At 44.1% G+C, this 121896-nt stretch overlaps 1 protein-coding gene across 1 annotated transcript; it reads right to left on the bottom strand.

Annotated features, from left to right (window-relative positions):
• Nucleotides 1–950: 950 nt before the first annotated feature.
• Nucleotides 951–105372, bottom strand: ABHD2 (abhydrolase domain containing 2, acylglycerol lipase). The gene is made up of 11 exons (XM_065871259.1): nucleotides 105133–105372; nucleotides 80507–80605; nucleotides 77784–77983; nucleotides 42930–43105; nucleotides 39816–39983; nucleotides 20984–21167; nucleotides 10476–10568; nucleotides 7822–7932; nucleotides 5210–5279; nucleotides 3637–3721; nucleotides 951–1460 (listed from the first exon to the last, which is right to left on the bottom strand). Exons 3-11 carry the CDS (start codon nucleotides 77975–77977, stop codon nucleotides 1264–1266), a joined length of 1278 nt encoding a protein of 425 aa, XP_065727331.1. The 5' UTR covers nucleotides 77978–77983; nucleotides 80507–80605; nucleotides 105133–105372; the 3' UTR covers nucleotides 951–1263.
• Between the last annotated feature and the right edge of the window lie 16524 nt (nucleotides 105373–121896).

The raw sequence follows: 121896 nt of genomic DNA, 5'->3' as shown, positions 1-121896 counted from the left end.
TTGAATTGTTTGGTATCAAAAGTCAGAGTTAGAGAGACCTGGGTTAAAAAAATAAAATTATAACTGAGGGTTTAAAAAAAAAAACCACCAAAAAACCCCCTCTTTATATGAAATGAGGGACATAAAAAAAAAGAAGGAAAGGCAAATGACGTCTACATGCTTAGAATAGCTCTCAGGCTCCCCTGGAGAGGTGTTCTCTCAAACCTCAGTAAACTGAGTTTGTCATTGAACTTTAGAACTGGTAGTGGTATCGGCAATCTACCTGGCCCAAGTCCCCCATTTTACAGGTGAAGAAACAAAAGTTCAAAGGGACTTTTCCAGGGTCATATAGCCAGTGAGAGGCAGAGTCAGGCATGGCGAGAAGTCTTTACCCCCAGCCCAAGCCCTTTCTGAGACATCACATAGCAATCGCACCAGGGCAACCGTACAAGATAGGCCTTGCAGCTTTGGAGGCTCCTGGGATCTAAGAGATACCTCTGACTACGAATTTCAACAACACAAACTACCGAGATGTTTCTAATTTAAAGGCTCTGCACAATCGTGCTTCTCAAATTTGCCTGGTGAGGAGAATCACCTGGGGCACCTGTCAAAAATTAGAATCCCCAGGCCCCTTCCCAGACCCACCGAAACAGCTTCTCCAAGGGGAGGGACCCGGGAGGCTGAATTGGTAACAAGCGTCCCAGGTAACTCTCATCAACAGCAACCTGTGGGAAAACTGTCTTAGAGGACAGTGAGGGAGAAACTTGGTTTGTGAGTCAAGGGAATTTTCTTTGCCACGTAGGAGGCTACAGTCTTGGCCTGGGAGGCCCAGGGTCCCCGGCTCCCAAGCTGAGCTGCATCTACAGCATTGGCTCTTTTTAGGGTCTACGTCAGGACACATACACCACCACAAAATAACATACATCCTTCACTGCTCTTGGGGAAAAGCCTTCTGATTGGCAAAGCAAAACTGCTGTTCAGACACATTTTTAATAGGGAAACTAGATGTAATTGGCTTGAAAGCAATCAGATGCTGACACCGGACAGGAGGGTGAAAACCCCGTCGCTTGTCACCATGGCTAACAATGCAGTGGAGAAAACCAGTAACTAAGCACAAAAATAGCCTGGAGCTCCCAGGGACGGCCACCTACTTCAAGTCAGGTGTGTCTAGTGGGTGGTCTCCGTTGATGGTGTGAGGTCAGATCCAGGTCACTGAGGGAGATGGGAGACCTGAAACAGCCGGTGACCAGGGCAGCTGGCGCGCACCAGAGTCCGGGGGCTGCCTCACTCCAGGTCGGCCTCCACCTGTTCCGTGTCAGAGCATTGCGACTTGTTACGTTCCCATTGGCAAATGGCATTGGCGTACTCCACCACCAGCTTATCCATCCATGTCAGGGGCTCGGGGAACAGCACGGACCCCTCAAAGAAGCCCAGGTGGCCCCCGTGCAGAGGCAGCACAAACATCACGTTCTCCCGTTTCTCTGTAGGAGAAAGGCAGCTGAGTGAGTCACTGTTCTCTGACCAGCTCCAGGGCAGGAGGTGCAAAAGTGAGCTGACCAGGGCGGCCCAGGCTTTCCCCACAGGCGAAGGTGTCACCTAAGTGGGCATCTGATTTCTACTCCCTCTGCCTCATTCACCAAAGCGGGAGGGAGATTTGGTGGGGCAGGCAACATGGTGGGATCTAGTAAGTTTTGGAATAGCAGCTTGGCTTTGGAGCAGAATGGGTACCGCCTTAGGAGATCCTTAAAACTCTAAGTGGTTCTCAAACTTGGCTGCATATTAGAATCACCTGGGGTTTTTTTACGATCCCTATGTTGCATCCAGACCAATGAGATTCTGATTTGAGGGTAGGGGTGGGGTGGAGTTGTGGGGTGGTAGGTGAGAGAGGGAGGACCCAGGCGCTGGTGTTGCTAAAACTCCCCAGCTGACTTGATTGTACAGCCAAGTACCTCCCAACTTCGTGTATCCAAATCACCCGGGAGACTGCCTTAAAATGGATTCAGCTTTAACAGGCCTGGGGAAGGAGCTGAGATTCTGCGTTTCTTTTTTTAAAAAGATATTTATTTATTTATTTGGCTGCACTGGGTCTTAGTTGCGGCATGTGGGATCTTTAGTTGTGGCATGCAAGCTCTCAGTTGCAGTGTGCAGGATCTAGTTCCCCGACCAGGGATGGAACCTGGGCCCCCTGCATTGGGAGCGTGGAGTCTTAACCACTTCGCCACTGGGGAAGTCCCCAGATTCTGTGTTTCTGACAAGCTCCTGGGCGATGCCGATGTTACTGGTGGGGACCAGCCTTTGAGGAGGGACTCATAACACTTAACACTCTTATTTACTAGAGAACCAGATGAATTCAATGATTTTTCATTACAGAACTTTATTTTTCAAGGCTAAAACATAAAGCTGCAAGTTGCGTTAAAAGACGGCCAAGCTCTCAATGGCACGTGCTAAACGGCCATTTGAGAATTATTAACCTGGAGCTTGACTTTATGAGTCCATGTTTAAGTTTGTCCCGCATGGGCTGGTAAAGCCATTACCGAAGATATGTGCAAAATGGGCAGCCAGGTACAGTCAGGTACCACAGGGAGCATCTCTCTTCCCAGGGGGATAAGTGACAACGGGTCCCTTGCTGGCTGCTCCAGGCCTCTGAGGCGCTTCCTGGCACTCACATTTCTGGCTCTGCAAGGGCTCTTTTCTTGTCTGACCCCCTTTATTCTTCCCTTTCGCCTGCTATTTTGTAAGTTTCTGTGTGACAGCATTACTGCTATGGATGTTACTTTAGATATGCAGAAGGAAACCAGCATGGCTGCTTCCTCTCACTGCAGCCCACGTGGCTGCTTTTGTGTAGGGAGCCTGTGGTTTGATAGACGGTTGACACATAGCTTTTTATCACATAATGCACCTGCGACACACGCATTCACTCTGAGCGGAGAACGGAGCTCTGTCTGGGCGTGGGTCCTTTATCTGCTTGCTATGTTATCTACTCTTTAACTTGGGGTCATGAGAGAATCAGAAGTACCCTTTTCCCCCTGGTTAACATATGGTATTTACAAGAGGAAATGTAATCACAGAGGACTGGGAAGGGAGGAGATTAGGTACAATGCAAAGTAACTTTAGATTGTGACCCAAGTGTTTCCTTCCATTACCCTCTTTCTAGTTTATCCCATAGCTCCTACCTAGCATGCTGTGAGGCCGTGCAAGCCTGGGGCAAGATAACATTCTCATGAACAACCTTCTTTGCTTTTTCAGTTGCTTATATTTTTATCCTCAAAGCAGATGGGGAGGCTGTCTGTCACAAGAGGTAGCAAAACTGGCTTTTTTGTTTTGCTTTTCAGGTCAAATTTTAAGTCTAAATATCTCTTTAAGTCAAACTCTCAGACTTAATGGACCCACATCCCTGAGGCCATAATTTCACAGAACACCAGGGGACTCCCTGAACCTCTTGGCTATGGATATAAATGATGATCCTGTCTCTTGCACCAGGAGAGAACATGAAAAGGCTCTACCCAGGCTCCATCACAGCCCCAGAACTATCAGGCTAGAATAAATAAGAACACTGCCAAGAGATACCCTGATTGCCAGGATATGACAGCATGATGAAGGTGACATACTGTGGCAATTTGCTGAGCGGTTGAGGGAGCAGCAGCAAGAAACACTGACCTGAAAGAGATTTTGGAATGGTTAGAAGACTTTCATGCACCAAGGGGTCATCAGCTGCATTCACCAACATGAGAGGTACATAAATCTGAAACAAGAAAATAAAGCAGAATTAAATGATCAGTTCTCTTTTTTTAGACCCCGTTGATCCAAGGCTCAAATACACTACTGGATATGTCTTTGAAGCAAAGGGAAGAGGGTCAGTGCTCAGTTTCCTGAACATGTGGACTCAGGACACCTCGTATTTCCTGGTGGTGGCAGGAATGATAACTGCTGCTGTGATCACAGCCCTGGCAGGCATGTGCAGGAGCCAAGCTCGGTGTCCTAGGTGACCCACGTGCTCTGATGGAGCACGGGTAAAGACTCTACAATACCCACTGGCAAAATATTTCTGATCGTCCGCATAGTGTCTCATATTAGCCATACCTTTCCGAAAAATGACTTTACAGAGTTATGTACATATTCATCCAATTTATATGGTGGGGAGGAAAAAAGGAGTGTGCTCCACTCCAGACAAAGGAGGCTTTCTAGAAGAATCTGAAGGTTGAAAACAGGTGCAGGCTGGTGGATATCGGGAAGCTCTTGGCAGCTTTGCATTCAACATCCATTTATCAAAACAGTCAGTAAGCGTCCTTTTTCATTTTAGCAGAGGTGGTGCTGATGGGGGTGCTCAGACATTACTGAACAGCCATGCCCAGGAACGTAATGACTGGTTGCCTCACCTGGAGGCCCCTGACACTGGCTCTGGACAGCTTCACGTTTCTGTAATGGCTTAAATGAAGACATGAAAAGCATGGATGATGATGCTAAAGTAGGAGGGGTGGCCGATATGACACGAAGGCAGAACTGCCATTCACAATGGTATGCTTAAGCTGGGGGAGCAGTGGACCAAACAACAGGTGGACATTGATAGGGATAAATGGGAAGTCCTGTGTTTGAGTAGAAAGAGCAACTGTTCAAAGACAGAAGGGGAGAGACTGATTTGGTGGTGGTTCAGGTAAAAAACATGGGGGTTATGACTGGCCACAAGCTTAATTTAATACAAAGTTTATTGTAGCTGCTCACACCTGCATTAATACAAACCAGTCTACTTCGACAAAACACATGCTCCTCTATCATTCTGATACAGAAATGCATCTATTTCACTCTGTGCTTGCCAGATCATGGCAGGAATTTTGAGTTCAGTCCTAGGCACCACACCAACAAAATACACGATGACCAAAACAGGGTCTAGGATTATAAGAAATCTACATGGACTTCCTGGGAGGAACCATGGTATAGGAACCAGGCAGGATTATACAGTCAAAGGAAGACTAAGAAAAAAATGGGTGCGGTAGCGATTTTAAGGGCTTTCACTGCACTAAGGGGCAGCTCTGGGATATTATATGGAGGTCACAGAGGGGCAGAGTTTGGTTCAATAATAAATCCAAGTCAACAACTAGAGCAGTTGGAGCCAGATGCTGGGAGAGCTTCCACCAGGGAAGCTTAGGAGGGATGCTTGTTATATCACGGGTGGAGCTGGGTGGGGTGATACTAATTCTGAGATGCTGTTTCCTGAGTTGACGTGGTCACTCACCCTGTGCAGGTACCTCATGCAGCTTTCTTCCTCGTAATATTCCTTCAGGGAGTTATAGCCATGAAACTTCCTGGGACACACACACACACACACAAAGGAAAAAGACAAAACAACACTTGAAATAAGATTAGAATGCTGAATTGATTTTATTACTGTGCCAGTTCCCACACTAGCTCATCATATCAGTAGAATATACACAGGCACCAGAGTTAGGGGTTAAGAGCACCCAGCTTTGGCATCTGGCTTCAAATCCTGGCTCTGTCACTTACTGACTATGGACCTTAGGCAAAGGGTTTAACCTCTCTGAGCTTCTCCTCTGTAAAATGGAGCTAGCGACAGGAGCTTCTTTAACGGCACTGTGAGATTTACGACATTAAAGTGACATTTTATTAGCACAGTGACTGGCCCAGAGTAATTACTCGGTAAGTGTTATCTGTAGTAATTATTAGCGGATGTTACATCTTTTTGAGGCAGCATAAAACCAGATGTCACTGTAGACACTAAGAAACTGCAATTCGAAGACATTTACTAGAACTTTGTTTTCAACAGAATTCTTCCTGGCAGAGTGATCTGGACCACTGTGAACTGGAATGAAATATGTACTGGATACTAGAAATGAGACAGGGATTCAAAGTTACCGACTCTGTCCTCCATGGAGCAGTAGTCAGAGACACACTGACATTGACAAACCCTTCGGTGCTTCAGCAGGCAGGTCCTGCAGCTTTGCCCTGCCCTGTGCTCTGAGAGGCCGGCACGATTCAGCCTGGAGCTCTGACACCAGGAGACAGAGTCAACCCCAGGTCAGAGGATCTCTGGAAACCTCATTTCATTCTGACACAAATTAAGGCCTCTGGTTTGTGAATAGTAGGAGTTTTTTGTCCTGACTGGGGTCTTCAGGGTATCTCGGCTCCCCTGTAGCTGTAGATCTCTTCCACTCCCAGGCTCCTTAGACATCTCTGCCGGCAAAGGACCCTCAGGTTGGACTATTTGGGCCAAACTTGACAGGGAGGAGGCCGAGTGCAGAAATCATCTCTAGGACATTTGTCTCCGTGAAATCAGCCCCTCTGAGGTCTCAGTGGGCCAGGAAGGCACTCTCGTCCTCCAGTATTACTGGTGGCGGGTTGATGAGGAGGCTGCCCAAACTGGTTATAATCATGAAAACTGCTACTATCTAGCACTATTAAAAAAGGAAGAGGGCTTCCCTGGTGGCGCAGTGGTTGAGGGTCCGTCTGCCGATGCAGGGAATGCGGGTTCGTGCCCCGGTCTGGGAAGATCCCACATGCCGCGGAGTGGCTGGGCCCGTGAGCCATGGCCGCTGAGCCTGCGTGTCCGGAGCCTATGCTCCGCAACGGGAAAGGCCACGGCAGTGAGAGGCCCGCATAACGCAAAAAAAAAAAAAAAAAAAAAAAAAAAAAAAAAGGAAGATTTTTGGAAGAGTTGAAGAACACTCTCTTTTGGGCTTAAAAAAATTTAGAAGATGAATGAAATTTAAGTAATTTTGTTTTCTTTTTCTCATTAGTGTAGTGTCTGCACCACAGTAAAGTTGCACACCCCATCGTAAGTGAGGCTGGGTATAATTCATTCTCACCTTCTGAATGTGCCAGCAATTTCCCAATTTCCATTTCCTTTGAGTTCACGGGCATATTTCAAAGTCACTTGGTGTAAGAAGGCTACTAAAATCCCATAAGGAAGGTAAATACAGATCTCATACTCTTAGGTCAATATGTGCCTATCTATTGGATGAACACTAGCTTGCTTTAGGCCACACCTGAAGGTATCAAGTGATCTCTAAATAAAAAGGATGACTTTTTCAAGAGAACGATGAGGTCAGAGATTAACTTTACCTCTTCCAGCTAATGCTAACCTCAGTCAGAAACTACTGGTGCCAGGAAAGAGGACACTGTCAGTGTGGTGACCTCAGGTGCCTGGAGAGGCCTGGAGGGGCGGCAGGGAAAGGGCAACTGAGTGAAGTGGGCGGGCTTTGCATATTACACTCAGAGAAGAGTCTTTACGCCCCTAAAGGAAGAGGCTCTGTCCATTTTTCTTGTAACACACAGCTCTCTCGGTCTATTTTTGGTTTTTCTACTTTTGATAGGCAGGTACAAGAAATATTTTCCTTTTCCTTTTACTCCAATGCTACATGCAGTTTATGTGACATCTGATCCCTGACCTGGTGTTGAGGACTGTGGACAACTAGGGCACGCATACCCCAGTTCCCCAGTTCAAGCTCAGCTGGCCATGCAGGAATGTAGAACGAGTGGTCAGAGCCTCTTCCTATTTTTTAATTTTTTTTTTTACATTTTTTGGCCATGCCATGCCATGTGGCATGTGGGATTCTAGTTTCCCGACCAGGGATCTAACCCGCACCCCCTGCATTTGAAGTGCTGAGTCCTAACCACTGGACTTCCAGGGAAGTCCTCTTCCTATTTTTTTCAGAGACATTAGAAATTTGGATTTCTCTGTGAAATCTTCAGTTTTTAAACAGTGGACATTAAAAAAAAAACAAACAACCAAAACCCTTAACACTAAAGTGGGCAGAGGAAACCCCTAGCGCTGGGCAGCAACGGCCTGCTACCTCCCGCCTAGCACCCTGCCCCAGAGCATGGGCACACCTCATCACATTGTCGTCGATCTGCATCAGGGATGTGGCTGTGTAGAGGCGGCTCAAGTCCGTGTCCTCCAGGCTCTGAGGTTTCTTAACATGGTCTCCAAAAAGAGCTTGCCTACAATGAGACAAGAAGCAAACAGAGAATGAAAAGCAGATGATAAACCAAATCATCATACTGTACAATGGAATACCTTACAATTTTGTCAATCATACCTCAGTAAAGCTGAAAAAAAATTTTTTTTAAAGCACATGATAAACAACCACAGCCGAGCCTACTTTCTTGCCCAGAGGCAAGCCAGGAGAGGGTCTCTGACATAGCGTCTGCGCGTAACTTAGAAATAAATCCCTTCAGCCTTCAGAATGTCCCAGAGGATGCCCTTGCACTGTTGACTTTTGAATAACCGAAGAAGGAGCAACAGCAAGACCTTATTTTCCTTGCCGCTGTCTAAGGGGCAGCTAGACAAACTGAAGATTGTGTTTGAGCCTAGGTGACTATTACAAAACTGGCCCTGCAGAGAGGTCTCAGGATGGGCTCTGTGGCCTGTGGTGGGCTGTCAGCCAAACAGTGGGGGGCCTTAGTCTAAAGTTGTGGAGGCCCCATCTTTACACTGGTGTTGACACCGCCCCCTTTAGCAGAACCCCTTTCTCTTTATGAGCCCTTTGTATCACTTAACAAGATAATGGTTAACCCATTCAGCATTTGGGCAAATCAACAGCCCTCCAATATGTTAGCTAAAAAGCTAACATATACTCAGAAGAGTATTTCCAGTAAGAAAATGATCCTTCTGGAGAGGATGACAACAAAGGCAGAGATCAAAATGTGCACATTTAGACGTCCATTCCCAGCAAGGGCTCTCACTCACACAGCTGAAGGAAGACTGAGTTTGCTTTGAGGTTTGGTCCTACAGTGGGAAAAATTCATTATGGAAACTAAATGCTCTGGTATCCATTCACAACCTCTTCCAAAGAAGAGGAACAGATTTCTTAAAAATTTTTTTTTTCAAAAGAGTATTAGGAAGATTATATACTTAAAGGATAGAATTCACAATTTAAAGTGTGTCCCAATAAAACTAGAACAAAATTTTAAAAAAGAAAAGACAATGCTGAAAGAGAAAAAAAATTATAATAAAGTATCCCTAAAATTTCTAGGTGTTTGGCTTTCTGTGGTAAATTTTAAAAATGTAAATACCCTGAGAGCACATCCAGAGGACTCTGCCAGTTTGTTAAGAATTACAAGATGGACCTTTTGGACTAATTTATTAATGGCAAGACTGGGCCCTGTAGCAAAACAAATGTCCCCTGGGAGGAAGGAGTTCACTTTCCATTGCAGAGGTATGGGAAGACCGACAGAGGACTTGGAATTGGTGTCTGATGGCCTGGTTTCACCCCTGCTGGAACCTCAGCAAATCCCTGGATCCATCTAAACCTCAGCTGAGCCATACCCGAATCAGGGCCCAGCACACAACTGATGCTCACACACCACGATCTGAGCAGAAACTCAGCCAGCCCGGGGGACATAAGTCTCCCTGTGCCCTCCACCCACCCAACACCAGGGCCTGGGGATGTGCCTGGCAGCCTGAGGGGCCTGCAAGCGCCAGCCTTGCCCAGGCGCCATGTGAACCCCACCTACAGGAAGCCCAATCTAGGGTGCTTGGCTGGCCAGGTGGGCAGTACATTTTCTTTTAATCACTGAAAAAATATAGGATAAGAAACTGATCATTCAGTCAGGTTGCTTTTCCTAGGATGGCATCAAAAACCCCCTAAAATTGTACTTTTTGAGTGCCCAATATGTACCAGGCTCTGGGGGAATCAAAACACGCCCGAGCCCTCCAGTGCTTTCCAGTTTAGTTCATGATGCGGGACTCACACTGCGGAGGCAGCAGAAAAATGACTTGTCGGGGGAGGAGCTAGCTTCACAGAGGCAGATACCCGAGACGGACCTAAAAGGATGGGCTGGGTTTGGACAAGCAGAGATGAGGGGAAGGGGGTCCTCAACAAGGGCATAAGTGGTGTGGGAGAGGCCAGAGGGCATGTGGGCCTCTGAGCGGCCTGGTCTAGCTGGAGAGGGAGGGAGGCATGGGGGAGGAGGGAGAGCCAATATCGCTAACAATAATCACAACGATGAAATCATCACTAATATTTCTTGAGTGCTACTGAAGACCAGGTGTTGCTCTAAGTACTTGTCAGGGGCTAACCCACCAAAGGATTCTGAGCAGGAGACGGGCGGGCAGAGCATGGAGAGTGTGGACACCACACTTGGCATCAGCGGCCTGACTCCTGTCACGCTGCTGCTTGGTCAGAACCCCAAGAGCCAGCAGAGAACGATTCTGGATCCCCAAGCACAAAAGCATCCTAAGGAGAAAAGCTCCCCAACAGTGACAAGCCACCCTCAGGATTGCCCACAATTGGGAAAGAATGGTGTGGAAACGGTTTCTCTTTCTTCTTGGACTTTTTGAAAATTATGGAAGCAGAAAGCGATTTGGTGAATTTGGTAGCTTGGGACAAGTTTGTTTCTAACCAAGTCACAAAACAGTCAGCAGACAATGTGTACCACCCCTGCCTTTTTTTTTTTTTTTCCTGGAGAAAGAGGAATTTTGGCTTTTAGTGAAATAAGCTCAGAAAGGAACTGTCTCCCAAGGGATAGGGAAGGCAACACACCTGTGCGAGAGGATAATTTTCTTCATGTTGTCGGCCATGAGGAAGTTGTAGAAGCGCCGGCACTGATCCCACTGCATGAAGGTTTCCTGGGCCCTGGAAGAACCACAAGTGACAGTGAGAGGGACTGCGTCCTGGAGAGGAGAGGATGGGGCTGGCGAGGGCAGGAGGCAGAGCTCTTGCCGCTGAAGAGCGCCGGCTCCCGACGCTGGAACGTGGGCTTGGATGCGTGGTCCTCAAACTACCTGTAGAGACACCAGAACAGCTGAACGCTGCTGAACATGAGGCCCCAGCCAGAAAGCTCTCTGGGGCCACAGGCTTTGTTGCTGACACTCCTGACCCCCTCCTTCCATCACCTTGGTCTTCTCTTCGTCACAGGACCTATTCAATTGTCATTTGAACACGTTCGCTACTTGGCTTCCTACCCTGGAAGCATGTTTTTCTGGCTTAATAACAGGAGTGTGTAAAGAGAGGGGGTGTGTGGGGAAAATAAGTGCACGGAAAAACCTGAAAACACTTATATGTGGAATCTAAAAAATACAACAAACTAGTGGATAAAACACAAAAGAAGACTCACAGAATAAACTAGTGGCTATCAGTGGGGAGAGGGAAGAGGGGAGGGGCCGTGGGGGGAAGGGTTATTATGGGAGTATATGAAATCATGTGTGAAACTTTTAAAAATGGTAAAGCACTATAGAATTTAAACAATCATTCAATAACAGTTTAAAAAATGGGAAAGGAAAAAAAAACAACACTTGTTGCCATTTGTGAGGCAAAGGAAAATCATATACTTTGAGCTTTCTTTTGATTAGCCTTAGCATATTCAAGGGGCAAGGACGGAAGAAGTAGCGAGGCCATCAACCCCTTCTAGGCCCAGCTGCTGGGGCTGGTCCTGAGTCTTTTTTCCTCTAGAGCTAGTGTGTGATTGGCACGGCAAGGCCTACTGACGTGTGGGGTCACCAGACAGGCAACACCCCTGCTTCCAGATCAGGAGACCACGGGCTCAGAGATGTCAAGCGACCTGCCCTGGGTCACACTGGAACGGTCAGGTATGGCTGAGTCTAAGCCAGGCCTGCCTGGCTCCAGCACGTGTGTTCCGCCACCATCACCTTGTCCCTCCTCTACTCGCCTCTGCAGCCAGATTTCCTCACCCACGTGTCAGGTGAACAAACACCGATGCTGTCATTCCCAGGCTGCCGCTCAGCCCTCCCCACTTCGTGCTTTCTTCCCTCGGGGGGTGTGAACCCAGACACAGCTGCCATGGAGGCCACGCTAACCTTCATTTTGCAGATTTCTGAGTCTTGAGGCCTGATTCCACCCTGGGAATGAGTCTGGGTGTCACTATTCCCATACAGATTCCATTGGCCTCATCTCCCAGATGGCCAGAGAGGGGACTCTTGAGAGAGGGTGGTACATAGGTATTTTTTTTAAAAATCCAGGGAGTTACAAAAGTAATTTCCCCAAAACTGCCACACTTCAATTTTGGAATAACAAACATTTCCCGTAACATCGTGGTTAAAAAATCAGAACTGGCGGGAAGTTAAAAGTGAAAGGGTTTGTGGATTTAATGGCCTATGATGTGCTCATAAAACATGGGCTAAAGCTCACAGTGAAGACTAACACTGCCTTCAAAGGTCAAAAGGTCATTCTATAAATGCACGGGTTTTTTGTGGGGGGCTCCCTGAACACTGTAGGAGCAGAAAGGACGGGCCGGATCACCATGGGCAGGGCCCCAGCTAAGGCAGGACTGTGGACACTTGCCTCTTGGTCTGAGGGAGGAGGGGGGTCACCCAATCTGTGACCCACAGCCTGCTGCCAGGGCGGGTCTCCCTCCTCTGACCTTGGACCCAAGCTGTCCCTTCTTCAGAAAGCCTATGGTCTCAAAATCCCAGCTTTCTCTTGCCCTCATCCTTTTCTCCCTTTGCTGACCTTCTAACTGCTTTTGTTAGTATCTCCTTCATATTAGAGGAACTGTGGAGGTTGGGAAGGGAGGGGGCACTGACCATAAATTTAAGCTATGAGAAGATGCTCCAGTGCTGCAGATGCCTTGATTGAGTCACCCCAGAGGTGCCACTCACTGAAAGGCTCTGGGAATACACGGGGGCCCCGGGCTCAAGGAGGGACTGGGATAAGGTTGCTGGGACCAATGTTTTACCCAGTCAACGCTGGCCAACATTGATTCCTCATATCTTCGGTTTACCACTCAGTATATTTAAGGGATGTCTTTCACTACCTCTGAATATAAAATTAAGGGATTGAAACTTAATTTTATATTAGTTTTAAGAAAACATAATCAAGACCAACATATAAAAACATTCATTTCATATATCTAAAAAATGACCTGGTTTATTCAATACCACCACCAACAACAAACTGAAAAGAAATAAAAGAGAGGGGGATCCTACAGACTAAAAGCAACTGAAGAGACAAATCAATAAATGCAATGTGTGGACATTATGGGGATCCCAATTCAAACAAACTGACTGTTAAAAAAACTTCCATGAGACAATCAAGGAAATCTGAACACTGACTAGAAACGGGATGATATTAGGAATTATTAATTTTTCGATGTGATAATGGTATTGTGATTATGTTTAAGAAAAAGTCCTTAGAGTTTTTTAGTGCTACTTAGTGAAATATTTACAAGTGATATGACATAATGTCTGGGATTTGCTTGAAAATAATCCAGTTTACGGGGGGGTGGTACGTGGATGAGATGCAGAGGAAACAAGAGTGGCCAAGGGTTAAGCATGGTTGAAGCTGGTGGTGGGTACACGGGGGTTCAATATCCTATTGCTTTTATTTTGTATGTGTCTAAAATGTTCCATAACAATGAAGAAGAAGGAGGAGGAAAAGATAGAAAATAGAAAATCTTTTGGATTATGAGCTACTGAAAATTATTTACCCTGCTGAGGAAAGCCAAAGATCAAAGTCAGTTTTAACTGTTAACCCTGAGCCTCAACAACCATTTTCAGGGATGGCAAAAGACCAGCAGGTGGTCTGGAACCGTTATATACATGGCCCGTCAAGAACCTCACTCATGCAGCTCCCACTGAAGCCAAACTCCAATTTATCTGTCATGTTCTTGCAGTGAGAGGAAGCAGGAGGCAGAACCAGGCTAGAGGGGCAAACGAGCCCAGGGCTTGGGGCTGGTGATGGGATGAAGGTCTAACAAGATGTCCAGGACACCTGGCTGGCAAGAGTTAGAGCAGAGACTTGAACTAGGGCCCATCTGACCCCACTGCGTAGTTCACCAAACTCTGCAGAAGCCACTTCACCTCTCCAAGCCTCAGTTTCCTTATCTGTCAAATCAGGAGGTTGAACTAGAGAAGCAGTTTTCACACCCAGATTGCTCTGTGGCTGAGGTAGGTAGACAGTTCTATGACAGGCCTGACAAAGGCCACCCTGGGGGCCTTGGTGTTGCTTTCTTTGCTTCTGTTAATGGTGGATGGACTTCTGCAGACAGTGGTGGATGTTGTGAGTGGGGAGCTGGCCAACTGGTGGTGTTAAGAATGGGTCTGAATTCTGGCCTCGGCTGAAGAGACCTGAGGGATGGGCAGGCTCCTGGGCATGCATCTCATGAGGATGAAGAGAATGTCTGCCTGGAAACCAATGACTCCTCAAGAAGGTTTAAAGAGAATGGTGGTGGTGGTAGGGGAAGAACACTCAGATGAGACTATAACATAGGGTACCATGGCAGACAGACTTCAAGTATGACAGGATTATAAGCATAGTGGTGTCATGAGAACAAACGGGAAAGAACAGGGAGGGAGAGATGACATTTATAGTCTCAGATACCAGTAAGCCAATGGGAAGAGCACACACAGGTGAACTCAACTCGGCAGAGTCATAAGATATGAGAGGTATCAGCGAGACTTGCTGAGATGAGAGCAGGATTGGAAGGAACCCTGCGATGGACACTGTGTAGCTATTCAAAATAAGGTAGACAAGGAGAAGCAGAAAAGTGCTATATGACAAGAAAACACAGACCAAGGTGGAAAAATATGTGGGGAATGTTTGGGTGAGATCTGCCACGTCAGATGGAAGAAATGAATTTTCATTTTTTGATGCTAAATGGGCACCCAAACCAGGGGACTTCAGCTCTCTAGACACTGAAAGAATCCCTTACTTGGCCACACAGCAGAATATCCAAGTTCTTGACTTGCCTCTAAATAGCTATATTCTCCAGAAGAGAGAAGGGATGGCAGGAAGTGCTCCCAGGCTGAGCTAGATACTGGCCCACCAGGAGAAACTGGCTGAGGACACAGCAGAGATGTGTGGAACCTGGGAGAATGCAACTAGGTCATAATTACAGGGAGGAAAGCCTTTGTATAATCCAAAGTGAACCCTTGTTGGAAGGAAGGCAGGTTTCATAGACTTCAGAAAGAACGAGATGACTCCAAAAGGGATGATGCCCCCTGAGAGTTGCAAAGCCCTCAAAAATGATTCTGTCATTGAGATGGCAAATGAGAAAAGACAGTACCCCAAAACACTAGTAAGCTTTCACTGGGAGTCTTATTCCAGAATGACATGTATGGATTTTTAAAGAACTTTATCCATCCATCTACCTATCTATTATGAAAACCAATAAAGTTCTTTAAAATGCTGTTATTTCTAATCAATGTAACGTTAATAAGATATTATCTGTACTGGTTTCCCAGCCATCTGCTGGTGAGAGATTTCTCTCTGCAGGGTTAAAAGAATTTTAAAAGGTGCTGTGGAAAGAGATGGATATTTTCTTTTCTTTTTTTTTTGGCTGTGATGCACGGCTTGCGGGATCTTAGTTCCCTGAGACCAGGGATCGAACCCGAGCCCTCTGCAATGGGCGCGTGGAGTCCTAACCACTGGATGGCCAGGGAAGTCCCAGGAGATGGATTTTTTAAATCACTTAGAAGAGGGTCCCAACAAAACAGGGGTCTGTAATTATGTTCAGAACAATCAATTAGGCAAGGAAGAACTGAGACAACTGCTTTATGCTCCTGGGGTACTGCTCAGAGAAAGCTCAACTTTTCCAACTCATACTTTGCAAAATGAGTGGACAAGGCATCCATTAAAAGGAATTAAAGTTGGAAGAGAATGAACTGGGGGAAGAATGCATCTAACACCCAAAGAAATTCAAATCTCCTAGCGCATATAAATTTCATCTCAGAGTGCTGGGAGACTGTGAGAACACCACACAGCTTTCCTGTGGTCTTTGAGAAAATATGGAGGATGAGAATGAGAGACAGGTTCTATACATCTGGGATGGGCAAGCATGACTCTCACATTCCAAAAAGGGGCACCACAAATTAAGACTGGTGAGGAATTTCTTAAATATGGTCCTAGGCAATATTTAAAAAATACCTTGAAAGTAATATGCCAATGAAACCTTAAAGTACATTAAGTATTTTCCCAGAATGCTACCACACCAATATAACCAATAGTTTTATTTGCGAAGGGAGGGGGTTCCCCTCCAGGCTTTGTCAATATGCAATCATTAAAAATTCTTTTTTAATTGTGGTAAAAAACACATATTATAAATTTTACCATCCTAACCCTTTTTAAGTGCGTAGTTCAGAAATCTTAAGTATATTCACACTGTTATATAACAGATCTCCAGAACCTTTTTATCTTGCAAATCTGAAACGCTATACCCAGTTAAATGACAACTCTCCATTTCTCTCTCCCTACAATCATATTTTTACATAGTTACCTTCCACCCTATGTTTAATATACACAGTCTGCCATTTTATATATTTTCTTAATTTAAAAAAATACAAGCAGGCTTGTTTTCCACTGAATGGGTATATCATAGCTTACAACTATCCCTCTTGCTGGACACGTGGGTTATTTCTAACTTGGCCCTACAAGAGAGTCATACTGCAGTGGGGCAAAACCAGGGCAAGCCTTGAACAGTGTGGCCTCTGGGAGAAAGATAGTGGCACCTCTGTGCCCAAGACACCCAGCAGAAGGTTCCGGGCTGGCAGCTGGTTGCCCTTCAGGGGCAGGGCTGACCTGTGGAGAGGTCGTTACCTCCAGCTACTTCAGCTTGAGACTGCAAGCAAAAGAAGAGCTCTCCGTGCCCTAGTAGGGACTGGGCCCAGAACTCTTCACACCTGCCTGGCTGGGCTTTGTGGCAGGACGGGGCAGGGAGCCCAGACAAGGGTAGGGATGGCCACCCACCAACCCCCTTTCTTCCTTATCAGAATATTTTCCCTTAGGATGCACTTTTACAGGAATGAGATTAATGGGTCAAACGGCATATCATACACCCTCATTTTTCTGATTACAAAAATCCCCAAGGACAAAACATTTGGTTAGCTTCATAACCCAGTGGTGACAAAGCTAAGCTGTTTCTTTTTTTTTTTTTTGCGGTACGCGGGCCTCTCACTGCTGTAGCCTCTCCCATCGCGCGGAGCACAGGCTCCGGACGTGCAGGCCCAGTGGCCACGGCTCACAGGTCTACCTGCTCCATGTCAGGCGGGATCCCCCCGGACCAGGGCACGAACCTGTGTCCCCTGCATTGGCAGGCAGACCCCCAACCACTGCGCCACCAGGGAAGCCCTTAAGCTGTTTCTTAAGGTTGGAATTCTGTCCCTGGAGTTTTGTCTAAACTCAGCAGATTTTCCTCCTTTGCTGGGCTTTGTTAAAAAAATTACTATTAAAATTATTTTACAGCTCGACTATAGACACAGGTTTGATGAAGTTACAGCTCTACAGAGGGACTTTATGAATGATAATGCTTGCTTTTGTCATACACTTATCCGTAGTCTGGAGTTTGCCCATTTGCAAAAGAGAGAATATATGCATAATTTGGCAGGAAAAGTGGGGCCTGCCTCTTCCTTGTGACAGGAAGGCCCTGCTAAAAATGCTGGGCTGTTAAAGTGGCTACGAGTTAGTGGTGCTCATGCACTCACTTAGCCAGAAACATACTGCATTTAGGGAGATCTGATGGTTCCTCCACTGCCCTGTAAGGGGCCTCTGACCCCACCTCACCTCCTTCCAAAAATCCCTCCCCACTGACTCCCCACTTGACTGAAGACTTCCTTGGCACCCATATGCCTAGCGTGTCATCATTAGTGACATTTATTTGTTGGTTTGCTGCTGTGTAAACATATTCTATTGCCATTAAGCAGGTACAGACTACCTCTTACACCCAAACTGCAACAGAATGCTTGTATTTACTCATATTATTATTGGCAGATTCTTCAGTGCAAGATTGTTGAGGGCTTCCTCAGCAATGACAACTTGATTTTACCTGAAATGAGACTACAAGACCTTCCCTTCCCTTTTCTTTAAGCTCCACGAGGGTGGGGAATTTGTTGGCCTTGCTCACGGTTGTGTCCTATTACCTAGAAGGGTGTCTTGCTGAAGGAATCAAAGAATCAATGAATGAATTAATCACGGGTAATCTTTAGGCATCACTACTTCTCCCTCTTGCATTTCTGTCTGGTTGCTATTCACTGGATGAATTTATAATGAAGGTCTTCATGATAGCTTCAAATGATTAATTAAACCAGAGAGTTAGGCTGAGTTTGACCACACACATTTCCAGGGCTAGTTAGTTGGCTGCTCTTTATCCTGAGGCAACATGTTAAGTCAGCTGGATACCATGTAGTTTTGGGACATCTGTTTCCCTCCTTCACTGGTTCAGCACCTCATCAAAGGTGAGCTAGTTTAGCAGCAGCTAGTCTGCTCTAACTACAGGAAGCAGGCGCTGGCTTCTGAGCCTAGAACTGGCTCTGGCTAGTGGGGAGGTGCGCTATAGGGACGAGAAGCCAGAGGGAGGGGATGGATCACTGACAAGCGGTTGTGTAGACTCAACAAGGAGGAATTTACCGGAAGCATGAACTCCTGTGTGGCCCCTGCAGAGGCAGACGAGCCCTCCCCGCTCCACCTTGGCATATAGGAAGCATGGCTGCCATCATCCCAGTGCTGAAAAGGCTCATTGCCCTCAAGCCTTGGCAGGAAAAAAAAGGGTTATGCTGGTTTAAAGTAAGCCACTGTCATTTAGCGAGTAGATCTCATTAAACTGTTGGGGGGACCCGAGCTCATTAAAATGTTGGGGGTGCACATAGGGCGATGGTGTCTCCTTGACCTGCTGCCAGCTCCTGTGTGTAGGGCCACAGGATCTTAGCCTTAGCATTAGTTCTCTGTGCTCTAGAGGATAAAGTTGCCTGTTTCTCTCCTCTTTGCAGGAGGCTGATGTGACAATGATTATGAGTATCAAGATCTTTGAGGTCTCAAAGAGAAGTGGTGTAGACCACGCCTGCAAAATGTTCAGCACCTCACAGATGTTGGTCAGTTTCCTAGCTTAAACCTTTGCCACAGTTTGAACACCGTGGATCGGCAAACGCATGAGTCGTGTGATTGGCCAGCAGCAGATGGCGCTGTTGCAGCAAAATGAAATCAGGCTGTTGCTGAAGAGTCTGCGCGTTGAAAAAAAAATGAAAACAAATTTGTCCTGCATCCTCCTGCTTGTCAAATCCAGGGCTCTCTGAACACAAAGTCAGTGTTCACAGTAATCTGACAGCACTTGGTTTAGGAGGGGACTTCAGAGATTCTGATTTTTACAGATGCTAGAAGCCTTGCCAAAAACGACCACTTGCCAGGTGACAAGGGCCTCCTGCCAGGCCCTGCTCCCTCCCTCGGATCCTGTGGCGGGCCCTTTGCTCATTGCTCTAATATTCCAGTCACTGGGCAGGATGGGACTTCGGTTAACTCTGGTTACATAATGGCTATGAATTGGGAGTTGAATATTTTTAGCCAAGCCAAAATAAAGGAACATATCCTCGCTCACCAGAGTGTAGAGAGGAGTGAAGGGGAGGATTCCCATCAGGAGGACGAGGGGACTAACCTAGTCCTGCAATATTAGAGCTGGAGAGACCGCTGAGGTCCCCAGGCCCAATGACTGCTAAATGTGGCTAAATCTCAGGAGTCACCTGTGAAATGTGTCCAAACGCAGATTCCCGGCCCTGTGACGCAGATGCATGAATCAGGATCTCCAGGGCTGGGGCCCAAGAAAATGAGTTTATTTCTAACACGATCCTCCAAGTGATTCTTAATGAAGTGAGGCAGTCGCTAGTTCACTAGATTGGTCTTTGTCATCCACTGATCTAGTCCACTTCTCCTTTTACAATGAATAACGATGATAATTAACAGTTACTGACTTAACTTTCCACATGCCTGGCACTGTTGCAAGTAGTTCATGCCCATTAACTCATTTGACCCTCACAATGGCGCCACGGGGTAGGTACCATTTATTATTACCGTCATCTGCATATTGCAGGTGAGGACAACTGGAACCTAGGCCCTGGCGCTGGAACTCAGGGAAGGTTCCAGCAGGGATGTCTTTCATGTCTATTTTTGGGTACATTTAAATTCTCCGTTTTGGCCAGCTTTAAGGCTCAGGCAGAGGCTGAATTCTGAGCCTGCATTTGCCCTTTGGATGTGTTGACTTCACATTCCAGTAACAGATATTTTTAGAAATAACGTAGCCCCTTATCCATTAGAAAATGACAAGATAGGTTTAAACTACACCATGAGAGATATAGGTGAGGCAAAAAGGAAGGATTCATTTATTAACTATAAGGACTCTTTGGCATTAGACTGAATCAATCAGGGAGCTTTTTGTTTGTTTGTTTTTACTTTTTCTGTGTGATTTTGGATTTCAAGAGTTCTTTAATAAACTGGTCATACCCATTGGTAATACAAAAGACATTATCATGAGCAGTGAGTACAGGAAAAAATATGAATGCATTTAAAGAGTCTGGAAAGATGTGTGTGTGAGTGTGGTGTGTATGAGTGTGTGTGTGTGTGAGTGTGTGTGTGTGGGGGTGAATGTGTGTGTGTGGTGACTCTGGAGTGATCTAGGACAACACTGATCTGGTGGGAGGTCAGAGCAGACGATAATGCCCTCCTAGGACTCCTCTTTCAGGGTTCTGTTGTCGGGAGACTAAGGGGAGAGGTAAACCTTTACCCAGTAGGTCATCTCTTGTGTGTGATTCTGGGATGCCTGAGAGAGATGACTATTTGACAGTGAGGGCATGGATTAAATGGTTTCTAAAGACCCCTTCCAGATGCCACCTGAGACTCAATTCTTTGGTAGACAGGAGGAATCTGGGGTCATAAGGCCCAGTTCTCAGACCCTGGTTCACCAAGTCTCCTCTGTTTTCATAAACCCACAGTTCTACAAAACTCCTGGAGCACGAACAGAGTTAAGTCGTCTCACAGAGACTCCAAAGGGGAACAGCAGCTATTAAGGGGGGCTTTGGCTTATTCAATTACAGATCTGATCCCAAAATAGAGCTGCATATCCCAGGCTTAAGGGGTCTGATAGGACAAATCCAGTGTACGATGTGGAAGCAAAACAAGGTGAATCCAAGACCCAGAAACTTCTGCTCAGTCTGCCCCAGAATTTCCCCTGCTCTTCATGGACCAATGTCTGGTGCACTGGGGCATCTCAATAAACGAGTGCTAACTGGAGGACCAACGGCAGAAAGAACTGGGAGCATGTGGCCGGGATCACTCACCTCAGTGCACTGTAGCCCTGGCACACGCTGACGCAGCACAGAACCTTTTCTTGGTTGGTCTGGGTCTCTCCCAAGTATTTACACACGATGTTACCGCCCAGGCTAAAGCCCACGACCACCAGCTGGGTCAGGGGATATGTCTTCTTGATGTAGTTTACCATGGCTCCAAATTCCCAGGTGCAGCCTATGGGCAGAGAGGTAAGATGACTTGGTCATTTCGGGTGCAACAAAGATTGGAGAAAATGTGAGCTGGAAGGTTACTAAGTGGGTGTTAAGACTCTAATAGAGAGAGAGAGAGAAATATTTACGTACGCAGCCAGCCCTCTGTATCTGCTGGTTCTGCATCCGTGGATTCAACCAAATACAGATTGAAAATATTCAGAAAAAAAATCCCAGAAAGTTCCAAAAAGCAAAACTTGAATCTGCCGTGCACCAGCAACTATTTACATAGCATTTACATTGTATTAGGTATTATAAGTAATCTAGAGATGTTTTAAAGTATACAGGAGGATGTGCATAGGTTATACGCAAATATTATGCCATTTTATATATGGGACTTGAGCATCTGTGGACCTTGGTATCCGTGGGGATCCTGGAACCAATCCCCTGAGGATACTGAGGGATGACTGTATAGGAGTGTGTGTGTGTGTGTGTGTGTGTCTGTGTGTGTAGAGAGAGAGAGAGACACATACATTCAGCCAGACAGACTTCTCTTTGGCTGCCTGCAGCGAAGTTCCCAGATGCCCCTCAGTATTAGAGGAAACATGACATTAGTAGTGCCCATGAGGGAAGGGACCATGTATCAAACGCTTGTACAATGCTCCTTTAAATATGGGTTGTGAGAAACCTATCTGGATACTCTTGGAAATTAAAACAGATATTCAGGGTGTACATGAGCACCTGTGTTTGCACACACAGGTAAACAAAAGCAAGAGCAATACTCTTCGGGGTTAGATTCTTAGGCTACAAAATAGGATGTTACACCCACATGTACAATGATTCATGGTGTTAAGAAAAGTACCAAGTGGATGTTATTTACAGGACTGCCTTGTCAATGTGGGGAAGGGAAGGAGAGACAAACTTTAGTCCAGAGGGATGGCCAAGATGCTCTGTGGGATTAGGATAAAATGTTCTTGGTGACATAGGGACAGGTGCCGTGGGAGACAGACCCATTCAGAAACATACAGAGAAGACTTCTGAACAGAGAGGGTGTTTGGGCCCAGCCTGCCCGGGAGGGATGATGTCAACTGGTGTCCCCTTGGGAAGTTGGTGAAGTCATGTTATGTCTCAGCAGCTTTGCGAAGAGGAGGAGGTTAGTGGCCATATAAATGAGGGGGTTCATCACATCCTTCTAAGGCCTAGCCCCAGACTCAGCAGGGAGAAAACTTAAAATAAAACCTAACAGGGAAAGTGAGGGACTTTGCCAAGAGGCACGTACGAGACAGACCAGCATGAAGACGGTATGGATTTTGTTCGTTGAAAAAAAAAAATGAAAACAGACTTCTTCCACATCTTCCTGCTTATCAAAGCTAGCTCAGAGGGCTGGACATTCCTAAGAGAGTTGAACGGCTCCTCTCCTAACCCACAAACCCTGAGGGACACGACCTTCTGAGCCGGGACAAGCTCCCCCTTGGATCTGTCTTCCTCTTAACAGTGGAAGGCCAGCACAACCCCATGCAGGGGTTCTCAGCCCCCGGGGTACAAAGAATCACCTGGAGAGGGTGTTAGAAACGGGCATTCCTGGGCTTCACCCCTAAAGAAGCTTATTCAGTAATATGGTGGCCAGGCCCAGGAATCTGCATTAAATGTTTTTTTTTTGAGTTGGTTATTCATGCACATGGCACAAAATTCAAATGACATAAAAGATGTGGTAAAAGGTACTTTCCTATACTCTTTTAAAAAATACCAATGGCAGGGCTTCCCTGGTGGCACAGTGGTTGAGAGTCCGCCTGCCGATGCAGGGGACATGGGTTCATGCCCTGGTCCGGGAAGATCCCACATGCCGTGAAGCGGCTAGGCCCGTGAGCCATGGCCGCTGATCCTAAGCGTCCGGAGCCTGTGCTCCACAATGGGAGAGGCCACAACAGCGAGAGGCCCGCGTACCGCAAAAACAAAAAAAAAAAACCCAAACCAATGGCAGCATACATATTGCTTAGCACTGTTTTTTTTTTTTAACAATATGTTTCGGAAGCCATTGTGTAACAATACACATAAAGCTGCCTTCTTTTTTATTTTTATTTTTAATGAGGTATAACATACACCCAGGAAAGTGCACAATCGATGAATCTACGCATTTACACCCATGCAACCACTGTGCAGATCAAGACGGAAAATATTCCTGACACTCCTAGAGGCCCCCTCGCGCCTCTTTCCAGACAAGATCCCCCAGACTTTGACAATTTGACAATTGCAATTTGAAAGTGTTCAGAGCTCCTGAGGCTTGGAAGGTGGCAAAAGATGCTTAAGACTAGGGGGAAAACTGGGGGCTAAGAGCTGCTCCCTCTCAACATGGAAAGACCCAGGCGTCACCCTGAAAAAGAAGTACGTCTCTCTCTCCATTGAGATATAAGAGATCAAGTCTCCTATTTTTCTCCCTCCTGCACCCAGCAGAGGGTGGTGCACCTTGCAGCCCTTCAATAAATAGCTGATGAATTTAGTGGATTCTGAAGGCCTCTGATGGGTCCTGGTGACAGCCTCCTGGAGCAACAAAAAGCTGGTCCAGACTCTTAACTTAGGAATCTGAAACGCCAGACTTTTGTCCCCACCTAGGTTATTTATCCAAGTTTCTCTTTTTAAAAAGGTAGCAATAGAAGGAATGTTATATCTCTGGGAAACACTAGGTTTAAAATGGGGAGATGGGATGTAAAAGAGGGGGGAGTCTTCAAACACACTCAGCTGATATCACGGCTGCTCAGGCATGCAACAAATAAAGAATTCAGAACTCTTGTTAGAGATATTTGTTCACCTCTCTTAGGCCATAAGAGGCCCTAAAAACACAGTGTTAATGAGGCAGTCTGGCCCCATGGCTGAGTGAAAGAGCTCTGTGGTCACACTGTTTAGGGTAGGCCCCTTTAGTAGCCCCCAATGCTCTCAACTTCCCAATGATGACAAGCAAATCCTGGGGTACAAGGAAAATCTATACCTCTGAGCTCCCTACTGGAGGCTCAGAGTCCACAGATATAGCATGGGGTCCGGCAATGGGTACTTTTAACAAATACTCCAAATGATTTTTATCCTGAGGGAACTTTGGAAAATACCTTGGGCAAGTTACCAAACCATTCTGGGTCTGTTTCTGCATCTGTAAAATGGAGGTAATAATGGTGAATACCTTACAGAGTTGGTTTGCAGGACTGAGTAAAGTGATGTAGGTAAAAGGCTTAGACCAGGGCATAGTAAGTATTCAATGTTAACTATTATTATAACAGTTACTTCTCTTCTCTTTTAAAAATATTATTTAAGTACACCCATTTCATAGCAGTTTTTATTCACAACAGCCAAAAGGTGGAAGCAACCCAAGTGTCCATCAACAGATGAATGGATAAACCAAATGTGGTACCTGTATACAATGGAATATTATTCAGTCTTAAAAAGGAAGGAAATTATGACACATGTTGCAAAATGGATGAATCTTGAGGACATTATGCCAAGTGAAAAAAGCCAGACACCAAAAGACAAATACTGTCAGATTCCACTTACATGAAGTACCAGGAGTAGTCAAATTCACAGAGACAGAAAGTAGAATGGGGAGTTGTTGTTTAACGGGTACGGAGTTTTAATTTTGCAAGATGAGAAGTGTTCTGGAGATTGATTGCACAACAATGTGAATGTATTTAACACTACTGAACTGTACATTTAAAAATGATGAAAATGGTAAATTTTTGTGTATTTTACCACAATTAAAAAAAATCATTTAAACAAGGGATTGTAGCTTAACACTTGAAAAGGCCAATCTAGATTTCTAGATTTTTCTCCAAAGCAGTGTTCTGTGATCTGACTGCACATTAGAATTACCTGAGGATCTTGTAAAACAACAACAAATACTAATGCCTGGGCCCTCCCCAAACTAATTAAATCAGACTATCTGAGGGTAGGACCCGGGCATGGGTGTTCTTTTATGAGATCTACAGGTGACTCCAAAGTGCAACCAGGGCTGAGAACCACTGTTCTAGGGAACAAGGATCCCTTTGGCTCAGACCAATAGGAGAAAGCATTCTTTAAGGTATACTCCCACTTGGTCTCTGGACCAGCCTCTTCAGACTTCCCTTTCCATTTGCAGTAAGCAACCTGCCCACACGGAGGCACTGCCCCACCTTTTGGAAGCTTCTGAAGTAGGGCTGTTGCCCTGGTAGCTGCTTTCCAAATATTTCCTCAAAGCCAGGTTTCTGTAGTGGGTGAACCTCTGCTCAACCCAACAGGGCAGCTCTACCGGGTCCATCAAACTCCTAACAAAAACAATCTTTAAAGCCCTAAATACACACAACTGCTTTCTGGTAATCGTTCTTGTAGAGTGGATCAGAAAAGCTGCATTGAGGTTAAATATTACTGCAAGAAAAATGTGCTAGCCCAGCAGTTCTCAAAGTGTGGTCCCTGGCCCAGTGGCATTAGCATTGCCTGGGAATTGTTCAAAATGCAAGTTCTTATGCCTCACGCCACCTACTGAATCAGAAACTCTAGGGGTGGGGTCTAAACAGAGGGCTCATTAAGGTCCCACCTCCAGAATCTTTGATTCAGGAGGTCTGGGTGGGATGAGAATTTTCATTTCTAGCAAGTTCCCAGGCAATGTTGGTTCAGGGAACACACTTTGAGAACCCCTGTCTGAGTTGATAGGAAAGGTGGGTAAAATCTTCAATTTTCTGTTTCTTTTGGCCTCTCCCGTTGCGGAGCACAGGCTCCGGGCGCACAGGCTCAGTGGCCATGGCTCACGGGCCCAGCCGCTCTGCGGCATGTGGGATCTTCCCGGACCGGGGCACGAACCCGTGTCCCCTGCGTCGGCAGGCGGACTCTCAACCACTGCGCCACCAAGGAAGCCCTCTTTCGTCTTTTAAAAGGGCGGTTCAGAGAGATGCTTCATGTCACTCACAGTTAAATAAATGCAAATTAAAACGACAATTCACAATCCTTTTCCACTGCCCATATTAGAAAAGATCAACTTTGCCGATACCCAGCACTGGGGAGGGTGTGGGTACCAGGACTGCTGGTCCATCCACTGATGTGGGAGTGGGCACTGGAATAGCCTTCAGAAGGCAATGTGGTAACATTTATTAATGCTTTTAAAAGGACAAACCTTTGGCCCTGCAATTCCACTTTGGGGGACTTTATACTGCAGATGTGTGCGAAGATATATGTGCAAGAATGTTTCCTGCAGCGCTGTTTGCAGCAGCAAAGGATTGGAAATCACCTAAATTTCCACCAGTAAGAGGACTAAATTGCTGTGAAAAAGAATGATGTAGAGTCCAGTCTGCTGATGTGGAATGACCCTGAGCCAGCTTACTGAGGGACCAAAACAAGAGCGAAGCAGTGGGATGGCGCCATCTCCTGTGTGTACTTGTGTTTTTAAAGGGATTATATGTGTACACATATCTGATTGAATATCTGCCGAAAAACTATAGCAGTTATTATTATTATTTTTTTTTTTGAAGAGGAAAACCAGGGGCTAGGATGGGAGGAAGACATAGTTTGACTCATTGCTATACAGATTTTTGCACCATTTGAATGTTTTTCCTGTGTACATACATTACTTTTTCAATAAAAATCCAGCCAGTTAAAAAATCTAGTGAAAATCAAGAATAATTTCTTAAAAAGATGTTTAAATATCCTTAGACCAGTTTCAACTATGTTAAATACACCCAACACATCCCTCATGCTGGGGCAGTGATGTGTGCAGCTTGTGATGGGGACATTATTTGCCTGTATAAGAAATGGTACTAAGGGACTTATTGTCAATTGTTTCTACCACCATTTCCTTGGGACTCTGCCTAATTTTTTCATCCCTTGGCTAATTATTTGTATCTTTAAGTTTTGTTCTACCATTGAATGAGCCTCTCTATTAGACTATAAACGCCATTAAGCAAAGATATTCCTGGTGTTGTTCACCACTGTATCTGTGGGGCCTGGCACTCAGCGGGCACTCAGTCAGTATCATCTAAACGAATGGGAAGGAGTCACTACGTTCCAGGCCCTGTGCTAGGCCCTGTGAGTGAGTGGGAGCAACGGGCTTTGGACCCATGTCTAACCCCATAGCCCAAGTCCTTTGTCTTGTATCCCAAATCTACATAAGTAATTGCACGGCCAGGACTTATTTTTCAATTGTGAAAAGTCTTACTTTTTCACCATCTGATGCCTTTTGGACCTACCTATCTTTATCCAGGTTTGAGACTAATTATTTGAGACCTAGAGGAGATGTTCAGATGTCACTGGGGCAGTTACAAAACTTGGATTTTGTAACTCGGATTTGCTACACTACTGAGGAGCAATTACAGCTAATCGTGTAGGCACTTTGGGAGCCTCAGTTTAATTAGATTCAAGCACTTCTGATCTGGGTAAAAGGCCAGGTCTACATAATCCTAGACAAGCTGTTGGGTGTTTTGTGAAGAGCTGCCATCTCTCCCAGGCAAGGGAAAGACAAGGACATGGTGTCTGCCCAGCTCCAGGATCAGCCTGCTGGTAGATGCAGGGTCCTCCCGGGATCTCCACCTGATGTCAGTTACCAAACACCCTCAGTGTCTGGGAACCCCTCCCTGGGTTCTTTTATTAAGAGCTGCAGCTACCTGCTTTTTAATACTAGGAGGATTGTAATGAGGTTCTATGTATTTAATCCTTAAAGGATTAGCACCAGTAACAAGATTCAGGTATATAATCTTTTTTTTTTAAATGTTTCTATAGTCCACTTTTAAAAAAATTTTAATCATATTTAAGTGTACAGTTCAGTGGCACTAAGTACATTCACATTGTTGTGCAACTCTCACCATCATCCATCTCCCGAATTTTGCACCTTCCTAAACTGAAACTCTGTCCCCATTAAAGAGTAACTCCCCATTCCCCCTCACCAACCCCGCCACCGACCCCGGCCCCTGGCATCTACCAATGTACTTTCAGACTCTATGAATTTGACTATTCTAGGTCCCTCATATAAGTGGAATCAAACAGTATTTGTCTACAGACAAATGTATATTGGAATGCATTTTTAAGGTTAACTTAATATATGACCTGCAAGCAGATTGTACCTTTTTCTCCCCCCTGTGCTATACAGTAGGCCCTTATATAATCTTGCTGCAGCTTTTTTTTTTTTTTTTTTTTTTTTTGTGGTACGCGGGCCTCTCACTGTTGTGGCCTCTCCCGTTGCGGAGCACAGGCTCTGGACACACAGGCTCAGCGGCCATGGCTCACGGGCCCAGCCGCTCCGCGGAATGTGGGATCTTCCCGGACCGGGGCACGAACCCGTGTCCCCTGCATCGGCAGGCAGACTCTCAACCACTGCGCCACCAGGGAAGCCCTTGCTGCAGCTTTTTAAGACGACGAAATAGGAGGCACTAACCTGGCCTTAGACAGATGAGTACCACAGGCCTATGTTGGAAAAGCAAACTGCCGAGGACAGGAGAGACCTTCTTCTTGTACCTTCCATCTATTTCAAAAGCCATTTCCCCCAAAATGGCACTATCATGACTCAGTCAGCTCAAATACAAGGACCCAGAGACGTGGTCTTCCTTGTGGATGGAGACTTTGAGTCATCTCTGTATCCTCCACGCCAGGCACATGGTGGGCGTGCCATTGATGGAGCTTGGTAAGAAGGAAGTTTGAATCACGCGGCATGAAAGCACACAGTATCAGCCAGCGTGACTGAGCAGGGGACGGGAAAGAAGAACCTAAATGTCCTTCCCACTAAATTTAATGCAAGAGAGTGGTCAGCTAACAACATGGCTGGCTGGCAGACTGCTGGGTGCCTAGCAGCCCCTAGCATTTTCATAGTGAAGGTGTGTGAGTCATTTCCTAGAGCTGTGGGCAAGCTGCTGCAAAGCTGACTCACTCGGGAAGAAAACAGCTGTAGAAATAAAGTGAGAGCCCTCTTTGCCCACCATATGAATGTGCCTTGTCTTTAACTCTGAAACAAAGATTTTCGCAAATGAGTGCTGTTGGCTTTGTTTCCCGGGGTACAGGTTGCTGAAAACTGCCCTCTTCTGTCTGAAGGTTAAATATTCAGATCTCATCCTGAAAGCACAGACCTGTCGAGGCTCCTCCACAGTTCTGCTCGCAGTATTACTCCCCAACATGTCCCCTAAACTCTGGGCCCCTCCCTGGGCACCCTCTCAAAGCTCGATGACTCTCAGCAGATGGTCTTGTCAGATGTTTTACTAAGATGCTTGAGCTTCTGCAAATTCACTACCTTCGCTTCCCCATTCTCCCTCTCTCTTCACCCCCTCACCCCACTCCCTTCCCACAGTGTCCTTCTGCCATTATAACACTCGACTGTTGCAGAGGCAACACAGTTCCTGGCCGTCATCTGGGGTCATGAATACGATTCAAAATGTAGTCTGCATCACAGATGTAGAGAACAAAGTATGGACACTAAGGGGGAAAGTGGCGGTTGCGGGGAGTGGTGGTGGGATGAATTGGGAGATTGGGATTGACATATCTACACTAATATGTATAAAATACATAGCTAATAAGAACCTGCTGTATAAAAAGTAAATAAAATAAAATTCAAAAAAAAACTAAAATGGAGTCTGCATCAATTAAAATGGTAGACATGAAAAGCTTACAGAAACATTTATGTTCATGATCTAATCAAATATCTTCAGCTAGACTGAGCAGTTACTTCTACTTCTAACAAAGTAGAAGTTTCTTAAAAATCACTGTCTGCAACTCTTTGTGGCAAAATGCCTTGGATCATGTGGGTGATCTCTACAGCATGCTGTATAGCAGAGTGACCATACACCTTAGTTTGCCTGAGAGAGTCCTGGAGTTTGTCTGTTATTCTGATGCAGTTATTAGTAAGGTCCTTTTTCACTCTCATAAGTGACCCAGTTGGGTTGCTAAATTATATGGTGACCCCAGGTACAGGGCTTCCCTCCCTTCTAAGATGGAAATGCTATCCCCTAAGCAAGGCAAAATTTTCTGATCTTACATTGAGGTTCCAAAAGATAGTTTAAGAAAAAATCCAGTATTAAACCCAATTGGACATTAATGAGCTCCTCCTCCAAGCAACAGAAGATGATGTTGTGATTTCATGTACCTCTTCTCAGCTTGATGTCTAATGTAAGAAAGCCAGATGTTTAGAAATAAGGGAAGAGCCCACTTCACTGTTTAAACTCACAGGAAAAGGCAATTTAAATCGTTTGAGACCATTTTCAATGTCAAAATGTCCTAGGTTGGTGTTCAGTCCTAAGTTCTTAGGAGGCTCATGATTCTAAGGGACTCAGTCACCTTATTGGGGCCAATGCAAGGTTATTATTTTTATTCCTTTCATCTGATATAGAAAAGACTTTTTAAAAATCTTAAATTTTTCCTCTAATCAAGATCAAACTCATAGACCCTTTGTCACTTGGCTCTTAACTTTCTGGTCATAAGACTTCAAGGTCAGTCTTAGAAATGGAGGTCAGAATAACCACAACTGGATCATTCTGGTTTTTAGTTCGTTTCCTTGGCTGGTGGACTTGATCCAGCTCTACTTTGCTCTGAATATGAATACTGGACTGCTGGGATAAGGCATTTAGCCAAAGATAAAGATGGAGCAGAATATTTCCTGAATTTACTGGTCCCCTGCAGCATCACTGACGACATTACTCATACTCCTAACGCTGCCTAGGTTAAAAAATCAATTAAGTCAATTGTTCACTACCGCAGTGTTCCAATTAAAGATTAGGCCCTGTATGATAAATACACTTCAAAAGAATCTTCAAGACTTCTATGCTTTCCTTCATTTTCAAGTGTTATTCATTGATCTCATCCAGAAGATAGGGTTATGGACCCCCGGTCTGTTCCAGCAAAGTATCGTACTTAAATAATAAATTTAAAAGACTGATAAATTCTACCCTTGTGGGTTCTACTAGTCATCCTAACAGTTTCACATTTTGTCTTTGGTCAGATCAGATAATGTCATGTAACTCACCAAAAGGGAAATCTTTAATATCTGCTGGTTAAAAAAAAAATCTATGAACTATTCTGAGGCAAGTGGTGAGGAAATTTTTTAAAGAATGAAAATAATTTTTAGAAAGTTAAAATATAGCTAATAAACATGTACTACAATAAAAACAACTTGCCAGTACTGATTTTGAATATAGAAGCCAGTAACATTGAGCTGGAGGTGTGTGACCACCCCCCCACCCTCAGCTGGGCCCACCAGATTTGGCAAGGAGCCAGTACTGAAGGTTATGAAGCTGGAAAGCAAGCACTGCACCCTTCAAAATAACCACCGGGGCCTTGCCATACCTGTAAAAAGAGTCATAACTCAGACCAAGCTCAAAACAGAAATTTATGCTCAACGAGCACTGCTTCTCAAATTGGCCCTTATGACAGTTCACAGGCAGTCAACTGTTTGAAGCCGATATAGAGGCTAGGCCATTTAATTTCGCCTTTTCTCCTCTAAGTGGGCTCACAGAAAACACAAAGTAAGAGTGAAAGACTAATAAAGACAATAATCATTGGCATTTACTGGTATTTGCTGGGCCTCATGCTGTGTACTTTTATATTAATGCTAACTTCCCCAACTGCGGAATTCAAATTCCCATCTGTTGGACTCTAAAACACTGCCTTTTCCTTATGCAGGCATTTCCTGAGCAACTCTCTCTAAGTGACACGCTAGATGCAGGAGATTAACAAGAACATAATATAAAAATTGAATATTAAAATCTGGCCCCTGTCCTTACAAAGGTTGCTGTTGGTAAATATTCTTTTTGGACAAGCCCAGCCAGTAAGTGCAGACTGATTGGGACTATTTCCCCCCCTTCCCTCGATGGTGAGCTGTTCTTCACTAGAATGGGAGCTTCAGAAAAGCAGGGACTTGAATTCCCGCCTGTATTCTCATCACAGGGTCTGGCCTCATGAATGTCTGTAGGATGTGGGATAAACAAAAACCAGAGCCCAAACCCAACAGGCCTGTTTCTGTGGCTCTGAGAAGCTCCTGGCTGCTCTTTTGCTTTAAACCTAAAATGTATCTGACTGGGAACTATTTCCTTACTCCTTAGAAGTATCAGCAGGATGCAGTCCCTTACATGGAAAGGCTATGTAGTTGTTCAAAAGCATGGACTCCAGGACTAGATTGCCTGGGATGGAAACCTGGATCACCCACTCATCAGCTTTGTGATCTGGAGCAAGTTAGTCAACCTATTTTTAAAAAAAATTTTTATTGGAGTATAGTTGATTTACAATGTTGTGTTAGTTTCAGGTGTACACAGCAAAGTGAATCAGTTATACATACACACATATCCACTCTTTTTTAGATTCTCTTTCCATCTAGGTCATTACAGAGTATTGAGTAGAGTTCCCTGTGCTATACAGTATGTGCAAGTTACTCAACCTTGCCGGGCCTCAGTTTCTTCATCTGTAAAAGGAGGATGACTGATTTAATACATCCTATAAAGTACTTAGAACAGTGTCTGGCACACAACAAGTGCTACATAGGCGACAGCTACTAATAAAAACAGTAATGACCACTACCACCATAGTGGGGACAAATCTTTTTAATGCTCAACTATCTCCCTGCTCCCCTTTATTCTAATAAGCAATATCATAAATAGGAAACCTACGGCAGAGGTGGTACTGAGTTGAAGTTAAGAATCACTCAGTTTGAATGCTGGTCCTGCCACTTACTGGTTGTGTGACCCCAGGCAAGGTACGTAACCTCCCTGAGCCTGGGAAGTGGGGAAACTAATGCCTACCTCCGAGGCATCAGGAGGATCAAGGGAAGTAATACCCGTGCATGCTCAGCACATGCCTGGCACTGTTAGTGTGAGATAAATGGTAACTGCTGTCATGCAGGATTTTCCTTAATGAATTTATCTTTCAAAGGCAGAACTAAGGATTCATGTGATTCTAAGTCACAAGAATGTAAGGTTATCCATTTAGGAAATTCTTCTGTTCAAGAGATCTATTTTCAACAATTTCTAATCACATCAGCAAAGATGCCCAATAACAAGGGATTAGTGCTTATGTGGTTTAGAACAGAGATAGTCTGATAAGCAGGAAAAGGTCTTTTGCAATTTTCTCAGAAAGAGAGGTGTGTGTGTGGGGGGGGGGGGAAAGGAAATGAAGAATAAGGGCTTCATGCTGATGCCCTCTTTAGTTTGCTCTGGTCAAGATCACAGGCCAGAAGAGTATCACAGTGACTGGAAGGCCTGCCATCTGCTCCAGAGTGAAACAGCTTACATAAGGACAGGTCATACAACCATAAGGCACACCTGTTTGAGACACGCTAGTCTGCACAACATCACTGTCCATCCACAAACTGTCATTTCGCACCCTTCCTCTCAGTCCTCATTCAGGCAACACCGACCTAGTGAGCACTTTCTATGGGCCAAGCAGGGTTCGAGGCCCTGAGGGGCTAGAACAGGAGCACAAAGACCCCGGGCACTTGTGGAGGGGAATTGGGGATGGAGAGACAGGAAATAAACATGTAAACAAATACAACATTTCATCAAACCATACGTGCCTTGAAGAATGTGAAGAGGGGGATTAGACAGAGAATGACTGGAGGTGAGGGGAGTCTTGGAAGGGTTCTCTAAGAAGGTACCATCTTGGTTGAGTCCTGCATGACGAGGTGAAACCTGGTGAGACAAGAGAAGGGCCCTCCACACAGAACTTGGGCAGACCTGAGGTCAGCAGGCCCCTCAGGCCAGTGCCTGGTACCCACGTATGTTCTGGATGGGCTGTGCCATGTCCCAGGGGTCTGGACCCCCTTCATGTCACATCCAGTTACCCCACATGGAAGAGGCTGACTTGACTTGGTCTATTAAAAGTGAAGGAAAGGAGGGACTTCCCTGGTGGCACAGTGGTTAAGAATCCGCCTGCCAATGCAGGGGACACAGGTTCGAGTCCTGGTCCGGGAAGATTCCACATGCTGTGGAGCAACTAAGCCCGTGCGCCACAATTACTGAGCCTGCACTCTAGAGCCCACGAGCCATAACTACTGGAGCCCATGTGCTCTAGGGCCCGCGTGCTGCAGCTACTGAAACCCGTGCACCTAGAGCCTGTACTCCACAACAAGAGAAGCCACCACGATGAGAAGCCCGTGCACCGCAACAAAGAGTAGCCCCCACTCGCCGCAACTAGAGAAAGCCCGCACGCAGCAACGAAGACCCAACACAGCGAAAAAAAGAAAAAAAAAAAGTGAAGGGAAGGAGATTTAAAAGAGGCTTAAGAAACCTTTGAGACAACTGTAATATACGGGACCTGATTTAGATCCCAAATTGAGCAAACTGTAATTAAAAAGGAAAATAACAAAGAAAGAAGTTAGCTGGGGAAACTGAACTACTATGGAGGAATACTGTTAAAGTTTTAGGTGTGATGATGGTACTGTGCTATGTTTATGTTATGGACTGAATTGTGTCCTCCCCAAATTCATATGTAGAAGTCCTAAGCCCCAGTACCTCAGAATGTGACTGTATTTGGAGACAGGGCTTCTAGAGAGGTAATTAAGTTAAAATGGGGTCATTAGGGTGGGCCCTAACCCAATATAATTGGTGTCCTTATAAGAAAAGGAGATTAGGGCTTTCCTGGTGCTGCAGTGGTTAAGAATCCACCTGCCAATGCAGGGGACACGGGTTCGAGCCCTGGTCCGGGAAGATCCCACATTCCGCAGAGCAACTAAGCCTGTGCGCCACAACTACTGAGCCTGCGCTTTACAGCCTGCAAGCCACAGCTATTGAAGCCCACATGCCTAGAGGCTATGCTCCGCAACAAGAGAAGCCACTTCAATGAGAAGCCTGCGCACCGCAATGAAGAGTATCCCTCGCTCCCTGCAACTAGAGAAAAGCCCGCGCGCAGCAACAAAGACCCAACGCAGCCAAAAATAAATAAATAAATAAATTTCAAAAACAAAACAAAACAAATGGTATGGATATTTGACAAAAAAAAAAAGAAAGAAAAGGAGATTAGGACACAGACAGAGACACAGACATGGACACACAGAGAGACAGCCATCTATAAACCAAGGAAAGAAGCCTTTGCAAACCTGCCAATAGTTTGAACTTAGACTTCTAGACTCCAGAACTGTGAGAAAATACATTTCTTTAATTTAAGCCACCCAGGCTATGGTGTTTTGCTTTGGTAGCCCTAGCAAACTAAAACAGTTTACAGAGAGTCCATGTACCTTAGCATCACACTGAAACAGTCACAGATGAGATGACAGGCTGTCTGGGACTTGCTCCAAAACAATCTTGGAAGGGGGATGCAGGAAAGGTGTGGTTTATGGATGAAGTAAGATTGGCCAGAAGCTGAGTACTTGTTGAGGTTGAGTGATGGGTACAGAGGGGTTTATTCTGAGTTCATTTAACTATTCTCTCTACTTTTCTATATTTTGAACATTTCTGTAATAAAAAGGTAAAAGAAAAAAAACTGAAGAGGAAACAATGTGTAAGACGTACATCTGTGGCTCTCAGCCTGGGGTGGGGGAACCTTACACTCCTGGGGGCTGACCTCTACGGGTAATGCTCCAGATGGGGGCTGCTCCATGAGCCTGGGTGCTTGAGTGAGGATGGTGATGGGACATAGGACACCCCTGGCCAAGCCAGGATGGATTTGTCATGTGAGGAAGACATAAATCTTTGTTTTTAAACCAGTGAGATTTGGGAGTTGTTTCCACAGCATAATCGAGTCCATCTTGACTGGTACAGAAACTCAACACAGAACTTGACAAAATAATTCTAAAGTTCAACTGAAAAAATAAACACACAGAGAGACAAATGCACACGCTGAAGAAGCAATGGGTCAGGGTGAATACTATCAGATATTAGGCCATATCACAAAGCAACAGTAATTAAAAATGAATGATATTAGGTGTAGAAATAAAAGTCGACAAATATATTTATACTGAAGTATAGAAAGTCCATAAATAGGCAACTAGTCAATACAGGACTAAGTGTGATGAAGATATTTCAGTTCTAGCTTGTTAACAGTTGAGCTGCCTCACTTTACCAGTGAAAAGTAACAAAATAGGCTTTGCTCTAATGTATCAAGTCAGCTTTGTTGAAGGATTGCTCCTTCTTCACCAGTCCAGGGAACCGTTTATTAAAAACCCATTCTTTTATTTTTATTTTTTAAAATTGCAGTATAGTTGATATATAATATTATATAAATTACAAATGTACGTTATAGCGATTTACAATTTTTAAAGGTTATACTCCACTTATATTTATAAAATATTTGAAAATACTCCATGTTGTACAATATATCCTTGTAGCTTTTTTCGGTCGTGTTGCACGGCCTGTGGGATCTTAGTTCCCCAACCAGGGATTGAACCCTCATCCTTGGACTCCTGGACCACCAGGGAATTCCCCTTTATAGCTTATTTTATACCTAAGGTACAAAATAAGAGGTTTCTACCTCTTAATCCTCTATATTGCCCCTCCCCCATTCCCTCTCCCCACTGGTAACCACTAGTCTGTTCTCTATGTCTGTGTATCTGCTTCTTTTTTGTTATATTCACTAGTTTGTTGTATTTTTTAGATTCCACATATAAGTGATATCATACACTACTTGTCTTTCTCTGTCTGACCTATTTCACTTAGCATAATGCCCTCCAAGTCCACCTGTGTTGTTGAAAACAGCAAAATTTCATTCTTTAAAAACCCATTCTTTTAAACTAAAGTCATATTAATAGCACTTAAGGAAGTACTAACAGCTTATTTAAGCTACCAAAGACTTTTTTTTTTTTTTTTTTTTTGCGGTACGCGGGCCTCTCACTGTTGTGGCCTCTCCTGTTGCGGAGCACAGGCTCCAGACGCGCAGGCTCAGCGGCCATGGCTCACGGGCCTAGCCGCTCCGCGGCATGTGGGATCTTCCCGGACTGGAACCCGTGTCCCCTGCATCGAGGTGGACTCTCAACCACTGCACCACCAGGGAAGCCCCCAGAGACTTTTTTGTTTGGATTTCAAGTGTCTTAAGTTCTGGATTTTTGACCTCAGGTCACATTTGTTTGACCTCACTAACCGATGGTTAAACAATGCACCTCAACAGTTAAAAGATGTACTGATAAACAAAAGAACTAAATAGCACAGCTAGAAAAATCATCCATATCTTTAGGTACCTGTCTTTCTGGAAAACTACTAAAATATAATAAACTATAGGGATTTATTTCTAAAATTCTGATGAAACAAACGGTGACAACAACAAAAAGGGTAAGTTAAATTACTATGAAAGATGTGGGTGCTGAGCTCACCCTAGACGGACTCATGTCACCCCACGGATTTTCCTTTCTCAAATTCTGCTTGCCAGCCCATATGTGCCACTCTCTTAAAAGGCAGCTATAGGGCTGTTTACCCCACAGCCCCCATCTCTCTATTTTTGAGCTCCAACCCCTCCTCACCTTGAGGACCCAGTTCAAATGCTTTTTCTGGGAGGACCCTTCCTTCCACGCGTGGCCCTTGCCTATGGAGACAGGCTGGATTCTCCACCCTGCTGCTGCGCGCCCACCAGACGCTCTCAACTGGTGCACTCATCATACTGTATTGTAATTATTATTGATATTCCCATCTTCCCCTGCAGAACACGTCTTATTTATCTGGGCCACACAGAGCACTGCTAATCTCTCACTAGCATTATAGGATCTTCAAGTATTTGAATAAGTCGAACATTTAATAAGTGGATACTATATGTTAGGCACTCAATTGCCTGCTAAGTCCTTAGTGACCCATATTTAATTGTAAAACTGTAACCCCCACTTTGCAGTTGAAGAACCTGGAACTGAGGTTAAGCAAATTCAAGGTAACACAGCTGGCCAGTGGCAGGGCTGGGTAGCCTCTCTGTGACCACGTCCCACACTGAGCCGACTCGTCTCTGCTCCTTTAGCCACCAGACTCCTCGACTTGTGTGCGAGTGCCCCCCAGTATAGACTCCTGTCTCTATAGCTCAGCACTCTGAGGGGCGGGGGCCTGGACTGCACGGGCCTAGCTACTCTCCTAGGATTCTGGAGGCCAGGGTGGCAAGATTCAGGCTCTTATCTTGGCTCTTCCACTTACGGGCTCTCTCCCTGCCTGAATTACTTAAACTCTCTGTGCTTCAGTCTCTCCATCACAATTTCACTCACTGCCTCAAGGGCTGCTGTGGAGACGGAAGAGATCACGTCCATGGGAAACAGCGGTACTGTGCTGGGCACACGTTAAGTGTTCTCACGGGCATTTCTCGTCTTGTTGGCACTTCGTGCTGTTAGGTAGCACTCCCGTCCCAGACCCTGCAGCCAAGCCACACTTCCCCATCCTCTACTTGAGCACCCGAATTTGTATATCCAAGTACAGGACCTTATAATTGTTTTCATTTTTGTTAGATACTGCCTTTTTCTGCCTTTTGATCCAAACCTGTCTCACTTACTCACGACTCCCCATGTGCCTGTGTTATGTGTAAATCTGGAGCTTCACCTGTATCTTCAAGCTACTGACCAAACTGTTGAACAGAAGGGAGGCTGTAAAATGGGTGTCTTTAGGTGGGAGTGCACACGGAGGAGCAGTGGGATGGGAGCCCCCAGCCTGGCACAGAGCAGGTGCCCCCGCTCACGCTTCCTTACCCGCCCTCACATGCCACTAAGGGTGAAAAAAACTGGAGCAATATTACTGGAGGACAATCTGACAAGAAGTGCATAAAAAATGCTGACTCTGAAATTCTACTCCTGGAAATTTACTCCCAAGAAGACATTAAAGAGGAGAAAAAAGTTCTGTGAAAAAATATTTATAGCATCATTATTTAAAATGCTGAAAAACTTTAAATAACCTAAATGGCTACAAAGAGGAATGGTTAAATAAACTATAACAGGGTAATCACAGCAATGTGGCTCTTTAAAAAGATTAAATATAATGACTATGCATCTTTATGTTAGTGAATATAAAGTTATTTAAATTAAGTTACCATAGATATACACACTATGACTGCATCTAAATAAAAACTATGTGCACACAGATAAAAGAATGGGAGGATGAAGAAAGAGAAAATTAGTTATGGTGAGATTATAAATGTAATTTTCATTTGTTTCCCATGAAAACACCTTATAATTGATGTGGTTATAAACACCACAAATGTTGGTACATATACAGACACATATTTTAATGTTTATTATTTATGTGTGTTCAGTTAATCTGAAGGGAGAGTTAAATAAGATTTAAGAACGAGCGGTCCAGAACACAGAGCCTTACCTAACAAAGGACTTCGATGAAACTCAAGAAGCATTTGACTAAATATGAGATCCAGTTCCCGTCCTCAAGCAGCCTGAAACCCACTGAGTTATTAATGTGCCAGACTCCCTTCCCACTAACATCCACATGCCTCATCACAGCGCTGGCCTGCCACTCACAAGAGTCCTGAGGAATGAGCATCAGGAGGGCATAGTGATGAAAGGCATTAACTTACCAGCAGGGGGTGCTGTGCAAGACCTTCCCCTGTGAGCTTTAGTTTCTGCCTCTGAGATCGGCTGAGATAGGGGTTGTTCCAGTGCCCAGTTGAGAGGCTGATGTGAGGCATGGCTTCTCAAATGCCCAGTACACATGGGCTGCTGTTACAATTGTGTGCCCCACCAGCTCTTTCAGATGGGCACAAATTCTAAACTTAGAAAAGTAAGGCAGAAGCAGAAGTAGCAGCACACTTGGAGTGGGAACAGAAATAAGGGGTTCTCCACTTGGCTGTGCCCCAAGCTTACCGTAGGTGAACATGCGTGGCGAGGTCAGTTCAATGTTGGGCAAGGCGCCCAGGTGGTTCAGCACGGCACACCGATAGCCATTTTTCTGGGCGTAGTCAACAAAGGTGCGGATGTACTGCTTCTCACTGTGATTGGCAATTCCAGGGCAGATGACCATGGTAACATCATCTATGTGGTGGAGGAGGAGATTCCGAGATAGCCAATAAATAGTGACATGATAAATGGTCACAACTACACTTCACTGGCTTAGCCAACAGTAGGAGAGAATTTAACATACATCTTGTCACTCATTTCTCTGGGAAAGAATATCTTTCCCTCTAGCTGGAACTCTCTATAGCAGTGCTTCTCAAATTATCTGTGGTGAAGGGTCAGTTTTTAAAAGTTCCAATAATTATGGACAGATGCTTTTGAAAAATAAAATACAATCAAAATTAATTCCTAGAAAAATGAAAAAGATTCAAATCTCAATTTTTTAATTATTAGATTCAATGGATATAAAATCACTCTGCCAAATTCTTATACAAGTTTCCAAGCATTACTCTTAATTTCTATATGAAATTCTGTATGAATGAATGAATGGAAAAATAAAAAGCAGTGTTTGTATAGACCTCTTTGATCCAGCAATTTTACTTTCAGGTATTTATCTTACAGATACATTGTACATACACAAAACAATATATCTACAGTATAGATTGTAATAGCAAAAGACTGAATATAACATAAATGTCCAGAAATAGGGGTCTGCTTAAATAAATTTTTGCATATCCAAACGATGAAATATTATGTAGCCCTTAAAAATAATGAGACATCTTTACATACACTGATATGGCAAGCTCTCTAATATGTATTAAGTGGAAAAAGCAAGGTGCAGAAAAGGGTTATGATATGCTACTATTTGTTGGGGGGAAAAGACATCTATGTTTATAAACGCATCCACTAGCTCTGGAATCAAACACAAGAATCCTAACAGTGGGTACCACTGTTAGGGTGGGAGAGAGACTTACACTTTTACTGTATGTCCTTTAGTACCTTTTGAATATTCTATCATGAGCATGAACTACCTACTTAAAAATATGAATATGTGTTTTTCTTTAAAAGAAAAGTGGTGTTTGGGTTATTAAATCTAATCTTAAATTTTCCTTCCGAAAGTTTAGATAAGAACAATTTTAAAATTCGTACGCAATATGCATAAAGAAACTTAAAATTTTTTATAAACCTTGACCTTGTAATTCCAATTCTTGGAATCTTGCCTTAAATTTTATGAGTAAGGATTATCAAAGGATTGATATCAAAGGATTATCAAAGGATTGATATCAAAGGATTATCAAAGGATTGAGAGCAACAAAATTATAAGCAAGCTAAATGCCCAAAACCAGAATGATTAAATTATGGTATGACCACATTGGAGACTATTAAGCAATTGTTAGACTTTTGTTATTGAAGACTTTTAGACTTTTAACGATATGGGGAAATATTTATATTATAATTTATAATATAATGTGTAGTAATTTAAATTTTAGAAAAACTTTGCATAGAACCGAAGGTAAATGGAACAAAACGCTAACAGTGGTATGCTGGGTGTGGGATTACAGATGATTCTTTTCTTTTTTTTAAATGTTTCTACATTATCTACATTTTCTATGAGTGAGTATTTATTCCTTTTGTTGTCAGGAAGAAATCATTAAAAAGGAAAAACGGCTGCTTTTCTTAGAGCGTTTCTTGGAAGCATTTCTGCCTTCCAGAACCACCTTCATCAATCCTTTCTGGGCACAAGGGTGATAGAAAGACACAGAGAATCACAAAAAAGAATCAGTTTCGTCCTTTTCAACTTTCCACTTCAGTCCTAGAAGAGCAGGTTAAATTAAATTGCTTAAATTTTGTGCTTTAATAGTAGAAGTCAGAGCATTAGAAGCAAGGGAAAAAATATTTAACTTTTTTTAAATGGTAGAGAAATAAATATTTGAAAGATCAGCTACAAGGCTTAGAAACACAGTGTGAACTCCTAATCTATTCATTTATTCACTTCTTCTGTGACTGTTTATTCGACTCTGGGGATTCCTACATTCTAGCAGACAGATGATAAACAACTATGCAAATAAGCTCAGAGAGTGGCAGGTACCATGAAGAACTAGAGCAGGAAGGTGTGATGGATTTCCTGGGAAGGAAACACTGGTTAGAGGAGTCAGGGACCATCCCTCTGAGGTGACATCGGGGCTGAGAGCTAAATGACAAAGAGGCAATTGTGTGAAGGTCTGGGACAAGCATTCCAGACAGAGGGAACATAAGCTAAGTTGTCACTAGTTACTCAGAGGTTCTAAGTGCTTTAAATAACTGAGAGCTATATTACATTTACTGGAATTTACCTCTAAATATTGACTGAGCTCCTGTAAAAAAACTAGGTGCCTTTGAATACTACAGAACTCAAAAGACATGTCCTCTTCCAGTAGTAACAGCATTCAAAGGATGCAGCCATCTAACTCCACTTCCTCAGAAGTCCTCATTGTGAAGCTTTTTATGAATGTTTATTGTGCAGTCTGCACAGAGCAATGAGTTTTATCACCAGTAGAAACAGTGGTTGTTTCTGAGATATAGGTGTCCCAGACCTCTGGAAACCTAAGCAGAGGGTATATGAGAGCCTTTGTTATCTGCTGTTGTCCAACAAACAAGACCAGCTACACTGCATCTCTAAGCTTCAGTTTCCTCATCAGTAAAGTAGGGATAATAAGGCACTGACTTCTCAGGGTTGTTGTGAGGATTAAATGAGATAATAGCATACATAAAGCACTTAGAATAGTCCAGCTTCTGTTGCTGTCATCAAACCAGAGGCCTGGTCCTGGGCTCCAAGTTCTTATACCAAGCTTTTCTATTTCACAAGAGGACTAAACAACTGTATTCAACAATGCTTTCTGAAGAGCCCTACAAGGCGCCCGGCAAGCACACGCTGGAGCCAGTCCTTGCCGGTTGCTCCTAAGTGATGCACCTCAGCAGACTTCCTACAGGACCCTGAATGCGATGGTAAGTATCAATGGCTCGAGCATTTATATTGAGGCTCCCTCATGGACTAGTTCCCCTTCCCTGAGTGATGGCCCAATCATATGACCTAAACTAGCTTACCTCCCACACAGTGCTCAGCCAAGGGCTCGAAGAGGTCAAAGGTCGAAGTGGCTCCGTCAGACATGGTGATGAACTTCCGGTGCCCATATGGGTGTGGTGACCTCACCCTTCCCATCTTCCCATACAAGGCTGTTTGGATGTGTCCACTTTTCCCCCAGATCAAAGGTGGAATATATCTAAGAAAGAAGGAGAGGAGAGGTCAATTTTCCCACACTCCTTGAATAATGCTCTAAAAAAACTTTGGAGCAAGAGCTTTTCAACCTCTTTTTTTTTTCCTGACAAATTCTGTTCACTAAGCACAAATATGAGATTTTTTAAACCTTATATCCATGCCATGATTTATCTCCTTTTCCCATTTAACGCATCAGATTAGCTTTAGAAATCAACCAGAGCATGCTTATACAGACAGGATTTCAAATTTAAGGTGTTAATTAATTCAACACGGGTTATTTCCATAATAAATTAATTCAACATGGGTTATTTCCATAATGTAGAATAGAAAGAAAGCAACTAATACATTTTGAACACATGCTACTTGACAAGGTTAGCCTCATTATCAAATGAGCTAATGTATATAAAATAGCTAGCATGGCACCTATGCAAACTAAATGCTCACTTCTTTGCCTTCCCCCAATAAGGCAGGCCACAGCTGCAGGGGTTACCCCATGAACCAAACCTGCTGCCTTGTTAAACTGGGAAGGGCTGCAAAGCCTCCTAAGAGTCTGTTAAGTGCCTTGTGCATGTATGTGTGTGTGTGTGTGTGTGCTGGGGGGCACACTGTATGCTCTGGAGAATGTGCTAGAAGGGCAGAGCAATGTAAATATTTGTTGGATTAATGAAGGATAAAGTCTTGTTAGCATAAGCAAGGCATGATACCACCCTAACAACTGTCCTTCGTGAAAACACAGTGACTCTGGTCCTTGGTAGGAAGTGCAAAAATCACAAACTAGTTAATCACTGGGAAAACAAGGTGTTCTAAGTTACAATTAAGAAATGATTATAGTTCACAACCACAGGGCAAGATGATCCCATTTTCTGAAACTGCTATTGGTTTCTCTTCTTCAGCTTTGAGCCCAAGCTTGATGCATGAGCAGGATTTGTGTTCTGTATTAAACTAGAGACATATAATATAAAATGGTAATGACATCAATCCTTCACCTCTGTAGTGTATCACAGTGGTGAACATTTTATTAAGAATTTACCTTAACCTGCTTGCCGATTTGTGCCTATCATTTCTATCAGACCAGATGATCCCAGACCCTCTTCTTAAATTAAACCAGATTTACTCTCTGTTTTTGGCAATTCATTAAATCTACACAAATTTAAGAGAAGGGAAGTCATCACCTTAAGCAAGCCAATTCCCAGATAAGCTTCCCCTCTGGGGGCAGGGAGGAGAAGGAAGAGTATTTTTTTTTTTTTTTTTGCGGCACGCGGGCCTCTCACTGTTGTGGCCTCTCCCGTTGAGGAGCACAGGCTCCGGATACGCAGGCTCAGCGGCCATGGCTCACGGGCCCAGCCGCTCCGCAGCACGTGGGATCTTCCCAGACCGGGGCACGAACCCGTGTCCCCTGCATCGGCAGGCGGACTCTCAACCACTGCGCCACTAGGGAAGCCCAAGGAAGAGTATTTTTAAGACCTAAGGACATGAAACCACTTGCCAGCATCAACCACAGGTGCAAATCTCAGCGCAGAGACCACGGCCTTTAGAAAGCAGGCAAAGGCATTTTTAAGAGATAAGTGGATTATGACAGTAACAAAAAGCAAGCTTATAAAATAATGTCAATAGGACAGCTGAATACTATACAAGATTTAGATAACCGAATTTATAAAGGGTTTCAGACTACTAAGTTGGACAATAAACTGTGCATACAGGGAGGGTAGTGGTCCAAGAAGCCAAACTTCTGATTGTTCCTGGAGGAGAAGTTCGGAGAAAATTTTGTTTACAATATAAATTAAAAACAGAAATGTGCTGAGGTTAAAAATGTCAGAAGAATGGGTTAAATTTCATTTACTTATCCTCTGATCTCATTTAGAATATAATATAATCATAGAAAAGATGACAAAAGCATAAAATTTCCTTTTGGCTACTCAGATTTCCTGTATAATCATGACACAGGTGATCAATCCTGATGCCATGCTCCAGATTCAAGGTCCTGTCACCGCCTCTGAATCTTGGCAATTGCCCCCCAAGTGGCCTCTCAGCCTCTAGTCTTGCTCCCATCGACTCTGGCATCCCCCCACCAGTGGAGGGATAACTAACACACAAACCTGGCCACGGCCCTCCATTGCTTGAGTCCTAGTAGCTCGGCTTAGGAGGTGCCACCATGGTGCCTGCTTACCTCTTTTGCCTAAGTTCCAAAAAACCTGAACCACCGTCCACTCTAGAGTCACTTCCAATCAGGTTTTTTGGGAAGCTCCCTGCCTCTGTGCCCCCTGGAAAAGTATCCTGCACACCCTAGCACCCACGAGGCTTGATTAAAATACACCTTTTTCAAGCACACTCCTCCCTGCCACCTGCAGGGCCTGGGCTCATTCTCCTTTGTGTCTATCCTCAGGGCACTCGAAACACACGAAGCTCGTAGGGAGGACTTGAGGATGAACAGAATACAGACCCACTTAGTAAATCTGAAAAGACAAAGATATGCTTAAAAAATCATATGCATCAGGATGATGTGAACTTGGCTGTGGCATGATTGGTGTTTGGCTGTTCTCCTTCCAGGCTACTCAGCACCATTCTCAGACTGGGCTGGGATGAAATTCTCAAGCTGTTCCTGTGTGTGTGCATGCGTGCGTGCATGGTGTGTGGACAGGTGACTGCCTGGGACTTTCTCAGTTCAGTGTAAGGTCAGTTGTACACAGTGGAAGTTTCACTGTCTATAATTTTATGACAATACCACCTACTGATAAAACACTTTTTAATTAACATCACAGTAACCCAACACCAGGGCTTACAAAATTGAGTTTTTGCATAGCATTTACTGTGGTGGAGCTTTATTGTGTTTTTGTTTGTCTTCATAACTGATCCACAGATCATACGAAAAACATTAAGAAAGTAAAAACCAAGGCTTCCCTGGTGGCACAGTGATTGAGGGTCCACCTGCTGATGCAGGGGACATGGGTTCGTGCCCCGGTCCGGGAAGATCCCACATGCTGTGGAGCGGCTGGGCCCGTGAGCCATGGCCACTGAGCCTGTGCGTCCGGAGCCTGTGCTCCGCAACGGGAGAAGCCGCAGCAGTGAGAGGCTCGCGTACCGCAAAAAAAAAAAAAAAAAGAAAGTAAAAACCAGAATAGGTGCCCACTCACGTGGTTCAGTTCAGGGAAGAAATCTGGACCAAAACAACAGAATATTTTGAAATTTATATAAATATGGAAATATTTAATTTTTAAAATTTATTTATTTTGGGCTGCCTTGAGTCTTTGTTGCTGTGTGCAGGCTTTCTCTGGTTGCGGTGAGTGTGGGCTGCTCTTCGTTGCGGTGCGCAGGCTTCTCGCTGTGGTGGCTTCTCTTGTTGCGGAGCACGGGCTCTAGGCGTGCAGGCTTCAGTAGTTGTAGCATGTGGGCTCAGTAGTTGTGGCTCACGGGCTCTAGATTGCAGGTTCAGTAGTTGTGGCGCACGGGCTTAGTTGCTCCGTGGCATGTGGGATCTTCCCGGACCAGGGCTCGAACCTGCGTCCCCTGCATTGGCAGGCAGATTCTTAACCACTGCGCCACCAGGGAAGTCCCTGGAAACATTTAAGAGATGTTGCTGAAGTGGTACATGGAGGAATATGTTTTACTCTAACTACCTATGGGGTAGTTTGTCTGAAAATATAGCCGCCAAATAATTCCACCTATTCCTGCCCCCACAAGCCATTCTTCCCGTCAGGAGCTAGATTCCTACCCCCCCTACCCCACCCCCATGAATCTAGGCTGGCCTGTGACTTGTCCGGTCTGCTGGACGTGGTGGGAGGCCTGCTGTGCAGATCTGGGCCTGGCCCTTCAGAAGCCTGGCAGCTTCTGCTTGTATAATACCTCCTTGGAAGTCTGGTGCTATGCTATAAAGAAGCCAGGCCTTGACTACCCAGTGATGAGGGAAATACGGAGGGGGGCTAGAGAATGAGAAATAAAACCAAGAACTGTGTGCACTTAAAATTTTATAGTACCACCGAACTGCCTCCCAAAAGAGAGGGACCAATTTACATTCCTACCAATTGTGTATGAAAGTACCTGTCTTCCTCAGCCTCATCAATAATTGGTGTTTTAGGGTTTCCCCGGTGGTGCAGTGGTTGAGAGTCCAACTGCTGATGCAGGGGACACGGGTTCGTGCCCCGGTCCAGGAGGATCCCACATGCTGCGGAGCGGCTGGGCCCATGAGCCATGGCCCCTGAGCCTGCGCGTCTGGTGCCTGTGCTCAGCAATGGGAGAGCCCACAACAGTGAGAGGCCTGCGTACCGCAAAAAAAAAAAAAAAAAAAAAAAAAAAATTGGTGTTTTGGCTACTTTGATAGGCAAAAAATGGGTATTATATTTCAATTTGTGTTTCTTAAGGTTGATCCAATCTATGGCAGAAAAAAAGTTTCTTACTTGAATTTGCATTTCCTTGATTCATGTGTTTATTAGCAATTTGTACTTCTTTTCTGTGAATTGTCTGTTCATATCCTTTGTCCATTTTTCTATTATAGTTTTCTTTTTCCTTTTTTATTTTTATCACTCCTACATTAAGTCATTATATATTATATTTTGCAAGGGTTTTCTCCAGTCTATTGTATATTTTAATTTTATTTTTCATCTTATATAGCTTTTTATATTTTATGGTTAAATTTATTAATTTTTTCTGTTAAAACCTTTGTGTTTTGTATTTTGCTTTAAAAGGGGCTATTCCAACACCCAGTTATAAATATATTCAGCAATATTCCTTCTATTATTCCTATAGTTTTTAAAAATGTATTACCCTGAAGTCACTTATTTTTGAAAATGATGTGAAGTAAAGATCTAATTCATTTTTAATCTAATTCAACTAGTTAGCTAGTTGTCCTTACTCCATAAATGGCCCATCCTTTCCCTACTGATTTCAACGGTCATTTTAAATATATACCAAGTTCTCAATTAAATATCTGGATTTGTTTCTGCATTTTCTATTCTGGTTCATCGATTTCTTTGTCTATTCTTATGCCAATATGGTACCACTTTAATTAATACAGCTTTATGGAATATTTTGAGAGTTGATGGTGCATGCCTACTTCACTCTACTTTTTCAAAATTTTCTTGGCATTTTAGTTTCCAGATGAACTATAGGATTAGCTTGTTCTATGAAAAATTTTGGAGTTTTAAATTGGAAACACACCAAACATATACTACTTTGGGAAGAACTGATATCTTTACAGTTTCGACTTGTCCCATTCAAAAACATGGTGTGAGGGGCTTCCCTGGTGGTCCAGTGGTTAAGACTCCACACTTCCAATGTAGGGTTCGATCCCTGGTTGGGGAACTAAGATCCCACATGCCACACAGCACGGCCAAAAGATAAAAAAACAAACATGGGGGTTTCCCTGGTGGCGCAGTGGTTGAGAGTCTGCCTGCTGATGCAGGGGACACAGGTTCGTGCCCCGGTCTGGGAGGATCCCACATGCTGCAGAGCGTCTGGGCCCATGAACCATGGCCACTGAGTCTGCGCGTCCAGAGCCCGTGCTCCGCAACGGGAGAGGCCACAGCAGTGAGAGGCCCACGTACCGCAAAAAACAAAAACAAAAACAAAAACAAAAACCAAACATGGTGTATCTCTCCATTATTCAGGTATTTATGTCCTATAGTAAAACTTTATGTCTTGCTTCACATTTCAATACTCATTTTTTACTACACTAATTTGCATGCATTTCTACATTTTAAAAAGCTATTCTTAGAGTTAGCATCTGGGCATGTTTTATTCCTGACTCCCAGAAAGCAGAAGTGATGTCTTCTACTTCTTTACTTATCTAGATGGTATTTTGTCCAATGTCATGCTGTGGTCAGTGGTTAATGAATCCTGTTACTAAGAAAGAAGCTAGAAGATCACAACAAAATCTAGAGGCCAGCATGTCTTTATCTTCTGAACCTACTTATAATCAACATCTGGCTATGCTAACGGAATTCCCCAAAGGGAAAGACCACAAGGGAAAATCTGGACCTCCCTCCCTCCCACATCCCTCCAGACATGCGCGTGCGTGCGCGCACACACACACACACACACACACACACACACACACATGCTGCCTTTGGGCAGATGGAGTTCACATGAGCAAGGACAGATGGTTGCTGGGCTGTTTATAAGACAGTTGAAAAAAAAGCCGACTAATGCTCATCTTTGCCCTAAATCTGTGGGTGACCAATTCTTTTTTTTTTTCTTTTTTTTTTCCAATTCTTCCTTATGGGACTTGGGTCCCTTGGTTGTAGATCAAATCATTTTATAGCTATGGGACCCAGACTTAGCCGTTATTCCCTTTGATCCTCTCCAGTACCTCTCTACCAAATCGGCCCAAGGCCTGGCACACAGTAGGTGTTTAGGATATGTTGTCTGAGGTTGAGCCCCCCGCCGACTCCCAGCAAGTTCTTCCCAGTGAACCAAATGCCCATCAGCCGCTACTCCTTGGCATTTTAAATTTGTATCAAACAGGCTGCTTTGGTTAAAGCAACAAAACCCAACTCCAACTAACTTAACTCCTCTTATATTACAGGGATGCTGGGGTGCTCACCAAATGGACAAGAGTCTGGAGAACCAGGCTTGAAGAGCATAGGATCCAGGAAGGAAACCAGGGGGCTGCTCTAGCGATGTGCTCTTTACACAGTCAGCAACATCACTGCCCCCCACCCACCTGGAAAGAGTCAATATCCCAGGAGTGAGGTGTCTAGAAGCAGGGAATTTCAGAGTGGGTGAGCAGGGCAACCTTGATTTACTACCTACATGCAATGGGAGAGAGGAACTTCCCCAAAAGGAAATTTGTGTGCCCCTGGAGAGGAAGAATGGATTCTGGGCAGCAGAAAAGTGACAAATGTCCCCTACAAGGTTTTTAGCTGGACATGTCTTTGGTTCAAAAAGCTTTTTCAGTGCCCCTGACACTCCACAGCCCCCATCAAATCACAGTATTCCCTCTAGTTCTTCCAAAGTCTCCTCTTTCTTTCTGTCACTGTTCCCTGAAACCTGGTCCTAACTCTTAGTATTTCACATTGTTCTAAAATGTATCTATTGATATTTTAAAGCCTCTTCAGAAAAGCTTCACCTATAATACAATATAGATCAGAAATAGGCAATCTACTTGCTCAAGCATTGTTGTTGTTTTTTTCTCACACAGGCATCTTTCTAAAAGCTAATTTCATAAAAAAAAAAAAAAGAGTTTGTGTTATTTTCTTTAAAGGAGACATCTAGCAAAGTAGAGTTTTTATGACTCCTGGTCAATGATCTTTACTGGTCTTAGAGTAAAATAGTACATTTTATGCAGCCCATCATTTTGCCCCCACTATCTTTTTGAGTTAAAATTCACATAACATGGAATTAACCATCTTAAAGTATACAATTCAGTGGCATTTAGTACAGTAACAACATTGTGCAATCATCACCTTTACCTACTTTCAGAACATTTCATCACTCCACAAGGAAACCCTATATGCGTTAAGCAATCACTCCCCATTCTCCCCTTCCCCCAGCCCTGGGCAACCATTCATCTGCTTTCTGTCTCTATGAATTTACATATTCGGGATATTTCATGTAAATGGAATCATACAACGTGTGACTTTTTGTCTTGTGATTTTTCACCTACATTATGTTTTCGAGGTTAATTCATGTTGTAGCCTGTGTCAGTACTTCATTCCTTTTTATTTCATTTCATGGATATACCACATTTTGTTTACTCATTCATTTGTTGATGGACACTTGGATTGCTTCCACCTTGTGGCTATTATGAAGAGTGCTGATATGAACGCTTGTGTACCAGTTTTTGATTGAATACCTGTTTCTAATTCTTTTGGGTATATACCAAGGAGTGGTGTTTCTGGGTCATCTGGTAATTCCATGCTGAACTTTTTGAGGAACCTCCAAACAGTTTTCCAAAGCAGCTGAAACATTCTACATTCCCACCAACAACGTACAAGGGTTCCAATTTCTCCACATCCTTGCCAACACCTGTTATTTTCCATTAGAAAAATTATTACTGCCATCCTAGTGGGTATGAAGCGGCATCTCTTGTGGTTTGATTTGCATTTTCCTAATAATTAATGACATTGAACAGCCCTACCATTTTGACTCTAGGCTATTTTCTTCCACTCTATCTCTACTTCTATCTGTCTGTGATACTGATCACAATTTAAAAGATGAACCAGTTGATAAATAAATGTATACTGGACTTCCCTGGTGGCACAGTGGTTAAGAATCCACCTGCCAATGCAGGGGACACGGGTTCGAGCCCTGGTCCGGGAAGATCCCACATGCTGAGGAGCAGCTAAACCCGTCCGCCACTACTGAGCCTGTGTGCCACAACTACCAAAGCCCGCGCGCCTAGAGCCCAAGCTCCGCAACAAGAGAAGCCACTGCAATGAGAAGCTCGTGTACCGCAATGAATAGTAGCCCCTGCTCGCCTCAGCTAGAGAAAGCCCACGCGCAGCAACGAAGACCCAAGGCAGCTATAAATAAATAAATAAAATTTAAAAAGTAAATAAATAAAATAAAATAAATGTATACTATTAGCCTCCTGTTCACTTCACAACGGCTACTACGGGTAGAAAGAATCGAATCAGAATAAAATTGGTAACAATTTAAACAGCATGTGGTATAATCTAGTATTGCCTAAATTTTGACAAAAGAATCCAGTTTTCATAAAAGCATTTAGACTTGCAAAGTTTAACTTAGAGAATTGGTCTTGATGAAAAGGAGAGCCATAAGAGAACTTTCTACGGTCAGTAACATACAATACGAACAAAAACTGATTCCAAGCTTTGTAGCAAAAGTTAAATGGAAAATAAACCTGATGAAGATAAAATTTAACTGTATTATATTAAAAAAATCAACATGGAATCAAATTGGCTCAGTAGGATTTGTTCCTGAAAATAGTCTAAAACTCTTTAATGTTAGCACAACTCTAATGAAGATACTTGTATTTAAAATGTCCTTGGGTTCAACCTCTCCTGAGCCTTCTCCCAATGGGAGTGCAGGTGGTTAGAATTCAACTAGAGGTCCTCCTTCCCAGCCCAATCCTGACAAATGACTCGGGACCAACAAAGGAGATGATATGAACTGAAAAGGAACCATGTGGAAGAGAAGATCCCAAATGCAGGGTCCACTCAGGGGTTGTGGAGATCCGTGGGAGTCATCTGAGAAGTCCTGCTTCTCCTCCTTCACAAGGAAGTAATAGGGCTCATGATTTCACAGAGAAAAAGGAAACAGGAGGGAAGGGTTATCATGCTCTAATTATCTGCAAGAATGAGCTGAGATACATTGAAGACAAAGGTCGCTGGAACCTTACTAGAGCAAAGGAATATCACCTGGACTGAAACCTAGGGCCTCTCCTTTCATGACTTTGGGCACATTAAGGATGTTCCCCAAGCCCTTTACCAAAGGAAGTCAGGAGCATCTGAGGTACTAGTCATGGCTCCATCACCATTATTTATTTACCTCCTTCTTTGAACACAGAACATTTTATTTACTTATAGCACTTCACAATTTTTCAAAGTCCTTTCTGTATAGGATTTCATTTGCTTTTTAAAACATTTATTTTTACTTTTTAAATTAATTAAAATTTTAAATTAAAGTATAGTTGATTTACAACGTTGTGTTAGTTTCTGGTGTACAGCAAAGTGATTCAGTTATATACATACTCTGTTTCAGATTTGTTTCCCTTATGGCTTATTATAGGATATTGAAGACAGTTCCCTGTGCTATACAGCAGGACCTTATTGCTTTCATTTGCCTTTGATAACAAGTTTGTGAAATGGGCAGCTGTTGTCAACCATGGGGACCCTGCGGCCCAGAGAGTGAAAGGCTTGGCCATGGTCACTTGTCACTCTGCTAATCAAGGGCAGAGTTAGGACTTCAACTGAGGCCTTGACCACTGCGTCCAGTGCTTGTTTGGATGATAAAATAGGCGTGATGAGGAAAATAGATGCTTTCATTCCGGAGACTCCTATGACTCTATTAGTCATCCTTTAAAATATTAGTTATCTAGAACCAGTGTAAATGAGGCTTAAGGTATCTTAAATAGTCAACGGCCAGCCTCTAGCTTTAAAAATACATCAAATTAGCATACGTGTATTCCACAGTTGTCTGTTTTTAAGGCTATGGCCGACCAGGGGCTTCTAAGCAACACGGGGAGCCCTGGGAGGCCACTCCTGATACAAATCTGCTTGTTGAGTTGGAAGCTGGCAACACACAGGAGAAAGGACAAACACTCAGACCACGACCTGGGCCTCCAGCAAGCCCAACAGTCACGACAAAGGGGTCATTCGGGAGTGACCCCTTCTCCTGTTTTAACCTTGCTCTCTCCTCCTCAGGGTCATTCTGTTAGTGTAGTGGTGTCACGTTTCACCTGTAGCCTGATCCTCAAGTTAAAAGGTCAAGCTATCAACTACAGTCAAATCACCCCCCAGAATACCCTTCAGGAAGGAAGGAACACACTGTCTGTAAGCGGAGCCCAGGTAGCTCTTGTCCAGTGCCAGGCAGGTGGCTGGGACTGCATTAACATAGACGGCACTGGTGGCCTGAGGTTAGGGCTGTGTTGTGAAATATAAAACCCCCAAATCTTTGACTTCCCTGGTGGCACAGTGGTTAAGAATCCGCCTGCCAATGCTGGGGACAAGGGTTCAATCCCTGGTCCAGGAAGATCCCACATGCCGCGGGGCAACTAAGCCTGTGCACCACAACTACTGAGCCTGCACTCTAGAGCCCGAGAGCCACAACTACTGAGCCCATGTGCCACAACTACTGAAGCCCATGTGCTCTAGGGCCTGCATGCCACAACTACTAAGCCTGTGTGCTGCAACTACTGAAGCCCGTGCACCTAGAGCTCGTGCTCCGCAACAAGAGAAGCCACCGCAATGAGAAGGCTGCGCACCGCAACGAAGAGTGGCCCCTGCTCGCCGCAACTAGAGAAAGCCCGCGCACAGCAATGAAGACCCAACGCAGCCAAAAATGAAGTAAAATAAATGAATTTTTAAAAAAACAAACTCAAATCTTTAAATGAGAGGATGCAGCACGATGCTCCCTCTCGCAGGAAAGGCACACAGGCCCTGGCACTACCAGCAGATGTGAGGCTCCCAGCTCACACACCGTGGGGCCTGCACTTGTCTGAGTGGAGAGGCCGGTTGAGGGGCCAGCACAAAGGAAGTGTGTGTGTGTGTGTGTGTGTGTGTGTGTGTGTCTTTCTTGGTGTAAAGACTTGGATCTATACAAGTTAAGTCACATATGATACAACTCCACTGAAGACTAGAAAGAATATCAGGATAATAATTAAATATTGTAATGTTAAAAAAAGTAGTGGGCTTCCCTGGTGGTGCAGTGGTTGAGAGTCCATTTGCCGATGCAGGGGACATGGGTTCGTGCCCCGGTCTGGGAGGATCCCACATGCCGCAGAGCGGCTGGGCCCTTGAGCCATGGCCGCTAAGCCTGCGCGTCCAGACCCTGTGTTCCGCAACGGGAGAGGCCACAGCAGTGAGAGGCCCGCATATCGCAAAAAAAAAAAAAAAAAAAGTAGTAATTTAATTTATCCCCAACCTAAATTCCAGGCACTGGGCAGAAGGAACACTCAGTGCAGAGCCATCTGTCTGCAGGATTCCCCCAGACATCCACAGCTACCTCCGGGATTCACCTAGAACTCACTCTTGAGGTTTAATAGGTCATCCGGCAAAATGAGCGGCCACCTTCTCAAGGGTTGGTGACTTTCGAATGTCAGCGTCTGGGAACTCAGCACTTGACTGGAAGCCCAACCAGCCCATGGCCCTGACTTTGTTCCCAACACAGAGGTTCGCTCCACAGACACGGGTCTGCCCTCGGCTTCCCTCTCCTTCAGCAAAGCCCAAGCCCAAGGGACACTTCAGTGATGGGGCAGAAAGCAGAGGGGTCACGTCATCCTGGGAAGCCCTCCCAAGGGAAAAGCTCCCTTTGCGTCGGCCCCACAGAGCGCTGCCTCACAGCTGCTCCCGTTTCTCTCCTGAGAACCTCAATTTCAAGTGGCTGATAATGTCTTTCCCTGGGTTTGAGCCAAGACGCCGGCCAGGGGTCAGAGCAGGTGCTGGGACTCTTTAGGAGACAAGGGCTCAGGATGTTTCCTCAGCTTCCCCGGAGAATGCCCTTCTCAGCAGGCCCTCCACTCTGCTCAAAGCACAGCCTCAGGTAAAGTAAAACAAATTTTCCATTTCAGGAAAAATATTTGTCCACTGAGAAGAGATTTACTCAGACCAAGAGATTTGTTTGGAGAGTGAGCACACGGATGAGGAATGCCTCTAGGAACACGTGGCTGGCATCTGGGACCAAACCAGAGACATTATCGGAACTGAGCTGGCCTCTGCCTATGTTTTCTTTTGGCTCTTACGTGTTGAGTCAATAAAATTCAGAGATTAGCAAGACACAGTGCCTGACCTTGTAGGGTTCACAACCTGGGGGTGGAAGTGCATGAGGGAAACACAGACAACTACTGTCACAGTGAGAAGGAGTGGGCAATGGGGGCAGAAAGGCAGGATGGGAGGATGGTATGGGGAGACAATCACGAGGCTGAGAAGCACCAGTTTAACTCAGTACATGATGGGGAGTGTTAAGGACTGAATGTTTGTGTCCCCCCAACATCCACATACTGAAGCCCTACCCCCTACCCTGCATGTGATGGTATTTCAAGGTGGGATCTTTGGGACATAATCAGGCTTAGAAGAAGTCATGAGGGTGAAGCCCCCGTGATGGGACTGGTGCCCTTATAAGAGGACGATGAGAGACCAGAGCTCTCTCTTTCTTTCTCTCTCTCTCCACCATGCAAGGACACAGTGAGAAGGTGGCCATCTGCAAAGCCAGGAAGAGGGCCCTCACCCGTAAACAAACCTGCTAGCACCTTGATCTTAGACTTTCCAGCCTCTGGAACTTTGAAAAATAAGTATCTGTTGTTTAAGCATCCCAGTCTACTGTATTTTGTTATAGCAGCCTGAGCTGACTAAGATGGCAGTCTAAGGTTCTCAGAGAGGGCAAGTTTCTGAGCAACCAACCTCTGAGTCAAGGACTGGGCTGGTCACGTCTCTCAATCTTCACAATACCTCTGAGCGACGATATCGCCCCCCCCCACCACTTTATAGATGAGAAAAGTAGAGTCTTGACTTGCTTGATATCACAAAGTCAGGATTAGAGGACAGATCTCTGATGTCTGTCCAGAGCTTTTCTTACCATGCCACACTCGAGACCCATCAACTCCCTCAACTACAAGTTAGAACAACAATTAAACATTTTGTGCCTGCTCTTTTCTGTCTGATCAACTGGCAGAATGTTATATTAAATCATGTTTTTCCAAATTGATAACTGAATTTGTTGGAACTTCTCTTTGGTGTTCTTCACGTACATTAAACAAAAAAACATTTCTTTGATTTTACATGTTTTTCACAACTGTAACCATCTTCTTCAGATTAGTGAAGTTTTTTTCTGCAGGAGATCCATCTGGAGGGTAATTAATTTGGATATTCACATTGATTATTTCAAGATGGGGCCAGAATGTTAACTCATACTGAATAGCTCCCCAAAGATAATGAGACCCAGAAGAGTGATGATAAAGAGGCTAGAGGTACTTCTGGAAAGGCAAGAGATGTCTGGTTTGGGGAAGCATTTTTACCTACTTTAATGAGTGAGAATAAATTAATCAGGACAAGGATCAGTGAGGGCAGGGGGTTGGGGTGGGGGGAACACTGGGAACAGAGCTTTGGGGCAGCTCCGGAAGTCAGAAAATTGACTTCCGCCTCCGTGTGTGTGTGTGTGTGTGTGTGTGTGTGTGTGTGTGTGTGTGTACAAGCCTGTGTCCCCACAGAGGAGGTGAGGAAGCAGGGAAGGGGCAGAACTCTTTAGACTTAGGGGAACAGTTTGTAGATACTTATCCTGGATCCTGAACTGCCAGAGCCTCCCCTTCATAGACCTTGAACCCAGGACTCTTGCTGCTCCTACGACAGATCCCTTTGGTTCCCTTCGTGGCCTCTCTTCCCCTGTCCAGCCTGGCTGGCCTGAAGCCAGATGGTCTTTTGTGTGCCTACAACACTGGGCCTCACCCTTCTCCACTAGGACACAGGCCCCTGGAAGCCCCTTCTTTGCAGGAGGCCCAGAGGCGGAGGAGACCCTGCACCACATGACACCAGTCCTACTGGGGAGGCAAGGCTGAGGCTGGGAAAGGACTCCATCATTTTAGCTTTGGAAGCAAACACCTTGGGCCTTTTATCTCAAAATGTCAAGTGGCATATTCAGCTTCCCCAACACCCATTAATAGGCTCATCAGAAATATGATTTGGGGGACTTCCCTGGCGGTCCAGTGGTTAAGGACTCGCCTTCCAATGCAGAGGGTACGGGTTCCATCCCTGGTTAGGGAGCTAAGATCCCACATGCCTCGCAGCCAAAATACCAAAACATAAAACAGAAGCAATACTGTAACAAATCCAATAAAGACTTTAAAAATGGTCCACACCAAAAAAAAAAAAAAAGAAAGAAAGAAAGAAAGAAATACGCTTTGAACACAGCATTTTCCCCACTGGGGGGGCGGGGTAAACAGTTCTTCACAGCTGTCACACATTACATTTTCAAAACTGCTGTTGTTAGATGCTCTATTCCTGAATTGCAGGATGATGCACAGGAAAATTCCAGTGCAGAGTGGGTTGTTTCTGCCTGAAATGACCAAAAGTGGCCTAAGTAAATGAGAGAAATCAGCTTCTGTTCCTGAGACTGGTTTCTAAATAAATACAGGACACTGGCCCATCTACGACCCATTGTGTACCTTGTGAAAGCCATGAAACGCGAATGTTAGCAAGAACAAGCACATGAGTGACAATAAAACCACTTAAAAAGAAACCACACATTTTTTGCTCTGAGGAAAAATAAACTCAATTTTAAAGTTCAAAGAAAACCAGTTAAAACCCCTCAGAACTGCATTCACATGTTAAAGGTCTCTGATCCCATTAACTTCCTGCATATTTTTTTGTTTGTTTGTTTTTTGGCCGCACCACGCAGCATGCGGGATCTTAGTTCCCTGACCAGGGATCGAACCCGCGCCCCTTGCAGTGGAAGCGTGCAGTCTTAACCACTGGGCCACCAGGGAAGTCCCAATCTTCCTGCACATCTAGCTCTGGTCACAGTCCTCTGTATACAGAAGGCAGGAAGCACAGTCCTCTCTCCTCATGTATATCTCAACCTGGTTTGGACACTATGCTCTAAGTGGGCTCGTAGTTTATTACGAGGCTCCAGGGTTCCACCAAAAAATACCATACATTAAAGAACTAGTCCTGCAAAGACCCAGTCAAATATTAGTTACCTAACTAGGGGACTACATCACAGCTCCTGGAGTCTGGCACTCAAGATGCTAAACTGTTCCCCCACCTTACCTTTCTTATCGCTAAATCATGGATTTGAAAAAACTGCCTCTGCTGACCAGACAGGGCGCATGGTAATGCACAGCACACAGAACACCTTCGTTTTGTCCCTGTCTCCCCGCTCAGCCCTCTTCTGTCTGGAGGACACGCAGAGAAATGTCAGTGGTCTGCTCTTTGCCCAACCCTTTTTGGCCACGTCTCAGGCCAAGATCACCTCAAAAATCTATTCCAGGGCTAGGCAGGAAGATAAGAGCTGAAATATCACATCGTATCTGCTACTATTCCTAGTGTGGGAGGAACTGGAATAGCTACATGTGAGATTCCTGGATTATCTACATGGAATGCCCCTTTTAAGAACACTTTAATCAAGAGATTACTGTAAGAATTAAAATGTTAGCATTCAACATGGGCACATATCTTGCCTTTCTTTGATATGCAGAAAATAATTCACAAAATGGCAAACAATGACGTTAGAAAAAACATGGTTCTTAAAATAGTTAATTAAAAACATGCTTCTATTGTCAGTAATTATATATATCCTTACTACTGCCCCACACTCAAAACCTGGCTCTGTTCTTGTTCCCAGGGAGTTCACAGTCACGAGAAGGGGATAAGAAGGAAAGTGTATAAAGCTCTTTAGGGCTCAGGAGACTGGAACAAACGAGCTTGCGTTGGAAAACTCAGCCTCGCAAATACGCCAGTTCTCCCTAAATTATCTATAAATGTCACAGAGACACAGTAAAAATAACAGGATTTTTATATCTGGAATTAAACAAGCATTCTAAAGTTCATATGGAAAAACGAACGAGCTGTAATAGTCAAGGATATTATGAAAAAGAATAGTAGTGAGGGGGTAGCAGAACCAACCCCACTGCCCAGAGTAAAACGTATTAAAAAGCTACAAATCTGCTTATGGTATATATTCAGGATTATCACCAGAATGGAACAGACTGGAAATATGTCTAAATGCATCCAGGAAACTTAGCAGGAGAAAAAGGTGGTGTTTCAATAAATGGGGTAAAGATGACTTGTTCAATAAGTGGCGTTGGGCAAAGGGTAGCCATCTAGCAAAAAATGAAGTTGGAGCCACACTTCACACCAGGACAAATTCCAGAGAGATTAAACATTTCAAAGTAAAAAATGAAGCATATATGTGCCAAAAGAAAGTTTGGTGTTTTTTAAAATAATTGTACAATGAAGAAGACCTCTCAGAGGAAAACAGAAATCCCAGAAGCCAAAAGAAATGATCCAACGATCTGACTATGCAAACGTTTAAAAAAAATTCTGCATGGCAAATACCACCATGAGCAAAGTCACAAGACAAATGATAAACCGAGAACAAATATTTGCAACTCCTACCACAAAGGGCTAATCTCCCTAGTACTTAAAGAGTTCTTTCAGGTGATTCTGAAAAGACCAATGACCATCAGAAAATTGGGCAGGGGCTACCAATAGGAGGTTAATAGAAAAGGAAATAAAAACAGTTCTTAAATATAAAAAAGATGCACAGCCTCTTTGATAAAAGAAATACAAATTAAAACCACAGTGAGAAAATACTTTTTGCTTATCAGATTGGCAGATATAAAAATGTAGGAGAACCCCTTCTGTTAGCAAGGTTTGGGAGAAACAGCACTTTCATACTCCCGGTGCTTGTGGGGATAGCCCTGAGGGCATTAGCTAACACAATTTTCCACACGCATCCTCTTTGACCCAGCAATTCTACTTCCAGGAGCTTATCCTACACAGACACGTGTGCATCATGATGTAAATGTAAAATTATCTGTTGCAGCATTGTGAAAGCAAAAGGTTGGAAATAAATGAAACCTCCCTCTAGCACACTAATTAAACAAATGATGGTCCATTGTGGAATACTAAGAAGTCAAGACATGTGGAGGAAGCTCTTCCTACATTCATATGGGAGAATCCCTCTGTGGCATTTCATGAAGAAAAGCAAAATGCAGAAGAGTATACAGAATACTACCATTTGTGCAATAAAAGGAAAAGAAGCGTGTGTGTGTGTGTGTGTGTGTGTGTGTGTGTGTGTAATTGTTTTTGCATAAAATATGTCTGGAAAAATAGTCAAGAAACTGGAAACATTGGTTGAAGGGAAACATTGGTTGATGATGTCTGGGGGAATCTTTTCATGGGAATGTAACCTTTGTTTTAAAAATAAATATAAATATAAGCTATCCAGGAGTTGAGGATGTTTATGATATGTGTAACTATAATAAATTTACTCTGATAAACCTCAGAGCCTACAAGGGCAACACTGAAGGACAGAACAAGGTCATAGACTCTGCTGGTTGATGAGGGAACTACTGGCAAATGCAGACACTGCTTCTTGAGCAGAAATGTAAAAGGAAGGAAATGATGCAGCTGCCCTGGAGCTTTCAATAAGAGGAATGCAGTTCCAAAAGGCTGAAAGAAGCCACTGTTGAAGGCTGTGGTTTAGCCCTGTTGAAATGGCAGCCCTTTGCTATGACATGGAACAGATAAATATTTCCTCAAATAGTCAACGACTCCACCCTTGTGAAAACTCACAGCAACTTAGGCAACAAACCTTCATACTTGTCCACAGGACAAGAGAGCATCACAAAGTCATACAGATAAGCATATTCTAGAAAGTTCTGCTAAAGCAAAGCACATCTCTCTTTACACATGAAGGACAGATTCAAAAGACAACGGCTGGTGTCACTGCTTATACCTATTATTAGCAATGAACTACAAACGACTTTCAAAACTATGAAGGATGAAACGTATATTCAGAGTCCTCAGTTTTATTTCATATCAATCTAAAACAGCTAGAAGAAATCAAAAGTTTAAAAATCATCAAAAAAACAAAATAAAAATCATCTATATCCACACAACCCTTATGAAACAATTTTCACTTTTGTTTCCTTTTTACCTGTATCTAATTGAATATAGAGTATTGATATAGTTATAATATTGGTACATCAATATGTAGATATATAATTTTGTCCTCTGCTTTTTTCACTTACTCCCTGTTTTTACATATAGTTATAATACTAAGTTCTGGATGACTGCACAAAATTCTAACCTGTTTATTAGCTATAGTTTAGAGAGCAAACATTTATCTGGCACCTTCTATGGTCACATTACATAATGTAATTTACCCCTCACAGCAACATGTATTATCAGGACCTCTCTTTACACACCAGGAAACAGTGTCTAAAGATCCAGCAGGCAGTCGACCTTGCATTTGAACTCCACATCTCTGACCTGATACCCACGTTCTTTCTCCTGCATTATACTGCTGCTGCCTCCATTGGGGAGCCTTTTGTTCCCAAGGTTTGTTACTACAATAAACAACGCTGGTAGAATATCTTTCCACGTCTCGTTTTTACCTTTCTAGAATTTTTTTCATTTTTTTCAACACAGTAAAAAAGTCCAACAAGATGCCTCCTTACCCTTCTCCACTCCCAATTCCTGCTTCTGAAAGACAAGTATTTCAACTCTGGTGGTTGTCCCTACTCTCTTATACCACCCCAAAACATGCATTTTCTCCACCACCCCACCCATTCTTTTCAATATTGTTATAGCAACATGTTTGAATTAATTTTCAGCATTTATATTATAACTATGTAAATATCAGTCACAACTAAGTCACATATTGTATTTTTCTTGTAGGACTCTTCATTTTCCCTCAGGTTACCACTTTTATCTTTTCCTCATTAGCTTAGTTTTCTTTGCACCAATCACCAACTTATTTCCAAACTCTAAAGGACCTGTAAGTCACTGGACAGTCAAAGACATCAGACAATCACCTGTTTTGCTTGATCCTGGAGACACTGCTCAAGGAGCCCTCTGTGCCTGCTCCCTCTGGAAGGGCTCCCCTCCCCACCCCATCCTGCGAGGCCCCTTTGCCTCTCTCCTGTGTTGTGGACCCCATGGCCACACTCCTTGGCTAACTTCCTTCTTTTGGTGGAAGTTGGCTTCCACTAGCTTCTTGAGAAAAAGTAAATTGGAAAAAAAACTTTTTGAGACAAACTCTCCATATCTGAAAATGTCTTTATTTTACCCTCACAGTAGTTTAGTTTGTCTGGTATATAAGTCCAAGTTAAAAACCGTTTTACCTCAGGATTTTGAAGGCCTTGCTCTACTGTCCTTCAGCTTCTGGTCTGCCATTGAGATCTGGTGTCATTCTGATGCCTGGTCCTTGTGTGTGCTCTATTTACTTACTCTCCGCAAGTTTTTGGGATCTTGCTTTAGTGCCAGTGTTCCAAAATTTCACAAGAGCCTTGATTAGGTCTTTTTCATTCTCTGGGCTAGGATTTCAGAAGTTCTTTCAATCTGGAGTTTTCAGGTCCTATACTTATGGGATAGCTATTGGGATACTTCTTTGATAATTTCTTCCCCTTCACTTGCTCTAGCCTCTTTCTGGAACTACGACAATTTGGATATTGGATTTCTTGGACTGATCCTCTGTTACAGGACCCCCAAATAGCAGTCTTTGGGACTTTTCCCTTGGGCAGGCTAGTTTCCCCAGAGGCGAGTCCTTCCATCTCCTTGGGGAACCTGGTCATGGCTGGGACTTTCCACGCACAGACTCTGTGGCCTGGCGCTTCACTCCCACTCTCTATGTGCCAGTCTCCTGCCAGGGCGGAGGCAGGGCAGTCACCTGGTTGTGTGGGATGGGAAGAGAATGGGGGACTCTCCACCAGTCCTCGTGGTTTCAGACATCTTTCACACCCCATCCTCAGGGATGCCTCACTCCTGAGCCTTCAAATCAGCCTGACTCTTGCAGAGTTCTCACTCTGTAGGCTGGGGTTTCAGCTGTCTCTGCTCCTCTAAGTTAGTTTCTACTTGTCCATCTGCTTTCCACTCATCTGCTCCCCTCTCCTATCCTATTCTCTATGTTCTTGAGAATTTGTGCCCTTTTTCCCCTTATTATCATTTTAGTGGGGACTCAAGAAGAGGTGAAGATAAACATGTGTTCAATCTGCCACTGTTAATCAAGCCTGTTAGCTTTTCTCTTTGTTTAAATGATTTCCTTGTGTTAAATTCATAGCAGTGGAATCAACATTTTTGCTCCTTTATTTATGATCTGTGCCTTTATGTATTTGCTCAGTAAACAGTTATGGAGCACCTAGTGTGTGCTGGACATGATCCTGGGCAGTGAGGACACATGGCAGAGAGAAAACAACAAGGACTAGGGAGTCAGACAGACCAGGGTCCAATCTCAGTTCTTATAGCTCTGCACCTTTGGGCAAGTCAATTCACCTTGTTGAGTTGCATTTACTTATTAGTTAAAAACTGGAGGGTAGAGGTGAAGAATAATAACACCCATTTTGCAGGGTTGTTCTAAAAATGAAATAAAATATATTGAAATCACTGAACTTGGTGGATAGTAGCCACTCAAGAGACAATGGCATTTGTTATTTTTGTTGTTATTGCTGTTAATAGTAAGTTATTTCATAATTTATCATGGAATACCAACTAGTAACTAATTTTAATGCAGATGAATGTAAATTCTACAATGGAAGTCCCAGATGCTGTGAGATAACCAACAACTCACTCCGAGCGTGGAGGACGATAACCAGGAAGCCTTTCTCAAAGAGGTGGTATCTGTGTTCTCTCAAATAAGGAGTCTGTGTAAAGGTATGGAAGGATTCCAAGTAGAAGGAATGACAAGTGTGAGACGCAGGCCAGAGAGAACACAGGGTATCAGTAAATGTGGAGTGATTTGATGTGCCGGGAACACAAGGCATGTGGGTGGGAGAGAAGCAGCAAGGCTGATGCTGGACCTCACCCCACAGGTGGCTTAGAGCAGGGGCATGACATGACCAGATTTGTGCTTTAGAAGACAACCTGGTGGCCTGCAAGGTGTTTAGAAGGGTAGAGAATAGATGTGCAGCTATGGGATCAGTCCAAGCAAGACCTGATGATGCCCTGAACTGAGGCAGAAGCAATGGGATGGTGTGGAGAGACAGACTGAGGAGGTTGAGCTGATAGGAGTCAGTGGCTGTGGTCACCATCATACTCCCTCCTCCTGGATGCAGGGTGAGTCTGTGTGCCTGAAGTGAGGCGTGTCCATAAGCCCTGCTTTAACCAACGAAATGGGAAAGAAAATGACTGAGGGTCCCTTCTGGGTAGCAGTGAGTTGTCTCAGCCCTTTTCCCACCTCCGTGGTGGCCATGGAAGCACACATGGAGATGACACCTCCATCAGCTGGGGTCCTAGTGGGAATACAATCAGTAGAGCCCTCCTGCTGATTAAAGTAAACATGTAGCAGGAGTGAGAAATAAATGTTTGTGGTTTTAAGACACTGAGATTTAGGGGTAATTAGTTACCATGGCATAAACTTGCCTATCTTGACTAATGCCGTGTCCAATTTAATTTCATATTGATCATATTGCCAGATTTTCCTCTGAGTATCCAACAATACTCCATTTATAAAAGTTTCATTGCTACCAAGGCTGAACATTATTTGGTATTTATTACTCGTCTTTCCTCTTGTGGAAATTATCTAGTCATATTCTTTACCCACTTACCCACCGAGGTCTTAAAGATGTCCAAATATTCTTGTATGAACTTGGTGTACATGATGCCCTTTGTCATTTGTATAACTGATCTAGCTAACAATGTTAATATGAAAATAGCTACAATAAAGCAGCTATACTTACTGAAGTCTTACACATGCTAAGCGGCCTATAAACCGTTTCCCATTGCTGTCTCTTTTTATTTTCATACTGAACCTATGAAATAAGTGCTCTTATGCCCATTTTAGGAATGAGGAAACAGACACTCAGCAAGGTGAAGTGGCCTGGCCACGAGGGGCCAGAGCTGGCATTTGAGCCCAGGTGGTCTCACCACGGAGCCCGGGCTCCACATCTCCCTGAGCAACAACTGCTAACTTCTCCCTCTGCCTGGCACCCCGGCATTCACCTTCCCAATCTTGAGGAAGACCTTCATCCAGTTTGACTTTCTCCTCTAGCTTCCTATTTTTTCCCCTTCCTTTCTTTCTCAGCTTTGGTTACCACACTCATTTTTTTTTCCCCCTCAGTTTCTATGAGCTGACTTCTTTTCTGACCCTACTACTGAAAACTCACCCTCAAAAATCCCTGATTCTGGGACTTCCCTGGTGGTCCAGTGGTTAAGACTCTGTGCTTCCAGTGCAGGGGAGGCGGGTTCGATCCCTGGTCGGGGAACTAAGGTCCCACATGCCACACGGTGCAGCCAAAAGATTTTTTTAAAAATCCCTGTTTCTTTCTGGCCGAGCTCCAAGGCCTTTGGTCAGCCCTCATTTTTCCTCACTTTCTGTGGTTTCTGACACTGTCTCGTGCCACGCCTTCCTTCTCTAGCTTCTGTGGCAGCCGGGGCTCCTGGCTCTCCTCTAACCTTTCTGACTGCCTATCTCTGGCTTGCTCACTGGCTCTTCCTCCCACCCTCACCTGCCACAGCCATCAGTCCTCAGCTCTCTCTGCCCCTCTGTCTTTCTCTCCCCTGCCGGCAGCCGCTCTGGGATCTGCATGTCGGGCCTTAAGCCCACACCTAAGCCACACCGTTGTCACATTTGCACCTGGGCACAGGTACATCCTACAGACTGCCCCAAACTAAACAGCTTTCCCCAAGAAAGCAGCTTCCCTACTGGACTTCTCTATTTCTGTCAATGATTCTATTCTTCTCTCAACTGCTCAGTAACCTCTGCATTTTCTGTGATTCAGCCCTTCCCGCCCAATGCCCAAGGCCATTCCATTATCCACCAACATTTGATTGATTGATTCTATTGATTCTACCTTGAAAGGCATCTGGAATTTGTCCCATCCTTCCCTTTCCTACCACCACTACTGGTCGTGGGATCAAGTCCAAACACCTCCTTTCTGGGAATTTGAGAATCCATGTGATCTGACCTCCTCTTTCTCCCCTGAAGACCTGGGGCTCTCTGCTGTAATCAGACGCTCTTGTCACACCAGATCATGGCATAGGGACCTGGCAAAGAGCTGGCCGGGAAGCAGCTATGGAGACTAGGCTAGTGATGGGGCCAAAGCACACTAGCAAACAAAATCAAGGGCACAGTGAACAAAGGGCAGAGAGGGCGGCAGGTCCAAAGGCTACACAAAGAGCACCAAGAAGATGTTTGGGAAATGCAAGAGAGATGGTCAACGTCCAGCCAAATGAAGATCCTGGAAGTGGGGCAACAGGAGCAGAGGGGCTGTGGGGTCAGGGCACAGCAGTGACAATGAGGACACATGCCAAGTCGGTGAGGACTCCATCATCTTGTTACGCAGGCCAGCTGGCTGGGAGGTTAGCAGGACAAAGGGAGAGATGTGGGTGGGTGAAGAGTGCTGGCCCGGAGAGCAAAGGCAGTTTTCTACCGGAAGCATTTGCTTAAAGGATGGATTTCACTGGCTCACGCTCACACCAACCTCTCCATCTTCTCTTCTTTCCAAACCAACTCATCTTTCAGGATCACACAAGACCTCAACATCCAAGCCACCATAGTACCATCTCCCTCTTTCTCTAAACTCCTTTATCACTTACCTGAATTACTCATTCTGACACTTAATCACCTGGGTTCCTACCAAAACTACCTAAAAACATTAGGGTGCTCTGACTCTGTGCAAAGTAGCAGCCATAGAGAATAAAGAAAATTTTAAGATGGTGTCTGTCCTTAAGCCTCTCAGAATACAGAAGAGAGATACACACATGGAAAGATATCATTTACATCCCTGTTGTTAGGTAGGAGCCAAAGGGGCAGAAGAAGACTGAAAGTCTGAGAATGCTGGAAGAACTAGGATGTGGGGAGGCCTTGAGGGACGAAGAGGACTTTGACGTGCAGAGGAGATGGAAACACGAGGAAAAGGGTTCTGTGTGTGTGGGAGGGGACGAGTGTGGTATACACACAGAGAACAGACTGGAAGAGCAGGTTACTAAATATTAACTAACTTTAAAAAATACATATTTATGTATTCACTGAGAAGATTCATCCTTTATTGAAATGCTAAGGAAGGAAAAGTCTGTACTGTTACGGCTTGGCAGATTTCAAGTTTAAAAAACATACATGGGGAATTCCCTGGTGGTCCAGCAGTTAAGACTCGGCTCTTTCACTGCCGTGGGCCCGGGTTCAATCCCTGGTCAGGGAACTAAGATCCCACAGGCCGTGTAGCACGGCCAAAAAAATAAAAGAAAAAGAAATTAAACAAACATGGAGTTTCTCACTTTATATTAATAAGGAATTACTGTTCAAGCTTTTGTTATCTGGCTGAAAACACTAGTTCTGGAGAATTTGGTGCCACATGTCAACAGGAAAGTCAGGTTGGTTGGCAATGGCATTAGTACTCAGTGGAAACATGGAAAAATACACAACCTGCTGCTTCTTGTGGACCTCTCCGTTCCCACAAGGCCAGAGATGGTTTGGGATCAACCACTGGACCTCCAGGCTAGGAGGTTTCCCAAATGCTCCGGATTATAGACTCTTACTGTCTACCTCAGAAATTAAGCCCTCCAACTTGACGCCAGGCACCCTCGCTGACCGAGAGTCCTCACTCTATGATTAGAAATGACATGGGGTGGAGATTTAGGGTGGTTCACAAGCTGCCACAAGGGCTGACTCATTTCCAGGGCTCGTGGTGACACTGCACCGCAGGCAGCCGCCTTGGGCAGAGGAAGTGCTTGCTCTGAGGACACAGCCCTTGAGAGAGGGCACTGCTCAGCCTGGCAGACAGTTACTTGGGGTGGTAACAGGGATGGCATCTCATCCAATCATGTGAAACAACAATTCGTGAAGGATTACAGCTTTCTGTATGAGTAAAAGCTTTGCTTCCTAGAATTTCACGGAGGGGTAGATTTCCTTAGAAATCCAGGAAGATGCTTTCCTTGAGTTAACCACCAAGCAGATTCTGATCCTAAAACCCAGTCCCCTCAACAGACTCCATTTGCACAGAAGGTATCCTTGAGGCTGCTACAGAGAACTGGGGGCTTCCAAAATTGGTCGCTTCACACCTGGCTGCTTCAGACAAAGATGAAGTAAAACTGCAGTCAGCTCTTAACCCTCTACACCGCTGGATGGCAACAGGGGCAGTTAGAGTTTAGAAATCATATTTATTAACCCTCTAGAACACACTTTCAAAGTCAAGTTGCTGTCTTAATTATACTTTACTGGTAAAGCATATACTGCTTTGCAGTATCAAGTGTACTGTCATAGTGAAGGGAGCTGTGTCGTGGAGCAGGCAGACAAAAGGATTAGTTTGACATCAAAATTGGTAAGCACTAAACTTATAGGATCAGTAGAACATAAGAAACTGATAAAAGTTGGCTACACTTGGAAATTTTAGTTTCTAGATAATGAGGCCCATTTCCTGCTCCTGGATATTGGATTGATTTTCAGTCAACTACATATTGAGAAGGACCGGAAACGTGGATCTGATCCCAGGCAAATCCTATAAAGTAAATTGGATTTAGTTAAGTTGTTTAAGCAAAATTAAGGATGATTGGTGGACAAAGATGGTCACTGGAGCCTAGTCTGGGAAAGACTGAAAGAGAGGGTGACTTGGCAATGGGACCGGCCTTGCATGGAGCAGAGGGCCACTTGCCCATCCATATGTGCTGGGTTTGACACCGTTGTGATGGAATCAGCTGTAGCACATGCTTCTTTTGCCTTTCTGAAGGCATGGTAGAGCCCTGAAGAATAAACTCAGGCATGATGAACAGGGGAATAGGTTGGTCATACGTTTTTGGAAACTGAAATTGACTGCTTTAATGAGTGCACGGCACATGGGAGATGTGCTGCCTTCCATCTGAACTAAATCAAAGAAGTCTTGAATATTCTGGATTTGGAAGCTTTTAGATCTTTCAGCAATTCCTGCATGAAGGCACAGAGTCTCTAACAAGAAGCTACAACCTGTACCAAGGTTAGAGAAAGTGGATGAATTTCTCCACAGGCTCAGCTTGCTCATCTTAATTCAATACAAGAGGCCTCAAAGATGGTAGCATTTTCCTCCTGGCCTCTTGGATAAGTGACCTGCTAGGGCAGAGACAGTACAGGTGGGCAACATCCAAGAGTTAAATTAAACCTGACCACTGGCGAACTGAACACCTACCCCTAACGCATACCCCCTTATAAAAACCTCACCATCCGATGGCAGAAGACAGTAATAGAGGGTGGCCAATGCACCCCCGTTTGTCTGGTACTTCCCTGGTTTTAGCATCGAAAGTTCCATATTCTGGGAAACCTATCAGTTCTGGGAAAACTGGGATGTTTGGTCAGCCTAGTAACAGAGGACAGTAGCCAAGGTTTAACAACTCTCAACTTTCTCACCTTGACCGCTTTAGTTTGGGCCATGTCATCAGAAACAAGGAATTTTAAGATGAAGTCACCTAAGAACGTGTCCTCACTGAGGCTAACCATCAATAATCAGTCTCAACAGAGATGATTTTGAGTCTTTCATCTTTTAAGAACTCTCTTGCAATGTAAGTTTCCCAAAAATGTGCTTGAAGGTCTGGTGCTTACATAATAAGCTCACCAGAGCACTACAGATCCACTTATCAATTGTTAATGATTTACCACAAGCATCTAAGGAAATATTTGCACAGTTCTTAAAATGGGTAAAATCAGGTCAATAGAATTAAGACTCTTGGCAATTAGGAGATTATCCTATAAACAGGACAAAGCTTTAGTGTTCAGCCAAGGAGGAAAGGATCTAAATCTGATTTGGAATGTCTCTGGGAGCAAGAGGGAATTAAGAATTTAAGCCCAAGATAATCAAATTCTTTTCAACTTTAACTCACTATAAATAAGCAGTGCTGGCTCCAGAATTTCTACCCAGGAGGGGTCTAGGGGTGGCAATCTGACTGGAAGGGGACATGTGAAGCTGCTTTTGCATGGTGTTTTATTTAAGACTGAGAAAACACCAATTGTCTATATCCAAGACCCTTGCCCTAGCTTCCCCTGTGACACTGCCACTGCAAATAGACAGTAAAATAAAAAGGAGGCAAGGAAGGAAATGGGAAGGGGAGTAGGAGTTTATATACGGAGTCCTTTGCTCTTTAGATTTGGAAAATAATTCCATATACTGCAGTATCAGAGAGATCTGAATTAGTGATTTTCTGTTGAGTACTTCTAATTAGGACAAAAATAGTGTATCTTGCATATATATACATATATATATATAGTAATTTTATATATAGAATCAGGCTTTTATTTGGGGTGCATAAAAGTAAAATGAATATTACTGTTAGGAAGGGAATGTGTATGACTGCAACAGAGAGGGAATTGGTATTGCTTGAGAGAAGAAATAATTAGGAAGCACAGTTGTGCAGAAACCAATAACATTTTTTGTTTTTGTTTTTTGGTTGTGCCGTGTGGCATGCAGGATCTTAGTTCCCTGACCAGAGGTCGAACCTGCACTCCCTGCAGTGGAAGCTTGGAGTCTTAACCACTGGACCACCAGGGAAGTCCCTAAAAATTTTGTTCACAATGAAAAAGTTTTTTAAAATGACCTTTTAGGGCTTCCCTGGTGGCGCAGTGGTTGAGAGTCTGCCTGCCGATGCAGGGGACACGGGTTCGTGCCCCGGTCCGGGAAGATCCCACATGCCGCAGAGCGGCTGGCCCCGTGAGCCATGGCCGCTGAGCCTGCGCGTCCGGAGGCTGTGCTCCGCAACGGGAGAGGCCACAACAGTGAGAGGCCCGCGTATCGCAAAAAAAAAAAAAAAAAAAAAAAAAAAAATGACCTTTTAAAAATACCTCCCAACAATGGAGTCTCAGAGAAGTAGGTCTTCAAATGTTCATTAACCAAGACTAACGGAGGACCACTGGCAGGAAACTAAAAACGTGGACTAATTATGATGAGAACAACATTTCAATAGGATTCTTGTTTGGAGTTTGTACTCTCAGTGAGTGAGGAGACAAACAGAAAAAAACCACAGAAGATGAACCCATTACGATCCATGGAAAGGTCATGGGGTTTCTGCCATTCTCTTATCAGTGTCTGAAGCAGCTTCAAAGAGGAAATGCTCAGAAAGGGCACCATGGCATAGGTGAGTCAACTACTATTTTTGACTTGGTGTTGGAATGGGTGTGACCCTCTTCTTCAAGTTTCAGGTATCTCTCAAACTCACAGAGAATAATAACATCCAGTTCTTATTAATACAGGTGGCAGCTGGTTGCAGAAGAAACCCATTACCTTTTTGTCTCTGTGGAAGAAAGGACCCACAAACATGTGGCTGAGGTTTTGATCACACTGCTTGCCTTCTCCAGACCCCGTAGGGACTCACAGATGTCTCCTGCATACAATAAAAACACCTCAGCTACCCGCTTTTAGGCTTGTCTATTAGCTAAGTGCTCCATCACATTCCTCCTAAATGCCTTCATCTTCAGCTATACCATGACCCATACTGACAGGCCTGCTAATGAGTGAAAAAGTAGAAGCCTGGCTTCCCACAGGGAATATATACATTTTAATAGCAGGCTTCCAGAGATGGGGCACCTGCTTCCTGTCTTCATTTTCTAACGAGGACCTGGTGATGGAAAATACAAGGGAAGGGCAGAGGCTGCAAACTGCCTTTCTGCATAGACCTGGGGTTGCCCTGACTTAATTTAAGACCAAACAACCAATCTATCTACTTTCAGAGACAGCATGGTGACTTCCTAATAAACAAAACTTGATCAGAGCCGAAGGTACACCTGATTCCCTGGAGCACCCCTGAGCAGCACTGATTGCATAAGCTGAAAACAGTGTGGTTTCTTTCGCCTGAGCACGTGGCATTCACCAAAATGGGAACATCCCTCATCTACACCTGTCTATGGAAAACGAGAGACAGAATGGCATTATACTTAAAGATCTGGCATTGCTAGGAAACCTGTTCTGTCTGGTCAAGAGTATGGCTCTTGATGTGGGGGTACATGTACTCCACTGATGAAGAAAAGAGACAGACACAGATCCCTAAAGAACAAGATGAAATGTGCTAAATGGACACAGAAGCTACATGCTGGGGAAACACGGGTAGGAAGATGGAAGAGGGCCTCATTCTGGCTGAAGAGGAGTTGGAGGAAGTCAGGCAAATTTTCTTAGAATTGAAGCTATTTAAAGTTTCTCTTACAGGGTAAGGAGGTATCTTGGTGGAGAGAGAAAGAAGGGATTTGGGGGAGCCAGGGATGAACACCTAAGGGGTAGGCACTTAACAGGCAATGGGAGAACGCCATGAGTGGTAAGGCGGGCCAGGTAGGCTGGGGTCACACTGTAGCACCCTGGGTGCTGGCCTGCTTGAAGAACCCAACTCAAGTGGTATTGTGACAGAGTGGGGCAGAGGCAGGGAGATGACAAGGGACACTCCTGTAAAGCACAAGGGAGTGACAGTTACACAGGTGAATATATATGCAAAAGGCCCTGAGCTGTATACTTAAGGTTTGTGTATTTTAATATATGTAAATGATAGCTCAAAAAAGTCCTTAAAAAAAATAAAAGCCCATGGGATCCAGTGTCCCCTTGTCTTAGAGCAAGGGGAGTGGGAATAGGTAGGAGAGGGCAAATACACAAGAGAATCCTTCTCTTTGGGTTCTTGCCCTTACCTTGTAGCCAGGGCTCCCCAACCCCAGGGTCCTTCCCGCAGGAAGCTCTTCTGGTGCTTGGTGACAATGCAGTGGTCCTAGACTCAGAGGATGTTAGTGCTGAAAGGGTACTGCAGGAAAGCTACCTGTTTCATTTTATTATTTAATTTAATTTTAATTTTAATTGTTTTTTCTGGCTTAAGTAGCAGAAATTATTTCTCACAATTTTAGAGGCTGGAAGTCCAAGATCAAGGTATAAGCCAATCTGATTCCTGGTGAGAGCTCTTTTCCTGGCTTGTAGAAGGCCACCTTCTTGCTGTGTCCTTATATGGTAGAGACAGAGCACTGGTATCTCTTCCTTTTCTTACAAGGACACTAATCCTATCATGAAGGCCCCACCCATATGACCTCATTTAACCCATATTATCTCTTAGAGGTCCCATCTCCAAATACCATCACATCAGGAGTTAGGGCCTCAACATATGAATTTGGGGAGGGACACAATTCAGTCCATAGCACAACCCATTTCCCAAGCCACACTGGGATGGTTCAATGTGAGTTAGAATGGGAAAAGAGGTAGTACACACAGCCAGAATAATGGGGTCAATCAGCCCTGTTTTTTTCATGCATTACAGTTAAAGAATTACCATCAGAAACACTCAACCTTTTCTTCATGGCTTAAAACTAGAGATATATGTAAAGCACAGCTCTAGAATGTTCCCCTCTTCATGGCTCTGTGACTTCTAGTCACTGAGTCATTCACCCCCAACAAAAAGCTGGGGTATTAGACGTCTACGTGGTGTCTGCCACATGTATAAATAAAAAGAACATTGATGCTGTCTTGGGTAGTACTTTCCTATCATAGCTTCATGATGAGAAGTAGCTTTGTAAGACTGTTTCATTTTATACACAAGGAAACCAAGGATCAGAGGGCCTGTCACTTGGTCCAGGGTTCTGCAGCTAGTTTAGAAGAAGACCTCAGTTTGTATCCTAATCTACATTTCAAATCAAGCCTTTTTCTCTACACCACTGCTGCCAGCAGCCATTAGGAAATCTGAATGGTTGACATAATTCTGAAGCTGTTAAAAATCAAATATTAGAAGATATGTAGCAGCGTGGATAAATGTCCATGGTATATCAAGTGCTTTGTTTTGTTTAAATTTTTTGACTGCGCCGCAAGGCATGTGGGATTTCAGTTCCCCCACAGGGGATTGAACCTGTACCCCCTGCATTGGAAGTGCAGACTCTTAATCACTGGACCGCCAGGAACGTTCCCAGGGAACACGAAGTGTTAAAGCAGGTTACCAAATGCTATATATGCCCCTGATTTTGTTGGGGGAAAGTATCTGCAGCAGAAAAAACCCCACAGGGGTGATGACCAAAGTAGTAATGATATGAATCTCTGAGGAGGAGACTTACAGATGATTTTTGTATGTTTCACTTTATTCTCCATTTAGAAAAATGAATATGCATTAAATTTTTTATTCGGGAAAAAACAGAGATCTGTATCATCAACTACATTTTCTAAATACTGATTTGATCTTTTAGTTTGCTTGTTTCACTGAAAGCAAACACTTCTTGAGAACAAAAAAAAGGAATTGCTAGGTAAATATTGATCTGTTGCTAAGTGAACAAGAGACATATCATCCCATCTTAGAAAAGTTTTCTTCCAGACATTAAAAGGTTCACTTCTAATGTATCTTTAGATAGGTGATCTCAAAACAGATTTAAAAACTGACTTTAGTGCTGAAAGGAGGGAAAAAAATCCCTATTCTCCTAACAGGTTTTCGATGTTCACCTTTCACCGACTTTTTTTTCTACACCAGAACAGCAAGAGACTGTGTCCTGATTCCGGACATAAGTCATAATAACTGGCCACTTTCAGTCAGGGTTACTGAGTAACACCATTAGCTTGTTGTAAATCAATTAACTGACATTTCTAGCCTAGATGATTGTTTGTGAAGGCTGCAGACAGGCTTCCTCTGGGAAAAAAATCTTCAAAGTCCCAGGAGAAGCACTTTTACCCATAACAGATATGTTTCCTGCCCTCAGCTTCAAATATATGGAAGGCTGTTACAAACACGCCACACAGAGAAAGAACATCAAGGCCACTGGCTTCTGACAGGGATTAAAACAGAAAGAGGGTCATGCAGGAATCGGAAGGCCACGCTGGGGCCAGTCCTGCTAGAGACTCTTGTCGTGGGCTGGGCCCTCACTACTCTCGGCTTCCTCTCTCTCACCTGTACACTGAGAAAGGTCTCTGTCCCCCTCCCTGTGGATAGGAAGGAAGCCAGCTCTGGGGTCACAGACTTGGGTCCAGTCTCCTCCTCTGCTACTCATTTCCCCATCCTTAAAATGAGAGGAAAAATGAATCCAACCTCAAAGTTGTTAAGAGGATTAAATGGCATAATGCCTATGAGAGATACTCAAAATTTTAAATGCAGTAATGTGGATGAGAGAGTAACAGGAAAACATTTTGGTGATATGCTATGTGAACACAGGATATAGTTTTTCCCAAAATTAAGAGTATAAATAAAAAATAAGAACCTAGTTAAAAGATGGAGGGGAAAAGTGAATCCTTTTGCCCTTTAATAATCATTTGTCACGATCAAGTCAGAGAATGTGGGTGTTTGGCATTTAGCTGTTTTAAGTAATGTCCCAACGTGCTCTAGGAGGACTGGTCCTGTGCTCAACAGGACAGGTCTTGGAAGTACATAGTTTCTGGGGAATTGTCCTCTCACAGCCACCTTCAAACCATAGCTAAGTCCTAAACATGCATCAGCTCTGCCTTTAACCTAGGCTGACCTCCACCTCTCCCTGATTTGGGTTTCACCAGGAAGGAGCGTGGCAACTGGTTAATGAAGGGGGTGGTGGGAGAGGGTGGCCAGAGCCACGAGGTCCAAGGAGACTGTGACCAGGGATGCACTTCCATCCCAGGAGGGAGGGTGGGGGCAATCGCAATAGAGGTCACGTAGTGCCAGGACAGTTCCATAGGCTCATTGAGAAAGAGTGCCAGGAAGGGGAAAAAGCAAAGAGAAACTGTTGGACTTATGTCTCTGGGGTATTTTTCAAAGAAAAACAAGAAAAGAGGTTAAAAAAAAAACCTGCCAAAATCAGCTCTTTTTTTTTTTTTTTTAAAAACACTTTTAACAATTAGTGTGGAATCAAACCTTATGTGATGTTTATCCAGAGCCTGGACAGGAGCAACTTTCCCAGGGCTTCCTCTAATTACTTAGGAAGAAACGCTGGGTCAAAATGTGTACTCAGCTGCCTATAATCTTGTAGGGCTTTTAATATCTTGGTTTTCAAAAGCTCTCTACAAAGAGAAGACCTGGGAACTGGGTCTAACTGGGTCCCACTCAATCTGAAATCAGGTGCCAATGTTCCTTGCCAGATGAGTGAATTATCTAAATTAAGTATGGAAGTAAAATGCTGGACAATTTTGAAAACATACCGATTCTGTGCACGCTCCTCAGAGAGGAGCGTTTTCAATGCAAACACTGCTTGCTAAGAACACCACGTCCTTGATAATGGTTGTGGAGCCTACTGTAATGTAAAGTCCCTTCAGCAGGGGCAGGTCCAAATTTACTATGATGACATTTATATGGTACATGGCAGTCCACAGGTGTTAGGCAATATGACAGAGTTATAAGTCTCTCTCGACTTGACAGCAACTTTTTGGAGTCATGGCATTATTGTTACAACTACGAGCAAACTGTACACAAACACCGAAAACACCTGCAACCCACAAATCTTCACCCGTGGGTAACAGCACATGAAAATGAACTAGACAACCAAAGAGGACAAAGCAAGAGCTCAAACTCTCAGGTGTCTCTGCTGCCCATCTCCTCTTAGAAGGGAATCATTCACCCAACAGAGGTGGTGAGAGGTTATACCGGGATAGAGGGAAGAGCTTCTGCTACTGTCCACTGAGTATAAGAAACTTTGTTAGGCGCTCCGGGGACATGGTTGGGATAAGACAGCTCTCCGAGCAGCATCCATTTGGAAAGCCACACCTGGCAGAAAGGACTAACCTTGAAGAGGCACAAACAAGGTGAAGCAGCAATGATGAGGAAGGAGGAAGGAACTAAGACCCCAGAGAGCATGGACTGCTTCACGTGAGAGGCTTGTCCCAAGCGCTGCAGGAAGACGGAGTTATTCAGAAGACATCTACAGGGGAAGATTTCACGAGGCATCTCCTGAAGACAGCACGCGTGATGTGGAATGCAGATAACCTTTGTTTTACAACTACGGTTTCCTCTATCAAAAGCAGTGCTCACCCCTGCCACCCCCAAAACACAGACCTGGGGCTTCTGCAGGGAAATCTGGTTCACTTGCAATGAAAACCCTCTCTTTAAGTGGATTCTCTTAGTTAATGCTCAGTATATTTTTCAATAAGGCAGAGGGACAGTACCCAATGAATGAGCCTGTGCTTTTTTTGCTCATTAATTACTTTGGGTCAGGATGATTTTTCTGTCTTAGAACTGGCAACAGAGCATTTGATAAAGGGCTAGAATATTGTCTAAGCTTTCTGCATCTACATAAAAATGACAACCGTTTTCTGCAAAGTCCTTGTCGTGGATGATGACACCACCCCGTGGAGGAAGGGATGTTTCCAGGCAACAAAGATCTGAGGCTGTCTCCTGCCCGCCAGGATTCAAATGCCAGGCTCCTATTGAGACGGTGGCTACTTTAACACCAATGACACTATTTTACATGGATGCCTTGAGGACACATTGTGAGAAGGTTCTTCTTTGAACACTGCAAAGACAGATCAGTAGGCCAGTGTACAGGTGGGTTTGAGGTCTACTCACTCTTTGGTCAGAAGAGGACAGGACTTGAGCAGGAAGCATGAGAGCCCCGAGTCCTGGAAGTAGAGTTCAGGCGGGGCCGTGGGGCTCTTCAGGTTCAAACACCGGACGATCACATACAGCACAGCAGCCACTGCGGCCAGCTTCACCCCGTCAAACACGGCCGGGAGCTCGGGGGTCTCCAGCATGGCATTCATCTTGATCTGGGGAGCAGGGGTACAGGCAGGTTTAGAAGCACATGGGGAGGGGAGGAGCCCACCACACAGAGACAAAGCCAGCGATCACCTGTCATGATCCAGATATGTCCGCAGAACCCACCCTGGCCGATTCCCATCGGTGCCTTACAAGTGCCAACAGACTGGCAACAACCCAGATCATGAACAGTCCTGAGCACTAATAAACTGGGCTGGGTGGTGTTTTTTTTAATCTAATGAACGTTTATTTCTAAGATGAACGAATTGGAAAATGCTGTGAATAGCGTCCTGTTGAGAGCAGGAGAAAGGAGTCCAGTCGGAGAGGTACAAGGGGGACCAGGAGGCGAGCTCTGATTTCTGTTACCAGGCAACCTTGAATCTCTCTGCAGACCTAACCTGCACCTGGAGCACCAGCTGCACGTGAGGCGCTGTGTTCACAGCCTCGGACAGAGACGTGAGATGGGACTGCTGTTGCCACCAGGTGAGGCTGCACTGCCTGCTGGCCTCACCTCTGTTTTCAGAGCAGGAAGGGCCTGATTCAGCCACCTGCTCCTTTGGAGGCAGCCTGGTGCTGGAGCCAAGTTCAGGCTCAGCCCAGGTCACAGTGGTTCTTGCTCCTGGGAGTTGTAGGCAGTGTGAAATGGAACTTGGCCACATTTTTCCCCACCGAAGGCAACTGACTATAGCCGTTAGTCCAAAATTGGGCTAAAAGTGGACCAAATTCAACTGCTAGACCAAAATTAAAAACTGGAGTATGGAAAATGTACATGCATATCTGGCTTTTCATCTTCTCAGGTAGCTTTATTTTGTACACAGAACACACACACACACACCACTCCAAACATAAAAAACCAAACATCAACAGCAACAAAACTCCATCCTTTTCCTTGCTGCAAGGCAGGAAAACAGAACATCAGCTGTTACCTTAAAAATCAGGGAAACCACAAGCTAACAAAAAGGAGAAAACGGTAACTCTGGCAGCCAAGGTAGCTATGGCAACAGCTTCCTCTGGAATGGTTTCAAGTAGCCTCTGCTAAAAACAGTATGAGAACTCTGGTGGCCAATGGCGCAGACAGAAGAGGCAGTACAAAACAATCTCTCAAAAACGTGTTTGGGGCATAACCGAATGAACTCATTTGAGACCTACAGCCAGGCCAGACAGGTCTCAGAAGCCCTCTTCTAAAATCGAGGTGATTTTGGCAAATACAGGACCCAAACACACTGTAGACGATCTCTGGCAGGGGTTCCAACTCAGTGAGGAAAGGCAATTAAACATCCCACAAGTTATCATATGACATCACTCATATGTGGAATCTAATTTTAAAAAAGAAACAAATGAACTTATTTACAAAACAGAAACAGACTTACAGATATTGAGAACAAACGATGGTTACCAAAGGGGAAAAGTGTGGGGGTAGGGGGGGGAATAAATCAAAAGCTTGGGATGAACACACACACACCACTATATATAACACAGATAACCAGCAAGGACCTACTGTACAGCACAGGGAGCTCTAGTCAGTATTCTGTGATAACCTATATGAGAAAAGAATCTAAAAAAGAATGAATATATGTATATGCATAACGGAATCACTTTGCTATACACCTGAAACTAACACAACATTGTAAATCAACTATACCCCAATTAAAAAAGAAAAGATCCCAGCTCCTTAACTCACCATCAGGGCAAGAAAATAATTTTTTTTAATTTATCTGGCATGATTTAGAATCAAGGCTGGACCTCAGAATATACTTTTCAGCTACATCAACCTTTGACCTTTTATGAGCTGACAGTTTCCTTAAAACTTAACCTCTGGGGACATGTCACCTCACTCCTAGGGCCATGTTCCCCAAAGGCTGTTCCTCAAACCCTTAAAACAAGGATTCTTTTAACTTGGGGTCTGTAGGTCCCCTATGGAATTCTAAGGTCCAGGAACTCCCTGAAATTATACATGAAAGTGTGTGTGTCTGAAAGTTTTCTGGGAAGAGGGTCTGCAGACTTAATCAGATTCTTCGAGGGGCCTGTGACCTAAAAAGTACACAGCACTGCACTCAAAGATGCCCCAGGGGTTCCACCTGTGGCCCCTGTCCCTCATCTCTCCAAAGCCCTGCCACCTATTCCAGTCAAACCGACGAGAAACAAACATCCAAGATGACACAGCTTGTTAATAGGGATTTTAAAAAATATTTATTTTATTGAAGTATAGTTGATTTACAATGTTGTGTTAATTTTAATAGGGATTTTTAAGTGTAGTTAGTGAAGGGCCAAAACCAAAACCTAGCAGGAATTCCAGTTTCTCTGACATGATGCTGGTGATATGGAACTGAAACAGACATCCTTCTTATCCCCTTGGTTGCAAAGAGAGGAGAGGAATGCATTGGATGGCTTGACTAGTTTCCTGGCTGGTCTAGAGTAGACTTACTGAATTAAAAACGTACAAGAAGTCCCTCTGTCCCCACTTCCACTCCTACTTACTAACGTCAGGGAAGGTGGGGAGAAGAAGCAAAAATAAGAGTCTCGCCAATATGTACCTACGTCACCTGTTCCTCTCTACTGCGAGTATGAACTGTTCTTGAAAAGCTGTACAGCTGGGCCAGTCAGGTCAGATCTCATTCGATTTAACCTAAAAGCTGAAAAGATCGGATGGTGATCTATTAAAGGCTGAGAAAGAAGCAATTTAACTGAAATATAAGCATAGTCTAAGTTTTTCTGCATTTAAAGCCTTTAGGGAAAAAGACAATTTCTTTAATTAACACATGTGACGCACTCTTTGCTGTTTGGACAGACCTGCTGGCGAAGCCTCTGTGAATCCACAGACTGACGGGCTCTCTGTGGTTTCCAGGACGAGTTATCTGCTGTGTTCAAAACTCTGGCTAATGCAAACTCACACTGCTTTTGTCCTTTAGCTTGTAACATAATCTTCAGAAACACCTGACAGGTACCATCTCTGTGTGACCAATGAAATAACTTAACCAGGTTTAGGTCAAGACAGCAGGCAGTTGACTTGTTCCATCTCTCCCAGGTATACAGCAACGACAGGAAAAAATATGAGCTGAGAAAAGTAAAAGGGCACAGATGGGCTCAAAAACACAGTTCCAGAAACAGAACAGAACTGAAAGTAATACGTGGGGAGCCGTAACACCTGCCAGATCTGGTCCATACTGGGGGCTGGAGGCTGGCTACTCAGGGCCATCCGGAGCTAAAAGTGCTCACCGTGAGATAGGGAACCAGAGCCAGGCCCACTGGGCTAAAGATCTGTGGCTTCGAAAGCAGCAGAGGAAACACAAGAGAGAAAGGGGTCGGGGAAGGACAGCCAGTGTTTATATAGCACTATCTATGTGCCAAGCTCTGCTCTTCATACTTTACCCATCCTAATGCTATTAATTGTACCTCTGAGGTAGGTACTATTATTATCCCCATTTTACAGACGACGAAACTGAGGCATAGAAAACTTGAGTAACTTGCTCAAGGTCACACAGCTAGTAGGCAGAGAAACCAAGATTCATACCAGGCTCCAAAGAGAGTGCTTTTAACCACTATGCTGTGTGAAAGCAGGAAAAGTAAAGAGAGAGAGAAACAAGAAAGAAAGTGGATAGTACCTGAAAACACAAATGAGACACCAAAAGCTTGCTCAAGTTCATGTGGCTGTAAAATAGTAGAGCTGGTATTGAAGCCCAATTTTCTCTGATTCCATCACACCAAAATGATTTAAAAAGAAAATGAAAGCCAGTTGAAGGGGAGATTCAATTAACCTTCAGAGTAGCCTTGTTCAACTTCAAATTTTTATTATTTCTTCACATTCTGAGACAAATTAGCCACAGAGGACCAGGCTTTTTTGGGGAGGGGACTAAAGAGCAATGTCTCCAGCCACATCACAAGCTACTTGACCTTTCCAGGGCTCGGCTGCCAACTAAAAAACAAGGGATGTGCCAGATCAGAGACCTTAAACTGGCAACCTATGGGATGGCAGTGCATTTAACTGGCATTTTAAAAAAATGAATTTATTAGTTGCTAAGTTATAAACACCAGGAGATTTCAGATAAAAATCTGGATCTCTGATTTCTCTTGAGAAAAAATCTGAAGATTTGGCAACACTGATCCAGCATTCTCACATGGCAGCAATGAATGGAGCTGGGCGGGGCTGCCCCTCTAGACAGGCCATGCTCCCTCCTGGTTGCCACAGTTCCCACCATTCCCTATCATGGCCCTCAACAATGACCTCTGGCCTACTTAATCATTGCTGGTACCTGAATGGTCCCTGAAGGCATCCGAATGTGCAAACCTTGCAGAAATCTAAGGTCCTTACCAGCCCTGGATAAGTCTATATTGATTGAATATTCAAAACATAACACCATCAGTATATGTATAAATGATGAATTAATAAAAAACAATTATGGGAAGGCAGAGTAGCAAATAACAAGATGTAGTATGTTTTATTTATTGATATTTACACTGATGTTTATTTATACCTTCACTCTTTTCCACAAACTATTTGAGATAGCTTCAAGAGAACGCTGAATAGGGAACTTCCCTGGTGGTCCAGGGGTTAAGATTCCGTGCTTCCACTGCAGGGGGCGCGGGTTCAATCCCTGGTTTGGGAACTAAGATCCCACATGCCCCCCACACAAAAAAAGAATGCTGAATAGACTTACACAGAGAAAGATTCAGAAATGTGGCTGACTGCTGATTGCTTCCCGGTAAGAAGTCTCTCCTCCTTTCTTTCAACACAAATCTGGAAAATGCGCCTAGCTGGAAAAAACTAACTACAGATCCCAGGCTCCATGGCAGGTAGGCAAGTCCACGTGACTAAATGTTGGCCAGTTCTGGGGGGGCTGCTCTGCTTTCTGGGGAGAATCCTTAAAAGGCAGGGAGTTAACTCTTCTTCTGCCCTTTTCCCTCCCTGCCTCCTTGGAATGCAGATGACAGGGCTGCAACTCCGACAGCTATCTTGGGCCGTGAAGTGACCTTGAGGTCACTCTAGGAGCCACATGGAGAGGACAGCAGAGGAGAAAGACAGAGACCTGGCGTCCCTGATGATTCCATGGAGCCACCATGTCAGACCCAGACTGCCTACCTCAGGATTTCTCTTATGTGAGAGAATAAACCCTTGCATGTTTAAACCACTGTTATTTCTAGACTCTTGTAGTCTGTAATTTCTAATGACACAGGAGGAAGTACTATCTCCCCAAATCTTTATGGATGCTACACTGGTTGGGTTATTATTAGAGCACAGGTAATTTTTCTTTTTCTTTTCCAAAATTCATAATGACTACAAACGTTTTTTTATTACAAAAATAAAAGCTTTAAAATAGCAACTAACAAAATCTAAAAAGAAATTAAGAGACTCTGAACAAGGAAAATACCTAGGTCAAAATATACAATTGGGACTTCCCTGGTGGTGCAATGGTTAAGAATCTGCCTGCCAACGCAGGGGACACGGGTTCGAGTCCTGGTCTGGGAAGACCCCACATGCCGTGGAGCAACTAAGCCCGTGTGCCACAACTACTGAGCCCGCGCGCCTAGAGCCGGTGCTCCGCAACAAGAGAAGGCACCGCACCGCAAGGAAGAGTAGCCCCCGTTCGCCACAACTAGAGAAAGCCTGCACAGCCACGAAGACCCAATGCAGCCCAAAATAAATAAATTAAATAAATTTATATATATAAATGATATACAACTAAGCATACGACTAAGCCTAGAATGTGTCTGAAATTTCTGACTGCCAGGGGGAAAAGGGAAACCTAGTCAGACCTATGGTTTCTCCAAAATGCAGAGCTAATCCATAGTACACTCTTCTTACCTCCAGAGAACACGACAGATACTCAAAGAAAACAGGGTTCTTCTGGCACAGATTTATAAAAAAAAATTCTGCGGGACTTTACATAAGGGGACCTTGAGTGATGTGATAGGTAATGTCCTCCTACAACCTTTTTTAATAGCAAACGAAGTAGAGAATTAATTTCCTCAACGCTTGAAAAATGCCAACGGTTTAAAATTGAATTTGATTCGGTGAAGGCAATCCTATGAGAGGTTTCTAATTATTACGGTCCAGATACAGAGCCTTGAGCTGAAGTCCTGAGGAGCAGGGCGGTTCTACCGCATGTTGCTAGGGCCACCTTCTTTGAACTTCAGTGGGCTTAAGGACTTGATGACCTACTGTGTGCCTGGCTCTGTACTAAGCATTATGTAGAACCACAGTTAAGTCGAATTCTCATTTTAACTGCAGAGAAAAAGAAAAGAAGTTTATGTTAGGGCTACATATACTTTAGAAACTTGGGGACAAGAATAAGTAGTCCAGGAAAAAAATAAGTGGGGAAAGGACTTATGGAGCAGCTAGAACTAGAACTGCACCTTAGTGAAGTATAGATTTAGAAGAAGTGTGTGTAAGTCTGTGTGAGAGAGATTTTGTGGTGTGTGCGTGTGTGTGTGTGTGGATGTGCGTGTGCACGATATACATTAAACAAGGAATTAACTGGCAATTGTAGAATAAAACTCTTGATATTCATTTTAACTTATCTTGCTGCATTTTATTTTATGGTCTTCTTTCTATCTAAGTTTGACCTGCCACTAAAAATTAATATTCTGGGGGCTTCCCCGGTGGCGCAGTGGTTGAGAGTCCGCCTGCCGATGCAGGGGACGCGGGTTCGTGCCCCGGTCCGGGAAGATCCCACATGCCACGGAGCAGCTGGGCCCGTGAGCCATGGCCGCTGAGCCTGCGCGTCCGGAGCCTGTGCTCCGCAATGGGAGAGGCCACAGCAGTGAGATGCCCGCGTACCGCAAAAAAAAAAAAAAAAAAAAAATTAATATTCTGCACTTGTTCCAGACATAACAAACTTAGCTTCTATTGCGCTATTCTGTGTGCCCCTTCTCCCTTTCTGGGCAGGTGAAATCCAGTTAAAGTGCACTTCAGGCAGCTTAGGGCCAGGTATGCGGAAGACGGAAAGGAGACATCTCCCCCACCACACCTCACACGCACCCGATCAGCACTTCCTCCACCCTTCCCTGCTCCCACCGCAGTCTTCTTATGAGTGAGATTTAGGTGCTGTAAATGATAGTTAAAATTCCATTTGTCTTCTCGACATTAACGAAGAAATCCAAGGTGCTGTCAAAGGCCCAGCAGTAAAGGAACTTTCGGTATTGCCCTCAGTCTCTAAGACAGGCTCCACTGGCATCTCTGCCAGTGCGGGGGCCTGGGCTTCTCACTGTTCCCCCATTTTATTTGTTATTTTAAGATGGAGGCACAGATTCAGCGAGAGACGCCCAGTCTGGGGGTTCTGAGACCTGGGTCCTCGTGCCTGCTCTGCCCCTTCTCACTTGGTGACCTTGAACAAGTCCCTGAACCTTTCTGGGCCCTAAAGAACTCATTTGTAAAATGAGAGGATTAGATTAGAAGTCAATGATACCAAAGGTCTCTCTCAGCTCAAAATTTCTGAGATTCTAGGTATAGAATTGCAGTCCTTGGCTAACTAAAGAGCACAGGAACACTCTCTCTGTGCTCTGTAACAGAAGATAGCCCTGTTTTCCAGCCTACTACATGGACCATTAAACAGTAAAACTCATAAGAACTAACAACCTTCAGGGCCTTTGTTCTTCCTTCAAATAAGTTAAACAGTTCTATATTTTCAGCTGTGCCATTTATGCCAATAATTCCATCATATTCATTCCACCTCCATGGGTGAGTGATGATTTCAGCCTTGGAATATTAATGTTCACTGAAAATCTAAAACTTACAGTGAAGAAAAAAACAAGCAGAGACCTCAAACACAAAAGACTCATTACCTGGTATAATGGGGTATATACTGTTCCCCCAAAATCCACGTTCACCAGGGACCTGTGAATGTGACCTTGTTTGGATATAGGGTCTTTGCAGATATAATCAAGTTAAGATGGGGTCATACTGGTCAGAGTGGCCCTTAACCCCACGACTGGTGTCCTTGTAAGAAAAGAGAAATTTGGACACAGAACACAGAGGAGAGACCATATGAAGATGGAAGTAGAGACTGGGGTGATGCATCTCCGAACCAAGAACATCAAGGATTGCCAGCAACCACCAGAAGCTAGGAGAGAGACAGGGAACAGATTTCCCTCAGAGCCCTCAAGAACCTGGCTTGACACTGAGAACCTTGCTGACCCCTGATTTTAGACATCTAGCCTCCAGAACTGTGACAGAATAAGCCCAAATGACCTCTTGTGACTCAGCTGTTCCACACCCCTGTTCTTCAGAGGCTGAAGAGACCCTCTGCCACATGCTTTCGGAAGTTATCCAGACAAACTCCAACCAATACATACCAATAATCAGCTAACAACAAGATACTCCCAGGCTACTTGTTAACACAAGGCAAATTGTATTCTGTGCACAAATGTTTACTAGCTTGGCCTCTTTGCCTCTGTGATTCAGCTGTCAAGACCATCCTTTCCTCTCCTGTTATAGGAAAGTGAGGGAGCCCAGAGACGGAGACATCACGGGCTAGGAGGGGAGGGCCCTCTTTGCCTTGCCACCCAAAGGACCTGACAAGCAAACTTCAATACATACGTGGGTCCCATGGCAAATACTCCTCAAGGAAAACCAAACCAAACTCCTAAAGGATTTCTCTCTTCCAATTCCAATCAGGTTGAAGAGGATTATGTTTAGGTTCAGGCCCTGGAGTGAGGTAACCCCGTGTTAAATCCTGGTCCCGCCAGTTCTGGTGTTTGTCTTTGGGCAAGTTTCTTACCTCCTCTGGGTCTCCTCTGCAAACTGAAGGTGTTAATACACAGAAAGTATTTTAAAACAATCCTTGACATACAGTAAGTGTCCGTCCCCCAAATATAAGCCATCCCATCCCCACCATTAAACTCTCGTCCATTTTGCCTAAGTAAACGCTAATCTGACAGAAATTACCACAAAAGATACTTTTCCCAGCTGACAGCCCTCATCAACAATGAAATAACTAGTGGATCCACTGCTTGGGCCTCCTCCAACAAGTTTAAAATTAATCCCAGGACACACTCTTGATTCTTCTAACGCGGAACCGTGTTAGACTTAATAAATTGTTGGATAGTGAGTGTTCACCACCAAGGTCCATTAACAGTTCCAAGGTGTGTTCTCGTTTCTGTGCTGAAAGCGGTCTGGCGGTGCACAGCCTGGACCCCCTCCTTCCGATCCACACAACCTCTCTCCTGCCAAGGGACCCCTCCTTTCCCGCAGAGAGACCGTTCCTTCATCTGCACCTCCTTCCTGCAGGTAAAACCACTCGTGTCTGGCCCGACTCTCCTAGCAAACCTCTTCAATACCCTGAAATAAAACCCTACGCCAGCATAGTAAGCCTCAGGCAGGCTTCCTTCCTCAAGAATGCCCTGAGTAGTGTAGCAGACAAAACCTCACGTCATCCCAATCTGTCAGCCTTCTTGGTGGCAACTTAGTAAAAGTAGTTAACCCGAAATGTAGGCAACATGACACCTTTGGGGAGAAAGCAGGGAGGAAAAGGTCCAGTTTCTCACCCCTTTATCTGCCATTTAACTAAAGAAATCAGGGCTATTGCACACAGAAAAAAGTAACTCCACAGAAGGGGAGAAACAAGCCCAGAGCAGACTGCTAGGACAAAGCCCCACCACCCCCACTGAGCTGTTTCTCTGCACTTGTTAAGTGCTCACTGCCACGGGGCTGGGACAGAGTCGGAGGCACAGCCAGAAGGTTCCGAGGTATGTCCTAGTCTACCCAGGCCTGCGTACCCTTGATAACCTGGGCTGCTTTGGGCCCCACTCTGATCTCACAGTGAGATTTCGATTCCCTGGGTGAGCACCTCCGCCAGCAGCTCACGGCACCGCCTCTCAGCACAGCCAGGCTGTTCTAGTCCTGCGTGTCCTTCTCCCAGGGATAGTCCTGTTGGCTGAGTCTTCAGGGTAACTGGGTTTTGAAACTCCCCTTCTCACCACCGCCACTACCTCAAGCCCCAAATGGTGGAGAGCACTGGCAACGACGGGGCCAAAACCCTGTTTTCCAGAGATGCCAAGAGACACTGATTGATTGATTAATTAATTAATTTTTGAACATTAAGCATCAAGTACCCAGACCTTTTCCTTCAGCAGATCAAACCAGGGAGCAGCCCTGGGGGCCTGGGACCAGGTTATGACACTGGGATGTGGGTGGTGGCAGGGAGACTGAAAGCAAGATCTAGTCCCACGTCCCTTACAAATCAGGTCCTATGAGGTGAAAGGAATGTCCTAAGTCACACACAATTTGGTAAAGAGAAGAGAATTTACAGATAATTAAATACATTTAGGTTAACCTCACTCTCAGTTGCATTCAAATTTAAGAGCTTGAAATTGCCTTTTTGTGCAAACTCACTCATGTGATAATAGTTTTATTTAACCATATTCTTCCACAAAGTCATAAGGCTACACATTCATCCTGCTGAAATTTCAGAAAATGTCCTACAAGTTTCTAGTAAGAGGAAAGTTACCCTATGAGAGAAAATGTGAACCTCCTGTTTAAATATCAGGAATGGCTACTAACCCACAACTTTCACAAACAAAGTCACTAAATTAAAAATAGCTGGAGACTGAGTCACCAGTTAAGCATGCACATTTAATTGGACACTTTTACATGCATTTACTAAATTACTGAAAGGCAGCTGGCCTCTCTCATTAGCAAATAGTCTTGCTCAAAGAGTAGTACTTTCAAGTGGAGGACAATGGGTAAAAGCACTTAGTAAAATCACAAGCAAAATTGCTTTCTCTACCATCAAGAAACCATTCCATGCACACCTGAGAACAAACCAAAAATCCTAAGCCAAGTGTTTCCTCTATGGAGATGAGAGAATTTTCTAATAGAACAGGCATTTTAATGGAGAGATTTGATAATTCTAACATTGTATTAAAAAACATATACTGCAATTAGGGCTTCCCTGGTGGCGCAGTCGTTAAGAATCCGCCTGGCAATGCAGGGGACATGGGTTTGAGCCCTGGTCCAGGAAGATGCCACATGCTGTGGAGCATCTAAGCCCATGCGCCACAACTACTGAGCCTGTGCTTTACAGCCTGCAAGCCACAACTACTGAGCCTGCGAGCCAAAACTACTGAAGCCCGCACGCCTAGAGCCCGTGCTCCGCAACAAGAGAAGCCATCACAATGAGAAGCCTGCGCACCGCAGCAAAGAGTGCCCCTGCTCGCTGGAACTACAGAAAGCCCACGTGCAGCAACAAAGACCCAATGCAGCCAAAAATGAATAAATAAATTTTAAAAACCATACACTGCAATTAAAATCTGTAATATCAAAAGAAAATCCCAGTTTGCCTGAACCCAACAAACCCAAGTGCCCAGTTTACTGGAATTTTTAAGAGATAGATACAGCTGAAGAGAAGAGCATCTCCAGATTTATTCCACAGAAGAAACTTTCTGGGGCATGTGCTGGAATCTCACCAGCAAAAAACTTCCAGGAGGAGGAAATTGGGGATGGGGTGGGAGGCACGACCCTTGGCTAAAAATCATTGACCCCATGGAACTCACTAAAACAGAGAAGAAAGTTTCACCTAGAGCTGCAAAACAAAGCACTTACAGCTACCTTCAGTTAATGAGAAAATAAAAATAATCAGCAGTCCCCATTCCTGAGCATTCTGGGGTGTCCCAAGGGCCCCAGAGCCAGAATGGTGCACAGTGCCGCTGGAAGTTGTAATGTGAGCATTACCAAGGGCAGTCCTTTATAATCCTGACACTTGCTTTTCACTGCACAGGCAGCAAGAAGTAGATCTGTGAGGAGACCAGACCCACAGGTCAAGCCCCTCGCCCCTCCCCTAGGGAGAGACACTCCTGCCCACTCGCAAGGCCAGGGGCAGGGCTGAGCTCCTCCACCCCGCGCCTCTCTCAGTTCTGGGCTCTCTGATGATGAATTTTGCCAGTAGTGAGAACAGTAGCTCCCCTCAGGGCTCAGTCTAGAAAGCAGGAAAGGTTCTGGGCTTCCTGTCCTTCTGAGACTGAGAGAAGGTTCTAGGGGCAAGGGTATGCAGCGTGCATGTCATTTTAAGGCATGCTTTATTTCTGTTTTATATACCTCGGGCACTGTGACTAGAAAGAGTATCTCCTGCTAGCTTGGAGTAGTAAGCTTAAAGATCACATGGATTCCACTGTGACAAGTGCCCAAGTCCTAGAAGACAAACTCTACCAGCTAAATACAGATACATATGAAGGACTGATTCACACTCACACCCTTAGGCTAAAAATGAAGGACACGATATTAATGCGAGATAGTCACCCTTCTGGGGCTGAACAAGCCAGCCCCAGTACTGGGCCTCCAGGGAGCCCCTACCCAGCCTCTGCCATCAGTCCTGCCGATTCTGAGAGCTAGACAGAGCTTCGTCCCCAACTTCTAGGTTACAACCCAAGTGGAAGGACCCAGATGTGCTGGATTCTGGATGTCAGAAGAGGGAGGGAATCCCATTTGTGTCTCCATACAACTTGCTTCCAATGGTATCTGGAATTATTCTCCCCTCTGAGTACACTGTACTGTGTAGCTCTGGGCATATCACTTGCCCTCTCTGGGGATTTTGAAACTTACCCTAAGGGCCTGTGTGCTATAATCAAATGACAAAGATTATATTTTTCTCTTCCAGTTTTATTGAGATGTATTTGACATATAGCACTGTATAAGTTTAAGGTGTACAGCCTAATGATTTGACTTACATCATGAAATTTATCACATAAGTTTAGTGAACATCCATCACCTCACACAGATACAAAATTAAAGAAATAGAAAAAAAAATTTTTCCTTGTGATGAGAACTCAGGATTTACTCTCTTAACAACTTTCATAAATAACAGACAGCAGTGTTCATTATATTTATCATGCTGTACATTAAAACGCTAGTACTTTTTTATCTTATAACGAAGTTTGTACCTTTTGCCCACCTTCATCCAATTTCCCCTCCTCTCACCCCCGGCCTCTGGTAACCACAAATCGGATCTCTTTTTCTAAGTTTGTTTGTCCGTCCGTTTTTGAAGTAAAATTGACCTACAACACTATGTTAGTTCCTGTTACACAGCACAGTGATTCAATATTTCCATACTTTTCAAAATGATCACCACAAGTCTAGTTACACTATGACACCATACAAGGATATTACATAGTTATTGACTATATTCCCCACATTGTACATTTCATACGGGTGACTCATTTATTTTGCAACTGGAAGTTTGTACTCTTAATCTCCCTCACCTATTTTTTCCACCCTCTAGTAACCACATGTTCGTTCTCTGTATCTAACTCTGTTTGTTTTATGCTTGCTCATTTTTGTTATGTTTTGTATTTTTAGATTCCACAAATAAGTGAAATCATACAGTATTTGTCTTTGTCTGACTTATTTCACTTAGCATAATACCCTCTGGGTCCATCCATGCTGTTGCAAATGGCAAGATTTCATTCTTTATTATGGCTGAGTAATATTCCATACTATATATAGTATATATATATATACTACATCTTCTTTATCCATTCATCTCTGGTGGGCACTTAGGTTGCTTCCATATCTTGGCAGTTGTAAATACTGCTGCAATGAACATAGGGGTGTATTTATCTTTTCTAAATAGTGTTTTTGTTTTCCTTGGATATATACCCAGGAATGGAACTGCTGGATTACATGGTAGTTCTATTCATAATTTTATAATAATGAGGAACCTCCATACTGTTCTCCATAGTGGCTGTACCAATTTACATTCCCACCAACAATGCACGAGGGCTCCCTTTTCTCCACACCCTCTCCAACATTTGTTATGTGTTCTCTTTTTGATCACAGCCATTCTGACAGGTGTGAAGTGGTAGCTCATTGTCATTGTGATTTGCACTTCTCTGATGATAAGCAATGTTGAGCATCTTTTCATGTGCCTGTTGGCCATCTGTAGGTCTTCTTTGGGAAAAACGTCTATTCAGGGCCTCTGCCCATTTTTTAATCAGGTTCAAATGACAAAGGTTTTAGAGTCAGAGGACTTGTGTTTGAGTTTAGGTTGTGCCAAGTGACCTTGGATGAACTACCTAAATTTTGTGAAAGTTTCCTTTTTTTCTATAAAACGGGGTAGGGGAGGTTACCTTACAGATTATTGAGGGAAAGAAGCTGATGAAATTTTGTAGGTAAAAAAAACCTCTTTATAATTATAAAATACCCATACTCTCAAGATGAGGTTTGCAAAATGCTTTGAGCGTTTTAGAGGAAAACTGCCTTATTACATATTTCAAGATTATAAAAATGTCAGTTTTAAAGAAACAGCTAGGGAATTTTCAACACATGAAGGACATGGGAATAGGTCCCCAGGCAGTCTTGAGCTGGACTTCATCAGACCCTTCTACTGAGGACACTGAAAATCTAGAAAAATAAAAATTCAAAAGCTCTGAGATAGAAAGGGCAGCCCTCTGGGTTGATATATTTTGGGGTCTTAACTAAATAGATGGCTTTTCCAAGTAAAGAGACAGAATTAGGTTCACACCCTCGAAAGTTCTTGTCTCCTGGTCCATCCAGCGCAAACATCCCACTGCTGTTCTGGGCCTTTCCCCCTGTCCTCCCACTTTGGAAGCGAGCTTTCTCTGCTTACTTTAAAGCCTGAGGGCAAGTCCCCACCATTACTCCTAGTTGCCCAGCAGCCTTCCTCCTTTGGTTTTTGTCTAAATTTTGCCTGTATCAGGCAGGCATTTTCTCTGAGTCCATCTCCACCTCTGCTCAAGGCAGGTGAGCCACGTATGGAGCAGAGACTCAGCCACAAGCTCACTGTACAGGAGGTCTTCCTCTGCCAGGCTTTCCCCATGCATATGTGATGCCAATCACGTTTCTTGGGAGGCAAGGAACTAGCCATCAAGGAAGATTTCCTTGGAAAGGAAGGAAATGCTTCTCCATCATCAGGAAAGTGATCCCATTTCCCCCAAATTGATTTACCTGTATAAGTTGGAGCACCTTCATGGATAAAGCAGTGGTTTGTAAAAGAAGAGGATAGACCTCCCCCTGCAAAAAAGCGTGTTAATACCACTGGGGGAGATATTTGCAAAACTACATCCTGCTTCTGACATTCCACCCTGCTCCCCACGGGTAGCAAAGACACCAGCTTCATTCTAAGCTCTGTGGGGACTATGAAAGAAGTATAATACATGGCATTCAGGAAATAATTAGCAAACAGTGCAAATCCATGTATAATTCAGAATGAAATCCTGAATTTCCAACTATAAATACTAGAGGAATTCAAACAAAGGAGGCAGAAAGAATGAGATGGGCTCAGATAGCTGGAGAACCATGGGAAGGGATGGAACAGAAGAAGAGAAAAAGGAGGGGTGGGTGCAGACCTCAAGCTAGCCTCACAGGCCAGCCAAGGATGCTGGGCAGCCAGGAGAGTGGCAGGCAGGGCAAGAGGGACAGGTTTGGGAGCAGTGGGAGTGAGTCACTGTGGAAGAAGCTTCAGGGTTTTTACTCCCGGGGGAATTCCAGACATCAACCTGGAAGATAGCACCTTGGTAGAGCCTACTGTGCTGGCCCAATGGGCGACTGATGTGCCTCATAAGTGTGAGAAGGCTTTGTTTGGCTGTGTGTAACCTGACCCGTGGGGTGTTGGACAAACATTGTCAGTCACCACGTGAAAATCACCCCAAGCCGCCATGACAGCTAAGTAGTTTTCATACAATCTGCTCAACTATACAGGAGTCTTCATTTGAGGGCCATCCCCTCCAGACGCTGAAAATCATCCTGTTTCCTCCCTTCACATTTTGCAAATACTCTTTCATAACTAGAAAATCAGCAAGCCTCATTTCCACATAAAAGTGATGATTCATATCCCTTTGATCTCTGTTGGGGATTCTGGTCTATGCCCTGCTAATTCAATCCTCAGTGTAAAACTGTATACTAGTTTAAATTTAGGGTGTGGAGCATGGGTGGGCACTCTGTAAATATTTATTGATTGACTGAGCCTGTGGGAAAGGCCCAATGCATCACCATTCTGATCCCTTGAGCAGAATTTTCTCATGAGGAAATTATTACATTAGGCTGAGAGGTAAGGGCCATTATGAGTAACTGCCATACTACCGTGGGTCAAGACAAGGACCTCAGTGTGACCTGGGCTGTCAGTAGCTTTTGGATATTTTAAAGAACATTTTGAAGTTCAGGCAAATAATTATCCACCGAAGTGAAAGTTTTCCACTTTTCATCACTCAGAGAAGCTCAGGTCCAATGCCATATTTCTTTTCACCTTTTCCCCTGTTTATCTAAAGTTTCAAAGAGTTATAAATCTACTTCAGAAACTGCTCATCAATAAAGAAAGAAAGAGAATTCAAAGCAAAAACAGGCTGTTCTATGTGGCAGAAGGAAGGAAAAATGCCCAAAGAGAAGGTAGGCAGAAAACTATCCATTGACTGTTGGCATTCAGATAAATACTGAAATACCATTAGAAGACTCATGATTTGTGCTTTTCACTCCAAAACATCCAGTGCAACAAAACTGTCTATGGCATTTTCCAACTGATGTGAGCTTATCTGGTCCAGAAAATATAAATTTGAGTACAATTAATCCTAAGGTTAACCTAGATTGAGAGGTTAGTGGCAATTAAAAAATAGGGATCCTTTTTAATATCTAAGAAAAATGGGAAAATCCTTCCTTAAATATCTGTGGTATCTGAAACAGGTTTATGTAAACAGGTCAGAACAAGTCTTGTTACAAAGATTTCTACCTCATTGAGATGCTTCCTGTGGGTGTGCATGGATGGTGGGGTAGTAAGGCCACTCACAGTAGGGTGACAGGCTTTGGGGACAGATAGGTCTGGCCTGAATCACAACTCTACCACTTACTGGTCGTATGACTTTGGGCAAATTTCTTAACCTCTTTGCACCTCAGTTTCCTTACCCATTAAAACGGGGATGATAAAGAGTGCCTTATTATTAAAATGAAAATTTTAAATGCAAACACAATCCTTGGCAATGGTATGTCCATCAGACATGGCAGAAGAGGGGCTCACTTTATCCAACAAGGCTAGAGGGTCCCAGGGCAGAGACCAAAGTCTGTGTCTTCAAGCCCGGTTAGTCCAGGTCCTGGACTTGCCTATGAGCGATCACTACCAACCCCAATTTAACCATCTTCTGCAGGCGATGAGTAGATCACGGATGTACTACAAGTTCCTGCATCCATTCCAGACCATTAGCTTATCTATCAGCCCCCCAGAGAAAATATTAAGTCTGTGAACCACAGGTTAGGGGTCAAACCCTCATCCTGGGAACCAGTAAGTGCTCTCTGGCTAATGCCAACTAACAAGTCACCATATTTTCAAAAGGAAGGAGCAGAACTAGACAAAAATAAAATTCCTATTTGTGTAGCTCAACAGTTTATCACAGGCTTGTGATTTAAATACATGACCTCAGTAATTCCTCAAACATGTCACAGTGGCTTCCCTGGTGGCACAGTGGTGAAGAATCCACCTGCCAATGCAGGGAACACGGGTTCGGGCCCTGGTCTGGGAAGATCCCACGTGACGGAGCAACTAAGCCATGCGCCACAACTACTGAGCCCATGTGCCTAGAGCCTGTGCTCTGCAACAAGAGAAGCCACCGCAATGAGAAGCCCGCGCACTGCAACGAAGAGTAGCCCCCGCTCGCCACAATTAGAGAAAGCCCACACGCAGCAATGAAGACCCAATGCAGCCAAAAGAAAAAAAAAAAGAAACATGTCACAAAGTGCATTGGTGTTGACATGGAAACCAATCTGTAATTTACTGTTTACAAAGTATGCCCTTAGACATTACCTCATTTGGTACTTATGACAGTTCTGTGAGTTATTATTAATGCCATGGAGGAGTCTGAGGCCTGGAGACCCACCCTGGGCCAGGTCTAGAAAAGGCTCTAGGAATACAGAGAAACAAGGCACCTGTCACACAGCTGGATGGATCCTGATCCCTTTTGCCCCATTGACAGACGCTCTGCAAGTCCTCTCCCATCCAAAGAGAGCCTTAAAGAAATTTGCATTCCTCTCATAAACTCTTTGGTGGAAAAGTCAAGATTTCTCTTGCAATTTCAGTGTAACATCCAGCTTTCTACGGGGAGTCAATAAATAGACTGATGGGTGATATTAATGATAGACAGAGGGAAATGGTCTGTATTTTCTAAGTTGGGAAAAATATCCTTGGCTATAATCTCCTTGGCATTTTCTATCATCTTACTATTTAGAAGGGCACAGTTTTCAATGTCATTGACAAGAGTGAGTGAGCACTTTATTTATCTGATTGGAATAGAGAAGGGAATTGTAGCCAGGGTATATGGAATCTGAGAAGCTAAGTCTACTGTGTGAATACATTCCAGGCCACACAGGGAGCTAGCTAACTGTGAGGGGCTCGGAGCTCAGCAAACATTCATGGAAAACCACCTCTGGGCTAAGCACGGGCCAACGGTGGGACAGAGGGTGTCCAGGCTTCAGGGGAGAGCCTGGATGGCAGAGGCCCAGCAGAGAGAGGGCTCAATAAATGTTTGTTGAAAGATTCCAGTGCAATCACATCATCCTGGGAATGATTGTGCTTCCCTCAATTTTTCAAAAGCAGTAATGTCATAATTGGATACTTGAGAAAAGTTAATAGGATGTCAAACAATACATATGGAGATTTGCTAAAATCCATCATTCCATGTTAAGCGAACAAAGCAAGGAACAGAACAACAAGCACAATATGTGGCCAGTTATAGAAAAAAGCAAGATACAGGATAGAGATATACATACATTTGCTGCGATATGCATAAAATACCTCTGAAAGAATATATAAGATACTAGTAACATTCATTGCTTTGGGGGAGGTTTTTTTTTTACTGTTTACTATGTCATAGCTTTTGACTCTTATACTGTGTGAGTGTATTACCTGTTCAAAAATAAATAAATAAATATGTCTACAGGGCAAATTACCCAGTTTCTCCAAAAAACTGCAGGGAAAAAAAGAAAAGGAAATGGACTTGTAGTTTAAAAGGGACATAAATGGCAGAGCCACCAACCACAGTGTGTGAACCTTAGTTGAATCCTGATTCAAAAATGTTAAACTGAAGAAAAGTACTTCTGACATTTTTAGACACTTAGAAATTTGAACAATGACTAGATAGCTGATGATATTAAAGAATTACTGTTAACTTTTTAAAGAGTAATAATAGTACTGTAGTTAGGTTTAATAAAGGAATCCCTATCTCTAAGAGATATCACAGAAATACATATAGATACAACTGTATGATATTTGGGATTTATTCAAAATTGATGTGAGCTGGGGCAGTGGCTGGTAAAGAGGAAACAGTGGTGTTGGGTACCCGGGAGTTCCCTATATGATTCTCTCTACTTCTGTATACCTTTAAAATCCCATAATAAAAGCTAATAAGTGAATGAATGATTATTTAGCCACAGTACAAACAGTCTCAGTAGTCACTGAGGTTCAAGTTCACACCTGACTTTCAGCTATGGTCAAATCTCCACTGTCCCTGGGCTGATGAGTTACTTGTGGTGAATAAGCTTCAGGCTGCTCCCAGGTATGGCCCTCCTGGTAAGTGTGTGGGTCATGTAAATATCAATAAGAAAACTTTATCACTAACTCCAAAATTAAACAAAAAGAATCAAAGACATTACTTTTGGAGGGCTCCCCTCCACTGGGACGGACACTTAGTGTGGACTGCACATACAAACAGGATCTCATTCAGGCGGCACGGCAATGATGCAAACTAAGTCTTCATTTCGACTCAATGAATATTTCTAAAGTGTTCAACACGTGGAAAGGAGCCATGCATGCACATGGAAAGGACACAAACATGACTGGAAACCTCAGTCATGAGGTTAGATTCCTACGCTGGGGTCTTTCAAACTCAGGTGCTAGTTGGCCCCCTCTACAGGAAAAAAACGGTCCCGCCAGATCCTCTGGGGACTTTTTATTCGAATCTTAAATTTAAATTGAATTACTTTTATTCGATTATTATTTCTTATACTATTTCTAAAAATGTACGAACATAAAACCAGACATAAAGTTTTCTTAGCACTTTTACAATTATGGAGACTAAAATGAATGTACAAATAAATACAAATACAATTAACCAAACAGTATAATTCAGGTTAACTACACTAACGTAATGAGGCTGATGCCATTTCTCAGACCTGAAATCCCCAAGACAACGTCAGGTGCTCCCACCCGCTCCTGGGCAGGTTGTATGAGTACCAGGCGCAGTGTGGTGACTGTTCTCGCACCCCTTTCCTCTGCTGGGACCCCCGTTTCAGCCTTCCTTTGCACACTTGGCTTCACCTGATGCTAGCTCCTCTTCTTCACGCTAAGTCCATCTCTGTATTTTTCTCATAGCAGGTTAGCCTGGTTCTAACTCATCAGAAATTCACACACACCTAAGGGGCACTGAGGTGGTGTGTGCCTGGACCTGGATATAATTAGGTCATCCCCGTGATCCAGGACATGCTTTTAAAATATTTCCAGTTATCATTAACATGAAACCTAAAAGTCTGAGTGTTCTGAATTTAAGGAGAACTCAAAGAAACTCAAGAATATACCCTTGGCCTTGGACTGGGAAATACCCAAAACACAGAAGGAATGTCGTGGTACTTACTTTTGCTGGAGGAGAGCAAAAGGTGCCATGGGGACTCAGGTGATAAGTCACATTATATCTCAGAAACAACGGGAGCCACCACCTGACACATTACATCAAGAATTTAAGGAGTGTAAGCAGACGCTTCAAAAGCCTGATGTGTAAACCCATCACATCAAATGGCCTCATTCCAAGTTGTGGAGGTCCCACCCCAATTTCCCTCACTCCTCATTGTTAACAACTACAACAGGGCACTGTATCATTGTGGTTTTTTTAGTACCTTTTTTTTGGCCACGCCACGTGGCTTGTGGGAGCTTAGTTCCGCGACCAGGGATCGAACCCAGGCCCTCGGCAGCAAAAGTGCGGAGCCCTAACCGCTGGACCGCCAGGGAAGTCCCAACATAGCACTTTAGACATGAACACATCCAGCTCCTGCTGAGTCTGAGAACAACTCCCACCAACAGCTCACATCAATCTAAGATGCTACAACTGCACATCGACATTGTGTGGTCCATACCATCTAAAAAAAAACACTGGGCACAAAACCACATCAAATGATGCCATGGCTAGGTTAGCTGGCTAAGTGAATGGCCTGGTTTCTCAGCAAAAGAACAGCTGGCACTGTTTAAGGAAACTTAAAAAGTGGAACCCTCCTTGAATAGAATCCTCTACCTCAGACCCACTCAAACGCCATGATTCGATTTCCATGAGCTCGACCTTTTTATCAATCTAAATATGTTCTGTTTAGAAGGCTGTTCTTTATCCTCGGATACGGACCTTCCCACATTTTTGGGGTTAAAAAGTCTTTTCTTAAATGATGGCGATGATGGGAGATGACAGGGCTTTTTTAATGCCTTACTTGAAAAACTTAAAATTTGGCAATCCTATGTTGGACTTGCTGATTTGTTTTTTACTGCTCTCATTGACATGACTAAGTAAACAGTACACAAATACATGCCTGGAGTGACTGTGCAGAAATGGGGCAGATTTTTCAAAGCTTCTATCTCTTCTACCCCAGAGGGACTGGGAAGAGGCTGACTGATAACATCACCTCCCTCTCCTCATATTACATAACACAGCATCTGTGGTACAACTGATTGATGACGTGGACACCCAGCAAGGAGCAAAGATCAGAAAGTAATGACTCTCAATAGACTGGCCGACTAACACCATAAAGATTCAATGCAATTCAACACTCTAAATTAGATTGGGAGGGAAATAAAAACAAGATGAAGATGAAGGCACATTTTTTTATAGCTTATTCCCAGGAGGATTGTGTTCTATTTTTTTAAAATATTTATTTATAGTTTATTTGGCTGCGTCAGGTCTTAGTTGTGGCATGCGGTATCTTTAGTTGCGGCATATGAACTCTTAGTTGTGGCATGTGGGCTCTAGTTCCCCAACCAGGGATCGAACCTGGGTCCCCTGCATTGGGAGACAGAGTCTTAGCCACTAGACCAGCAGGGAAGTGCCAAGGCACATTTTAAATAAAAGTGAGAAACAAAGCAACAGGCAACCACTGGGAGCCACAGAAGACCATGAGACCATGTTTAAACCAGCGTGGTTATCCAAAACATAAGGGCAGCCACAGAAAATTCAAATGTGAAGACCCCCTAAATTCTCTTCTTAGAATAGTCATCAGCAAAAGCTTAGCAAGGCCATGTGAGGCTCAGAGACCTTGGTCAAGTGATATGGAGAATGGGAAACACTCCTAAGGAGAGCAACAAATATCATATTCCCAAATGTTGTTTGGGAAAAATGCTTCACAGAGGCACAGGTGTGAGAGCTGGTTTTTCATGGGGTGAGAGAAAGGAAGGGGTGGGGCCCTTAACAAAGCTTTCCAGACAGGAAGTCCTGTCATGAAGGGCAGGGCTCCTCTCTGATGCCCAAGGGCGAGAACAAACAGAGCCGGGGCTGGGGTGCAGGAGACAGGATTCGACATGGTAGAGATGCTGAAAGGTGTATCAGGAAGGCCGGGAGCTTTCCCTGGAGACCAGAGAAAGCATAGCAAGCTTTCCCAGGCAATTCCAGCACATTCTGCCCAGAGGGCAGGTGAAGAGCCTGAGGGCCAGTGCTCCTCATTTTGTAATGTCCCCGCTCTCCCCTCATAGGATGACCTTCAGGGGAGGCCCTCCCCCTCACGCGGCCTCTTCTCAGGCTCAGAGCTGCAGGACAGAGAAGAAAAATATTTGCCCCCAAATAATCCACAAAATGCTTTAGGATCTCCATGTGAAGCTGTTGCCTAAATAAGACTGGTTCTTAGCAGCCTTAGAAACAGAATCGAATATCTAAAATAGATCACCTTCATAAAAAATGAGGCTGAAGCTCTTTCCATACTGCGAAGAAACACTAAGTGAAAGAAGGCAAGGTTCCAAATAGCATGTATCGTTTGCTACCATTTGTGTTAAAGGGAAAGATAAAAAAAAAAAAAAAAAAAAAAAAAAAAAAGGGAAAGATAATCATAATGGATTTGCTAATAGATGTTATAAAATATCTCGGCTGTGCCTGGAACACCTCTGGAGGATGAAGAAATCAGTAACGCTGGTGCCTCTAAGGAATAAAACTAGGTGGTAGGAGTCTGGGGTGGACAGAGATGTATTTACTACTTCACTTTTGTGCCTTTCGAATATTTTCTTTCATCATGTAAATGCATTACCTATTAAAACAATTTTTAAAATTAAAAACACTGAAAATTTTTAAATGTAAAATAAAAACAAAATAGTGTTTCTGCAGCAAACCAAACACCCTTGTTAATCTGGACAGCTGTCTTCCTGGCACACGCCAGATGCTCAGTTTGTTGAACTTAATGAAGCTCCATTCAAAGACAACAAAAGAAAATCAGAAACCAGGCAAACCCAAGGGTATCAGTGTTCCAATTCTCTAATAAGCTCTTTACCTGTCTGCTACTTAACTATTGCAAAAGATCGGAAAATGGGTCCTTGGGTCACAAGCCCTGCACCCAACTGGGTCCAATGCGCAAGCTTCATTCATGGGTAACAATAGGTCTGGTGGCCTGCCCACACCAGCCATTTTATAAATAGAAAATGTTTAATCCAAAAACATGATGCCTTGGAACCAAGACCACAAAAACAAACATGCAGATATGAAAATGATCCTGAAGGGAGATAATGTCAGCACCTGCAGGGTATCAGTGCAGAAATAGCAGCATGAGGGTTAAAAACAACACGCACTGGCCAAAGAGGTTGGAACATGCGGAGCTGCTATAAAATCCTAATGCCAGAGAACATCAAGAGGCGGCCTGAACTCCTTGTGCTCTGCTCTAGGGACAGCGTAGCCCAAGATGAAACAGGAAGGCTTATAACACCCCTTGCCCCAGTCACCTATGCTCTTAAATTGGTCAAAGAGTACTCAAAACCCACCCTGCAATGAAAACCGGAAAACTGTAAGCAGTAGGTTAGAGCAGAAATTCTGCCACGTGAATTCCATTATATTGGAAGGCTCTCTCTCCTAGGGCTTTTCAAAGAGCCAGGTTTTAGGCAAAGAACAAGGCAGACTTCACCCCAGTCTTCCATAGGACCAAAGAAATTATTTCGTGCTCTGGACAGGAGCTTGGAACAAGGGCAGTGGGGAACCATTACACTCTTCATGGGCCCTGCCAGAGATTCCCAGGAGGAAGGCGGAAGTGGAAGAAGTAAGGAATAACAGCAAATAAGAAGCCCTTTCACCAAGATGTTACGAGAAAAGAGAACAAGAGAATGAGAGAAAGGGGCCCTTATTAATAAACAAAGAAACTAAAACAATTATTCTAAGATGGCTGAGTTCCAGAATGTCCTAAACAAAAAACCCAAACTCAGAATCAACTCTTAGGAAGGTGCCAATCGATAGTTTGCTTCATTCTAGAAAACATGTAAAAACAGAGAAGGGAAAACCCAAAGTGACCGGATTCCTGCAAGAAATAAAGGTGACAGGTATCTTCTGATTAAAAGAGAATTGGATGGCGGACTGAGAGTAGATATTTATCAGAACCGTGAAGGTGATAAAGAGAATGAAGGTGAAAGTAGAAAAGGGAATTTCCCCAACTAGAACGAGAGAAAAGACCGTTCCGCTGCACGTCCCATCTGGTTTATTTCAAGCTCAAGAAAAGAACAGGAAAAATGCAGTAAAATTAGTGAAAGAGCTAGATTACCAGCAAGAATCAGTCATACACTTGTGTTTCTGCCAGGCAAGGCAGGCGTTGCTGGTGCACCCCCTGCTCCAATGACTAAGTAACTTACTTCAATGCATTTGACACACGATCCCTGAACTTCCGAAAAGCACTTAATACAGTGGCTCATGAAATCTTCATCTAAAAATGTTCACCCATTTATAATCACGCTGCAGCACACTGACAACTGGGAAATAGGGCCGAACAGAGGGAATAGATATTTGGAAGGACGCCGTGGAGATTGGTATCATCAGGGACTTGGTTTATCACTTTGAGGGATTTCCCCCACCCCCCCTTTTAAAGAGAATGAGGTTTGGAGTCTAAGAAGAGTGTAATTACAATGAGAGGACTAACAGAGAAAATGAATTACCTGATTCAATAAAAGACAAAAATAAGAAATGAAATGCGATGTGACTTGGAAAACCCCACAGACATATGTGCTATATACAATGAAATCTGAAATATATTTAATGAACTGGGGGAGAGGAAGCAGGGGAAAAAATTAGCTCCTGATAGAAAATACTGGGTGGTAGGTATGAAGAAAAGCTGTATAAAAAGGCAACAGAAGATCGTATTTGGCAAATCTATAGTGCTTATTGTGTGCCAGGCACTGTTCTAAATGCCTCAGATATAGTAATCTTCAAAACAACCTTCTAATCTAAGTACCTTATTATTCCTATTTCATAGGTGAACAAACAGAGGCACAGAGAGGTTAAGTAACTTGCCCAAGGTTACAGCTAGTAAGAAGCAGGGCTAGGATTCAAATCCAGGCACTCTGGCCCCAAAATCTGTGCTCTTAACCTCTCTAGACTCCCCTAGAATTTCAACACAGAGAGCGAGATAAGTAGTCTAGGAGTGAAATACAAGTCATGCACTGGCTAGATCCAGGGTCAACAGATCATGGTTCTGTGATGACCAGTCAGTCCTGTGACCTCCCCAGGCCTTCGTTTCCTCACCTGTGCATTGAGAAGACGGATTAGACAAGCTCTACCTAAGGTGTCTTCAGCTCTAAAATGCCGCAAGTTCATGCGACAATCAGCAGTACATGGACAGGTCTGCTTTCTGAAGGGTTATTCAAAGGTTAATTCATCCTAAAACAAGCAGCAAACTTGCTATTAAGGTTCTTCCTCTGCCTCCTGACCTTCAGAAGATTATTCCTTATTATATAATAATATATATAATTATATATTATATATATAATATATATATTACTCTAATAATAATAGATTATTCCTCTATTATGCCTCTATTCAGGCAAATGACAGAGGGTAGTAAAAGGGGTACTGCATGGTTTTTCTTTTGGCCTCTACTTCGTGTGGTTGCAATGAAATGGCCCTCGAAAAGCTCTGGGCCAGATCACATTAACTCTGCCAAACCTACAGTCCCACCCAGGCACCTCTCAGGAGTCTGATTTTGGAGCCTGCCTTTGGATCTAGTTACTGGAATGCAGGTGAAACTGACACACTGGAGGTGAAGCAACCAAAGGAGAAGAATCAGGAAGACTAAAAGACGCACGCAGCCCACAGTAGTTCAAATTAAGGAGTTTCATAATGGCTAAATAAACCTTATCTTCTTGGTATGGTCCATTCTCTTTGCTAACACCCACTCTTGAGAGTTGAGACCACAAGTTCATTGTGGATGAATTCAACACCCACTTTCAAACTAATGAGCCCCCAGCAGTATTCTTCTCAAGGTAGGCATTAAAGGTCAGAGTGCATCTGTGAATGGAGAAGGGCCTTACAGGTGGGTCATGCAGTCCTCCCTTGCGAGTCCCTTCTAAGCATCCCTGGCAGGTGGCTGTCACCTGGCCTCTGCCTGGTCACTTCCAAGGTCGCGGTGTTGGCTGCCTCGCCTAGCAGGGCCTGCGCTGCTGGACAGTTCTCACTGTGGGGAAAGACCACGAAGCGCCTAGAACAGTGCCTGGCACGTGGGCGAGCTAAATAAGTGTGCCTCCAACTGGGTCAAAAGCTGCCTCCGTACAACTTGAACCCATCATTCCTGGGTGCCCCCTTGGAGCCCAGAAACGCAGAGGCCCCTCGGATATTCGGGGCTGTAATCAGGTCCCTCGGCCCTCTCCTTGCAGGTGCCGAACCCGGATCTCCATCACCAAGGCTGGAAGAGCCCCTCCCCAGACCCCAGAGGTCCCAAGAGTGCGCACTGATGGAGGGATGGCCGGTAGGGAGGCCGCAGTCGGGGTTGTCCCCATCCTCGGTATCTGACGCTGAAGGGGACAAAGGGCCTTCAGGAAGGCGTATCCCACCCGATGCGTTCCAGGCTGCCTCCCTCCCCGCCGGCCCTGGGGACCACCGCGGCGACAGGTGACAGGCCCCCCGAGGATCCGGGGCGCTCAGGCTGCGGCGCGATGGGCCGAGCCACGACAGGGACCGCGGGGCTCAGGGGTTTGGCCCGACTGATGGGGGGCTCAATCACGGCTTAGCGGAGCTCGCTCCGCCGTGGCTTTACCTGCTTGTGGTTGACTACTGCGGCCCAGTTCGCCCCCAGTCAGGTTCCCGCAGCTCAGCAGCTGCCGCCGGCGCTCAAGGAAATGCAGCCGGAACCCCTGGCCAGTGCAGCTCCCGCCGCTACCGGCCCCGCCCAAGCAACTGCCGCCACGCCCCTGACGACCGATTCTGCCACGCCCCTAGCCACGGAAACCCGCCCGTTCATTGGGCCGCCCAGCCGCTGCTCTACTAGCCCCGCACTTCCATTGTACGCTGAGGGTAGCCCATTGGTCAACGGAGCTGCTCCTCAGAGCGGAGGCGGAGCCCTTAGTGAAGAGCTCCACGACAATTGGTTATTTTTCACGTCTTTAGCCCGTTGGCCGAGACACTATAGGATAAAGCCAGCCCGGAGGGGGCAGGGAAAAGAGAGGAGGGCTACTGGAGGGGTGTTGTTTGATGTTGACTGTGGCGGGTTGCAAAGAGGGAGGCAATTGTGACCGCAAGCTGGGTTGGACGATTGGGTAATGTCAGGTGTCGTCTGGGGTTGGGAGGAGGGAGGCCGACTGGTAGTTCAGCTGCCGGGTCTGATGGCTCCAGGCCGACAGGTGGATTCACCTGTAGTCCAGGACACCAGGGGCAAAATTTGGGGTCGTGTCCCGGGAGAGAGGAGTCAGGTTAGTGAGTCACCAAGCCTCAAGGAGAGGAAAGGATGAAGAGGCAGCGGCTTCTGGCCCCTTCCAGGTAGGAAAGGGTGATGGGGCCGTGCCAGGCAGTGTGGACCTCAGTTATTGTCTCACTGTTCTTTCAGCCCTTAAGACGACCTTCTCCCAGTTGGAGGCAGCCTGGAAGAATGTAGCCTTTGGAATCATATCTAGAATTGAACTCCCTGTTGGCATGTACAGGTTGTACGGCCTTGAGCAAGTCACTTAACCTTTCTGCATGCATCCTGATTTTCTTCATTTGGCAACTGGGAGTAACAATAGTAGTTGATGAGAAGATTAAATAACTCCGGTAAACGCTAAGAGTGCCTGGCACTCAGTAGGCATTCATTCAAGACTAGTTCCCCACCCACTTACACATTGGTTTATGGAATTAGGTCCAGTTCTAAAATTCTGAGTCTGAAACTGCTTTTGCAATGGCATGTGCTTTTACCACGAATAGAACACTTGACTGTCTTGAAAGGCCAACTGCTCTAGGGCAGACAGGGCCACCCTACCAAGAGCAGGGGTTGAGATGAGAGTAGCCATTTAGCCAGAGAAGGGAAGTGGTATTTGTATCAATGTTAAATTTTTTCCAACACATTTCAGAATTATGACAAGAAAAAATGGAGCTTCCTTTTTCCTGTTCACCCATCCAAGTGTCCAATGGCTCATGTTTCATCCCTTTGAAGGCTGATCAGCACTGGACCAAAAACCACTGCATAAAAATCTATCTGTCAGGAGCTCCTGAAGCCCATTGCCCACTCTGAAGGTGTGGAAGTCCTAGAATGTGAACAGAAATAGACTCTCAAGCCTGAATTTAGCCCCAGATCCTTTGGATCTGCCTTTGAGAGAACCCACACTTGTGGTTTTCTAGGGTGAAGGAGGAGAAAGAATCCTTTGCCATTGCTGTATTTTTGTCATTCCGTTGTCAAAAAAATTTTTTTACCTCAGCATTTATTTATTCCTCTATATTCTCTTCTATTTTAGGAAAGAAAAACCCAAAGGATTTTAGTGAGGGACGCCCATAGTTCCGACTCTGTGTTAAAACAGTTTGAGCTTCCAGAAAAAAGCTTTAGATCTGTGGCCAGTTGGATGTGTGTGTGTGCACGTGTGTGTGTGCACGTGTGTGTTCATGCACTTGGTTCTGCTCCACAGTTCTCCAGTTGTTGTGTCTTTAAATAGTACTGCTTGGTGGCCATACATACGTCTGCACGCGTGCTGGGGAAACAGGTTTGCTCCTGCTTGTGTTTGCTGAAGGAGACTGAGATGTCTTGTTAGGCCTTGAAAAGCATGTAGTGGCTCCTGATATCCGGGAAGATTTCTCCAGCTTGATTCAGAGCCACAGAAAGCAGCTGTTGGGAGTAGATTGCAGATGGACTTATCATTGTGCCAATGGATTTTTCCACCCATGTCAGGAACACAGGTTCAGCCAAGAGTTCCAGAAAGGGATGTCCATCCAATTCGGGAATTCTAAAGCACAATTGTGTCACCGAGGCTCAAAGGGAGGTGCAGAATGAGGCCAGGCAGAGGAGAAAGAGGGAAAGGACACGTGCATCTTCTCCTTTGCAGCTCTGGCTGGTTTAAATAACCATTACCATTTGCAACACATAGAACTGTTTCCTTATTGGTCTCTGGTTTCTGTTTCCTCTCTTCTGCTTTGGCTCTTGCCATATTCTGTTGAATCATACTATTTCCCTCTATAAAGAGTTTCTGTGGGAGGCCATTTAGGAGACAGAATGGACTCAAGTTTAGTAGCCTGTTGGGATTGAGGATTTGGTGAGGCTTGGCTTGGGATTACCAGTGGTTAGGACGTGGCTATGAAGTACACTTTTGAAAAAATAAGAGTGCCTTGTTATAAAGGGAACAAGGGAGAGGGTGTGCACCCACTCACATTCTGGAATGACTAAAGCTCCATCAATTTACCGAAGTAGAAGTGGCTCTAAACTCACCTGGGGCCTCTCAGCAGGATTTGTGAAAGTCCTGGAGGTCCTCAGAGAGATAGCGAGCAGCAGAGGTCAGAGAAGGTAGTGAGCTCTATTTATGCTTCTCTAGCAAAATCAGTGATTCACTCAGCCTGTCATTTTCATTATTCTGTATCCTTAGTGAATGATTGAGAGCAATGGGCTTTGGCCCTTCTGCTGCTGGGGCTTGAATCCTGACTCTGCCTCTCCCAGCCTTGTGACCTTGGGCAAGTACCGCACCTCTCTGTGCCCACTTTTTCCCATAAAATTCAGATGACAGTATTTGTGCTTCCCTCATGCGGTGCTGTGAGGAGCAAATGAGTTAATAGATGTAAAGTGCATCAAACAGTGCCTGCCACATATCTAGCTCTTAATAAATGTTTGCCCTAGTTATTGTAGGAACCCATTTAAGAATCTTTCTCTAGGGACTTACCTGGTGGTCCAGTGGTTAAAACTCTGCACTTCCAATGCTAGGGGGTGTGGGTTCGATCCCTGGTCGGGTAACTAAGATCCCACATGCCTTGTGGGAAGGCCAAAAAAAAAAAAGAAATATAAAAAAATTTTTTTTCTCTAAGTGCTAACTCATTTTCAAAGTTCTGTCCCTCAGAAGTAGTGGTCACAGGATTCAGGATTTGGTTTTATGTAGACTTTATTTTTAAAAATAGTTTTAGATTCACAGTAAAATTGGGCAGCAAGTACAGAAAGTTCTCATTTACCCATTGCCCCAATGCATGCAGGATTTTTTTTACTAGTTATATCTACCACCTAGTGAGAGAAGCTTTTCCTTCAGAATACCCTTACCAGAGAGGGTTCAGAGGACTGAGTTAAGGTTTTTTTTCATATTCTTTTCCATTATGGTTTATTACAGGATATTGAATATAGTTCCCTGTGCTCTACAATAGGAACTTGTTGTTTATTCATTCTATATATAATAGTTTGCATCTGCTAATCCAAACTCCCAATCCATCCCTCCCCTACTCCCCCTCCCCCTTAACAACCACGAGTCTGTTCTCTATGTCTGTGAGTCTGTTTCTGTTTTGTAGATAAGTTCATTTGTGTCATATTTTAGATTCCACATATAGGTGATATCATGGTATTTGTCTTTCTCTTTCTGACTTACGTTACTTAGTATGATAATCTCTGGGTCCATCCATGTTGCTGCAAATGGCATTATTTCATTTTTTTATGGCTGATTAATATTCCATTGTATATATGTACTGTATCTTCTTTATCCATTCGTCTGTTGATAGACATTTAGTTTGTTTCCATGTTTTGGCTATTGTGAATAGTGCTGCTATGAACATAGGGGTGCATGTATCTTTTCAAATTATAGTTTTGTCCAGATATATGCCCAGGAGTGGGATTGCCAGATCATATGGCAACTCTATTTTTATTTTTTTGAGGAAACTCCATACTGTTTTCCATAGTGCCTGCACCAATTTACATTCCCACCATAAGATGAGGTTTTTGAGACCAGACCTCGTCAGCGTAATCACTCTGAGGGAAATGGGAAAGTCTGTAGCTAAGAGAATAGTGATAAAAGCTGCAAACTGGGTGTTCATGAGATTCCCCTCAAGGCCTGAGATAACTTAGGCTCTGAGGACTCCAAAATTGTCACTTTATTGTCTGTTATACCAAGTGCTGCCTGTGTGTAAAGTCTAGGCAGTGAGCTCAGAACGCCCCAGGGCCAGGCCTCCTGGCTAGCTTCTGATTGATAACAGAGATGAAGTTTGTTTAGAAGTTCTAAGTGCCAGCATGCAGTAGTTCCACAGAACAAACTATGGTGAAATTCAAGGGTTTAGCCTCTTTTGTTATTAGGAAAGCTTCCTTCTGGCTAGTCAAACGGTGCTGAACAATAACCTTGTGATTCAGGCTGCTTCCTTAAACCTACATGTGAAGTTGTCTATAGTAAAATCATAGGGTGGTTTTATGCCCAGGACAGTCGTGGTTTATGCCTACTGTCCTGGCAAAATATGAATAGTGTCCCCCAAATTTGAAAGAGTGTCTTTCACTCTCAAATGGTCTCAGTTTGAAAGATAAATTGGGTGGTAACTTTTACACTTACATACATAGGACCCAGAACTGAAAATTCTCATGTAACACACACACACACACACACACACACACACACACACAAAGCTGTTGTAGCCTTATAATGTCTGCAGAGTGTCAGACAGGTGGTTGGCTAAAGATGACTTCTTAGTCACCATGTATTCCTTTTCTTGACGTCATCCTTAATTACAGTAATAAAAATTGAGTTGTTCATGCTGTTAACTCAAGAGGAATCAGTAAAACTTGTGCATTAAGTAAGTGCTTTACAATCATTTCCTGCATAATTTCATGTTCTTGAGCTATTTTTTTTTCCACCAGGGAAGCCCTCTTGAGCTATTTTTGAGCTGTTTACATCCTACCAGAGATCCCTATATTGTTTTACCAAATATTTGAGTTAACAAGAAAGTAAATATTTTTACCAAGCAAGACATTTAGTATCAGAGAGAGAGAACCAGGAAGTGAAGTCCCATCCCTATATAGGGCAAGGGGAAATACTTGAAGAAATGACTAAAAAGGACTGAGCAGTAAGCAATAAAGTGTAATCAACATGAACAATTATTCTGAGGAGGGAAAAATTTCTTCTGATTTCGATTCTTACAGATTTGAACTGGCCCTTGAAGGTCTATGGGCTGAAGTCAGGCTGGGGTGGCATGACATTCCAGTTGGGAGAGGACAACAGGGACAGAGGCCTCTAAGTGGAAGAATACAAGTTGATTTGTCCAGAGAAGAGTCCAAGTGGAGAATCAATAGGCGAGAAGATGGAAAGATAGACAGGGCCCGTGACAGAGGCTAGTTAATACTTCATCTAAGTTGATGGCTTCCTCTTAGCTGCCTGAGGATTTGGCTATCCTAGCTCAGTGCATGGCATGCCCCAGGCATCCTAAGCTCCAGGCACCTGCATATCACCTTCATCATTTTGACCCTATCTCTTTACTACCTGCTTATTATTTACTTAATAGTTTCATTAAATTCATTCATTTTTTATATTAAATACCTTCTTCTGTATCATCCTAAATCAGTGGTTCTCAACTGGGGGCAGTTTCACCCGCCAAGGGACATTTGGCAATGTCTGGAGACACTTTTTGGTTGTCAGAGCTGAAGGGAGTGGTGTTGGTATCTGGTGGGTAGAGGCCAAGAATGCTGCCACACAGAACAGCTCCCACAATGAAGAATTATTTGGCCCAAAAGGTCAGTAGTGCTGAGGTTGAGAATCCCTGTGGACCTAAGTAATAACATCTATAATACAGCAAGCTTGGTGTGCTGGTTATAGTTATTCTATTCCACATTAAAATAATTTCATACCTATTAAATTTTAAAACGTTCTTCCACATGCTACTTGATCCCAACAGATATTTGTATACCCATGTTCATAGCAACATTCACAATAGCCAAAAGGTGGCAACAACCCAAATGTTCATTGATGGATGAATGGATAAACAAAGTGTGGTATATACATACTATAGAATACCATCCAACCTTTAAGATGAAGGAAATTCTAACACATGCTACAACATGGATGAACATTGAAGACGTTATGCTAAGTGAAATAAGCCAGTCACAAAAGGACAAATATTGTATGATTCCATTTATATGAAGAGCCTAGAAAAGTCAAATTCATAGAGACAGAAAGAATAGTGGTTACAAGGGACCACAGGAAGGAGGTAATGGGAGTTATTATTTAATGGGTAGAGTTTCTGTTTTGCAGGATGAAAAAGTTCTGGAGATGGATGGTGGTGATGGTTGTACAAAAATGTGAATGTGCATAATACCACTGAATTGTACATTTAAAAATGGTTGAGAAGCATGAAAGTTTTTGAAGTCCAATTTATTTAGTTTTGTTTGTGCTTTTGGTATCATATTTAAGAAGACTTTACCTATCCCAAGATCCATGAAGATTTACTTGTATACTTTCTTCTAAGAGTTTTATAGTTTTAGCTCTTACATTTAGGTCTATAATCTATTTTGAGTTAATTTTTGTGTACGATGTGAGGAAGATGCTCAACTTCATTCTTTTGCATGTGAATATCCAGTTGTCCCACACCATTTGTTGAAAAAACTATACTTTTCACCCTGAATGTCACCCTTGCTTGTCAAAAATCAATTAACCAGAAATGTATAGGTTTATTTCTGGACTCTCAATTCTATTTCATTGATCTATGTGTCTATCATTATGCCAATATTACACAATGATTACTGAGGTTTTGTAGTAAGTTTTGAAATTGTTAAGTGTGAGTCCTCCAAATTTGCTCTCCATTTTCAAGGTTGTTTTGGCTATTCTGAGTACTCTAATGAATTTTTCACTTCACTTATTGAACTTTTGATTCCAGAATTCCCATTGGTTCTCTTTTATAAGTTCTCTTTACTGAGATTCTCTATTTAATGAGAATAAATAGAGAATGTGTCATCAGACCTTCCTTTACTTCTATAAATATACTTCTATAAATAAATAGAGAATGTGTCATCAGACCTTCTTTTACTTCTTTAAACACAGTTTCCTTTAGTTCTTTGACCATATTTATAACAATTATTTTGAAGGCTTTGGTAAGTCTGACAACTGGGCCCTCTCAAAGACAGTTTCTGATGCCTGATTTTTGTGTGTATAGGTCATACATTCCTATTTCTTTGCACGTACCGTAATTTTTGTTGTTGAAAACTGGATATTTTGGGTAATTTAGTAACTTTGGATATGGATTCCTCTCCTCTCTGGGGCTTGTTGTTATTGTTTGCTTGTTTGTTTGTTTAGTGACTTGGCTGGACTATTCTAGTGGAGATATACTACATACAACAGTGTTAATTGTATTTATTATGTTGTACAACTCTCACTTTTCTTGCTAAGATTTAGATTTTCTTGAATAAAAGTTTCTTAATTTACTGTGTGCTCTTAAAACAAATTTCAGAGACTACAAATTGTTGCATTTGGGGTTTTAATTTTTTAAAATAGTTTTCACCAATTATGGTTGTTTCACTGGGGAGAGGGTTCATGGAACTCTTCATGGCACCATTCCAGCAGTCATATGCTCTGTTATGATTATTTGTCATCAAGTACTATCTTAGTCAAGTTAGTCTGAAGGCAATGTTCAGGGTAATTTATTGTGGGAGAGACTGGAGCCAGGTAGAAGAGACAGCAGGCGATTGATTAGCTTAGGTATAAAGTGATAAAGATATGAACTTGACAGAGGGAATAAAAAGGAAAAGCAAGGAAGGAGTGATGTGATTACAGAAAGATTCGTCAGGACTTCCTGCAGGTTAAATCTGGGGTGCGAGGGAAAAGGAAGTGTCAGAGAGGATTCCAAGGTGATGGTAATATGGAGGAGGAAAGACAAGTCTTATTTAGGTCTGGTGAGATCGTGGTAACAGATATATGCAAGGAAAAGGGCAAATAGTACATTGGGACTAGAAAGGCAGGATTGCAGATTAGGGGAAAGGTTGAGTTTTGTAGGCAAGGGTTTTTATTTATTTATTTTTATTTTTCACTGCACTGGGTCTTCGCTGCTGTGCGCGAGCCTTCTCTAGTTGCAATGAGTGGCGGCTACTCTTTCGTTGTGGTGCACAGGCTTCTCACTGCGGTGGCTTCTCTTGTTGTGGAGATCAGGCTGTAGGCGCACGGGCTTCTGTAGTTGTGGTGCACAGACTCAGTAGTTGTGGTGCACAGGCTCAGTAGTTGTGGCACACAGGCTTAGTTGCTCCGTGGCATGTGGGAGCTTCCCGGACCAGGGCTCGAATCCATGTCCCCTGCATTGGCAAGCGGATTCTTACCCACTACACCACCAGGGAAGACCCAAGGCAAGAGTTTTTGGGTCAAAGTTTTTATGTAACCCTTTGCAAAGTTGCCCACATACATGACAGTGGAAGTCATAAGAATAGATAAGTTTCAGAGAGAGAAAACCAGACCAGTTTACCTTAAACTTGGGAAAATGAACTTTTAAGAGGCAGGAGGAGGAAAACAGTAAGGAGATTGAGAAGTTAGCACAAGACAGGTAGGAATAATGATAGCCAACCCTTATTAAGCCCTTACGAAGAGCCAAGCACTGTTTTACATGCTTTCTTGAATTTAATCCTCACAATAACTCAATTTAATCCTCACAATAATACCCAGGGTGGGTATTATTGTCCCCATTTTATGAATCAAAACACTGAGGCTAGACAGGGGAAATAATGTGCTCAAGGTCACACAAATGGTATGCAGTCGAGCCAAAATGAAAATCTAGGCATGCATAACATTCATACCAAAGTGTGTACCCAAAGCAACATACACCAATGTTCATGGTAGCACTGTTTGTAACAGCCCAAATGTTCATCAACACTAGAATGGCTAAGCTAACTGGTATATTCATATTCAATGGAATATTATACAGCTTTGAGAATGAACAAACCATTGTCATAAGGAACAGCATGGACATAATGTTGAGCAAAAGAAGCCAGTTCTGAAAGAGAACATGTTGTATAATTCCATTTATATGAAGTTCAAAAAGAGGCAAAATGAATCTATGGTGTGAATAAGTCAGGTCACATCTGTGGGGTAGTAGACACTGGGAGAGGGCATGAAAGGGGTCCCATAATGTCCTGTTTCCTGATCTCAGTGGTGGTTACACAGGTGTGTTCTTTTATGAAAATGTATCAACCTGCACACTTACGATTTATATACTTTTGTATAATAGGTAATACATCAATAAAAAGTTTACTCATACAAAAGAAAGCAAAATAGAAGTAGGCCATATGATCTGAGGACATGCCCTTTTAACCATGAGCTGTCAAGGTAGCAGGTGTCCTGTTTCCTCTGCAACACGTAAAATGCAAAAAAAAAATGTAGAGGGGATCCTATACAATTAGAAAGGTAAAAGAAATGTTAAGAGATAGAGATTGACCAAATGCAACACATGGGTCTTATTAAAACAAATTGTAAAAATAATAAAATAATGAAACAATCGGGGACTTTGAACACATTGTATTTTGGATGATATTAATAAATTGTTGATTTTAGGTATATTAATTGTATTGTTAATTTTTTTAAGTCTTTATATGTCAGAGGTAATGACATGTTTATAGATGAAATGATGTGATGTTTGGGATTTGCTACACTCATTGGGCATGAGTGTAGAGGTGAAACAGCCTTGGCCAGGAGCTGATCATTCTGGAAGGTGGAAGATGGCTACCTGGGTTTCTGTGTAACATTCTCTCTACTTGTGTATATGTTTGAACATTTTTTAGGTAAGAAGTTTTTTAAAAAGAAGAAAACTTACATTCAATGTCCCAGCAAAGGAATTACTTCCCGTGGCTTCTTTTTTTTTTTTTTTGCAGTACGGGCACCTCTCACTGTTGTGACCTCTCCCGTTGCGGAGCAACAGGCTCCAGACGCGCAGGCTCAGCAGCCATGGCTCACGGGCACAGCTGCTCCGCGGCATGTGGGATCTTCCTGGACCGGGGCACGAACCCGTGTCCCCTGCATCAGCAGGTGGACTCTCAACCACTGCGCCACCAGGGAAGCCCTTCATATTTTTAAGTTTGTACTTCCGTTGAGAGAGACAAGGAGAGAGCAGGCACGTGGTCACAGAGATCACAGGGGCAGGGAGTGGTCTTGTGATGCCCATTGCTGTAGTTCTATCTCTGCCCCTGCTGAGACAGATCCCTGAGACACGGGATCAGCTCTGACAAGGTCACTGTAACTCCCACATCTGGAAGTCGGCTTTCAGTCCCCCTTTCTTGACTTCTTGGTAGCCTGGGACTCTGGTGGCAGGAACCTCCACTTTCCCTACCTCCCCCATTAGTCTGTATTGTGGACTCTGCTTCCTGTGTCTGACTCTTCAGCCATGAGTTCTTTCCTAAACCCTCTGCTCCTCTCCCATATACTCTTGCCAAGGGTTTCATCCTCTCCCAGTAGCTTAAGTGGCTGCCAGGCTGCCTTTCAAGATGCGATTTTAATCAATCTATTCCCTCGTTAAAACCCAGGAATGGTTTCCATTACCTAAGTGATAACATTCAAACTCTTATGGAGGCACAGGATGTCCTTCAGCATCTCTTTACACCTCCACCTCCAAACCACCTTCCCTCTTCAGCCTTCCCTCCTCCCATTCCCCTTCACACCACCCTGTCAGCCAGTTATATCATCACCATTTCTGGAATGTGTCATGCTATTTGCTGCTCCCATACCTTTGACCCCATCTGGAACACCTACCTATACACTTCCCCACCTGGAAAACCCTACTCATCCTTTGGGACACTGCTGTGAGGTCATTTCATTCATAAAGCCTTCCCTCACCTTCCTGTGGAGTTCATTCATTCATTCAATCATTCATTAATTCATTCAAAAAATATTTATGCTCAAGGCCCTTAACTAAGTCTGAGTGCTAAGTCAAGAATCCACATGGTTCACACTTTACATCATAGCTCTTATCTCATCAATACTATTGACTTATTTACATAAATAGCCATTCCTATACCCCACCCCTTGAGAGCAAGGATGGTGACTCATTCACCTTTGTACCCCAGTGACGGCACTAAATATGTTTGTTCAATTGAATTGAAGGAGAATAATTACTCAGAAAAGACCTTTGGGGTTGACCATTCAAACAGCCGTGATAATCTTTGGGTGTCTGTGTGGTAAAATTTAGGTTCAGGGATGGAGAGAATGAGTCCCTTGTTCCCAGGGGTTAAGGAGAACCTAGGAATTGGCCCAGTTGTAGGCCACGTGCTTAAAAAATACATTCATGAGAAGGGGCAGGAAACAGGATGGCAGCAAGATTGAGGGATGAGGGTGTTCAGAGAATTTTAAAAGACATAGAGAGGAGCCCCTGGGAAATAGACTTAAGAGGCTGGTGAGAGGGGGCAGTGACAGAAGCAAAATGAAAAGGCAACTAGGTTTATTTTTGTGGGGGAGGGGGACCAGATGGGCCTTGGACTGGCCTGGAGACAACTCTTCCTCTAAGGTAGAAGGCAAGGAAGAAAGCAACAATAGAGAAGGAGTAATAGCAGCTGCTTGGAGTGCCTGCCTTGTACCAGATCCTTTACATCTTTTATTTCACTTAATCCCCACAGTCTTCATTTTCAGATGAGGAGAATGGCTCAAAGCATTTCAATGACTCTCCACCCTGGCTATACATTAGAATCACCCGAGGAAATTTGTAAACTGTGGCTCTGGGTCTCCCAGCTTTTTTGATTTAATATGATCTGGGATAAGACGCTGGCATCTGAATTTTTTATGTTCTTCAGGTGATTCTAATGTATAGTCAGAGTGGAGTACCATCATAAGGAATTTGCTGGAGGTGGTCCACATGTTGGGATGGAATTCAACTCTGGTCAGCCTGATTCCAAAGCCTGAACACTTTCCCCTAGGGCAGTGGTTCTCAGTGTGAGGTCCCTGGCACTTTTCTAGCAAGCGGGGGCCCTACTTACTTGTTAACCTACTAAATCAGAAACTTTGGGGTGGGGCCCAGCAATCTGGTAAAGCAAGCCCCCCAGTAGCTCTGATGTATAATCAGGTTGGAGAACCACTGCTCTAAAGCCTTGCTACTCAAACAAAATTGTGATCTACACACGCACAGCATCAGCATCATCTGGGAATGTGGTAGAAGTGCCGTACCTCAGGTCCTACCCCAGACCCACTGATTCAGAATCTTTTTGGCAAGATCCCTAGGTTCTTTGCATGCGCTTTAAAATTTGAGAAGACCAGGGACTTCTCTGGCGGTCCACTGGTTAAGACTCTGATTCCAAGGAGAAGGTGTGGTTTCGATTCGATCCCTGGTCAGGGAACTAAGATCCCACATGCCACACGGTGCGGAAAAAAACAAAAAAAGAGAAGACCAGTAATTCCCAAACCTGGCTGACAATCAGAATTAACTAGGGAGTTTTGTTTGTTTGTTTTTTTTAGAGTATGAATTCCCTAGGTATCCCAAGTTTCTAATTCATTAGGTCTGAGGTCATACCTAGGTCCCTGTTTTGTTTTGTTTGTTTGTTTTTGCGGTACGCTGGCCTCTCATTCCTGTGGCCTCTCCCGTTGCGGAGCACAGGCTCCGGACACGCAGGCTCAGCGGCCATGGCTCATGGGCCCAGCCGCTACGCGGCACGTGGGATCTTCGCGGACCGAGGCACAAGCCCATGTCCCCTGCATCAGCAGGCGGACTCTCAACCACTGCGCCACCACGGAAGCCCGAGGTCCTTGTTTTAAAGCTCCTCATAAGTGTGATGATCAAGTAAGTCTGGGGACCACTCCACTCCACAATGCCGCCTCCCTGCAGAAGAGGAAATTTTCTGAGTATACTCCTTGTCCCAGGCACCTCAGAAGGCATTTTTGTTACAACTAGCTTGCCAGATTTAGCAAATAAAATTACAGAATGCCCAGTTCAATTTGAATTTCAGATAGTAAATAAATTTTTAGTATAGGTATGACCCAAATATTGCATGGGATTATACTTATTAAAATTATTTTCAATAGTAAAAAATTAATTTAGTGAATTTACTAATAAAAAATATAAATTTATCAGTTTAAATTTGGTAAAAATTGTTTAGAAATTATTCATTGTTTATCTGAAGTTCAGATTGGATTGGGCATTCTGTATTTTGTTTGGGAACCCTACTCACAACAGTACCAGAGTTTCTGGTACTGGTATAAACTTAGGGAGGGAAGGAAGAGGCAGGGCCTGCCGGGACATCAGCAAGAAGTAGATGAATGAATGTCTGAATGTCAGAAACACCATGTCCAGTGTTCTCAGTCAGATAAGCTAAGTTATGCCTAAGGCTGCAGTGAGAAACAACTCTCACATCTCCACGGCTCACAGCCACAAAGACTTCTTTCCTGTTCATGTTACATGTCCACAGAGGTCAGCTGCATCTCCTCTTCATTCTGCGATCAAGGCTCATGGGAGGTTTCTAATGATATTTGCGGTCTCATGAAAAAGGAAAAAAGAGAGTGCTTGGCCATGTAATGATTCATTAAGCTAGGGTGACCAATATCCCATTTTGCCCAGGAATGGGGGTTTCCTGGGACACACAACTTCAGTGCTAAAACCAGAACAGTCTTGGGCAAATCAAAATGTTTGGTCACCCTAACAAAGCTTCTATTTGGAAGTGACACATGTCACTTGTGTTCACATTACATTGGCCAAAAAGGTCACACGACCAAGTTTGTCATCAATCAGGTGAGTTTTTTTTTTTGGCTGCGTTGGGTCTTCATTTCTATGCGCGGGCTTTCTCTAGTTGCAGCGAGCAGGGGCTACTCTTTGTTGCTGTGTGAGGGCTTCTCATTGTGATGGCTTCTCTTGTTGTGGAGCAAGGGCTCTAGGCATGCGGGTTTCAGTAGCTGCAGCACATAGGGTCAGTTGTTGCGGCATGTGGGCCCTAGAGCCCACAGGCTTCAGTAGTTGTGGCATGTGGGCTCAATAGTTGTGGCATACGGGCTCTAGGGCACACGGCCTTCAGTAGTCGTGGCGCACAGGCTGAGTTGCTCCACGGCATGTGGGATCTTCCCAGACCAGGAATCAAACCTGTGTCCCCTGCATTGGCAGGCGGATTCTTAACCACTGGACCCTAGGTGGAGGGAATGTTTCTTGATCAGGTCTTAGTCCTGCTCTCAGGGGAAGAGGGGATTTGTCAGGCCATTTTCCTTCATAGTTCTTGCCTCTGCCATCTTGGAGGTCCTTCTTGTTCTATTTTCTTCCTAGAGAGGGCATACCCTCCTGGGGGTTGTGAGGTTTTTTGACTTGCTTTCTGCGGTAGATTGTATTAGTATTCAGAATATTCATTCCCCCTCTCTATGGGTCTCTCACTACTGGAGGCTTTAAAACACTCACCCAGGGACTTCCCTGGTGGCGCAGTGGATAAGAATCCACCTGCCAATGCAGGGGACACAGGTTCGAGCCCTGGTCTGGGAAGATCGCACAGGCCACGGAGCAACTAAGCCCGTGAGCCACAACTACTGAGCCTGTGCTCTAGAGTCCATGACACAATTACTGAAGCCTGTGCACCTAGAGCCCATGCTCCACAACGAGAAGCCACCACAATGAGAAGCCCGTGCACTGCAATGAAGAGTAGCCCCTGCTCACCACAGCTAGAGAAAGCCTGCAAGATGAAAGCCAGCAACGAAGACCCACCGCAGCCAAAAAAAAAAAAAAGTCTGGTGCCATGGTTAGATGAGAATTTAGGTTGTCTCCTGTGAGACAAGTGAATTTATTTTACAGAAAAAAGGGAAATAAATATTTGTGACCAAAGGAGAATGTTGGGATAGACTGTATTATTATCCAAAATATTTGTTGCCCCTCTAGGGCTACTCTCTTTGGGGTCCCTATCTACGTGAGGATTGACCTTAGGCTTAACCACGTGGTTTCTTTGGCCAATAGAATGTGAGTAAAACAGACAATTGTCACTTCTGAGCAGGAGTTTGAAGAGCCAGCTCGTGGCCCACCATCTTCTCTTTTCCTTCTGCCACGAGACTAGTGATGTTCCAGATAGGAGCTGCTCCTTCAGCCTGGATCCCAGAGCAGAGTTGCAGCCAACTCAACATATATGTAGTATGTTTAGAGTAATAAGCCAGAGATATTTGGGAGGTGCTTGTTACCACAGCATAACCAGGCCAATCCTGCCTGACACAAGAGTGAATGAACAAGATTACATAAGTATACCTCTGTATGACTCCATTTTTGTAAAGTTTGCAAACAGGCAAAACTAAACAGTATATTACTTAGGAACAAACCTGGGGTGGCAAAATTATAAAGAAAAGAAGAGCATAATTAACACAAAATTCACGAGAGTTGGGCTTCCCTGGTGGTGCAGTGGTTGAGAGTCCGCCTGCCAATGCAGGGGACAGGGGTTTGTGCCCCGGTCCGGGAAGATCCCACATGCCGCGGAGTGGCTGGGCCCGTGAGCCATGGCCGCTGAGCCTGCGCGTCCAGAACCTGTACTCCGCAACGGGAGAGGCCACAGCAGTGAGTGGCCCGTGTACCAAAAAAAAAAAAAAAAAAAATTCACGAGAGTGGTTCCCTTTGGTTGAAGGTAAGGGAGACAGACATGATTGGAGAGTTTTAGACTCCTCAGATGTTATATTTCTTCTTTTGAGTGTAGATTACATAATTTAAAGAAAATGAAAGCAAAAGCATGTCAGATTATGTTTTCCAAAGATGGACACAATAACTCCTGTTTACATACTCTTCTAGAAACTTGCCACCCCCCAACGCCTTGAACCTGGGCAACTGTGTGACTGCCTCAGTCAATATATCAATAGTATGGAAGAAGGGAGGCTATGTAACTTCTAAGGCTGGATCATGAAAATGGCATGCACTTGTGCTTTGCTTTCTTGTACACCTTCTCTTTCATCCCAGCTACAAGCTAATTTGAGCAAGCCCAAACTAGCCCACGTGGAGAGACCACGTGTAGGTGTTGGAACTGACAGCCTAGCTGAGGTTCCAGACAACACCCAGCATCAAACAGCCAGACATGTGAGTAAAGACGCCTCCAGTTGGCCCCAGCCCCCAACCATTGGGATATCCTCAGCCTCTGAGTCTTCCCAGCTGAGACCCCAGACATCAGGCAGCAGAGACAAGCCACCCCTGCTAGATCCTGTCTCAATTCCTGATGCACAGAGCTCATAAGCATAATAAAATGCTTGTTTTGGGGCACGGAGTTTGTTATGTAACAGTGGATGACTGGAACAGTTTAAAAAATACACATAAAAAAACTGTGTCAGTTATCTATTGTATAAAAATCTCTTCACAGGCCTTTTTAAAGTGAGTTTGCATATGTTAGATGGTAGGTGGCCCACAGAATGGCCTGCAGGGACCCTGACAGGAAAAGTCCCACAAGGGGAAAAGTCCCACAAGGGGAAAAGTCTAGGGTCATGAAGTCTAGGGCCAAGGTCTTTGAGAAAGAAATTCTCCCTTATTCCTTGGTAAAGGAAGTAGAAGTTTAGTCGGTCTTTATGGCGAGAGTTCCACTGAACTTGGTTCTTTCACTCACTCACTCATTCATCTACAAATTCATTCATTCATCAAACAATTGCTCATCATATACTAAGCTCCAGGCTGTGAATGTAGAGCTCAGTTAAGTCAGGGTCCCTAGTCTAGAAAGGAAGGCCAGGAATCAAGATGC

The sequence above is a fragment of the Phocoena phocoena genome, chromosome 2 (genome assembly GCF_963924675.1).
Source record: "Phocoena phocoena chromosome 2, mPhoPho1.1, whole genome shotgun sequence".
NCBI classification, from domain to species: Eukaryota; Metazoa; Chordata; class Mammalia; order Artiodactyla; family Phocoenidae; genus Phocoena; species Phocoena phocoena.
This window is presented reverse-complemented; position numbering and strand designations above follow the sequence as displayed.

Excerpts from the sequence above, each read along its gene's own strand:
- ABHD2 (XM_065871259.1), bottom strand. The coding sequence starts at position 77,977 with ATGAATGCCATGCTGGAGACCCCCGAGCTCCCGGCCGTGTTTGACGGG. Across the intron at positions 5,280-7,821 it reads ATCGACGACAATGTGATGAG|GAAGTTTCATGGCTATAACT; the intron begins GTGTGCCCATGC and ends TGTGTGTCCCAG. Across the intron at positions 3,722-5,209 it reads GCATGAGGTACCTGCACAGG|ATTTATGTACCTCTCATGTT; the intron begins GTGAGTGACCAC and ends TTCTTGTTTCAG.